Below are 144,179 nucleotides of genomic sequence, written 5' to 3'. Positions count from 1 at the left end.
CTGAAGCTCAAAGCCACCAGTGGATTTTTATAATTTGTTTTTAGTAGTTTATAGGAGTACCCTCACAAAAATTCCAGTTCATTTGAGCCCCTTTGCCTTCAGTGTCCTATCTCAAAGACGTTATTGGCTTTATGGACCTGTGGGGCCCAAGCCCGACCAGTAATAAATGTGCTGAGGCTGAGGGCCTGGAGAAGCCGGCCTTGCACCACAGACGCTGCAAGCTGCGGTGTTCATTCATGCAGCCCAGAGAATGACCAAGGATGCGGGCCCTGGAGGGGCATTACAACATGGTGATCATTATGAATGCACATCAAAGGCCGTGTGTGTGCACCTGCAGTAGTTTCTACAGCATTGTTTCCAGTAATGACCTCCTTTGTGGCCCTTTCTATTCTCTTGCAGGTGAAGGTCTGGCTATCCCCTGCGAGGTCACAATACGCAAGCTTCAACGCATTTAGAGCCCAATGGTGATGATTAACAAGCATTGCTCATAAGATCTAAACGGCTGTAAAATGGGATCTGGGTTATTGCTCGGCCCTCCGTTCTGACCGTTCATTGTTTTGTTTTTTTTGTCCCCCGCCGCAAATGGTAAGGAAGCGGGGGACACCCCTGCACCTCCGAACCCCCCAAATACTAAACATGGCAAACCCCCGCAGCCCCCGCTCCTCGTGTTCGGTATTTTTCTATTCGAACAAAACGGTAACACCCAATTCGATCAAAACGGCCACACGGTCAGTTTTTTTCGATCAGATTGGGTGTTACCCAAAAAGGGTGTGAGCACATGGAAGATGATGCTGGTGCCTGACAAAGGCCTGTCTAGCACCTGTACGCAAGCAAAACTATTGCCTTTGCCATTTCATGTTTTTTAACAGGACTTCAGTGCGAGGAACAGACATGAGGACACACATATGGCTTATAAATGAAGTAGCTGAATGCACAGTTTTAAATACCTTTCTATTACACAAGGAGCTAATTTACAGCCACTATTAAGCAATTACTTCTCAGCAGACTGCTTAGAAATAACATTGCCAGGCTCCGTGCAGAACAAACATTGATATTACTGCCAGGCCAGAACGAGCCCAAAGAGATCTGTGGAGAGTGTGTTTTGGGCAGGGAGGGACAAGTAGCGGGTGTGAATGGCGGTCTGGATTAGCATGGCCATGGGTGGTAAATGGGGGGGTAAATAGCTAAATAACACCCACAGGCTGTATGTCTAACCTCTCATTGCCCCCCGCCCCCATTTAGTCCCATGCAATCATTGCCGTTCATACTTGGCCCGTTAATAGCGGAAACTACACATTCTTAACATAACCAGTGTCAAATTGGCTTTAATAATGGGCCCAGGATAATGTTTAGTTAATATTAAAGGATTCAATACAGCACCGCACGTATTTTATTTTACATAGCCTTAATAAACAGATGAAGTGACCCATAAAATATTCTTTAAAACGCCTTTTAAAACAAAAGAAAATATCATTTTTCAAGGATTATTAAAGGTGTATCTACAGTGAATGGAATACTTAGTCGAACCAAAAACATACATTCTTTAATATCAATGGAACAAGTCCTGTAAAATGGTACAGTATTTTTACATTTCTGACAATCATTGTTAGCTGCCAACAGACCGGTGTAGGTATGGCCTCATTACGAGGTCGGCGGTAACCCGCTGGTGCTACCGGCGGGTTGCTGCCGACCTTGTAGCACCGTTTCCGCCATCTGATATCCCAGTGCCAACGGGATATTACAAGCCCTGGCGGCCCGGGATATCAGGTGACGGGAACTGTAAGTCCCCATTTCGGTGGAGTCGGGAATGGGGACTCGGAAGCACCGGCACTGTTTCAGTGCTTCTGTGAAAACCATACCTGCAGGGGCTGGTGCTCCCGGTAGGTCAGACCTGCTGGGAGCACCGGCTGACCCTGTAGGCATTCTTGTAGTCTGGCAGTCTGGAAAGGGTGCCAGTACGTTGCTACCGGCACCCTCATTTCTGGACCTCCAGACTTGCTATGAGGCCCATTGTTTTGGTGTTCCATCCTATGTCCAGATCCTTACATGGTATGCTGACTACTCTCTCTACATACCAGGTTCTCCCACCACATGCCTGGCATTACCAACCCAAGATATTTCACGTGTGTCCTTTCACTTGTGCCTGTGACATAATATTATAGCCCACATTCCTCATAGTGCAGCCACATCCAACACTGTTCCAGTAGAATCCAATGTTTTGGGGTTCTGCAGTCTCCTGTTATGTTACCTCTACTCTTTTTGTTTTTTCCCTCTTTATTTTTTTGGAGTTTAATTTACTTTGGTTGTCAGAGGGACTTCTGCTAAAGTACCCCTGCCACTATATTCTTTTTTTCCATACTTAAGGTATATGGTATGGGGTCACCCATAAGGTGCCCAGTACAAGGGTTGCCTCACAAGCACCCCATTTCTGCCCTAGGGTGATTTTATTACCATACATTGGTTTTACGGGGTAGGCGTATTATATTTAGTTTTGGCTTCACCAGGGGTGCAAGTCGAATTACTTCATTAGTAGCCCAATGTGCCTTTATGGCAGTCATTGGGGTAGTAATGGGTCTTTTTAAGTCCTACTCTCAGCCATTTTGTTTAGAGGACTTCCTTTGTTCAGGAAAACCACGAGGCAGGCCTTAAAATGGTTGTTTGACACAGAGGCTCTTTGTGAGCCCGAGATAGCAGCCTCCAGGGTGGTTTCGACTGCTTTAGATCAGCTCATGGCCTTGGGCAGGCCATTACACTTCCTGTGAATATGCACCTGAGTGTTTGGCGGTTTTTTAGGCCCACCTAATTGGTTGGCCACCAATACTTTTGTTTTAAATCCCCTAATGGGATTGGTGGGCTGGCAGAAGGAATGTATAGGTGAAACTCTGTTCCTGAACTCAGAGCTGCTGGATATTTGGAGGGTAAGCAGATCTGCTTACATGCTTGTGGATTTTCAGCTGTTTCCCACCATTGCTGCATTTGTAGGCCCTCTTCTGGGCATACTGGCTCCATGTAGTGGCCTGGGAAGCTCCTATTTGGATTCTTCGCAGCTGGGTGCCCTTCCCGAGAATTCGCCATCCTGCACTTGGTCATGCCCATCTGCTGGGGCCAGGCCCCCCATCCCAGTGCTGTTTTCTGTGGCGTTTTACCTCATTTTCGCGCTGTTCCACCGCATTTTACAGACGTTTCCCACCTTCATTTTGGAAGCTGCTGCCACCTGGAAAGGTTTTGGCACTCCCCAAATCCACTAAATCTGCTGCCTGGGTCGCCTCTTGTCGCCACCACTGTTGTCTTGCTGCAGGGGCCATTCCGTGTGTGTGCTGGCCACGTCTGCCTGCTGAGCCGCTGGGATCTGCCGTGTGCAGGTTCTTCTGTCCTCCTGGACCCATCTCTGTGGTGGATTCCACTTCTGGATGGTGGGTCCCCCTTCACTGAAGGACAACTGCTCTTTTTTAGGATTTTGGGGGTCATCATTTGCGCACAGTGCCAATCCCTGGGTGACCAGAACCTTTATTTCGACCTTCAGAAGAAGGTGCTACTTACCACGTCGTTCTGGGAACCTAGTTTCTGGAGGTAACCACTGTAGGTACTTACCTATGTGCACTGGGTTTGTGGGATATTCCAGATACTCCCTCTCAGGGGTCCCTGTGGTCATTGGGTTCTGCAGGTCCCCTGCTACTGCATTTCCCCATTGGATAACATTGGGGCCTGAATCCTGCTTTGCTTCTTTTGCTCCTGAGGCTGCTGGGTCTTGAACCCTCCACTGTATCTCTTCTTCTGGGTCTCCACTGGTGTCCGCCTTGGGTCCATTGCTGTCTTCTTGGTACCTGTGGAAAGAAACAGACTTGCCTGACTTTTCCCTATTGTTTCCTATGGGCCACGCTCCTCAACACTGGAACTAAAAGTGACACTTCAAGGTACTCGCCTGTACTGTGACATTTTCCAAGGGTCCTCCTAAGGTCCATGGAGTTCCCCACCAAGCCCTGGATGTCTAGCGACTTCCCCTGATGTACCAGGGACTTTTAAGTACCTTTAATCCCTGACTGCGCCGCGTGCTGGTCACCTGGCGACCCTCTGAACTCGGGGTCAGGCTCCTGCATGACCAGTTGCCCTTGCACTGCCTCCAGGCTCCCTCTGCCCTTAAAGGTCTGTACCTTCAATCCTACAGTCTCTTTTCACTGCACTTATGAGCCACCCGCTGGCTGCACTTATTGAGTTACCTGCACTTCTCCCCTCCCCTACCCCTTGGCACTTCTACCCTCCACCACCCCCTGGCACCTCTCCCCTCCCTCTTCTCTGCACTTGCACAGTCTGAATGACACAAGGCCTAGTAAGATCGTTGTTTTTGTCCTCCCTTTGTTTCCCCCCATTGTCTTTCAGCGCCTAGAAACACTTGTGTACAGGCGCATTATAAATGTCATATCATATCATACATTACACTCATTCATAGGTCATACATTGCATCCTTGTTTGTTGATACAGTTTCCCTCCTTGATGTGTAATCTGTCCTTCTTGACCTAGGGACTGTCTATCTAAAAGATATCCTGGACTTTGTTAGCCCTCCTGCATGTTGGATGGGCATTGTGTTCCCTTGCGTTCAACCTCTAAGTGCGCTGCTGTGTAACATGCATATGTGTTAAGTATAATACTCCGTGCAGAAGGTAATAGGAAACCCGCACTAAGTTCTGTTTGGTATCTTTGGATTCTGAACCGGATCATCATTACTGTATGTAATATTGTTTAGGGGTCTTTCTCTTAACTTACATCTGAAAGCGTTTATGCATGGGGCCCGCCGCCAGGTATGGGGCCTACGTTTTAGTTTAAGGATTGAGTTAAAAATTGGTTAATAATGCCACCAAAAGGGCTCGTTTTACCAATCGAGATCTCCTTTTAACACCCAGAACCGACACTAATGAATCCAATGAGGAAAGACTTGCATGTGTGATTTTGATTCGAAAGTATTGGCCTATTGTAAAACTACAGCTTGTGGACGAACCCATTCCTCGGTTCGCCTTCAAAAGAGCGAGGAATATTAGGGAACACCTTGTTCACTCTTCATTTACACGAATACCACCACGTACAGGTCTTTGGAACCTGCGCAAAGTTACCGGCCACTACCCCTGCGGGGGCTGCTCGATATGCAAGTTTACCAAGAAAATCCAAACGTTTAGGATTGGTGACAGACAATGGGTTTTGAACAATCAATCCAATTGCAAAAGCAGCCAAGCTGTATATTGCATTGAATGCCCATGTGGTCTGCGCTATGTCGGCCAAACCATGCGGAATGTTGGCACCCGAATATCAGAACATCGTTCTAGAATCCGGTGCAAGAACACCACTTCCCCCTTGGTTACACAGTATTTATCCCATCAACATACCCCTGATGACCTCTTTTGGTGGGTTCTTGATAGGATACAAACAGGTCCCAATATTTACAACAGACTTTTGGAACTAGAGAAGCGATGGATCTACAGATTGAATTTGTTGGATAATGGCCTCAACGAGCAATCTCCATTTTAACCAGGGATTGTGGGCCTTTTGACTTACCCATGACTACACACTAGTGGTCTCGGCTCCTTCCCCTTTCATCGTGGGCCCGCGTGCCCCCCCGTCCCCCTTCTTCTCTTTCATTTTTTCATTTGAGACACCCCCGGGGGTTTTTTACTTCGATAGTGGATGGGATGATGTCCGCTTTTCACACACGCGGTCTACACTCTCCTCCCGTGATGTCAGTTACTTTTTACATCCAATTAGGGGTACCCGTTACACATGGGCCCCCTCTTCTTTTCTCCCCCTTCCCACACTCTCATCATGTGCGGGACGCGCCCCCGACGTACGAGTATAGGAACACTGTCTGATGTAGAGGGCGACAGTATTTCTCATAGGCACTTTCACGTGTATATAGGTTTGTGCTCATAGAATACACACTTCCATTTTAGATTTTGCGATGTGGTACTCACGAAGAACCGAGCCGTTTGTTTCCTGGTTCATCCCGGCTTCATGTCTCCTCATGTTCCTTTTATAGGGCACCACTGAAGCCTTACTTCCGGCATTTGGACGTGCCGCACTTTGACTGGCTATCCACAACACACCCCCGGACCTGGCAACCCCATAGGGCCCTTGGATTGGATACCTTCCCAACCAACCAATACGGGCCCTGGTTTGCGAGCCCTCACGAACGTGACGTCGCTGCCATAGCAACGGACGCCGTCAGCTCGCATATTTTCAGTGCAATCTGAAGCTGCATTTTCACGAACGTAGCACACGGGACACAACGGCATTCACAGCCGCTCCAGTTCCCTCGAGATGACTCGGAGCTACTTTCTAACCCGTTCCCAGGTATTTCACCCTCTCTCACACATATATATATATTTTTCACTGCAGGTCCTCCACGGGCCTTGACGGCGACGTACTCAGTTTACAGCCGATGTGTTTATTCACTGCCTCATAGAGTCTCCCTTTTTCTTTCTCCACACTTCAGAGCCAGCACATCTGAACGTGCTCTTACATGATTTGAGACCCAGCTTCCGTGTGATGAAAGACACAGACCTCTCTGCTCCCTCTTCGCTGAGCGTGCTCCTGCACTAACACTTTCTGCAGAGGATCCATTTCTGGATCATAATTAAGGTAACCTCAATTTTTTGCGCATCGGGGTACCTCTTATGCATTTCCTGCCCCTCTGGCACAGGAGTGTTTACCTTTCACGATATAATAACAATTTTTTGTCGGTTTCTTAAGGTCCAGTCCCTCATGTTTTCCCGCAATCAGGGCTTGCTCTCTCTAAACGGCTATCTTTAGCTCGTTAGCTGGTTTCTACTTACATCCCATTTTCTCAACTGAGTACATGAGGACCGACTTATCTACAGCGGGTTCTCCTGGTACCACTCTAGGTAAGCTACACCCCTTTTATTTGATCCCCACATGATTGGATATTCCCCTTCTCCCGCCTGCCTCCGTGCCCTCGTACCATGGGGCTGATCTGGGGATGCATGTGGTGGGCCGGGGCTCTGGGTGGTTTAGGATCCCCTGGGAGGGACCAAGGGCCATCATTCATATTTTACCTGACAGGGATTCATCTGCATTTTGTCAGAGTACCCCCTGTATTAGAGGCTCAGCCTCACATGGCCCTTAACAGTTTAGTGCATACAGGACCATGGTCTTATACTTGCACACATACATTTGCGTATTTTCCCTACACTTGAAACTCAAGTTTGTATATGTTTGTTTCATAACCTCTTTACATTGTATTTCTATTGACAGCAATTCGTTTTTTTTTCTTCTATACCCTCATGCACTTGCTTTCTATTTTTTTCCTTCATCTCACTATGACAGGGTCTTGCTACTCATTGCCCTGACGAAGGCGGAACAGTCTTTCAACTGTGAAGATTCTACTTTCTCCGCACAGTTACCACCGCCGAAACGCACTTTCTTGATCAGAGGATATTGGAGGCTCTTCACTAACACGCCTCACGCACTTTGGGTTTCGAACCCTGCCCCTTGTGCTTTATTTGCTAAGGACACGCAGTAGTGGCATTTATTACTTTGGGTTCTTAAAACTCCCCTCTGATGCGTTGGCAGACCCAATCCCAGCTTTCTAATATTTTCAACCTGGGATTTCATTTTCAAAGGAATATGTATTCTAGAAAAACTGAATGCTCATATATGAGTAGGAACTCTTATTTTTGTTAAGTAATATTGTAAGCCTAAAAACAATTTAAGAACTCCTGCTTATGTCCGGCTTTGGTCCGGCCTTTTCCTTTTTCTTTTTGCTTTGTTTTTTTGCTCTTTGGCCTTGTTTGGTTAAACGTGTTGATTTGACAGTTAATATATGGTTTCAATGATTTCACCTATTGTTATATATGCGTTGCCCAGGATCACACACATTGGTTAAGTGGTGCAGACATAATATAATAATTTGTTTTACAGAGCAGACTCGCCAAGAATACCTTGCATGATATAAACCACCCTGACAAAATATATATTTAAAATGTAAGACTGCAATACAAATTGACATGAGCCTACTAAATAACCTGTAGGATTTACTACATTATTTTAAAGATGCACACACACACAATACAAAATAAACCGTTTGAAAAGGGCACCAGTTTATGCGCATGTCAATTGTTTTTGATGATTTAATGTAATTATCATTTGTATAGTACCTTTCACCATTGGTATGGCCCCAACACACTGTATGTTGAATGCCCTCGGTGGAGCGGAGTCCAGGTATGGAAACATTCATCAAAAGAGTTTAGAATGCGTGGCCGCATTTTAGCCAAAGCGAAGTTGAGTAGGTGTGGCCAGGTTACGACTAGCTACCTATGTCGGGGAGGCACGTGGATGGGTGCATTGAAAATGATGAGAGCGTGCGAGAGAAGTAGATCATCGTTATGTGTCCAGCTAGATCACATTATTTGTCGCGAGGAATAGCTGCATTCTAACGGCAGAGGTGTTGTGCAATATGTCATTGGGAAGGTGAAATGTGCAGATGAGTGTGGCTGAGTGACATGGACTTTGGCCAACTTCCATAGGTGTGGAATGCGATATGTTCCCGTCTGATGTTGCTGGATTTTCACCTACGATGTGGGTTTCCTCCTGTGTGCTGCTGGATGTTATTAATTAGGTTAGTAACTGCTGAACCCATATGCATGCATTAGTATTGGCCGAACCCCAAACCCTCTCCTGTAATGATAGGCTCACAACTTGTGTCAAGTGTTGGCAATAAAAGGCCGTAGGATTTTATTGTACAGATATGGGTTATGGCAATAACAATATCACATATCATGATGGTATCATACTTTTGGGCACCGGGTCCTGAGGTTACCCCCTCTGATCTGTGCCGCCACACACGGGCAGGTTGCCAGCTGACCGTGTTCCCCCAAGAGTATGCCCTAGAGACAGCCCCTGTGAGCAAGTGTTGCATTGATTTCCCGAAAGAAATGCTCCACGCCCTGGTTAGACCAATGGGTGCCGTTGTGGAGAAAGAGGTCTGGGTTGCCTAGTGTAATGGCTGGGTGTTTTATGAAACCCAGTCCTCTTGTCATGCAGAATCTCGCTATCGTCCTGTTCAGTTTTCTTCTGGATAGGTCTATAGATTTGTAGCAGTTGGTCCCTAGCCATTTCTTTCTTGGTAAGATGGCTGAGAAGTATATTTCAGTACCCCCCCAGTTGTGCGAAATGCCTGCTAGGGAGGAGCAGATTTCTTCGCATAGGATGCGTCTAGCCGTGTTCACTAGGTTGTTGCCCCCTAGATGAATGATCAGGAATTCTGGGGGGTCCCTGCATGCCACCAATTCTGCTAGTGTTTTGTGGACGTCGGCCCAACGTAGGCTTCTGTATCCCCCCCATGAAGTAATGGTGTTTCTGAAAGGTGGCCCTTCTTTAGTCTCTTCTGCCCATTTGCCTGTCCTGAAAACGAATGAGTGGCCAACTATCCATGCTGATCAGAGTATGGTCCTCGATTCGCCTGTTGTTTCTGTGGTGGTGGGAGGGAGGGAAAAGAAAGAAAATTTTAGGGAGGATGGCTATATCAGTTGTGGTCTGATATATCTTTTATAACAGTCTGACTTCCATCCCCCTATGTTTTTTAGTTGTTGCGGTGCTAAGCCTCCCTGCCATGCTGCAGTGGCGGCACCTATCCTGAAGGAACGAGTGCCGAACTGTTCGTGATCCCACCCTGCTTTGCTGATTGCTTTTATCAGCACTCCTTTAAATTGGTAGTGGTTTAGGGCCGATGCATCCTTGTGGATTAAAAAACTCCCCCCCCACTTTGGGTCGTTGTCCGTAATAGAGGTTGGTGATGCAAACCGGATAGTTTGTTGCTTCATCAATGCAACAAATGTTGATGGTTCTTTTTGCACCCTTTTTCGACTGTTGCATTTCTATGTTAACACTCTCCTGTCTCACCCTGATTTCCATGACACCCAGGCCATTTGTGGCCTTGGTGCTGGAAGCGATGAGTTCTCCTACCCGGAAATCCCCAAAGTAGGCTAGGAAAAAGGCTATTTTAAATAACATCATCTCGTATGGGTGTCAACATCTGGCTTCCAACTGGCTTGCTATCTGCACCAGTTTGCTGAAATGAAGGGGTAGGCGGGTGTCCACTTGGGCACCCTCTATTCTGGCCCATCCCTTCATTGCATAAGAGATGAGGGCATTCTGGGTGGGGTCTGAATCGCCCCGTATTCTTATAAAATATGAAATTGCCACCAGGTGTCTTTTAGCCCAATCCCTTTTGAAACCTTGTTTCCGAGCCCATTTTAAAAATACTTCTATATCTTTAATCGTTATTAATTCTACGTGGTTTACACATGTGGCCTTAAATACTGTTTGCAAACACTTACTGTACTGCGTTGCAGTGGTGCTTGCCACCGTCCTCTCTGCCATCTCTGTTAGGAAGCCTGTGAGGTTGTTGGCACCCGTTGTTGTGCCTGATTCTTGTTGGGCATCCCGGCCTGCACTCTCTGGTGCTGGCGTTGATGCCAATGTGTTGTTGTCACCCGTTTTAGAGGTGCCTGGTTTTCGTTGGGCATCCCGGCCTGTGCTCTCTGGTGTTGGCGTTCATGCCGTTATTCTTGCCTTCCCATTATTGCCCAGCATTCTGCTGGTATTGGCGTCATCTGTTCTTGGGCGTGCGGCGCTAGCTCTCAGAATCTTGTCCACTGGAAGCGAGATAAGGCATCAGCAATGTTATTATCTGCCCCTGAAATGTGCTTCGCTTTGAGTACAACGTTTACTTGTAGTGTGACGGTTGTAATGGCTCGTAATACTTTCAGTACTAAAGGGCATTTCGTAGATCTTCTGTTTATGGAGCCCAGATGGGAGATATTTCTAGTAGGGTGATGTTTCTTGTCCACCCTGCTGCTTGCCATGAATTGGGCCAGTGTCCTGCCACCCATTCGGAGTCTAGTATGGCTCCAAACCCCTTGCTCCCAGCTGCGTCGGTGTATAGGACCCTGTTTGACAGGGTCTTTAAAGGCGTTCGCCAAAGTAAAGACCCGTAAAAATCTCTGAGGAATTTTCCCCACGTTTCCAGGTCTTGTTTCACCTCTCTGCCTAGCCGGATATGCAAGTGTGGTTTGGTGAGTGATTTGATTTTGAACCTAGGCTTCTGGAAAATATCCTCCCTTGAGGTATTATTCTGGATGCGAAATTGAGGCTGCCTGCTAAGTATTGTATTTCCTTTACTGTCCCCTTTTCTTTCGTTGTCAGGTTTTGTATTTTAGACAGGAGTTCTGATATTTTTGTTTTGGGGATTCTGCAGAGCCCCTTTGCTGTGTCTATTTCGATGCCCAGAAAGATTGTTTGTGTCTGGTTTGGTGGTTTTTTCCCCCGCTGGGGAATTCCCCATTGAGCGGCCATGTGCTCCAGTTTGGTTATAGCCCGGCCGCATTCCTCGGAGTTTGGTGGCCCTATGACCATGAAATCGTCTAGGTAATGCACTATTTTTATCCCTGGTCTCTGCGTTAGGAAAGCCCATTGGAAAAAGGAACTGAATTGCTCAAATAGTGCACAGGATACTGCACACCCCATGGGCAGGCATCTATCTACATAGAATTTGTTGTTAAAAGTGAAACCTAGCCACTGCTGTGACTCTGGGTGGACTGGCAAAAGTCTGAAAGCAGATTCGATGTCCAGCTTGGCCATCAAGGCGTTTCTGCCGCACTCTTGTATGAGCCTTACCGCCTCTTGGAAATGCGTGTAAGATACTGCGGATTCTGTGTGGGGGATGCCGTCGTTTAAAGACTGGCCTTTAGGGTAGGAGAGGTGATGGATTAGCCTCATTTTCCCGGGTTCTTTTTTGGGGACCAGGCCTAGTGGAGATATTAAATAGTTCTTTAAAGGCATGCCGTCCCAGGGACCTGCTACCCTACCTAGTTGCAGTTCTTTCTTGATTTTGGTTTCTACTATCTGGGGGTTGTCCCTGGCTGACTTTAGGTTCATCGGGATGGTATGTGACCCAGTGCCCTTAAATGGGATGGAAAAACCTTTGGTGAAACCCTGCCATAGTATCCTGCTGGTTTCCTTGTCTGGATAGCTGTTTAGGGCGCCCGGGTTGATAAGTGTTCGCCCTGGTTCTAAAATTGGGATATCATTCTTTCTTAGCTGGTAGTCTGGTGCAGTTGCTTGCTGCATGGTCGCTGTTGCAGTTTGTGCAGGCGTGTTTGTACCAGCATTCTTTGCCCCATGTACACTGGTTTTTCCCAGAATTTCTGCATGGGATGTTGGATTTGACAGCCTGCTGTTTGTTCTGTCTGTGGGCATTATTTTTAGCCACCCAAGGCTGGTTCCTCCGAAAGGGCTGCTCCCCTTTTTTGGATTCATCATTGTCATGGGATTTGCTTCCTTGCAAATTTTTGCTATTTTTGGAAGAAGAATGCATGGTATCTTCTTCCTGGGGAGGTTCGGCGTTGAGGGTGTATAAATCGTTCTGGACTTCATCCCACTCAATGGCCGGCCTTTCTGACATGCTCCTCCTAAATCTGATGTCGTATGCTAGCCATGTCTTCCCCCTCTGTGTTACTTTTACTTCCCTTATTTTATCAACGTATGCCGAGATCTTCCTACCATCCATGGGGAATTTTACTTCATATGGCAAGGCGCCCCGAACCTGGGTGCAGCCTGAGGGCTACAGGCCACCTGGGGGCCCGTCCGGGCAGCCTGGAGGAGAAAGAAGTCCCAGGTAGAGTGGTGGCCTGGGTGAAAATCATGGCCATGAGGGCTAAGCCCACCCGCCCTGTAACCAGGCAATGCGGGCGGTGAAGATGAGGTAAGCCCTGACCGCACCGGCTGGGAGAAAGCGAGACCGCCAAATCGCCAGGGAGGCCTGGTCAGTATATGCTTTCCCTGGGGCCAGACTGGGAGAGCAGTGTGAACAGGAACTTACCTGGGACCCCTGCCATGATGTCCTATGCAGCCGGAGCTCAGCCCAATGTATGTTGGCTGGATGCTGGTTCCTCGGGCGGACAGAGTCCAACAAAGATTTTCCTCAGTGGAGGAGCCTAATTTCCCAGGCGGGGAAAGCAAAATGATGGGCTCTTAAAGCCCTGGAGTCATTATGACCACCACATGGAAAGTAGAGCTTTAGCAGTGAAGCAGCCCTATGTGGACACAGGGGCTCTCTGGGCCCTACCCAAGACCAAAGGCTGCCAATGCCTGGAAAGCCAGAGCCAATATACCCGTGGCAGCCACCCACGGGAGAGCGGCACTGACATAAAATTACTGACAGGATCAAGGACTGACCTGATGACAGAGGACACGCAGGTACTGTGTTTTGAGTGACATTTTATGGGACCATAGTGACTAAGAAGGGGAGAGGTTTCAGTTTACAGCAGACTGCAGCTGCTAGGGGGTTAAGTTGGTACCAAGCAGGCAATGGGTTGTTGTGGAGTGGGAGGTTGGTGATGAAAGGATGGTGCTCACAGAAGGTGTGCGTGTAGGAACCTACGCAAAGTTCATTTAATGATGGGTTTGCGCAAAGGGTAGCTATTACTCTGATGAATGTACGGTCAAACAATGAAAGGAGAAACTGAATTGGGGCATGGGGTTGATATGAAGAAAAGGGATGTATTTGCCTGTCTATTAAGTTGAGTCAATTCTATATACAATCCTGCGAGGGCACCGAAACTCCCCTCCAGTGTACAGTGCCTTTTTTAGATCATTGTAGCCTATCTCCGGTATTAACATCATATTTATTTGCAGGTTGCTCAGCGCCTCACCAGAGCAGCTGGTCTGGGATGGTGGGGTGGTGCCAGTGTGATCTGGTTCTGGCCCGCCGTATTTGTATTACTGTGCTCACTGAGGCCAAACAAAAGAAAACCAGGGACTGCCAGAGTTGGTTGACCGTCATCGAGCGGTCATCGCCAGTGAGGGGATGCGAGGTTGGGATGGGGTGCGGAGACAGACTTGTGTATTTTTGAAAATGATTTGTGTGTTGTCTGCGTAGTTGTAGCAGGTGAGGTCGTGTGAACAGGTGAGTGTGGGGAGAGGGTTCATGTAGATATTTTGTAGAGAAGAGGGGTAGACAGGCACCTTGAGGGACTCTGTTATTGATGGGGAGGGCGGTCAAGGTGAAAGGAGGGAGGATGGTGATTTGGCGTCTGTTGGCGAGGAATGATTAGATCCACCTCAGTGCTGTGTCTCTGATGCCAACGGAGTGCAGTCTGTCAGTGGGCATGTTGTGGCTGATGGTGTCGAAGGCCGTTGAGAGTTCAAGGAGCATGAGTGCGGCACCGCCCTCTGTGTCTTCAGTGTTTTTGAGGTCATCCCATATGGAGACCAGGGAGGATACAGTTCCATAAAGGGTCTGAAGCCGGACTGGTTGGGGTCAAGCCGGTGATTGGCTTCCCTGAAGGTGCAGAGTGGGAGTAGGCCATACAGTCAGTGAGTTTGGCTAAGAAGCGGATGTTAGAGATTGGTCTGTAATTGGCTGGCAGGAGGGGGTCGAGTGAGGGCTTTTTCAGGCGGGGTTTGACATGAGATGTGAAGACTGCCGGGAAGGTGCCTGAGGTGAGGGAAGAGTTAAGGATGGATCTTGCAATGCTGCCTGCACAGGTTGAGGTGAAGATTTCTTTGAGGTGGGTGGTGGGGCATAGCTCGCTTAGGGATCTGAATTCCCGCCTCCGCTACACTGTGATTGGACAAGTATCAGCCTATCTGCTGCCAGTAGGGCCTGGATGCATGGGCACGACTCTCTATTCCCTGCTCCCTCGCTGCCACACTCCGCGCCCGAAAAACCCTACCATGTGGTGGCCCATCCGTGGTCTCTGACAAAGGTAAGTCCCATGCTCTTTCATACAAGCCTCTGTCTGTCAACTGCATCTCAGCTTTTCCCCCTGCATCCAGGCTCCTTGTTTCACCCCTAACCTGCCCCCTCTGCCACTCACAATGTGTCTGCAACTACTACCCACTATCCTAACCCTCTCTCTCAGCTGCACACACTGCATCAATCAGTCCCGTCCATTGACCAACCTGCCCTAACAGCGTTGCACTCTTCAGCATCACATACACATCAGGTCACCACCCTGGCCCGGCAAACACAATCTTGCTCAGAAGCACCCTTTTCTACCCATACCCACATATGCCCTGCCCCTAGTGCCTGCATTCCTTCACCCTGGCACCTCCCACCCCTTCACCCCCAAATCATCAACAGCTGATCACGCAATTAAACCATCTATAAATGCCTTCAACCCTTGTATATCGGTTGGCGCTCCAAATGCACATGATGCTGCCTCTATTTTGTTACATGACTCGCTTGATGTTACTGCTTCACACTCCTCAGTCACTCCAATGTTAGCTCGTTACATGCTCCACTTCACTACAAAGTGAGGTGTGCCTCGCTAGATACCACTGCCATGCGTGCCTCACCTCTCAACACTGCCATGGGTGCCGCCCCATATGTTTGCCTGAAATATGCCCAACCTGTCTACAAAGTATTATGTGTTTTGCATGATGGCACTACCTTGTATGCCCCTTCTGATTACAATGTTCTGTGTGCCTCAACCCAAGTTTATGCTATGGGGGTTTCACCCAATAAAAATATGCACCCCAGCAACCTGTTAGCCTCTACTTATGGCTCACCCGCTTTGCTCATCTCCTCTGGGAACTCTATCTGTGTACCCCCTACAGCCCTGAACACCTTTACTGGTGTAGGAGATATGCCCACAGACCCACATATCAGTCCCACTTCCTTCCTGCCCCCTGCTAAACCCTTCATTCAGTCTAACATCCTGCACTTCCTTCCCCACTCGCACCACCCAAGCTACGTCCTTTCAAAGCTTGCAAGCAACCCAAGCCTGCTAAGCTGCACTGGCGCCCTGTCACCTACCTGCCCTAAGCACATGAGGGCCCTGCCTCCTGCGCTGCTCAAGCCCATGAGTGCCCTGCCTCCTTCGCTGCTCAAGCCCATGATTGCCCTGCCATCCAACCACCAAATGCACAATTTTAGGTGACTTCAATCTAGGTTTCATTGATCGCACTGATCACAAAGCTACCACTGTGGGCCAAGCACTCCACAACATGAACTTGTCTCTGCCCCTACCCACATGAAAGGGCGCCCCCTCGACTGGATACCTACAACTAATTTGACCATCGACATATCTCTCATCAGGCCAGTCCCATTGTCTGATCACCATCTGATTGAATTTAAACTACATCACTCGAACGCCCCGAACACCAACACCCGACCACCACCCATCCAAATCCTAGCGAGAAGTACTCGGAAGTTCACTCATGAAACTCTCAAACCCACCCTGGTTACTTTCATTGAAGCACGGCCTACCAACGGCAAGAGCCACATGGCCCTTGCCAACCGCTACCACGACAGCCTCCTAGTCATGCTAGATCAACATGGTCCCTTCAAAAACAAATCTCTGACACCTTTCAAACCCACTAACATGTGGGTCACAGATGAACAAGTCCTTCTCTGCAGACAGAAAAGAGCCATTGAGCATCTACACAAGAAACACCGCACCCCCGAGAATGCCTCCCTACTCGCCACCACTTCCAAGACCTACAAGGCCACTATTTTTGTGACTAAAGCTGCCTCCTATGACAACAGAATTAGCATGGCAAGCTCCAACACTAAGGAACTCTTCACAATCTTGTGCAAATTCGAAAACCCTTGTGCACAAACCTCCTTAGTACAGCCTGACAAAGAGTGGTGCACCACTATTCAAACTGCTCCAACTACAAATATCAATGTATTCTGTAAGAAAACAAAGACTGAGAAAGCCCTACACACTGCCAAACCTATGCACCGGTCTATCATAATACCACCCAAGCCTAGACCCCCACCTCCCCTCCAAAGCCAGTCCCTAGCTTTTCCTTTCAACCGTATCCGAAGTAGCTGTTCTGAATACCATCCAGGTCCTCAAACCCTCCAATTGCAAAGGAGATGCCTGCCAACCTCATAAAGCTCTGCACCCCCAGCCGTAGCCCCATCATTACAGAATTTGTTAACGCCGCATTCAATTCATGTGAAATACCCACTACTATTAAAGCAGCCTGGGCCACCCCCCTACTAAATAAAACCTCCTTGGAACCAACAGTACCTACCAACTACAGGCCCATTACCACAGTACCCCTCCTGCTCAGAATTCTAGACCACATCACTTACTTACAATGCCAGCAATTCCTAGAACAACACTCTTGCCTTGGTGTCAGACATTTTGGTTTCCGACCGAAACACAGCACTCAAACAGCCCTTATCGATCTAAAAAAGCAACTTGACAGCATTACAGATGCTGGCAATGCTGCCATCCTATTCTTCGTAGACCTCTCCACTGCATTTGATCTCATGGACCACGACCTACTCTGCCAAAACTTTCCGGGATCTTCCACTTCTCACCCGAGGACGTCCGTTGGATCAAATCTTTCCTAAGTGAACGTACCTTCAGAGTATTCATTGATACATCTCAGCCGACCCTATCCCTGTCCCTCCTGGTGTCCCAAAAGGCTCTTGCCCTTCCCCGACCCTCTACAACACCTACACTAAACCCCTCTTTGACACACCAGACGCCCTAGGCATCACCTACACCAACTTTGCAGACAACATGCACATTCTCATCCCACTTTCCAGCACCTACACTAATTACTCTAACACCATTAACTAAGTCTTCTGCATCATTCAGTCTTGGATGGCTACCCATGACCTTTGCCTCAATGATGAGAATACAGAGTTACTCATTGTAGGCTCTCCAGCTCGCCTCAGAGCCATCAACCTCTCCTACACCTCCTTCACCATTGACAGCTCTACCATCCGTCCTCAAACATGCCAAAACCCTGGGAGTTTACCTCAATGCAGAATTTACATTGACAAGGTATGTCAACCTCCCACACCACCAAACTTATCTCATCAAGCAGACAATTCCTGAGCCCCAACAACTGCCTCACGTTCTACAGAGCCATTATCCTGAGCAAACTAGACTATTGTAATGCCTTATTCAAAGGCACATCCGCGTCCACTCTAACTAAGCTAGAGCTGCTTCAAAACAAAGACCTCTGGGCAGCTGCAAATCAGACCACATTGCTGCAACTCGACGAGAAGTCCATTGACTACCAATAAAAGCACAGCTTGACTTCAGAACCTTGATTCTATAGCACACTGATGCATCTACAATGAAGCCCCCATGTAGTTGAACCATTGCATCACAGAGAAACAGCACTGTCGCTCACTCTGCTCGTCTTCTGACCACTTCACCCTAGTTGTTCCACGTTTTAAGATAGCCAGAGCAGGAGGGGTTAGTTTCAGCACCACAGCCCCCGCCCTCTAGAACTCCTTACCCCACCTTTCAGAAATTAGCCCTCCTACCCAGCATTCAAGCGAATGTTAAAAACTTGGCTATCCAATAAATTTGACTAACACTCGAAACATGAACTGTCTCCTTCTTTCCCCATACTACTTCCTACTAATGCAATGATCTGTAAAGTCTTTACTCTGTTATTACTCTGTGTCTGGGCGTTTCACAAATGTTAAAACAAATAAGTAAATGGACGGTTTTCGGACAATAGCTTTAGGAATTCTGGTCTGGAGATGGGAGCAAAAGAGAAGAAGATAGGGTGAGGGGCTGGCTGGTTGGTGGGTTCATGTGGGGGAGCAGTTAGAGGGTGGGAGTGCTGCTAGTTTTGTGCCAATGGTGCAGGGCCTTCTAGTGCCGTGTTATGGAAGTGGTCCGAGAGGGTGTCACAAAGCATTTAGGAGATGTGCGATGAGGGTGAGGTGCAGGGAATGCCATGAATTCTGTAATATTCTTGTGGAGTTCTATTATTATGGGCGTTAGAGGTTCTGTTTCCGTACAAGGTTTTTTGGCCTTACGGATTTCGACTTTGTAGATATGGTACTGATGGACGTATGCTGTTTTGTTTTGGGGAGATGAGTCGGCCCGCCATCGACGATCCAGGGAGTGGTTGCATGTTTTGAGGGATTTAAGGAGAGGGGAGAACCATCTGGGCAAGGGACCTTGTCTGGAAGGGGTAGATCCTGAGGGGGAAAGGTGTAGCAGAGCGTTGGGGAGCCATGAGTCAAAGTGGCGTATGGAGGGGATTCCTCCTACTAGTGGTAGGTTGGGGAGGGTGGAGAGCAGGGAGTTGGCCAGGTCTGGGGTTGCTATGACCTTGTTCCATAGCAGGACACGGGTTGATGGTCTGGTGTTATCCATTTGCGGGGGATTGGCTGATGACAAGAGTCAGAAAAGGATGGTTGCATAGTCTGTCTATATGAGTGGTCATGGGGGGTGTGGAGATGAGGTTGGTGGAGCTGCTGTGGGTGGCACCTGTTACCATCATGTTGAGGACTTCCAGGTTGTCTAAGAATGGTTGTGTCATGGGGTTATATGAGGCATCGGGCCACATGTTGAGGTCTCCTAGTAGGGCGAGAGAGGGGTGGGAGACCAGGATGGCCACCAACGAGTCACTTAGGGCATTGGCGAATATCTGTTGTAGCCGGGGTCTGTAGATGAGCAGGAAGCTGTGGGTGAGCGAGGTGTTGATGAGGAATTTCACGAAGAGCGATTCACAGACTGTGTGGCATGTTTGTGCCCCTGAATGTTGCGATAGATAAGTGAGGTTTATAGAGAATGGCAATGCGTTCTGCTCTACTAACTCTGTTCTGAGTGACGAGGTTGTATTCGGGTGGGAAGGCCTCATGTGCAGTGGGATGGAAATCGTCAGAGAACCAGGTTTCTGTGATGAACAGGATGTCTGGGCTTTTGGAGGAGATGAAGTCGAATATGTTCTATTTGTTTTTAACGACTGATCTCGAGATGATGAGAATGCATGAAAGGGGGACGGAAGGTTTACAGGGATGCCAGACCACACCCACTGGGTTCTGGCTCTAAGGCAGTTGACAGTCACCCACCAATATCCACGGCCACTATATAAAGAGGTACTATGGGCACATGAACAGGATCAAAAGAAAGTTACACATGTCTGCACAAGGGATAAGACAAACACTGTTCTCCTACTAGTATCTCAGGAATGTTCACACCAAACAGCTTCCCTAGCATGCCAAAGATTTGTCTGAATTTTGATTCATACTTTGGGAATACAGAGGACCTGGTTTAAGGCATGCAATGCCAGCAGGATTCCAAAGGGGAGGTGCTGTAAGGATGGTCCTGGAGACATACGGTATGTTGATCTACGTTCCTTTATTCATGTTACATAAGGTAGGTGGCTCAGGAACAGGGCGGAGCCCTGAAGGGGACCCACTGGCACCCATCACAAAGGCTCATCTCAAGCCACTCATTCAATCCAGCACTACTTTTAAATGGACAGAACAGTTTCCTAACACGTAACTAGTGCCTAAAAGTCCATGCTGTGGAAATGATCTGGATATTCACCCTGATATAATTCAGCTTGTTCTACAGATAGCTCTGTACAGGTAGCATCGCAAAATAACATTCATATTATTCAAATGTACATTGAATCTAATTTCATGTGGCCAGCATCACTGGCCCGCTGGCTCCCTCGGATAACGGCAGCCCAGCCTGCCGCCCAGCAGGGAAACAAATGAAACCCTCTCTGCATCGTGGCACGATGAAAACTATACTGGACCTTTGTGGATGTTGCAGGATACTTCCACCACACAAATTGTTTGTCCTTAACTCACACAGTGCGTCTTCTCTACAGTGCATGAAGATACTTGCTTCCCATTCCGCGTTAACACAGATGTTTGTCCTCTCGGGTACAGTTCCTTTACCCTGCATTGTCACGTAGGGAAAACGTTGAAAGGTTCTTTACTCCAATACTTTCACTGCTACAGTGCTCCAGCAAAGATCCAAGTCATCATGTCACTGGGCAGGACATTGCGTGTCTGGATGTTATATCCATATCACGTAACGTGATGACGTGAGGCGCAATAAAGGGCCCACCCACCGGAAGCCAGCAGAGCGGAGCACAACCAACACGCAACATGACATGCTTTCTTGAGCACCTGATCTGCGCGTGTGCTGGCACTATGGCATGGCGCGTCAGCATTCTATCCCCCGCTGGCACCACCAGTGTGGAGACATAACACTGGCAACGAGGAGTCAGTACCGCTCTTGCAACAAAGCTGTAAACGCGGCGGATCGGGCCACATCGATCCCGCTGGAAACCTTTGGAATCGCTGAGGAGGCTCACTCCTTGACACAAGCATCCTGAAAAAAAAAATCATGTGTTCACACAGAAGACCGAACAACACGTGCAATGTTCTATCTTCCTTCTCCAGAACATTACAGAAAATATAAAGAAAACGTTTACCCAGCAAGGGTGCAGCAATACACTGGACACACACCACAGGTGAGGAGGAAGGCAGGCCTGGCCCCCCTACTTAATGTTGAAGTAAACACCCCCATGCGCAGCAACATGGCTACAAGGACACCCAGAAGAGGAAAAAAAAAATGCCTTGTAAACATAGAGGCACACGAAACGTTGATGACCATCGACACATGGGCATCGGTGAATGTCATGCCGACAAGCATGTCCGGGAAACAGTGCCCGCAGCCCATACACACTCAAGCACAGGGATACCTAACTGTCTGCCTATGGCAGCAAGAAACCGCTCCCAGTGGTGGGGCGATTCCGAACCACATTGAGTAGAGGTGACAAAACCATCAACTCCAAAATATACGGGGTCAACGCCAGCATTGAGTGTGTGCTCAGTTGGGAGGCTGCGGAAAACCTTGAACTCATCCAAATCCTTTGTGACGTAACCGATTCTACTGAGATCACCAGCCTACTAGCCAAACACCTGAGCATTCTACAGGGCATTGGATGCCACATAGGCAAACTGATCAAGCATCACATTGACCAAACAGTGCAGCCACAAAAGAACCCCTTTTCACATGAGATGCATTGTAGCTAAAGAGCTGCATGAACTTGAAAAGGCTGGCATCATTGAGCTAGTGACCGGCCCAACTCCCTGGGTTTCCCCGATGGTTGTTACGAAAAAGCCCAAGCAACCAGGGAAGGTACAGATATGGATAGATATGCGCCTACCCAATGCCGCCATAAAGAGGCAGAGATACATTACCCCGACATTGGATGAGATCATCACGGACCTCACAAGTTCGAAGATTTTCTCCAAAATAGACTTCAACACCGGCTATCACCAGCTCAAGATTCGAGGTACATCACAACTTGCTCGACCCACCTGGGCCTGCGGTGCTATAAGAGACTAGGTTTTGGGATATCATTGGTGGTGGAAGTATTACAACAGGCCATCAAGGAAGTAATCCAGGGCACCCCCGGTGTACTTAACGTCAGTGACGATATTCTCATCCATGCTGAGACCAGGGTAGAACACCTGCGTTGCCTAGAGTCAGTCCTAGACAGGTTCGAGAAAGCAGGGCTCACAATCCACAGGGACAGATTCGAGGAGATCACTTTTTTCAGCTATGTCTTCCATAAAGAAGGGGTATCAGTTGACCCCCAGAAGGTAGCAGACATAAAAGAAGCCTCCCCCCAACCAGACCCTTTGGATGTGTGAAGCTTTCTGGGCATGGCTTGCTATACGCTCTTCCCATAAAAGAAACCTGCCCACTCAAACAACGAGGAGGCCCCCACAGGGGGAATACCAACTGCATGCAGCCACTTGAAATACCTAGCGATCAACATCACGAAGAAGACGGAAGATCTATACGAGGCAAATCTCCCACCACTCCTGTTAGAAATATCAAAGGACTTGGACAGATGAAGTAGACTCACTGTATCATGGCTGGGTCACCTGAATGCCATAAAAATAGTGGTGCTGCCAAATATTATAGTACTACCAGATGCTCCCAATTGCCATCCCTCAAAATCACTCCGCGGAGATAAAAACCAGACTCATAAGATTTTTATGGCAGGGGAAAATACAGCGCATTGCCTACAGCACCATAATCCAGCCAAGGGAGGGAGGAGGAACAGGACTCACGGACGCATATACATACTATCGAGCTGCCCAACTTCGCGCCTTGGTCCCGCACTTGAGGAGAGATGCGCAGAAGCAATGGGTGTCTATTGAAAACCATTTAATGCGTCCCGTGACACTTGGATAATGGCTATGGGCCCCCGGAAAAAACATTCCCCCCAAGTGTAATCAATCACTTGGCAATGGGTCCGCTCCTGAAAATATGGTGGAGTAAAGGAGAAATGAAAGGGCTTACGACATGGCCCTCTCCCATTAGCTGCCTTTGGGCCCCCCAGTCCGCCACCAGGAACAAGATCCAAGAGCAGGTCGTATATCAATTCAGGACTTGGAATCCGGTCTTCAAATAGGCCCTCTGTGAGTAGTCATGTTTTTGCAGCTAAAAGTAGTGCTTCAAACATCAAAATTGAAAAAGAAGATCCAACTGGAGTTTACCCACTCAACCAAGGGGCTCATCTCGCAAATATGCAGATCCCTGATAGGTGAAGTAGAGAACAGAATCGAAGACCTGTCAAAGATGTCGGAGAAGGACCTAGGCCCCCTGATGACGGATCAATTGTTGACCCAAATGTGCAAATCAGCACAAAAAAACCTCAATTTCGACTCAATACAAGCTCCTCGGAATAAAATTACTACACAGATGGCAATACGACCCCAAGAGTCTATCCAAAATGTTTGAGCAATCTAGCCCCCAATGCTCGAGGGGATGTGGCTCCCAAGAAGACTATTGGCATATGGGGTGGTCGTGCCCCAAAACACAGGCATATTGGAAAGAAGTCCTGACATGGATTAGAAAACTTGAAGGAATTGCCAGAGACAACAACCCTAGACTGGTGCTATTTGGACTTGAAGAACAAGAGGGTCTCTGGATGCGAGTTCTCCACAAGACTCACTTTCTCCTTCTTGTAGCCAGGGTCTGCATCACCATAAGATGGAACTCTAGCGAGCTCCCAACCTGGGCCCGTAAAGCCAGAGATCTCTACGAGATGGAGAACATCACAGACCCCAGCCATGACATCTCGCCAAGCAAAGAAATGGTATGGGCTCCATTCCTCGAAGCCTATAAATAACTTCAAACAAACTCTGTGACGCTATCCCCGATGCTAACGTGAAGGAACAGTAAGTAGACTTAAAGGGATGGTCTAGTAAAAAATTTTATTTAAAAAATAGATAGGCCACATAAAAAAAAAAATACTAGCATCCTCCGTTTTAAAACTTCCTATGTAAAATTTTGAGCTATTCAAGCTCAAAATTCGAAAAAGCAAGCACAGGGGCACAGCCATTTTGTGAAATGGAGGCCCTCCTGTGCTGGCTTTTGCTTTTGCGGCACTAATGAAGGAAAAGCCAGCCAGCTGTAGTAAACAAAGTCTACCGCTGGGTGGCTTTCCCTTCATTAGTGCCGGGACTCGGAGGACGCGGACCGGAGACCAGAGCAGGAAAGCTGCAGCTGAATCTCGGTAAGTGCTATTTATTTTTTTTACAAAAAATAAGCACTAGCTGCGGTTTTTTTCTAAGTTTTCCGGGCTGGAGGAGCCCGGAAAACCTAGAAATAAAACCGCAGCTTTAAAAACGTATTTATGTTTGCGGTCGCTTTTGAAGCGACCGCAAACATAAATACAACGTTATTGTGTTGGAAAACGCTGCGGTTTTAAAACCTCAGCGTTTTCCAACTCAGCCGCATGTGTTTCAGCCTGCTGTCGCTATCACTTTGGGTCTCCGGTGCTCCCAGGGGAGCACCGGAGACCCAAAGTGATAGCCACAGCAGGCAGAAACACACACGGTTATGTTTACATGCCGCGTAGTGTTTCTACCTGCAGCTGATTTCCCTGATTTCGGGAGCCCGAGAGCCCCAAATGGTAAAGCAGATTCAGGCAGACACAACGCGGTTGTGTTGGAAAACGCTGCGGTTTTAAAACCGCAGCGTTTTCCAACACAATAACGTTGTATTTATGTTTGCGGTCGCTTCAAAAGCGACCGCAAACATAAATACGTTTTTAAAGCTGCGGTTTTATTTCTAAGTTTTCCGGGCTCCTCCAGCCCGGAAAACTTAGAAAAAAAACCGCAGCTAGTGCTTATTTTTTGTAAAAAAAATAAATAGCACTTACCGAGATTCAGCTGCAGCTTTCCTGCTCTGGTCTCCGGTCCGCGTCCTCCGAGTCCCGGCACTAATGAAGGGAAAGCCACCCAGCGGTAGACTTTGTTTACTACAGCTGGCTGGCTTTTCCTTCATTAGTGCCGCAAAAGCAAAAGCCAGCACAGGAGGGCCTCCATTTCACAAAATGGCTGCGCCCCTGTGCTTGCTTTTTCGAATTTTGAGCTTGAATAGCTCAAAATTTTACATAGGAAGTTTTAAAACGGAGGATGCTAGTATTTTTTTTTTTATGTGGTCTATCTATTTTTTAAATAAAAATTTTTACTAGACCATCCCTTTAATTCTGATGTCTGTTTCGTCTCCGAGGGGGGTGAGGTGGGTGGGGGGAGGGATGGAGTTTGGGACAGGGGAGGGTGGGGAGAGTTGAAAGTTATGTGGGAATGTTTAAATCAGTCATGCCGCATTGTGCACCAAAGCTGTCATAATGTCGAAGCTTGAAAATGCATGTCTTTGAAATGCTTAATAAAAACATTTGGAGAAAAGAAAAACGCCAAAACCAAATAAGAATCCATTATATGCTGGAAGCAAGCACCTGGTAGTTGCAGGGCCCCTATGGCAGTGGGGCCCTGGTCAGCCGCACAGACTGCCCATGCCTCGGGCCGGCCCTGGTTGAGAACCACAGAATGACACGTTGTTGCAATAATGCAATGCTCTTAGCTCTGCGCGTGCCTAGACCGGGCAAGCAGTAAGCACATGGTAGAGGATACGCCAACTGCACAGCAAATAAACGTTGCTCTGTGAGAAGGTGAGGGTGTCGATGTCTTTTGCATACACGTAGACAGACCAGATGTAAGCAAGCCTGGGTGCAGCTATCCGAGCCCAAAAGCGTTTTCAAAAGTGATCTGTAGAAGGAAGAAAGCCTGGTGTGATGAAGTGGTCTAGAGCGAAATGCACGGTGTGGCAGCAATGTGGGGGGGGGTGCGCCCTCCTGTGCTATGCCGTATGATTTGCCCAGCTGCCAAAAAAAGTAGACTGTGAAAATCTCCCTTACGAAGTGGTAGCTGAAGGCTTCAAAATGGAGCTTTGGAATTGGGAAGGGACTTGGGTGGCGGCATGGGTCGGGAAACAGCAAGTATTATTATTATTATTTATTATTTCTCTGCATTTTAATTCTCTTCAGGTTGCCAGGATGCAACGGTTTGTGTGTTTCTGTTGAGTAAATCCAAAGGCAGTGTCGGGGCAATGTGCTAAAAAAGCTGCCATTATAGTCACCATAATCCTTTCCCAGCTTTTTAGCCAACTGTAGGTTGCATGCTCGGATTCGTGGGTTATTGCTCTGAATTCAAGAGATGGAACTACAACTCCCAGCATTCAAACTGCCTTTAACTAGAAATTCAGGGCTCGAGCGAGGAAGGGGCCCCTCCTGATGACCTGGAGCCATTTGGCAGTGGAGGTGTATTACATGGCGTTATTAACCTGTTCTATACCAGGGGCACCGGGACGTTACCCATGGTATAGCCCGTGGAACGGGTTAATAACGCCGTTAGCACCCTGGGTAACCAAAGCAGTAACCTGGGGTGTTAAAAAAAAAAGTAATTTAATTCTAAGAATGGGCGACGTCCATTCACTGAATGAGAATACTGTGCTAAAATGGCCGCCATGGTTGAGGAAGGTGGTGGCTCCGTACGGAGCATCTATTCCCTTTCCATGGCGGACATCGATAACATCCACTGGGAAACTGGTGCCAAATGACTGGATGCCGCTGTGTCACACACCAAAACACTACACATATAAAAATATAATCTAGTAGGTGCATTCACACTTCTACTTCAGATTCTGAAAACAGCTGGTGATGCGTTTCTCACCATTCCCAGCCCTTGCTGCAGATTCTGCCTGCAGTTTGCACTGGGCCCCTCCACTGCAGCACAGCACCTCACCCATTTGGGGGTAACACAGCAACCTTTATTATATGTTGCACGGAACAAAGCTTCCCCTGGTTTACCCTTGCCCTGAGCCTGGCATGTTCTGTGAGTGGTCAAGATACACAAGGAATGCATGGCCTCGGTGCCCTAGTTAGCTTGTGCTGACGAGATAGCTCAGAGGGTCCAGGTGCCTGCTATGGAGAGCCGCAGCAGGAAATCTGTTTTACAGTTAAAGAATAATTCGCCGGATTGTTGCAGAGTTAAACGGCGTATCTGGGAATCCGAGGTGGCAACTTTAACCCCGAGCAAGCATTTCAGGGAGGATGCAATCCCCTTTATTCTTGAATTGCATCCAAGGGGGTTTCCTAGAAGTTGGCAACACCGAAATGAAGGTTTAAGGGGGCAAATCAAGTTTCCTCAGGGTGCAGACTGACTGCAAAAGCCCCATGATGTTAACTTGAAGTGCAGTATTTCCGGTTACTTTAAATAGGTCTACAGGATAGCTCAGCTTGTTACGTGCTCGCTTCAGAGACATCCGTGTGCCTTTTCCAGTCATAGATTTGTATCGGATTAATGTGACGAATCCAAGGAGATCGTCACCTCTCTCCAAGAGGGAGCCACCACCTTTGGGACTAGGCAGGTGAGACCGTAAGCTTGACACACCGTAGGGGACAGGGTAAACGGGATTCCTCCAGAGGTCCCTCTTAGGAGTCTGGGAAACCCCAGAGTGGGGTATAAATCACTATCCCTCCACAGACATGAACACCTTTATAGGGGTATGTAGACACTAGGGTGCATGAGACTGCTATGAACTCAGTAATATTGCCTGACTGGAATTAAGATCCATGCGATGTCACATATCCATGGAGGACAGCAGCGACGTGAGAAAGCCACCTCCCCTACAGAAGCGTCACTGAAGGAACCAATCAGGAGAGGGCTTCCAGGATGCCCGCTGAGTCTAACTATGCCGACACAGCCACAGGAGTTAAAGCCAGTCACGGTGTCCCGGCCCACGGTGCGTACTAGGGCAGTACAGCCAGACACAGCGGGTGAGTAGCCGGAAGCCCCCCTACCTGCACGTTGAACGGGAACAAAGAACCTTCGAGAACCGAGGAAAAGCCCTGACAAGTGGCCACCTGCCTAGGCCCGACCGAGTGAGTGGATGAGAGCAGAGGCGTTGCTAGGGGGTGGCTTAGGGGCTATAGCCCCGGGTCTTTTGGTTGTAGCCCCGGATAGAATCTCAGGAGCTACAACCAAAAGGCTAGCTAGCCCCCAGTCCCAACAGTCCCGACATCAGCCTAGCCCCGGATCTTTTGCAGACCTAGCAACACCCCTGGATGAGAGGAACTGCTGCTGGTTGGCAGGAAGTCCAGTTGACGAGTCGCGTAAGCTGCTCCGCAGTGAGAGGAAGTCCGAGCAGACTTCAGATCCCTCTGGAGGAGCACCGCTCAATCCAGTGGCTCCAGAGCATTGGGATGTTGAAAGTAAAGCAAGAAAGGGAGAAACAAGCCCCAGAGTGGGGAACCAAGGAAGAAACACCAGAGCGGGGAGCAAGAAGGAAACAAGCCACGAGTGGGGGTTGAGCAAAGAAGCACAGAGTTTGGAGAGCGGACAGAGTCAAACCCTGCAGTGGGGTGAGAGAAAGAGACCCATCCTGAAGCGGGGAGGGAATGGAGGAGCCCTGGAAGGGGAAGAGAGAAGGAGACAGCCCCAGAGTGGAGAGAGAAAAAAAGACAAAACCCCAAGGGGGGAGAGAACAGAGAAGCCCCAGAGTGGAGAGAGAGAAAGAGACAAACCCCGGAGTGGGGGAGAGGGTGGAATGACCCCAGAGTGGGACGTGAGAAAGAGGGGAAAACCAGAGGGGGGGGGGGGGAATGAAGAGGAGTAACATCGCAGAGTGGGAAAGGTTGGCGGGAACCCCAGAGTCGTGGAGTAAGAAGCAGTGGAGCCCCAGAGTGGGGAAGAGACTGCGAGAACGAATCCCAGAATGGGGAGTAAGGGGAGACCCAGAGTGGGGATGAGATGGAGAACAGGAAAGACACAAGTCGCCACAAAGGGGAAAGACAGAGGGGGGAAAAAAAAGATTCGGAAGCAAAGAGACTTGGCTGGAGTCCCGGAACAGCACTCCAGCATGACATGAACTGTTTGCCTAGAACTGTACATACATGTGAGGGCCTACGATAAAGAGACATAGGGCCAAATTACAAGTCTGGTGGCAGAGGCACGGAACTCCAGGCAAATCTGACCTGCCAGGTTTCCTGGCCCATACTGGCATGGATGTCACTGAAGCACTGGCACACCCTTAGCAACGATGCCGGTGCTTCAGTGTCCCAATTCCCGTGGACAGGAATGGGGACTTACCCTTTCCGACGCCTGACATCCTGTTCCCGGTTGCACCGGGATATCAGGAGGCGGGAACAGAGTTATGGGGTCGCTGGCAACCCAGCGGTGGTACCGGCCGGTTACCGCCAGCCTCGTAATGAGGCCATAGAGTTGGAGCTCTGACGCCATAGTCCACCTTTTCCATAGTTCTCAAAACCCTGTCTTTGTTGTGGTGTTTCCTTTTTAGAGATGGATGAAGAGACTAGGCTAGAACAGGATCTCGGAGCGTGGACATTACTTATGTTTAGACTTTGCGGTAAATGAGAATTAGGAGATGCGGAGAACGTGGCATTGTGTTCAGACCTTAGGTTCCTTTTCTCTGCCAAAACAAGAACTATGCTATCCTTACATCTGGGGTTCGGGACCCTAGTTCACAACAAAAAGTCGTACACCTGTGCTCATCAGGATGTCTTCTAGAGCACAACAGAAACAGTGCCCTGTCCAAAAGCCTACACTTGCCTAAACTCTACCACTATAAAGTAACCAGAATAAACTTAGGAACAATATATTTTCAGCCTTGGCCCTCTTAACTGTATGGTGGTTGGCTTCTGATGCCCCTTCTTTGGTGAGGCATGTTTGCCAGGGCCTCTGCCCTGCTGCACAGTTTATGCTCGCATTCTCAATGTCTCTTAGACCATAAAGTTTGTTCCTGTCTATTCAGTGCCTCTTACTTGTGGAGCTCTGGCCCGGGTCTCCGGCTCCACCCTACCTCAGTTTTAGTATTGCTTTGTCTGGCTTGGATTTGGTGGTCGTTCGACTCCTATTGTGGCTCTTATGTTTTAGTTAGATTTCTCTTGGGGCTCCAGTTTCTCACCTTGACCTGGGATTCAATTTTTCTCAGTCCGGCTCGGTCCTCTGTGCTTTTTACCCCACCCAGGGGTTCGATTACTCCCAGCCTGCATTGGGCTCGGTTTCTCTTAGCCCGCTGTTGGTGTTTTTACCCCACTCTGAGGTTCGACTGTGCTCATCTCGCCGTGGGATTTCAGGTGCTCTACTCCACCTCGTGCTTCAGTCTCTCTTAGCCTGCATTGGGCTGTTGGCGTTCCCGCTCCCCACCTCCTGGAACCACAGAATATCTTTTTCATATAAGTGATGCTCCTTGGTCGGCTCTGGGAACGTGTCACTGCCAATTTTCCTCCTTCAATTCCCTTCTGGTGTTGTGGCTCGGGTGGAACTTGCCCTCTTTGTCAGGCTCTCATCAGGGCCGAGATGCCGGTGTCTGGGTGTGCCTGTGTTCTGTCTTTCTGGAGACGACTGCTCTGCGATGTTTGATGGGAGCAACCGTTTTCCAATCCAGGTCCGGGAGGACATGGAGCTCTCTACGGGCTATGCCATGGATCATGCCAGCCAGCTTGATGCATGCTCACGCGTTTCTTGCCACACCTTCCAGGAGGAGGTCCTTCCACGCTCTGGCTCTGCGGGCAGCTCTCCCCTCCCTCCAAGTGTGATTGGTCCTTTATCCCTCTCTCTGAATGGGGGGGCTCTCTGCTGTTTCGGTCCAAGCGAATGCAGCGCATGTCGAGGGTCAGAAGCCACATCAACCATCCTCACAGGAAGCTCTATGTTATCACACAAAGCAAGTCTCATATAATCTACAACATTATTGGGATCCTGGAAATAGGGAGTGTTGCCGATACCCTTCTAGGGGATTTCCTGTCCTCAAAGGGGGGGGGCGCATCCCCAGTGTGATCCAGCTTTCCCTGTACCCTGGGGGGGTGTTAAGCTTAACAGGGTCACCTCCCCAGTTCCAAAGGCGGTGGATCCTCCTTGGGTAGAGGGAATGAATTCCCTGGATTTTCTACAACACCCTGACATCTCAACAAGCACAGACCTTCTTTTGTACAGTAGGGCTGGAGCTTATAGATAAAGGAAAGAATAATCCCTTTTGGTTCTGAAATAAACAAACGTTAAAAAAAGTACCTTTGTGTCTGAGTCCTGCTTTTTAAAAATGTCTTTATTGGTTTTTACAATAAAAAAAATATACAACTACGTAACTAAGTACACGAGTCAGCTAAAACAACAATACGCAACAATGGGTAGAGGCGGGGGCGTAAATCAATCATATAATTTATCATAAGCACTCCAAATGTCCTCATACCTACCCAGCGACTGCTTTATACAGAAAGACACTGGGCCTCATTCAGGGGTGGACTGGGAACTAAAAGAGGCCCTGGAAAGTTCACCGGCACCCTTGTTTCCGGACTGGCAAACTACATGTTTGCCTGCTGTGGCCGCTGAGCGTGACAGGTGTGATGGTGCCGGGCGCATTGGCCACGGTAGGCAGACCCTTCATGGAAGCGATGGCATCATTAACGGTGACGGCGCAGGCGAGTCCCCACTCCCATAGAGTCATATCAGACTCTATGGGAATGGGGACTTACATTTTATCGGGTCCTGACTTCCTGGGCCACAGACTTAAAATCTCCCAGCGGCACTGGGAAGTCAGGCGCCGGTAAAATTTGACGAGTCCGGCGGCAACCCGCCAGTAGTACCTGCAGGGTTACTGTCGTACTCGTAATGAGGCCCACTCTCTCCCTACTTGAAAGGATGACAGACTATGCAGCCATTCATCAACACTCGGTCAGACATCACTCTTCCAAAATCTGAACATATGTTTCTTTGCCATTAAAAGGGCTCTGTACACCCACAAAAGCTCACCAGTGGTCAGAGCTATATTGGCAGGGAACAGACCCAATGCACAGACCAGTGACGTATGAGGGAGGGAAAGTCTCAAGACAAGAGCTATACGCTGCAAGACCTCATCCCAGAATAGGGGAACCATCGGCCATAACCAGAACATGTGCAACATGGTACCCACATCACTCTTACAGTTCCAACAGAGATTATCGGGGCGCCATTTGCAGGACCACATTTTCATCGGGGACCAATGTATGTAGTGAATCGTCCTCTGTGGTGAGTACCTCCGGTCTGAGTCAATTGTAGATCGACTCGGACCTGCGCATATGCGATTCCACCCAATATCAGATATCACATAGCCTAAGCCGGAATCCCACCGTGTTCGGATGCCAGGTTAAATCTAGAAGGTGTTTGGGGGTTTATATAGCAGAGAGGCGGAAAGTGGCATACATTCAGACAGACGCAGGACTACAGGTGGGCCATGCCCACAAGCATTCAGGGGCGAAAATAACACCTCCGAAGGATTTCTCAAAGCTTCGTAAACGACAATGCTCGGGGCTTCAACTTATTCTTGAAACACACACCTCAAAATGAAACACACATTGACCCTCATGGACTTGGGGTCAACCCCCAAATGCCAGCCCTTTGCCAAGTACACCAGGAAAGAGTGCAATTATCAATCTGCACAGCTGGATTTTTCCACAGGCCTCAGTCTACACCGAGGAAGTACTTCTCTCCCTGAACCCCTTTGCTTTTTTCCATGCCTTTATAACATGTTTAACAGGTGGAGTCGAACGAACTGGAAGCCGTTTGTCCATAAAAAACAAATAATCCACCAGAGTCGGAGCGACTGAACCTCTCTCAAGAAGGACCCAGTTTGGACAACCCACATGATGCAATTTGAGCCAATGATGTAGTGTACGCAGCGTAAAACAAGTATGTTTTGTTGTAATATTAGGGTAACCAAAGCATCCCAGGTGCACTGGCCTCAAACGAACATCCATCAGAATGTATGGTCTGACACCTTCCCCCTCCCAAAAACCTGTTGGACAAATTATTCCCAGAACTAGTTTACTTGACAGCTTCTGACCTTGTCGCATTAGCCTTACTCCAAAATCTATATATTAAATGTTGTTAAATGGTTAATAATGGCACTTATTGTTTGTGCTTAAAACTGGAAACTCCAGTGCCAACTTCAAGCACTGTAAAAAGATGAAATTATTATTTTCTTTAAGAAGCAGAGCATATAAGGCGTATGGTTGCTTATTAAGTCAATTCCCAGTGTTTAGCACACAGGGCATCTCTCGAGCTTTCAAGGCAGGCACGGCTGAGGGAATAGCTGGGGTTACCACGGGCTACCACTACCTTAGAAGAAAGGCGATGTGAAAAGAGTTTGTCTATGGTGTGTTTTCACTGAGATATCAGAACTCAAACCTTTCCAAGGGGCGCCTGCTACCTTTTTTGTATTTTTTGCAAGGAACCTGGGGTTGGTCACCCTATGTTACCTGGGGCAACCCAGACGTGGGCCCCTTGCTCACTGTGCTCAGAGAGGCACAGCTCCACCTCACTGATGAGACCCAACAAGGCTGAAACACGTGTCAGGGGTTGCTGTTGGTACTCTTGTTCAAAGGAGGTTTGCCTGGCATTTCGGTGCTGGACTGCCCTTGTGGGCGGGACAAAGTCTGATATGCAAATGGGTATTCCTCCTTTGTGAAACGTGCAGTGAGCAAAAAGCGATGGCTGCGGACTCTCAAAGTGGGTAAAAACCACAGAACAGGTTATCATGCCATGTATGAAAGGGGTGGACTTGGAACCAAAAGAGGTCCTGGAAATGTTTGGCAAAGTGCGCCAATATTACATCGTGCAAGTGATCGGTGACTGGGAGGTAGGGTAAGAGGAGCAGGACACCAGGGTAACCACACAAAAGTGGCCCATGGGGTAGAGGCCAACCGGAAAATCTCTCGACTTCCCTGTAGGCCAGTCCACCACTGAATGCTTGCCTTTTTTGTGAAAAGACAGATCTTTCCCTCTCTCTTGAGACCACTAGCACTTGACACCTGATGTCTGCACTTACCCTTGCACTTGCCACCAGCTGGCTGCTCTTTTATTTATTGTCCTTATTTTTTTTTTGTTATCCTATGTACTGCACTGCCTCCTCCCCTTTCCACCCCACACTTTTCCCCTTCACACCTCCCCTGCACTTGCGCGATCTCAATTTCAGCTGGCCTAGTAGGATCGTTGTCTCTGTCTTCCCTCTGTTTCCCCTCTCTTCGCTCGTCGCGCCTTGAAACACCGGTGTATAGGCGCGTAATAAATGCCATATCATATCATATGCATGATAGCAAAGCCCGTGCTGGAGACTAGATTGTGCTGTCCAGCAACAGGCCAGAATTGCCTGTACCTATAGGCCATCTGCATTTGAGCATATCCATCAGCTGCACGCGGAGAAGTGAATCCAACCTCTCCTATGCACTTCCAGGCGCGACTGGAGTTTGCTACTCTTGATCAAGGTGTTCCAGAGTTGTGGTCCTTGCACTGGCAATGCCCATCCTCTTTTGAGATGCATGTAGGAGCGCCGCTTATGTGCGTGATCTAGTACCTTCATAGAAGTAGTGTCTTGTTTTTCTTGTTCTGAATTTAACTCATTATTTGGGACCAGAAGAGATCAGAAACATGTTTCGAAATTTCAAAGAGGAAGTGATCTTTTCTGGACCTTTTGTGACCCTGCCAATATTTTGCTGTTTTGCATCATTTTTCATTTTCGAAATTGTTCTACAAGGAACTCATACTTGTTTATTGGTGTAATCACGGTGTATACACTAACATACATACATAACGGGGGTTGCGTGTGGTCTCGTGCAGAAGAGTTGTGACGTAGCAGTTTGGGCTGGACCGAGCCTCGTTTGCACATGTTTCCTCCCCTTCTGGCATGGCATTACCGTCTGAAGAAAGGTGGTCTGGAAGGCCGCTCAGAGCAATGCCAGTGGTGGCGATTAATTCAATGAACCTCCCAGCCATCACACTACTGTTTTGTGTACATTAAAACACAACATACCTCTCTCCCCGTGCATTGACAAAAGCTTTCCAGCGGCACTCAATGCATTCTGAACAAAAATGCACCCATTTGTTGTTCTATCAATGAACCTTAAATGTGTTTATTTTTGCAGCCAAAAGAATCAGATTATAGAGACAACTTGTATACAGGACTCGAGCCACAGACCCAGTTACTGAGACAACTTGAAATAAAAAATACATATATTTAATAAATGTTGATGACAAATTCACTAAAATGTGTGTTACTGCTCTCCAGACATTTTCTGTCTATAGTCAGGTGGGATGAAATGTGAATAAAAAGATCACAGGTAAATGCCATAGAAAGACTTCATTCATACATTTCACTTTCCTTGTTGAGCATCTCAAAGCACACATCTGCTTCTTGGAAAGTCTTATGATGTCTTCTGTTCAGAATTTGGCTCAAGCGTAGACTTACATACACGGTTCACGTGAAATGAACTTTAGTTCAAACTGGTTCCAGTAACTCCCAGTCCCATTAATAACCCTCTTAACTGTGCTGTTAGGGGCCAACAGCAAACTGAGCACAGGTGATCTGCTTACATCCCACCTTCCACGGTGGGGTTGAGGTGCCGTGCGAGGCAGCATGAGGTGACCCTTTTGCAGCGGTGGAGAGGTTCAGCAACTAAAGCCCTATTATTGGCCCTGTCAACCAGCAATGAGCCAATAACACCTCTGTCACTCCTCCACCTTAATGTCATTTGCTACCCAGGGCACCAATACATTATCTTCCTCACACCAGGTGAGATCATTACAGCAGAGAGAGGCCAGGTCCCTCTTTTGTGGTCTCCAAGTGGCCTGAAACAAGCATGCTCTTTTCAGGAAGCAAGTTCTAAGTGCAGCAACCTTGCATGACAGGCTCACGTTGGGCTGCAGTACGTAATTTGCTGCAGTTGGCCACACCGCTTCCGGAGCACCATGGCAGCGGCAGCCCCTTCAGGAGTCTCCAAGCCATGAATGGTCACGTCCTTTATGCGATGATGGTACTGGTGGGCCACGTGGCACAACACCGCGGATAGGCTGGATCCCGAAGCAATGTCCAATGAAGTGAGTGGGATGTCTGGTTGGAGGACCCCCAGCATGAGGCCACCGTCCATGTCTGCAGAGAAGTGGAGACTAACTTCTAACTTTGGCAACTGCTCCTTGAGCTTCTTCCAGACCTGGTTGGACATGATCCCAGAGGTTGACCCATCATAATGAAGCTCAAGAAGCTGAAGAGGAGCCCTAATCCTTTGCAGGAAGGACAGCGCAACGTCCTCTGCCAGGGCGGAGTTCCACACTGCAAGGTGGGACAGCCTCCTGCAAGAACGCAGGATGGTGAGAAGGGAGCTGGGCTGGAGCCTAATGGCCGGCTGCCTGTTCGCGATGAGCAGTCTCTCCAAGCTGGGATTGCTTATTGCCAAAGAAATTAAAGTGGCGTCTTCCAGCTGTCCCGAGAGATGGGTGAAGTCCACCACCCTAAACCCGCTTGTGTTGCCGGGACTGACATCGAACAAGATTCCCAGACTCTCCTGAAGCGAGTTGAAGTTGGAACCAAAGTCTTCTCCGCTAATCAAAGTCAGGCTCTGAAGCTTGGACCGTCTTAAGTGAACCAGGTGCTCAACGATGGCTGACGCCTGCGTCCCGTTGTCGTCGTTCCACAGGATTCTGACAGACTCCATCAGGTGGCCATACTGCAACAGCATTAAGATCCAGGGATGGGCGGATCCACTTTCAACCCTATTAAAAAAAGAAACACATTGTAAACAGTACATCATCTACATATCATTATTTGAATATTCAGGAGGTAGGTGTGCTTTTATTCTTTTAGTAGATAAGTAAACTAGAAGTAAGATGTATTCACCCCCTTATCAAGCAGATGTGACACTACCTGTGTAACACATGGGATTGGCCATGACTCTTGGCCACGGGAGGGACTTTGCGTGTCTTTTTCTCCTGCCCTTCTCCAACCTGCTTGATATACATGTTATATATGATGCAGAGTTACTCCATCCTAGGAAGAGCAAGAAACCTTTTAAGGCATCGTGTGTGTGTGTGCGTGTGCGTGTGCATGTGCGCGCGCGCGTGTGTGTGTGTGTTTGTGTGTGTGTGGTATCGTCAAGGAGGTTATGAGAAATTGTGGAGGGACTTACAAAAATGTACTTCTCTTTAAGAGCTCTTGAACCCTTCCATGAAAAAAAGTCTGTTAAGCATTGCACAGGCCTCCAATCCTGCATGACACCTTTCTGAATTTGTCACGGATGGCTTCATATTTGAGAAAGATTTTGTTTTGATCTCATTTTGAACAGTTTTAACATGGGGTTCTCGCGTAGTAAAAACAGAATATTTGGTTCTGACCAAATATGTAAACGTTTACAGATTCGAGGTTCAAGATTTTTGGCATTCACCGAGATATTACAATGAATTGGGACACTGACACTTTTTTTTCAAAATCAAGTTGGCCAATTCTGAGATATTCATGTTTTAAGCTTTAGCTATAAATGAATCATTCACAGGAATGAATGTGCATGTTTTATAGGAGCAGAAAATTAGCATGTAGAAGATGTAACATTCATACATTTTCATATATATATATATATATATATATTGCAGGGCGGCGATTAGGTTAGGAAAGTCGGAGTTCCATAGGAAATCCCCCAAAAGAATTGCTAATTACTTTTGACCCGTGTGACGGATTTGGCTGAAAGTGTGCATGCAATTTTGTATGCCGGATTGGAAAGTTTGGGAAAGATCTGTTAAAGAACTCTAAAAGTTATTTTAAAAAAGCACTTTCGTCCTACTACCCATTAATTTTCCCATAGACGAATCAAGGTAAATCTATGCTCGGCTGCATAGCCAAAACTGCTGGACAGATTTGAACCAGGTTTGAAACAAATTGGGCACGAAGCGTTGACTTGCAATTCTTTTGTGGCTTGGTGTTATTTTGTCCAGTTCTTGAAAAATATTTGATGGAGAATTGGGTGGCCCCTCTCCAAAATAAACAGCTATATCTGCAGGGATACATTGAGTATCCGGGTGTTTAGTGTGTTTATAAATAACAACCGCCATCTTTTTTTTTCTCAATGCGAGAGACAGCCACGGTTATACCACAGGTTATTTCCCGAAGTACATGGGAAAAATAAAACACATAAAAAAGCCATTTGCTGGTCATAAAACATACAAATGACATCAGGCTGCAAGTGGGGGAGGAGGCAAGAGGACACCAGGTGAAATTTGAGAATTGGAGGGGGGCTAGGGATCAGGTTTGCAACACAAGGCCGAAATATGATTCCCATACCGTCGGGTATTACCTGGGTCATAACCACGGCTACCCAAACAGTTCAACTGAAACCGCGTCACAGAAACAACATGTATTGTGGAGGGGAGAGGGCAGGGGAGGTAAGGAGGTCATTAGAGGTGTAGGGGGAGCAGGCACACACGAGGGGAGCACTTGGTTAGGGCAGGGAAGCATTTGTGCTTTTTAACAGTTTTTCCCGATAACTGTGGATATAAAACTACAATATACGTGGGTAGATGTAGTCAGTACTACAAATGCACATTGGTATAACCTGGGGTATACCTGCGGCTATGGAAAAGAAGTTGTCATTGGGGCATAGACAGTGAGGTCGGGGTGAAAAATCACAGGCCATGGCATTTCTCTGTAGTGTTTTAAAGTAAAGAGTGGGCACAGACGAGTGGGCGTAATATACAGTGGGTACGGCTGAAGGCCTGGCCAAAGGCGATCACTGAAGGGCATGGTCAGTGGGCTGCAAATTTTTTTTGTGTGTACGGCCGAAGTCTGTGCCCACTGGCCATCGGGCGGCGGAGACAGTAAGACAGTTGTGCTGGTATGCCGCTGGTTATTCTGTCAGGATACAGGCAAAACTGCCTTACCGTCTCCGCTACCAGATATCCCAGTATTACCAGGATATTATGGGCAGCAGAGACACCAGTAAGTTCCTATTCCATGGGGTGGGAATGCTGGAATCACCAGCTCCAGTAGTACCAGTGCCAACGATTCCGACAATGTATTGCCAGTAGGGGCCTCAACTCCCGGCAGGTCAGGCCTGCCAGTAGTTTACTGCCCCTACCGGCAAACTTGTGTTTCCCCGGTCCAGAAATTATTATGGTGCCATAATTTCCAGAATATTTTCCGGACTGGGGAAGTTATAATGACCCCCATTGATTATGTGGAAATTACTGAAACTGCTAACCTCCTGAATATCGATAATACACGGCTATACTTCAAATGTGGTGCCGTTCATTTCCCCACAATCACCTTCTTTTTTGAAGATGGGGGTTTGATCTAACTCCAGACCCCCATGTGATTACAATACGTACAGAGCACGACCATGAATTTAGGGCAACGTGTACCAAAGAGGGCAGGCAATCCAAGATACAAAGCACTACGTTGAGACATAATGTGCGATCGATTACAGACCGGGCCTGGATACCGGCCATACTCTCAAAGAAGGCAAACACTGCCTGGCACTGAGAGAAAACATCGACAGATCGCGACATGGAATATGAGAAACTTTAACCATCTGACTCCTTCTTTAACCTCTCCCCCCTTTTCTCTGATGCAGATATCTTTCTCTCACAGGAAACTTGGTTAAGAACGTCCTTTAACTTAGATGGGTTTAGCTCGATTCTAAATGGGGCCACAAGGGGCTCCAGAGGGTGACCGTAGGGTGGCTGAATAATAGGTAAAAAAAATACCCTGAGCTTTACCAAAATTCAAAGTAGTACCGGTAATCCCTTTGTCGCAGCAGCCCTTATTTATGTTGAAAGAGGGAAATATATGTTGGTCATTAATGTCTATAGTACTCCTAGTGGTACTCCGCTGCAGCCATATTAGTAATCAATATTGAAATTATGGCTGTATATAATCATAGTGCCACAAATTTGATAACTGTAATAGGTGGTGACTTCAACTCTCACTGCGGCCCCCCCTTATGACAATGAGTATTACAAAGATTGGGTGTCAGCCATCCCTGAAGTTCGCTTACATGTAACTAAGGGCGACAGCATAGGTACCATGCTACTGAACTTCACGGTTGGCCATGGAATGGTCATTGAAAATGGCCAGGCTTGTGGAGGGACAGTGCAGTACATGGGATAATAGAATAAATAAAACAATAAATAGAAAATACGGCCAGCTGGTGGCAAGGGTAAGTGCAGACCTCAGGTGTCAGCTGCTGGTAGGTGGTTGGGGGCTGTAGGGATACAGAAAACAGTTCCTAAGTAGCGGGGGTTGCCAGGGAGGCAGTGCACGTGTGCAACTGGCAGGGGAGGGCACCTGGGCCCGAGATCAGAGGGTGGCCCGGTGACCAGTGCAGTTTCAGTGTCAGCCAGGAATTCAGCAGGGGAGAGGAGGAGAGAACGCAGAAGCAAAGAGGAAGGTGTTGAAGTGCTTCCGGAACCGGAGATGGTTCTCTTCAAGTTTCAGGGAGGCAGGGAGGGAGGCTGTTCCAGAGGGAGGCCCACGCAGAAGAAAGAGATCTACCACCAACTCGCTGCTTGGAGAAGCGACGGACCCTGAGGGAGTTGGAGGCGGATGAGCGAAGAGCTCGAGAAGGAAGATATTTAGGAAGAGAGAGTTGAAGGTATTGAGGCCCCAGACCCCAGAAAGCCTTGTGGACAATGCAGAGGGTTTTGAACTTAATCCTCATAGCCACTGGGAGCCAGTGCAGAGATTTCAGACCTGGAGAGATAAGAATCCTGGAGAGGCCAAGGACAAGTCTTGCAGTCCTGTTCTGGATGAGTTGCAAAGGGTGGAGAGGAGAAGCAGGCAGATTTATAAAGAGGCTGTTGTAGTTGTCCAGCTTAGAGACAGTGAGCTTCTGGGGGAAGGAGAGGAAAGGAATAATGCCTCTGAGGAGGTGCAGCTGGTAGAGAGACTTCTTAGAGACATCAGAGATGTGAGGAGAAAAGGAGAGTGTGGAGTCGACGATGAGCCCAAGGTTTTCAGCCTTGCAGGTGGGAGCAGGAAGAGGGCCACGAGAGGCCGGCCAGAGAGTGACAGGAAAGGAGGGAGCGGGTATGCCGATGAGGAGAATCTCAGTCTTACTGGCATTAAGATAGTGTTACAGGCAGGGCCCTGTCTTTTTTATGCCACCAGGGTGCCAAACGTTAACAGCCATGAAAACACCAGAATTACCCTTGCACTGTGAGGGTGACTGAGCTGATGTTGTTGCAGTCCTGTTTTGTGTGGGCACGGCACCACAACTTGCTGGCTACACAGTGCATGGTGTTTAAAGACATTTAAAGGGGCCAAGACAGGTGCACTATGGCAAGCTCCTGCCATATAACTGAGACATGGTCAGGGGATCCACCCTGCACCGCCTCCAAGTCCAGTATCCTTTAACGGCCAGTGTCCTACTGCCAACATGGCTGCCCCACCCCTTGCACATAGATCCAGATAGGGGACCTCCTCACATATTCCAGCACGACGCCTTCCTCCTTCCCTTTCCAGCAGCAGAAGTGCCAGCAAAGAGTGACGCCATCAATTTTCTTACTTTTTCCCCCATGGCTTGCTCTGCACAAGGGCACCCTGACCACACATCAGACCTCGCCTACGCCCCACCCCTTCTTTAGATTTGCAATCCATCACTAAGGTAAATGTAATTATTCATGCTTACATTTCAAAATGGAATCCTGTTTTGTCTCTAGTCTTAAACTGGCAGATTTACTCCTGCCGCTGACTCCACATCCACCGACATTCTTACCTAATTGTCACCTTCCGCCACAGAGCAGGAGAGCGGAAAGCCAACGACCACTCCTTGCAGCTCAGGGACATGGAGAACCTCTCCGGGAGAGGGAGCAGCGAGTAGATGTTGACCAGCACCTGCTCTGGCAAGCTCGTCCAATCCACCTGTGAAAAGATTAGAGAAGAGGAGTCTTATACCCGGTGCAGCGAGAATTGCCCCAACCAGAGATACATGTCTAGAATCCAAATGTATGCACGGCATTGCGAGATGTTCCCATAGCCACTATTGTTATTCTCAGAAAGATTAGGTACATATAATTTGCAATTCTCAGTTTCAATGGCTGCTGTCTTCCTCCACTTGAGACCAGAGAGTTTTGACTCCACCAAAGAGTCTGGGTGTGATTGTGTTGGCCTCATGGTATGAGAGGCTATTCCTGATGGAAGAGATTCTAATGGAGTTTTGCCAAATATCTCTTGGGTCAAGCTGCCTCCAGTATCTCGGGAGGATAGCTCAGGGGCAACGTGCTGGCCTTGGAAGTAAGACGACCCGGAGCACAACAGGTTCGATCCCTGGGTCCGCGCATAGAAACCTCTGGGTATTAAGCGCGTTATAAATAACCTATCATATCATATCATAGCTTCTGATCTTCTGACAGAAGGAGCTGCTGGAACTTGCATAGCTGCAAAAAGACCCTCCGGTAGATCTATCAAACCCTCATCTGCTCCTTCAGACCCCAACATACCCCCACAGCTCACTACAGCTGCAGGCAAATGTTCTGCCATGCTTAAGGCATGCCGTTTAAGAGGCTGTGGTTAAGCCCTTAGTTCCCCTCCACGCAACACATTGGAGTTGTGGGCATCGCAATGCATCTTCCTGTGGAATCTTATCTTTGCATTCTCAATCCTTTAATGTTAAGATGATTTGTTGTAAATAAATGCATTCCATGAACCTTATTTGTCATCCCAATTAGTGGGTTGTGTTTTTTTTTCTTTACCAAAAAGTTCTGCAGTCCTGGAATTTATCCGGAGACATTTGGGCTGCAAATATCTTGCTCGCCCACTGAGAGCTCGTCAAGGGGTGAGCCTGAACTAGTCTCCAGCAGTAGATGAGGCCCACACATTTGAAATAAATGAAGCCTCTGTTTTCAAAAAAGAAAGTTCATGCATTAGGTTTTGGGGTGCATTATGTAAATTAACTCCCAGCAGGCGCGCTCCTACTGGTCTGTTTTGTACTCTGATCTTTCTAAATTTTTACGATCTTAAAAAAATTATCAATTGTGCATATGGTTAAATAGCAATGCCATATAACGGGGATATTTTAAAAAAAAAGTATCGCACGACGGATATAAAGATGATGGAAGGCAGATGAAATAGTTTCCTGCTGCGATTCCAACACACTACTAGCTAAAGCAATGGCAATAGCAAACAAATTCGCAAAAAGTCAAGGTGGGCCTCCCTGTTCAAATTGCTGTGGTCATCCCGGTGCCTTCTGGTAGATATAAATCTGATTCTAATTTACAATATAGAAGTATGAAAATAAAAGTTGTATGCTTTAAACCTTTATGTTTTCGATCTTGGTTTGAAAATTCTGCGTATGATTTGAAAAAACACGAAACAACATCAGTAGTGAGAGAACACAAGAGGGGATGATTACACAGGTGAGTGGGGAGAGATTATGGGAGAAACCCCCGTCGTTTAAAAAAGAAACAAACCAAAATAAAATAAACAATAAAATAAAAAGGCACAGGAGTAAGGCATAAATAAAACAAGCAAAAGGGAAGAAGGCTTCCTGCGTAAGGCGGGAGAAGGTTTGGGGGTGGGAAGGTGGGGGGGGGGTGCAAAAACGCGAATTTGTTGAGGCTGCAATTAGCTAGAAATGCAAAAACAAGAAATTCAAAGACTGTGGAGGTAGCTTTCGAACTTGCAGGGAATCCTTGTTCACTATAATTGTCACGGGGGTTGCAGAGGTATCCACCGGCAACTAACAAAAAGGCTTTCCATTTTTTTTAAAAAAGGACCCCGCGGCGGCACCAGTTCCCATACACGTAAGTGAAGGGAGCCAATGCCGCAGAGGAATGGAGGAGTCGGCAGCGCACATGGAAGTGTGCCGCCAAAAGGTAAGTAGGCGGTTTGGGGGTTGCGGGGGTTGCCAGAAATGTTTTTTTCATTTAAATGACTCGTTTTTTTCTCCCTCAGACATTTCTGATTCGAACACATCATGGACCATCTGCAGTAACAGTACCACAATGTATTTCAAAGCTGCAATTTCCAATTCCAAATTTTGACCTTCAATTTCAAACATGTATGAAGGGACCAGTGATAGACATAGTTGAGCGAGATGAGGAGAGAGGCAGCGGGGTGGGTGATAGAGGCTTTTTTGGGGTCAAACAGTGCATCGCATAAAGGCTGGGATTCCTCGCGAGTTATCCACGCACACCGCAGTCGAGAAGGAGGCATGCGATAGTCCCTCGATTTGTCAAAGGAACTGTACATGGCTTCTACTTAAAGGAAATAAGAGGCCCCAGCTGGCATGCACACCATGGGCTTCTCACTAAATCGGTCAAGGCCGTTGAACCTGGATTGGCACTGTAGGGTGCAGTCTACCGTCCTTCATTAGCCCTGGCAAAAGGCAGCTGGTGGTGTTCTTCATGCCCCGCAGTCATGGCAGCAGGTGGGATTGTGGCATTGAATAGGCCAATGCCAAATTAAAGACTGGTGGGCTCGTGGTGATGCCCGTGTGGAACCTAATTGACTGGCGGAGACCGGTCTCAGTCAGTAAGTCACGACCCGTGTGATGCCAGTGAATTTTCTGTACCATCTCCACCGCCCCCAGTCGCCCAGTGAAAAATATGCACATGCATCTCTGCCCGCACTGATTTTAATGCAGGTGTGGCGGCTGCAATAGGCATACAATTCGATTCCACCTGATTTTTGCACTTCTAAATAAACCAGGCGGAATCCACTATGCTCCGACTGCCATGAACCGGCATGTCAGGCGTCAATTACGATCGTTTTTGTAAATGAGTGTACTTTAAACGTCAACCAGGGACCGTCTGGATTTCCATGCCTAAAATTCACGCATTCAAAAAAACAATCGAAATCGCATGGCGGGACTCCGTATACACAAGCGTAAGCATAAGGCGCACTTGCCGTGCAATTGATGATTTTACAAAAGGACCCCCAGAAGGACAGAGATTGAGGGGAGCATATTCCTGCCACAACCTGAACCACCACCTGCAGCCACAGACTGTGTCCCATCTACCAAGAGCCCCACATTCTCACAATCTTAGTCTAGCTTTATCCTACACTAATGTCGCATACTAGTGGCACCTCTTTCTTGTACATACTCCCTTTTAGCTCAATTTCAATTTTGTCAAGCTTCCGTACTGTGCTTCGGATTCAGAACCACCGCCTGTGCACCCATGACCGTGAAGATTGCTTGCTAATGGGTAAGGCTAGGAATGACATGTGAGGTTCTCTAGGCCATCTTCATCAAATCAGGACTTTAAGAGGAGTTTCAATTAACCACTGAGATGATAACAAATGAGAACAACAAGGCCAACCACGGTGACTCAAATGCGTAATGACCATACCGCTCCGTCCTTCCTGTGTGCACAGGCTCTGGCATTGGTGGGCCGCGTGTGGACTTGTCCTGGCCGCAGGTTGGCCAGCAGTAGCAGAGTGGTGCCAAATAGTGGAAACGAGCTGGCGATGTCTGAAAGGAGAACATATAGATATATGTGATGAGAACACATGGGACCTAACCACAGTTGCACATTGTGAGCATTGTGACTGACCAGGGCTTTCACCATCTCGCCTCCTGTGGGCTCTCCCTTCACACATTTCATGCAGCACATAGGTTCTCTTTGTATATGTCCTTATTGACAAAGACTCTTTAGCTCTGATCTCTTGTTGGAAAAACAGAGATAACCTACGTTTGATTTGGAAGGTGAGCTTTGGGCCTTCGAGTAAAATTGGCTCAGGTTCAGTGTCTCTGTTATGCAGATTTATGCCGTGCACCACTACCATTTGCATGGTCCCCAGATGCTGACGTGGCTCTGTAAGAAAGAGGGCGGGGTGGTTTAGTGAGTGAAGAGGGATAGGATAGAGGTTGTGCTCTCCTGTTGGTGATTGCAGAACCAGGAGGAACTGGCGTCTGTGCGCGTCGGCTTTCTGAGTGTGCCTGTTTTGTCCGGAGGGGTAAAACTCGGTGTCTGGGTTGTTTGCGGATGTTTGTTGTGGCGGATGAGTGGTTTGTGCGTTTTTTGTGTGTAGTGTGGCTGGCCCTTTTGGGCATGTGTGGTACTTGGGAGGTATGCGGGAGAGGAGCAGGGGTGGTTAGTACAGTGTCAAACTTCATCAAGCTTTCAACACAGTGGTAGGATTCAAAGGGCAGCAGTATCCTATTCAATCTGGTGGCTATACTCAGAAATGCAGCTGGATTAAAACACAATGGCTATGTTAATAAGTGTACCTGAATTAAATGCAGTGGATATGCTCAAAATTCATCAAAATTCAATACACTGCCTATGCTAAAAAATGCACCTGCATTCAATAAAGTGGCTATGCTCAAAGATGCGCCAACATTCAATACAATGGCTATGCTCAAAAAGGCACCTAAATTCAATATAGTGGCTATGCTCAAAAAGGCACCTAAATTCAATACAGTGGCTATGCTCAAAGATTTGCCAACATTCAATACAGTGTCTATGCTCAAAAAGGCACCTAAATTCAATACAGTGGCTATGCTAAAAAATACATCTAAGTTCAATACTGTGGCTGTGCTCGAAATGTAGCTAAAATCTTTTTAGTTTTAGATGGACGGTGGTATAAGTGCTTTTTAAAGCCCCACATTCAATTCTGTCTTTAAAGTTTGTTAACAAGTTTATTGGCCATTTCTGCTGAAATCATGTGTTGTTTCAATTTTTTTTATTTGATTAGTTTTAAGGCAGTAATGCAGAGTATTTAATCAAAGAATGGATAGGAATCGAAGGGGGGGTGGTAGTCTGACTCTGCAGGACTTTGTAAACAGCGTGGTCAGGAAATGAAGAGTCATTAAAATTGTTTATAGCTAACCTCTAAATATTACTGTAGACAGTGAAATTACAATGCTTAATGAATATTAAAGGACAGCTAGCAGGATCATACATTTACTAGGATCGGTAAATTAAACTATGGTAAAATGAAACCGGTCAAAAAATGTGGTAAGAGTGATGCCATTGGCAATAATGGATATCCTCAGGGCACCCGTTTGACGGCTTTGTTTTATTTGCTAATCATTGGTACCCCACTACATGCAAATAATTAGTCCCTTCAGAACTTTACACCGTCTTTACACTGTGTGTAAAGAAAGTGTCAGGCAGGAACAATGCTAATGCTAACCTAATGATGGGCTGCTATGAGAAACAACATGCCAATATGTGGCCTGGTCAGATATGTGGAAAGGATTTATTGATGATCTATTAGTTGCCTGAAAGATGATCAGAATAACCTCCTTGGATTTGATAGCCCTTTGTATAATAATGTAAATAGCATTACATGGACTACAGACTTCAGCAAAGAAGAAAGGTATTGGGTCTTACACTGAGCATGGATAATAATTGTCCAGTGGCACAGAAAAGGGACTTCTAGAAATTCATTTTTACATGCCAACACCTGTCACCTGAGACTTTTAAAGACCAGTGATGAATTTCCTAAATTCTTATGATTGATAAGAAATAATTGCACTGTAAACAGGTTCAGTATTGAGAGCAAACGTTAAACAGGATTTGTAGCTCAATACAACACAAATACACAAGGATGGTTTTCATAAAGCAGGGGTTGAACCCAACAACTAGAAATTATCTAGTGCTATCCTTCAAGAAATTAACACATTTAGAAGCTTGTCTATGTAAAAGAAATTATTAAGAGACAAAACTGGACATTCCGTTTTTGCTGCTTCCAAGAGGATTTGATTCATACAACCAAAGGTAGAAGAAAAAGCCTAAATACATTTACTAATAATAGGTAACTAAACATTTTTTTATTTTATTTGTGACATGGCAAAAAAGAAACCTTCCACAATATTCAAACCCATTTCCATTTGGTTACACCCCATCTAAAAGGTACTACTAAAAATAGGTTCATCATACATAAAAGGACATTAAGATTCAAACATCATTTCACATTTAATAAGTACGTCTTATAAAGAATGAATCAAATAAAAAGTCATAACACATCAATGGACAATATTTCTAAAATACTAATCTCAAAAGTATCCTAAAACAACATACCTATAAAATCTAATTTCAAGAAATGTATCAATTTAAAATAGTTTATAAACCTCAATGCCACAATTATTATGGAGATTGTTGAGCCCAAGAAAATCTTTTGCCAGAATAAATCATCATACAATCTAAAATCACTCAACATTTTCTCAAAAAACATTTGCTGATTCCCAATCAACTCTGAACATTGACAAAAAATATGTTTTAAAGTTCCGACAAACCTACACCATGAGCCAGAGGGTTAACTTTTATTTCTAATATCTAAAATGTCTCATGTCAAAGCCAGATATCATCTTCGGCGTAGGGATTGCTATCTCCAATGCATATTGGAATTCTTTTAGGGTAAAAAGTGAGACCCCCCACTTTTTCTACTGTAATAATACATCTTGATGCAACCTATATTTGCCTAATGCCTCTCTATTAGTAATCCAATCAGACTCCCAAAGATTTATTTTGACTAAATTTGGGGTCTGAATCAGAGATTCTTGAATACATTCTAAACGTTTTAAAGTCTCATCGCAACGACTACGCCAATTATGAAAATATTCATTACTTTTACTCAAATATAGGGCCAACAACCCAACAAACAATGAACCTTTCAGGGGAGATAGTATCTTCTTAAAAAGTAATAGTGCATTTAGTTAATCTGGATATAAAACCTAGCTCATACCTTATAAACGCTGTCGGCAAACAATTGGGCAGGTGCAATACACTCCACCATAACCGGGTCTCGACTGCCTCCACCTCAGTCCAGTCTATCAAAGCCGTAACTGATCTTTGTGATTGTCTGAGCGTTATAATATTTTATGACTGGCTCCAGTGAAAATGGTCCATATCAAGCTAAAGCTTTCTGAATCTTTGGTCTTTTCATCTCTGCTTTTGCACAAAGGTAGACTGTTATGGCTGTTTTGTTTGGCTGACAAAAAATCGGTGTTCCCAAATACATAAAATGGTCAGTGACTTTCAGAGGTATCTTGTTGAGGCTCCATTGAAATTTAATTGATTTTACTCTCTGCAATAATCTCAATATCTTTGTTTTATCTTTATTAATCATTAAATCATTTATTACTGCATAAACATTTTATGAGGTTTTTGAATAGTGTGACGTAGTCCCCTGCCAAAATTTGTGGACCGTCTTGCGAGTGGCTTTGGGGTCTGGGTGCAGGCCCGAGCCAGTGGATCATGGGATTGAAGGCTGGAATGGTGAGTATCCCATAAGGTGCCCCAGGTATTAACACCATTATGCAGTGTTTGCCATCTTATGGCCAGCCACTGCCATAATGGCGCTGTTAGAAAAGCACAGGTCAAATTCCCTGCAACAGCGACCGACTCATTTATAGGGAGGCGATATAACAGTCCCAATGATACCCTGGAGAGCCTGCTTCCATATCTTGAAAACATTAGTGCCATGAGCACACTGCATAGTGATAGGTCCAGTGGGCGGAGCCTTCACTGATTCCTTATAGGAATTCAGGACGAACATACACACTCTTAACAGATAAGGGCCTGCCATTGCGAAATGCTGAAAATAGAAAAAAGCAATTCTACTCTTGTTTGAGGGATAGAAATGCTAGTGGGACAGAAGCGGTTCATACGGCTGCTCTACCACTTAAGATACATTCATCAAAGGGCCAGGAATTAGCCCGCCGTGCACTACGCATTTCCTTGCACATGTTCCATACAGGCACAGAGGAATGTGTTTGTTTATTGTGCATTTTAAATCTCATTCCAGTTGTAAAGCCAGGATGTGTTTTAAAGTGTGCAGAAACACCCCCTGATTTGCGATTTTATATAAGGGCGGTAACAATGGGTATCTAAATGCATGCCTCTATGATGTGCACATGCAGATGCCCTTCGCAGACCCCATCACTTGCACCACATTTTCCTTTGAGAATTAGAAATAAACCCAACCCGATGGTGCCTCCAATTAGCACCATTGTTTGCAATTAGCTGTTGTTTGTCATCCTCCCTCCCCCACCAACCTTCACCCCCTGCCCTCCAGCTTTCTTGTTACAGCACTTGCATGATCCAAATGTCTCCAGACCTAGTAGGAAAATGTTTTTGTTTTTTTCTCTCCCCTCTAACGCCCCCTCCGTTGTCGTGATGCGCCTTGAAACACCATTTGGCTGTATAGGCGTATTATAAATACCCAATTAATAAAAAATAAAATAAATAGCTAATAGACAAATGACTGGTCAGAAATTGTTTAGAGAATAATTTCGGTCTATTTACTGATTATATCCAATGTAGTGTTGGGAGAAAAAACGAAAGATGGTGGCAGTGACAAAGATGGCATTTTAAATTTGCATAGATCAATTAAAGAACAGTTGTGTTTCCTATGACTTACATGTATGGCATTAGCCCAGAGTAAAGCACACACGTACACAACAAATGGTTGGATATTTGATAGTATGAGCCAATAAAATGATCAGGGTGAGTATATTATAGACAGCTTGGTCAATAGGACTGCACAATGCAATCGCTCTCCTTATTGATAATATATCGTATCATTATTTGATTTACAAGTTGATTGACAGTTCCCTTCCTGAACGCAACCCAGAGGATTCAATGGTAGTTGTAATTTTACCACTGAATCGTATGTAAAGGAGGTTATCCACACTGTGGATGTAAAAAGTGTGGAGGGTAACATTAGGCATCGATATATCGGTGTCTGAGAATTAAGTCCATGTTGTGACGAACTGGATTCCACTTTGCACGAGTACAGGGATGAGTTGGAGTAAAAATAGCCCACTCAGCCCTCGCACTTCTACAAACCAAAGCACAACGCAATCATAAAGGTAAAACAGGGACACTCAAGAGATATATCTCCTTCGCCTTTTGAGGTAACACGGGCGAAGGAAGGCTATACTCTTAATAGGGGCGTGAAGGTGAACCAGTAGTGATAATGCCCCATCAAGGTTCTATCAAATAGAAACACTTTAATTTAACACCCCATCTGCATGTAGAATGAAAAGCAATTACTATACAAACCCCCTCCCCCCTCCCTAAAAGGAAAGAACAGAGAAGATGCAGTAGCCTGGAGAAAGTGGCACTCTGAGTGTAGTTCCAGGGGCGGTAGATAAGGTACTACCATAAAAAGGATGTTGGGTTCAAAACAGGAGCCATCATGACCTAACCAGTCTCTAGGGTCCCAGTGGACAGCGGGGGAAGTTCAGTGCCACAGTCCCTGGATTCAGTTGTTGGTGGGCTGACACATCAGACCCGTTGTCGAACGATGGTGCAAGTTGATCAGGCTCAATACGGGCACGTAGGATCATGGAGGCCCTGGCAGCAAGCGGGCGTTGAGTAATGTTGATTTCGGGTGCTCTGGGCAGTTGAACAGCAGTTGTTCAATGATGCAGGTTGGGACGGCCCCAAGAAAGCTTCACAGTTGCCCAGGCCGAGTTGGGCTTTGGCCACTGGGAGGGATCAGCGAGTGATGCTCCAGCTGTTTGAGACGGTGGACAGCAATCATTGAAGGGGTGATTGAGGCAACGTCAATGTGCGATCAATGGGGCAGCGGTTCTCAGGCTAGATGGGCCGAGCCGTGGTTGTAACTCCCAGTTATAGTCGATGACTGACACTCCAGTGATTTGGTTCGGGTTCCGGCGTTGGGCTGTCACCTCGGGCCTAGCAGGTGATGTACTTCGCTAGCACACAGTGCAGTGTTGAGCCGGTTAGATGCAGTGCAATAGTTCGGCTAGTTGGAGGAACGCAGGCACCAGCACCTTCCCCATTGTTTAGGATGCTGGAAACGACCAGTTTGGTGCAATAGAACAGGGAGCTTCGGCTGGTCTGGCCCTTCGGTTGCTGTGAGGCCTTCGTAAAGGACTCTAGGACAGGAATCGTCCTTTCAGGGTCCGCTTCGCTAGCTTTAGGAGATCTGTTGCAGAATGGTTGGTTCTGGTCCACAGCACTAGTCACTCCTGATGTGGCCTGGGAGTGGTTAGGGGACACATCTTCCTTCTGTCTCGACGGCTCCTTCTTCAACTCAGGCTGAGGGCTTTGGACCGAACAACTGTCCCAAAAGAAGTCCAATGAGAATATCAGAACGACTCCTCTTCCTTAAAGGATCCTGAGGGAATTCTGCTGAAAGGGTGTGAGACCCCTTCTTTTAAAAGCACAAGTCCTCAAGTGATTAGCGAAAGCTGGCCTGCTTTAGGGGACCAATCCCGGCTCCTGGCTGGAGTGGACCTTGCCCTGTTGATCACACACCCAAAGTGCTTTGCTCCAGAGGAAGTGGGGTAGACCGGAAAAGGAAAGAGAAATAGCTAGAAGAAGATGTTGGAAGGCTTCGTCCAGGGTTCAGAGCACTCCTGCCTATCCTACTCCCTCCCCATTCCTTCTTACTAACACCAAAGACCTTTGGCTACGTGGCACCCTGGTGTGAGGCTACTCCACCTGAATGGGTGTGCTCCTTTGATACCTGGGCCTGAGGGAGTGATCAGCGATTGGCGGGATGCTCTATGAAGAGTATGGTCTTCCGGTCAACCCTGCCTCTTCCCCTGCAGAGACCTTACCAGCCTCTGAACCAGCTTGACTGCCTTTTTATAGTCTGTAGCTTCCCCAGATAAAGTAAAATGTGCCACCTGAACCAGGTATCCCACAAATGCTTTCAGAGTCTCAGGTGCTGTGAGCATTGCAACAGATTTTAGAGTTGCTTCCGGCATTGAAGCTGGAATTTCTCAGGAATCCAGTGATATTACAGAATAGGTGATAACAAAAAAAATGTTGAATGAATCATTATTACCGAACAAATACAGGATTTTAATTAAATGTATGTAAGGGGGTGTATAAGGGGTTAAAACAGGTGGGGTTGGGGTTGGGTTATAAACAAAGGGAAACAGGAGGGATCGGGGGACCCCCCCAAATAAAAAATAATAATACTAATCAGTATTTCTTCGGTAAATATGTTTCGGTAAAAATGTTTTCGTTATTTTTTTAATTTGTTAAAATCACATGGAACCATTTCTCATGCCTCAATGCTAAGGACAACACAGTATGGAATTGGCTGACTCCACGCTGGCCCCGCTAAATATGTGTGGCCCCTGAAATGGCAGCAACCAAAAGCTGCCCTAGTCCAAACCTCCCAATAGAGATGCACAATTTATGAAACACGGGCTAGTCCATAAGTCTTGAGTGTGCTGGAATGGCGGACAGCAGTAGGTAGTCCATGACCTTGCAGGATGAATATTCAACCAGTCTCTCACTAAGAAGTGATCAGACGCTAATTCCCTAATGGAATAAACTATACATTGATCACAATCCCCATTAGGGACACTCACCTGACGCTACTACACCTTAGTTTCAGTTCTAGGCTTCTATCAGGATTATTCAAACACCATAAGAGCCATTGGTGCCTCCACGGATGTTAGACTCAATCGAACAGAGGGCCGGTTACGATTGCAATGCACCTCCGACCGGCCACACCGCCGGGCCCATGAAAATTGACAGGATATTGAAGAGTGATGTGTGGTGGTGTGGCGTCCATGTTTTCCTTAAGATAAGTATAAGGAATTGAAGTGAGCGAGTCGGTCAATATAGGTCAACGTAGCGCCTTTTACAGGAGAAATTGGATAAAATTCCACTAAACGTACAAACAGTTATTTAGGGGATAATATTGCGGGCCTCATTAGAGGTTGGGTGGATTTTTTCACAGAAATACCTCCAGCTGCGAATAACACCGCCATCAGTGGTTTTTCCTGCAAATCCGCCCAACCCAATTCAGAGTTTACCATTGGAGAAGGTGGTAATTCTGGAATATGCACAGTGGTAGTTGAGCAGTACCACCTCCACCCTTTATAACCTTGAAAGGTATATTTTTGCATTTATTTTTACCTATTCCAAAATGTATACCAGTAGTTCATCCCACTACTGTACACTTTTTTAATGCCCACCTTTGAGGTAGCAGTGAAACTAGGCAGACTTTAGCAGTGGTCGAAGTGTACAAAAAGAAGTAGTGGAACTATGTTCCCTATTGGCCTGCCTCCGCTCCCAACAAACCCCATCGCTCACACACAAACACTTGCACCTGCTGTTTTAGGGAATGCTCAGTGCAGTGCACTGACAGTCCAAGTTTCAACTTCTTCCTGCACTTTTATTTTGAAACAAAACCCTTCCGGAACGGTTTCTTTTTAAAATAAAAGTATAGGAACCGAAAAACTTCATTAAAAAAAGTAGAGGAGCAGCGCTCCCAACAGCCGCCACCCACTTCGACCACTGGACTTTAGCTAAAATCTGTTGGAGGACTTTACATCCGGTTGTATGCCATTGAAATACAGCCTGAGGTAACACCGCCATTCCCGGAATCTTGTGGGTGGTAATTCTTGCTGTAGTTTGCAAATGCCGCTGGGATTTGCGCTACCACCGAAATCATACGCATTCCCTTAATAGTCCAATGCTTCAGATGACGGCTTATCGTACATATTTCTACCACACCATCACCGAAGCAGCAGCTGGCACTGCCAAACTGAGGAAAATGCCAACTGTTACATTTTATGCCAATAATTTGATATCTATATAGCACTTTTATCCAAAGCATTTTACATAGTACATATTAACAAACATTATTATTACCCATTCGAAATACTTTATCGACCTCGGAAGGATGAAAGGCTGAATCGACCTTGCCGGGATTCGAACTTGAGGCCTGCAGATCAAGCAACTGGAACCCCTTGAGCCAGTTTACCAGCGATAGTAACAAAAGCAGTTTAAAACACCAAAGTGGCTGTAAGACCTGCATCTCAAGCTGCAGCATTCATTAAATTCGCTGACCTAAGCTCAAAATGTCATTTTTTTCCTGCAAGGGTGACTGCCATCTATTGGAAGCCCAGCTACTGGACCGGAACTTTGAGGTAGATTCCGGAAGGAACGCGAGCTGGAACCTTAACTGTAATTGTACATTTCATCCATGTTTTAGATATTAAACAGGTTTCAGCATATCACAGACACCAGTGATATTAAACAGGGCATTTATGTGTATCTTGTGGAGCACAGAATTGTATTCTTTTTTTATAAATGGCGCCAAAGTCCTTTGTGGTGGCTACAGTACAAATACAATTAAGAGTTTGATGAAAAGGAAGCAGCTGTTTAACGGGAAGGTAACTATTTATTTAGACGAGTTTGTTTGTCGTTTGCCAGTGCGTTGTCACCTTGCTTTGCATTACCCATTCTTTTACGCTGTTGTGCTTTTAGTCCAGTGGGGGCTGTGGACCCCGGACTTTCTGCAGAAGATCCGCGACTGCTGGTAGCGTCTTTCTTCCATGTCTATGAAACTGAAGGCTCTGCAGCCCAGGAGCCATCGCTTTGATGTTCTCTGTCAGAGGACTTCCCTCCCCAGTGATACATAATGGTTTCGTCGACCACACTTTGTGAGTGTACATTAATCTGTACATGTTTAGGAAGGTTGACCCAAAATGATATGGATGTACATATGGGGAGGTAATTGGTCGGGAAGGGTGTAAGGGAAGGAGACATTGAATCCCCTCCATCAAAGAAATGGAAAAATGGGTCTAACTAGAAAATGGAAAACAGGTCGAACTAAATGTCCAATCACAAACTGTGGTCAACGAAAACCCCAGAACCTTGTGCAATAGGCGCTGCGTGCTGTGGGCCTGAATGAACGGTGTGGGAGGGGGGCTGAGGAGGCAACCCTGGTTTAGCCAGAGAATCACAGGAGGCTTGAAACCCATAGCTCTCAACCTTTTTCGATACAAAGGCGGGTGAAATCACCCGATTTTGTGTTTGGCGGGTGAAAGGCCCATTGAAATGAATGGGCGTGCACGAGGCTTGGCGGGTGACTCACCTGTTTACAAGGCGGGTGACACCCGCCAAAAGCGGGTGAGTTGAGAGCTATGGAAACCGCTTTACTAAAAAAGTTACCATTTCAACCCTTTATATATATTTAATAATATCACACATTCTACTACCTCATGGGTACATTTGTCAAATTAAGGCCAAATGAGAATTCCATTCATGTTTCTACACTGGAAATGTTTTTTGCATGAATTATGCTAACTGCACTGGGTCTAGGTCCTGAGTCATGAATTAGGCATGAGGCAAGTGTATCTGTCTTTTTGTTAGCAGTCCTCACACGCTGACACCAGTTATTTTGATATTTCTATGTCCACTGCATTGTGTGCAGCGGAGTGCGTTTTGCAACTTTGAACTTTAAATCTCTGACTGCTCCACCACTAAACCCTGAAACGAGATTATGAATACCACCAAAGTCAATGTTTAACCGTTCAAAAGCGTGGCACCCAATTCAGACCAAGCCTTGGACTAAACTCACTGACTTACGCCTTCTTAAACTCTGGGTTTTGTTGTCTACAGCTTTTCCGACACGTCCAACGGTGTGAACAGTCTCCGCTTAGACTAGACAGAGTGGCCTCTATACATCATCTCTCTATTCTCTCTATCTTAGCTCATGCGGTCTTCTAACCTAACTAAAGGTTATTTATTTATTTATTGTTATAGTTGTTTTCAGTTCCTAGAAACTTTCACAACTGTTGCATTTGTTTTTACATAAAAATCATATCAAAATCGTATCAAAATTCAATCATTCAATTTATCCACATTCATATTTTAAAAAGATACATCGCAATGAGCTTACATACATAAGAGCTCCGCAAAGTTCTGATTTACACTTCCTGATATGTACAACGTCAAATCAAAGTTGCAGGTCAGCATTTGAGGACTGAAAATACTTGCCATGTATATTCACATGCTAAAAATTGCTTTTCTGCGTCAAAATCTCATGTTCAATCATGCTATTTACTCCTTTTTCATTTTAGTTCATCAAAGGCAATCCAAGCTTCAGGCCAAACACTATCATTACGACCCTGGCGCTAACGGGTTAACGGCGCCGTAAAAGGCTGCGGCGCCGTTAACCCATTAGCGCCTGATTACGAGGTCCCTTTGCGGGACCCGACCTTAACTTCTGGTCTACACCAGCCGTTAAAGTAGGGACCCGCAAAGGGACCTTGGCCCTCATTACGACCCTGGCGGTAAGGGGTTTGCGCCAGCGTTAGCTGCGCCGACCCCTTACCGCCAACTACGAGTTCCCATAGCGCCATGGTCATTTTTCCGCCCGCTTTTTGCGGGCGTAAAAATCCATGGCGCTATGGGACCTTGGTGTTAATTACGCCACCGTAATTTACGGTGGCGTAATTAACTCCTTCCCCACTCCCATTATACCCTATGGGGCCGAAATGGGAATGGGGAAGGGTAAATGGGTCAATGGGGACTTACCGCCCCGCCGACCTCGGAATGGGGCGGTAAGTCCACCATCCGCCATGGCGTAAACGGACTTTACGCCATGGCCGGAAAGTCCGTCGATGGCGGAAAAAATCCGCCAGGGTCGTAATGAGGGCCCTTGTAGCTAAGTACGGTACCGCAATTTGCGATACCGTACTTAGCGCCTTCCCCATTCCCATTGAGCCCGATGGGGCAAAAATGGGAATGGGGAAGGGCCATGGAGGAAGGGGGAATTACCGCCCGCCAACCTTGTAATGGGGTGGTAATTCCCCCTTTCTCCATGGCGGAGTCGGTAAGTTACCGGCATGGACCATGGTGCTATTAGCGCCATGGTTTTCCGCCTGGGTCGTAATGAGGCCCTATGAAGCGCAATGTGCATGGATTCGGTGTTCGTGTTTAGACAATAGTGGCAAAAGTGTTCAGCTTTAATTGTGTCATACTGATATACATACCGCCCATGCATGGACATGTATAAAGATGCAAAGACAGGGCACCCAGTAGGAACATGTCTTGCTGTCTCTAAAGGTTGTGCGCATGGGCATCCAGTCATTCCATCGAAAAGGTTTCCAACAAAACCTTTTCCAACGAAACGTATCCATCGAAAAGATATGCCTCGAATGCATACATGGGTGGGGTTCCTTGGGGTGGGTTTTTGAGGGTAAAGAACAGGGGGGCGGGGGGACCACCCAAGGGACCCCCCAAAAAATACAAAAAAAAATGAATTTGATGCAAAAATGTTCGATTGATAATTATTGATGCAAAAACCTTCGTTGGAAAGTGTTTGTTGGAAAGACCATAAACCGTGCGCATGCTACCAGTGGCCTACAATCTGTGCTTGGCAAACCTACTTTAGATGTACTTTCCGAGCCACTCGCACTCAGAGGTGCTCTTAACAGGACTCTTGGACTGCCAGAAAACAACAGGGCACTCACCATTTCTGACCAATGGCTAGTGCAGATTGTGAGGCCTGCAATAAACTCTTTTGGCAGACATATGCAATGTGGCTTGCCCTTTACGTCGCTGCCTCGGAAAACTTGGAGGGCTGGTGAAGAAGTAGCTCTGTTGGGTCAATTCCTCCTGAGCCGTACCAGATTTTCCGAGGCCTTGGCCTATAGGGGGAAGCGCATAGTTCCTTACAGAGTAGGTCACAATGCAAATGGAACGGATCCCTCCCACAACGGATGATGGGAACCTCCTTACCCAGGAACATCATTTTAGCTTCGGTGGCAGAACGCCTCTTTTGTAGGAGCTCGTCCAAGTAAAACAGAACCTTCTTCATCCAATAGTCTTCATCGTAGGCCGGCCACATGTCTGCGGGGATAGAGGCCTTCAGTTCGCACCTGTGGATGGAAAACAGAGTGGAGATGATGTTTGGGCTGCAACAAAGGTATGCAGTCAATTTGATGCTGAGACACACAATAAATGTAGGCTCTGAAGCCATGTTAGATTGCCTTGTGATGAGCCTCACTGCGTCATAATGAGAGAGGAAGAGTAGTGAGAGAGGGCCGGAGTTGAAGAAGAGCAATGAGCAGTGTCCGGAAGAGGAGCCGTACCAAGTGGACCACGGTGGCACAGTACTGACCAAGCAAAGGGGGAAGAAAATGAGGTGTTTGTAGCAGGGTGAGAGGAAAGGTTAATGGGTAGAGCCAGTGGGACATGAGTTGGGAATTATTCTGATGTAGCACAGTGATGAACGCATGAATGGACATAAGAGGGAATCTGGGCCGGTGCAAGGACTTAGGCTTTGAACTTGCAAGTGGGACAGATTTTGGGGTTTTGGACAGACATGGCCTGCTCTTTGCTGTTCTGATTTTTATTTTTTTGTTGTTGATTTTTTAAATTTATAACATGGACATGACAGAGTTAACCGTATAGAGGCGCAGATGTAGTAATCATTAGTAGGAAATCTAGACTAGCTCTAAAAAAGTAAAACAGCTTAGAATGAAACAACAGCAGCCTATCTAAATAAAAAGGTCTTTAATACCTTCTGAAATTGAGGCAGTGATTTGATGGTCCTCAGTTCTAAGGGAAGAGAATTCCATAACTTCGGACCAAAAACAGCAAATCTCCTGTCTCCCCATGAGATGTACACAGAACGGGGGACAACCTGGAGATGCTGATCACTAGATCGTAAGCATCTTGAGGACTGATATGGTTGAATCAGATCTTTCAAGTATGCTGGGGCAATGCTATTGATGCATTTACAAATAAGACAGGCCACCTGTTGTCACCCTAGGCTGCTGGCTAGATTTGTCTGGTTGTAGCACTAACCCTGACGTGCTTCGGTTTGCCTGTACTGTGTGATGCAGAACTACAGGCGTCCCTCCATGCCAAAATGTTTACCAATAAAGCCTGTCCCAGGCTGTCTGAGATAGGATAATTGTGCCGAAAAAATCTCAGATGCAGAGAAGCCAGAAATAAAGTAGGTAAAGGAGAGCAGAGATAATCCTGCATAGGGCAAGTCTTCAGAGCGGCCACAGCAGAAATGGCTAATTAACTGCCTTTGTAAATGTGTGAGGTGGAATGTATGTGCCACGTCTGGCCCAGGGTCTGCATATGACCCCTGCCCACCAGACATCTATAAATCAATCCTTACACAAGGCACACTATTGGAATGCTACCTAAACCTCTTCAATCTATCACTCTCAATGGGGAGAGTACTGTGGGTTTTCAAATCTGCCTACATCAAAACACCCCTCAAGGATGCTGCGAGCGATGTGGAAGACCTCTAAAACTATAGACCAATATCAAACATTCCCTGTCCGGTAAAACCTCTAGTCCTATGTCTATGAACAAACACTGGAACACGTAGGCAATGACCAACTATTGGACCAGGCACAAGTCGGCTTCAGACCTATGAGAGGTACAGAGATGGCACTTCTCTCTATTTGAGATGACCTAAAGACCAACGCAGATTCCAAGACAAACTTGGAACTGATACTACACGACCTCTCCGCAGCGTTCGACACAGTCAGCCACAACATCCTCATCAAGACACTGGAGGAAATAGGGATCATCGGCACATCGCTGCTCTGGATTAAAAGAACAGAAACAGTATGGCTACAACCATTCAAATCCACGTGGCGGGACACCACCTGGGGAGTACCACAAGGATCGTCCCTATCACCACTCCTCTTCAACATCTACATGAATCCACTAATCAACTTCATCAAAAGACACAGCTTCACCTGCTACCCTACACAGATGACACCCAAATCATCTACAAAATTGAAGATGTACAAGAGCAGAACACAACGCTAATAGACTGTCTCAAAGAACTCTACCAATGGATGTACATTAACGACCTCAAAATCAAGCTGGGCAAGACGGAAATCGTGATTTAGTCCAACAACCAAGGAAGCAACCAGTACATCCCATGGCCCACAGAACTGGGAACACCACCCACACCATCCATAGTCATCAATAATGAACAAGGAGTTAACCCTAGAACTGCAAGTAAACGCAATAATTAAGAAATGCTTCTTCCATCTACACACAATCAAAAAGATTCTACCATTCCTCTCCCTCATCATGTCTTGGATAGACTACGCCAACAGCGTATAACTCAGAATGCCAGACTACTTACTGAGGAAACTACAATGAATACAGAGTGCAGCCGGCAGACTTCTACTCAAACTTTCACAAAGTGACCACATCACACCAGCGCTAAGGATGCTAGATTAGCTCCCAGTCCAATAGCGTATCACTTTCAAAACAATGTGCATCACACACAGAGCAATATACGGTCTAGGAACAGAATTCATACAAAAGAAAACGGCGATCTACTGCCCGACTAGAACACACAGATCCAATGACGATATCCGCTTAGAACTTAAACCATATACAAGGCAAAAACATGGTGGTTCGCCATTCGCTTGCTTAGCTGTAAAACATTGGAACTCCCTCCCCAGAGAAATGCGAACTATGAAGGACCATCTAAAATGCAGAAAACTTCTAAAAACCTGGCTCTTCAGCTCCAAATGGGATCTAAACGATTAAGCAACAAGCATGCACCATGAAGTGAACACATAACTGAGAAGTGGGGAGTAGGCCGAACAGGAGTGGAGGGCAGGGGAGAAGAGAAGCATCTGAATGGGAGGGGTGGTTTTGAGACCTACGGTGTGCCCATCCCGATAGAGGGCCAAGGGAAAACAGGGGAGGGAGATGGGTCCGGCCACAATTGGATAACTGATAGAGGGCCAATAATGGAAACCAGGGAGAGAGAGGTGTCCCGCTTTCGCACGGGCGGATCACAGAGCATAGGGAACACTTTACTTCCTGGAGGAACCCGTGGGGGCAGTAATTGATGCACACCAAAATGTATTAAAGGGGAAGGGATATGGGCAGCACTTAATCAGAACAGCAGGGATAGAAAAGGTACTGCCACTAACTAACCCTACTAAAAATCTCGCCCTTTTGCATACACCCCTCAAACTTCGAACCAAATGCAACCATACCTTTACAGCACAACAAACCACCCGCAGTTCACAACACCTCAACAACAACGACACAAACCATAGTCTCGCCCAACACCACATGGCGGCTATCAATCGAAAAACACACCTACGCTTAGTGAACCGAGTCACCTGAACTGAAGCTGCCAACAACACATTACAGCTCCATTGCTCTTTTTGTCCCAGTGCACATATTTTAGACACTGCGCTCCCTGTGTGTAGGAGTTGACCTGACTCCACTGTTCTACTCGAGGGTGGGTATACGCTGACCTGACACCTGTGTCTCAGTGCCGGTGTCATAGAGCTGATCTGACACAGCTATCCCAGTATTCCTGAGTCCCAGTGTTGGTGAGGGAAGGTGGACCAGGGCTGGTGTGTAAGAGTTGACAAGGCTCCACTGGTCTACCGTCGGAGGGAAAGCATTCATCTAATACTGCTGTGCTACTGACTGAGGGATTACCTCCGCTCTGCTGTCCTAGTGTTATTGTTGGATACGTAGGACTGAGCTCCCTGTTCTAGTGTCTGCCTGTGTCTGGTAACTGATCTCTTGACCACACCATACAAGGGTCTGTGGCTAAGAGCTCTCATTTTACTTGAGTCACTGTGACTGAGGGCTAATTCCCCTGCCCTAATGTCACTCTGATTTCCTGACATTGCTGTATCTGTGATTGAGTGCTTACCCACTCTGCCCTAGTACCACTGGCTGTTATAGAGTCCTGACTCTGTGTCTCGTGTCACTGTCCCCGATTGAGGGGTAACCCACCTGTCCTAGTGTCACTGGCTGTGATTGAGGTTTGGCCCTCTGTGATAGTGTCACTGCCTGTGATTGAGTGTTGACAACCTGTACTAGTGTCACTGGCTGTGATTGAGGTTTGGGCCTCTGTACAAGTTGCACTGGCAGCGATTGCGGTTTGGCCCTCTGTGCTGGTGTCACTGGCTGTGATTGAGGTTTGGCCCTCTGTGCCAGTGTCACTGGCTGTGATTGAGGTTTGGCCCTCTGTGCTACAGTCACTGCCTGTGATTGAGAGTTGATAACTTGTACTAGTGTCACTGGCTGTGATTGAGGTTTGGGCCTATGTACTAGTGTGACTGGTTGTCATTGAGGTGTGGGCCTCTGTACTAGTGTCACTGGCTGTGATTGAGTGTTGAAATCCTGTACTAGTGACACCGGCTGTGATTGAGTGTTGACATCCTGTACTAGTGCCACTGCCTGTGATAGAGTGCTGACACTGTGTCTTGTGTCACTGTCCCTGATTGAGGGGTAACCACCTGTCCTAGTGTCACTGGCTGTGATTGAGGTTTGTCCCTCTGAACTAATGTCACTGGCTGTGATTGAGGTTTGTCCCTCTGTACTAGTGTCACTGGCTGTGATTGAGTGTTGACATCCTGCACTAGTGTCACTGGCTGTGATTGAGTGTTGACATCTTGTACTAGAGTCACTGGCTGTGATTGGGGGTTGGCCCTCTGTACTAGTGCCACTGGCTGTGATTGAGTGTTGACATCCTGTACTAGTGTCACTGGCTGCGATTGAGTGTTGACATCTTGTACTAGTGTCAAGGGCTGTGATTGGGGGTTGGCCCTCTGTACTAGTGCCACTGGCTGTGATTAAGGTTCGTCCCTCTGTACTAGTGTCACTTCTTGTGATTGAGTATTGACATCCTGTACTAGTGTCACTGGCTGTGATTGAGTGTTGACAACTTGTATTAGTTTCACTGCCTGTAATTGAGGTTTGGGCCTATGTACTAGTGTGACTGGTTGTGATTGAGGTGTGGGCCTCTGTACTAGTGACACTGGCTGTGATTGAGTGTTGACATTCTGCACTAGTATCACTGGCTGTGATTGAGTTTTGACATCCTGTACTAATCTCACTGGCTGTGATTGAGGTGTGGCCCTCTGTACTAGTGTCAATGGCTGCGATTGAGGTTTGGACCTCTGTACGAGTGCCTTTGGCTGTGATTAAGTGTTGACATCCTGATCTAGTGTCACTGGCTGTGATTCCAGTGCTGACATCCTGTACTAGTATCACTGGCTCTAATTGTGGGCTGATCACTTGTCCTAGTATCACTGGCTGTGATTGAGTGCTGACATTCTGTCCTAGTGTCACTACCTCTGATTGGGGACTGTGCCTGTCCTAGTGCCACTGGCACTGATGTGAAGGCTGACCACCCGTCCCAGTGTCAGTGGCTGTAAATGAGGACTGCCCCGCTGCCCGCGTGCCTCTGCTATTACTGAGTGCTTACCACGAGTCTAGCTAACCCGCTGTGCCAGCTGCCCCTCCTGGCTTAGTGCTGCCTGCTATGAGTGAGACTGGATTTGATGCGCTGCGGCATTCTCACACCAGTCTAGCTTCACACTCTACCTGTTCGGAGGAAAGCAGGCTCCAGTTGCTCGGTGCTTCAGGGCTGCCAGTCTGGATGCCCGCTCTGCTTGGGAGATAGGCTCGTGTTCTCTGCGCATCAGCAGCTGCCCAGTCTCGTAAAGCCGCAGCACCTAGAGGAGGGAATATCCGGAGAAGGACGTGAACTCACTGCCATCATTGCCAGGTTTGTATCACAAGACTCGCGTGTGGCCACAAAATGGTGCTGAGGCCCATGAGAGCAGGTCACCTGTAGCTTTCAGTGCAACCAAGCCTTCTTAGTTTTGGCTGAAAGGCAGTCAAATGTATTACTGTGTTACTTCATTAGTTTGGGCTATTAGTGGTGCGCCACCTATATAAGCGAAAACTATTTCATTAGAGTGCAGAACGGGAGAAATGGCGTATGAGGAGGGACATACAACTTGTGGATGTTTGTGGCTATTTGCTCACCCATTGACTGCCCGTGGCCATGCTAATCCCCATGGCCATTCCCACCCAGTTCCTGCCCCTCCCCCCAAAAACATCTCCCCATGGAAACTATTTGAGCTCTCTTTAATTAAGCTTTACCACTAAACTTTGTAATCGAAGTGCCAGCCACTTTTTTTTAAAGCAGTCTTCTGAGAGCTAATGTTTTAATTGGAGCTGCAAATGTATTACTGGTGTAATACAAATGTCTTAACCAGGTCTGCCTTCAGCTGCTTGATTTATAAGCACTATGCCTGTCCTTCACTAATATCCTGTTAAAAATCAAGCATTGGCAAAGCCAACAGTTTTGACTTGTGTATAACTGTTAGGCATTTGCCAGGCATTTGCTATTGGATGCCCAATGACTCACACCATTTTGCACATACCACCATCAATGGCCAGTTAATACCACTACGGCAGTGCCTGGCAAGTGCTTTTTCCACACTTAGGCTTTCTTTTTTCCTCCTGGTGAACACTTATCAAATAAGGTGTTGCCTTACATGGAAGAATTATGTACACCCTGGGTGGATGAATACACATCATAACAAACAAATAATCCAATCAGATTTCACCTGACCCTGACATGGCAGCTTCAATAAACATTCTGATTGGATGAATACTTGTGCCACAGCCTTGCTGCCGCCATGTCTGGTACCTCTTCCCCAACCGATGCCTGATGAATTCCAGTTTCATGGCAACTAATTGTTTAATCGATGTTGAGCATACAGAACCTGTCTGAGCAGTTTGTGTCATATGGTGTGAGTACTTGGGCATTGGATGGTAACATGACACTTACCTGGACACAATGGCAATACCTGGCAATGCTCTAAGTACCTGGGATTTTCATTACAATACCTTGGAATGGTGGGAGTGGCAGGGGAATTAGTATTACCTGATATATGACAGCAATACTTGGCACACGCGGTGAATACCAGAGCACATCATGCTAATAGCTGAATGTATAATGGCAATAAGTAGTTAATAGTGTGAGTACCTGGCGATATGAAGGCACTTATACAGAAGGCTTATCCAGCAGCCAAAACTACTGACTTTGACAATGGGCCTCATTACAAGCATGGTGGTCTGGGAACTACGGTACCGGTAAGCAGGCCAGTATTGTATACAATGAGCTGTGCTTGCGGGCGCCTGTCAGGCAGGCAGAGCGGCACCCGCGATCACAGCACGTCGGATGCACCGGCACCACTCTGAATGGTGCCGATGCATCCGACGTCCCATTCCCATTCAGCCCTATGGGGCCGAAGTGGGATGGGGAGTCCCTCATTACCGGGACCCACACATGGGCAATTACCGGGTCCGCCAAACTTGGCATGACCCGGTAATTGCCCATTCGCGGGTGCCGGGAGAAAATGGATACCGGTGGCAGCCGTGCCTGTAATACAGGCACAGATACTGCAAGCCTCGTAATGGGGTCCAATATCTTTTTTTATGTAACAGGCAGTGCCCATTGCAATATCATGCCAAGACGTCAATGCAACACAAGAAACCATGGTAGCAAGAAGGAAACACAATGAGAAAACAAGAAACCTGGCCCCTCATGCTTCACTGCTAAGCTTTGGTGCAGCCCACCTAAGGCACACTAGTGTGACCCCTTAGCTCATGCGCACCAGCTACGCCCTGAAGATTCTGCTGTCTAAAGAAGACCTCATGCGGGTCGGATAACACAGCGAGCAGAGCGCTCTCCCCTGACATCACATTGGAGCTGGACTTCCAATTCAGGGGCCTATTGGTGAGGCAGGATCATATTCCTCCCCACATTGTTTGGGATATTAAGCAGGTAGAAGGTCTTTAGCTTATCATCGAAATCACAGCACTGTGCTCCAGCCACTTGGTCTGCTCCAGCTACAGCCCCAGCCTCGTCCTAACCTCCTCAAAGGGTAGTGGGGATGCCTCCTGAAACAGAGGAGCTGCTTGCCGCTGCACTGGTTCATTCTAGACTTGACTTCTGCAATAGCCTTCTGGCAGGTACCTCACATCGCAATATTCGCGCGTTGCAGGTTGCACAGAATAATGCAATGTGGGCCATTCATAGCCTGCCGCCTGCCCGAATGTGTGCGTGTTTCCAATGCTAGGAGGGCACTTCACTGGCTACCTATCGAGCATAGGATCACCCACAAGATTCTGACGCTGTCATTTAAATGTTGCTCGAATGCATGCCCAACATATCTCATTGATCGACTAAAGATCCAAGTAGGAGGAAGGCAGATGCGTTCTTCTGCTTATCCTACATTTATCCAGCCCAGATACAAGCTGGCACGCTTCGGAGGGACCCCCTTCGATATTCAGGCGCCCCTACAATGGAATTCACTTCCCGGGCACATACGCCTGACTGATAACCTGTCGCTCCTTAAGAAGGAGATAAAAACCTACAAGTTCAACTTTTTCCCGGAATTAATTTTGTTACTTCTCTCCCTCCAGCTGCCTGCCCTGATTCTTGGTTGTCATTGTCCATTTTGTGTACGCTCTGAGGGCTATGGGCGTGTGGGCACTTTATAGAAATTAAAATAAATCAATCCATTATGCGCACTTGGTGCCAGAGTTCACACCGCTTCCATCTCTTTATGCCCTTCGGGCTTGTCATAAGCAATGCCATGCCTTAGGGTTGTGCCGGGCTGGCACCGAATTGTGTTCTACCCCTACCTTCCTCAGTACTTGCACTCCGCTTTGCAGCAACGCTCCCACAATGGGGTGCCGCACAATATGTTTCGGGAGGTGAGACAGCAGAAGGGCCACGGCCATCAGGAGCAGTGGGTGGCATAAGGAGCGCCTGCTCCATTCTATACAAGCTGGTGGCTTTGGTTGGACCCAGCCATCGTTTGACCCAACATGCCTGTGTCGCAAGGAAGTAGGACTGCCACGATGGGAGATGGGAGGGCCAGCCCTCCATCTCGTTTGGCAGCATATAGCCACTCCGTTCGCAACCTGGCCCTCTTATGATGCCACAAGAACTTCCCTATGTGTCTGTCAAGATCCCGTCTCATGCTTGTAGGCATGGGGAAGGGCATAGTGTGGGCCAAACAGACCAACATAGGAAGGGTGTTCAACTTAATCACATTGGCCCTGCCCTGTAATGACAGAGGCAAAACATTCAACCTACCCAGGTAGGCCTGACTTTTTGCAATCAACCCAGGGTAGTTGTCCCGAACCAGTGTTCCCACTGCGGCCCTCGCATACATCCCCAAGTATTTGATAGCGGTCAGCTGCAACCTTCATGGTGCCATCCCCCTTGATCCCACGGGATATCCTGCTGCAGTGGTAATATTTCTGATTTATCATAGTTTACTTTATAGCCAGCAACTTGGTCAAAAGCATTCAAAATGGCCTGGATGCAGGGTAGATTAGCTCACCATTCTGCCACATATAGCAGAACATCATCCGTGTACAGGGATATGGGTGTTCGATCCCTGCTCTGATGCCCTTCAGTAGAGTGACCGGCCAGATCCTGGCTGCCAGAGGTTCTATGGCCAAGGTGTAGAGGAGCGGTGACCGGGACAGCTCTGCCTAATACCCATGTACAATCAAAAGGGGGCCAAGGTGAATCCATTAGTGACAATGGACGCCTCTGGGCGACAATAAAAGAGCCCCACCATGTCAAAGAAACATCCCTCGATGCCGAACGTCTGCAAGACTGTGAACATATAGTTCCATTTGACCTTGTCCAAGGCCTTTTCGGTATTGAGGGATAGTACGATATCCTCCTGGCCCGCCTCTACCACCCCCACATTCAACAGGCGTCTTATATTATCGCATGAGTGACAGCCGCACATAAAGCCGGTCTGGTCTGAATGGACCAGCTTTGGGAGAACACGTTCCAGGCAGCGTGCTAAACATTTGCCCAACATTTTTGCGTCCATTTTAATAAGGGATATTGGCCGGTCGGAACTACACTCAGTCAGATCCTTACCCGTCTTAGGGAAGACAATGATATTGGCCCCTAACAGCGAATCCGGGATGGATCCCGCAGTCCTAACTTCATTGAATACTGTGGTCAGATTGGGGGCCAGCTTATCTACCAGGGATTTACACATGATTGGGAGTCCATCCGGGCCAGTAGCCTTTGCACCCGCCAGACCTGCTACTGCAGCAGCTCCTCTCCTTCCTCAATAGGGGCATTCAGCAACTCTAAGTCCTCCCTAGATAAAACCGGAAGTCCAAGGTTCTCAGGAAAGGGCAGATCTGCACCAAGTTTCATCAGCCTCGGCTCTGCATACAGCTCTTGATAGAACTCCACAAAGCGCTGATTAATCGCTTTAGTGTTGGTAAGGAGCAAACCAGACTTGGATTCAATCGTGTCAATGAGTTGTGCTCTCTGGCGACCCTTCGAAAGGACTGCCATAGGTCATAGGGGGCAATTGTTATTTTCGAAGAAGGACTGGGCAAATTTAGCAAAGTACTTCTGAGCGCACCACGTAATGCAGTCCATGAGTTACCTCCTGCAGGCCCTGGTTTTGCTTTGCAGAGAGCGATCCCATGTGGCCTTGTGAGCTCGCGCCAATTGTTGAAGATAATTCTGGAGCTGTTTCTCACGCTGTTTCCATCCTTTCAATTTAGAGGCCCACTTGGCAATGCGTTGCCCCCAAAGAGGCCTTAAAGGTGTCCCAGCATCGGACTGCTGTGAAGCCCTCTATCAAACAATCTATGTACTGTTCTAAATGGGCAACAAAATTTGGACACTGCAGGGTTGCAAGGTTCAACCTCCAAGGTGGAGATTGGAGGCGCCCCACCGGGAACGCAATTTGGAGCACCACTGGCCCATGGTATGATATAGTGATGAGCTGGATTTTGCATTGATCTGCCATGGACAGCATGTGGGAGGCAAGGAGTCAATAATCAAGGCAGGCATATATTCCATGGTAATTTGAATAGAAAGAATAAAGAATGTTCCTGCCATTGTTGATGTAGCTCCCTCCATACGTCCTGCAAACTGAGCTCTTCCATCAGGCTCAGAAGGGTCTTAAGCTTTCTGTGGGGCCTCACGTGGGGAGAGTGCAGCGTCTGTCTGTCAACATCTGGAGCCAAGGCTACATTTAAGTCTCCCCACCACAAATGTCAGTGGACCCATGTTGGGGGCAGTTTGTGTGACCACATGCGTGAAAAAGCCAGCGTTATTGTCTGTTGGGCCATAAATATTTAGGAGTTCGACACATTGCTGAAAGAGCAGCCCCCTCACCAACACATAGTGTCCCCATCCGGGTCAGACAGTGTTGTTATTGGGTTAAAGGGCAGCCGCTTATGGATGAGAATAGATAACCCTCATTTGTGTAAAAAAGGAGCATGAAATGCCTGACCCAAACACCACCTCACCAGCTTCTCCCACTCAATTATATCGAGGTGGTTTCCTATGGGAAGGCTATATCTCCCCCATCCGAAACAGATTTAGCATTCTCTGATGCTTAATCAGGTCTCCCAGGCCCTGAATGTTCAGGGATGTAAACTGAACCTTACACATGTCAGAGACCAGGACCCCCTAAGGCACCCCAAGTTCCCTACCCCATCTGGGATGGTGTAGACCCTTTTAACAGATTTTGAAGAGGTCCCCTTCCCCCTTGAGGGTACCTGCCTCATCAGTGTCTCCCCATACATGCGCAGCATACTTTGGGGATTTGGGGGAAGTGAGAGAGAGAGAGAGAAGGCACAGAGAGGGACGAGAACCATGGTACTGAAGGAGTGTTACAATGTATTACCAGAGACACAGATTATGGTGTTCCAGGGAGCTGTGCCCAAGGAGGAGAGGGTGCTCAATGTATCCAACAGACTCCTTATGGTGACAGAACAACACTGGGGAAGTGGTCATGCCACTAGCATTATTGAAGACGGCATTAGCACAATTGCACTATCCAATAAACACAGGGAAGGAGGTCATTGCTACACGCATTGAAGAAATGTGGTTCTGCCCCAATTTAAATGTGGCCGCCCTTGTGAGTAACTGCTTAACATGCCAACAGTTTACAGCAGGGTATGCTCTGAAAGTTGTGAGAGGAGCCATACCAAAAACAGTAGGCCCATTTCTGCATTTACATGTAGATTGTGTGGATATGATCCAAGTCTGTCAAGGGTACCGCTACATGATAGTGGTTGTCTACCCATTCTCTAGGTGGATCGAGGCAGGGCCCGGTTCACATGCTGATGCCCTTAGAGTGGCCAGGTTCTTGGTTAGGGAATTTTTCCCGAGATGGGGCGTGTGTGGGGTCCTGCGGTCTGACAAAGGCTCTTACTTTGCCAATGAAATGTTTCCGCACATCACAACCCTGCTAGGCATTCAGCATAAATCCGCCTGTGTGTACCATCCGCAAGCAAATGGAATGTGTGAATCCCTGAATGGACTGCTAAAGGAGTGCATTGCCAAGACACAGCAAAGCACCAAGATAAATTGGTTGCACTGTTTGCCCCTTGCACTGTTTGCATTAAGCAATAAGCCAGGGTCCATCCACCATTTAATGCCCCATGCGGTGGTAACGGGACGACACATGCATCTTCCCCTGGCTCCTCCCACAAGGGCACTGAAAGACTGTGAGAATAGTGCAGATGTGTTAGGACAGGAAATGTATGAGGACATTACTTCTCTGGTGGCTAGCACTTCTTTTATCTCTCGCCCGATACCGCAAATCCAGGGGGGCCCAGAAGACAACAAAGAGGTCCACTGCGACGACGCACCACAAGACTGTTGATCAAAACACCCTGTGAAAGTGGGTTACATTGTCCTCTTAAGGAATTTCATATGGCACTGGAACGCACCCAGATTTACCAGACCTCATGTGGTCAAGCAGGTGGCCGACCGTGCCGTCAAGTTAGTCGTTAAAGCGGTCTGGAACCACCTGCAGGACATCAAGCCCTACAAAGCAGTGGCCTCACCTGGCAAGAAAGTCTCCATGGTCGACAGGGCCAAAGTTCAGCACCTAGATGAGCTGCCAGTACGTTCTGAACTTACACGACTAGGGAGACACGGACACCTCTCACACAATCCCAAGCAGAAGAAGCAGCGACTGGAACTGTTGTAGAAATCGACTAAAGATATACTTTCTGTTTGTTATTTTCCTTTTCCACACATGCAGAGCCTACAGGGACGTCGTGGGGAGTGCACTGTTTGTCTTCACCCAGGTTACCTTCCACCCGTCACCCAGACACTGTCTGTAACGAGTTTGTCCATGCTGTAGGGAGGCCCAACCGATTCAGAGCATGATCCCCTGGAGTATATTATCCTGTCTTTGTAGAGTACTTGGCCAAAACCTACCCACAACTTGAGCAAGGCAAACCCCCAGTGCTGGCCACATTAAGAAACCCATTAGTAAGAAAGGTTTGGGAGGAGGTGTTTACCTTCTCCATCAGTGATTATTTGGTCTGCAGGGCTTAAGGGCACTCACAATACTAACAGAGTAACGCATTTCTTTGCGCATTCCAGGCAGGCAACTGTATTACCGAGCTACAAGGATCAAGCAGCATAAGAGGAAATAAAGGGAACAATAAAGAACATTATTTTGATGTCATGTCTATTAATTCCCAGTGGGTTGATGGGATTCATATTCTGGCATTTATATGTTGTTGTTACTACTACAGCTGTATCCCCTACTAATATTCCCCCAACGCAAGCAGGTGGGACGGCCATGTCAGGTGGACAAAAAAACACTTCTGGTAAGGTAAGGAGAGGTAAGCACAGTGTTGACACAGACATGAAGGGAACAGACATGTATCTCACCGACACTGCTTGAGTGTCTAACAACATGTGGTACAATTACATGACATAAGTAGGTAAAGAAAACACCAGGGAGAGATGTTATGTCTGCTCTTTAATCCCCTACACAATGAGTGCCTTTAGAACATTCATAGCAACTGAAATACCATCGGCAAGAGCACAGCATAATGCCTGATGGATCTTGCAATGGTGCAAACACGAGGAAGATTTCAAGGGAAGTCAGCAACTTTGAGATGGATGGTCAAAGCAACATTCCCATACGAAGATAGTTACATAAAGACATTCGACCGACATGATGAACAACTATTATCAGCTAGAAGAAGCTATACAGTATATAACTGGCAGACCGGAGGAGGGAGAAACAAAGGCTATCACATTGAAGGAACTGCCATGTCCCTGGACAAGAGTGAAGGAGATAGGAGGAGAACCTGGCTGCTGGGAAAGGCCAGAGATACTAGTGTATGGACAGGTGTACACAAACGAGGGCTGGCAAGCTGGAGTGGTGTGAAGCAAAGCACTGACATTAGCACACTCATCACTGAACAAGGCGCAGGAAGAAAATAACAAGGGCCTGAAGGAATGAGATGCGAGAGCAAAATTACTGACGTGGGTGGAAAATGAAGCTGGACCGATGCCGATAATCTCTGAAGACATCAGCCCTGTGGTATCAGAATAATGGTGAGGTTGAAATGGGTGAGAACGTTGAGTACAAAACAACTGAACTACTCGCAGCTATGAAGGCCGGAACAGCAGTACTGATGGATCACTATAGGTCTTGTGGATCGAAAGAATACAAGAATTTGCTACCTGATTGGGGAGGAGTTTCCTCAATGGTACACATCAATATGCCTTCATTGGTCGTGCCCAGGAAGGATGTAAAGCTCAATGAATTCCCGAAAATGAAAAATGAGAGAAGGAAGAGATCGGTGAAGGTGGCACCAGCGGCCAAGGCAGAGTAGGTGGAGAAATGGGAGGAGTTGAGCAGAGTGAAGAGAGGAGGGAATTACTTCTCAGAAGCAACAGAGACAGCACTCAATGAGATCCCAGCAGAGCACAGGCTGTTCAGCAGGATGCAAAGATCCTTTGCATCAATAATACCATCCATACAGACATACATGAACGCCAAGTGATTAAAGATCACTCGCTGGGAGCCGATGGTAACGATTAACTCTACTGTGAATGGGTTCAATACAATAAAGGCAGAGCTCAGAGCAAAACGGTTGGTGGCACTCACTCCAGAATAGATTGGTTCTGGATCTCCTCACTGCTATGGAAGGAGGAGTTTGTGCAAAGATAGGGAGTTTTTGTTGCACATTCATACCTGCCAAAGATGAAGATAACAGAACTCTATTGGATGCACTGGCAACTGGCACAGATGCATGCCAAAATGTAAGACGAGGCATGAAGAACTGGGAAGGACAAGAGCTGGCTAGAGTACATATGGTCATGGATGCCATCATGGCTGTCAGATGGGCTGAAGCTGATAGCAGGAGCTCTCGTTTTGGGCGCACATCTATGGGCGGGATCAAAATCTGCATGGCAAGATGCAAGAAAACAGCATAAGAAACTATCAGAATGCAAATCCTGATAGATGTAAACATAGGAGCAACAAAAGATAAGATTGCTGGGGAACAGGACAAGCTCATATCAAAAATTGCACAGTGTCAACTATTTCCACCCGAATCCATGAAGCTGGACAATCCACACGTTGCAAATTACTATGAAGGGAAGTGGGTTTGGTGCAACCCCAAATGAGTGTGCTGCTACATGCACTGATCAATTGAAGACCAAACAAATTACTACGGACACCTCGGAGGAGTAACACAGATATGGCAGCCCAGGGCCAAAGGACTGTCATATAAGGATGTGGTCAGCAGGTCGACCAGAGGAGGGGCTGAAGAGGGATGGGGAACACTGCTTCCCCCTCCCCTCCCACAAAATTCATGACACCGAAGAAGGCCAGGAAACACTGCAATCACCCATTCTATTTTGGATGAATTCCCAACAGAGCAATGGTTGACAAGTATGTCGAGAGATACCCCTCAGCCAGCCATTTGCTCTCAACCAGCCCTACAGACCAGATGCGGTACCAATTATGACCAAAGACACCTCCATTGTCAGTCTCGATGAAGCACACTGAAAAGCCTTGATTGCTGATGGAAGGACACATGCCATCCGCACCCCGGGATATAACCACGCACTCGAATACATGAAGAACATAAGCGTACAGTTCTATAGTTAGAGGACAGGCATATACACATAATGTCATTGCTTTTATTATTTTTGTCATTAGCTAAATGCAGCAGCGCTGAAACTGCAAGAAGCAAGAGATCCTGAGCACAGCTTGCATATGCTTACATGCAAATAACCCTATGGAACTTCAGGAGCACCTAAGGGACCTGACAGAACCAAGTGTGATTAACCTATGGAGAATGTAGTATAGCATGAACACTGTTGAAAACACATTACAATGGTTTAGGAAAAGTACAGCAGGCCGCAGGCCTCTTAGCAAGAGCCGAGCTGAGCTGAATTCAGGCTGGTCAGAGAGCCAGATGTGTGAGACGGGACCCGCAGCCAATGCCACAAAATATGGGTGACATTCCATTCACTAGACAACAAAGGCACCAGCTGCAGTAAACATGAATACTTCCTCACAATTCAGAGCTGCACAGCTCAAATTCGTGGTCTCTGAACATGTGACCCAGCCAAAGCAGACAATGGACAGTGACCAGTGCTGGGAACGAGAGCCGATCTCACGCTACCAGACAAAGGACTGCACCAACTATGCTACAATATGAGACAAGTGTTGCACCAAATAAAAAAGAGCACTCTCATAGACTAAGGTGGTACACACAAGTTATAATGCAGACACATAGTCCTTCTTATTGCACCGAGAGCTCAGCATTTTTGCAGATCCCTGGCCTGTGGACGTCAGCTCTAACCAACCACAGTTCAGTATCCTAGGGGTGGAGAGCAACGGGCAAGAACCAATGGTAAGACCTCCTCACTGCAACATTGTTATAATGACTTGGGGATGGACCGGCCATCCACCCGATATTCGAGGGCTAGTAGAATGACATCTATAGTGCCCACTTTAAGTGGTAAAAGGCTCAGCATCCAGTTAGGAGAGCCAATAGGTTTCCTTGAAAAGGGCCCAGGTTGTGACATCGTTCTGACGCAATTGTAGTGGAAAACTGGCCTGAGAGCTGAGGATGAACGAGACGTGCATGGATTTCTCCTGTTCCTGTGCTTATCCCTGTTGGTTTTGTCTGTAATAAACCCCAGTTTGAACTTGCCGTTGACTGAGTCCTCTGTTTGTCCTGAGGAAGGTGTTGTCCTTCCGAGAGTCTGCAACCTCCTAGTGGCTCTCTGGCATACCTGGGAGCTTGTCCCAACACAGCCTTATTAGCAGTACTGGAGTGTTCCCATAGAGGATGAATACCAGCCTTGTTAGCGGTACTGGAGTGCTCCCATAGATGACAAATACCAGCCTTATTAGCAGTACTGGTGTGCTCCCATCGATTAAGACTGCCAGCCTCATTGGCAGTACTGGACGGTTCCCACAGAGGAAGAATACCAGCCTTATTGGCAGTACTTGAACGCTCCCATGGACGAAGAATACGAGCCCTATGGGCCGTACAAGAGTGCTCCCATAGATGATAAATACCAGCCTTATTGGCAGTACAGGAGTGCTCCATGGATGAAGTATACCAGTCTCATTAGCAGTAATGGAGTGTTCCCATAGATGAAGTATACCAGCCTCATTAGCAGTACTGGAGTGTTCCCACAGATGAAGAATACCAGCCCTATTGGCAGCGCCAGAGTGCTCCTACAGATGAAGAATACCAGCCGTATTAGCAGTACTGGAGTGTTCCCATAGATGAAGAATACCAGCCTTATGAGCAGTACTGGGGTGCTCCCATAGATGAAGAATACCAGCCTTATTGGCAGTACTGGGGTCCTCCCATAGATGAAGAATACCCGCCTTATTGGCAGTACTGGAGTGTTCCCATAGATGAAGAATACCAGCCTTATTGGCAGTACTGGGGTGCTCCCATAGATGAAGAATTCCAGCCTTATTGGCAGTACTGGAGTGTTCCCATAGATGAAGAATACAAGCCTTATTGGCAGTACTGGAGAACTACCATGGATGAAGTATACCAGCCTCATTAGCAGTACTGGAGTGTTCCCGTAGATGAAGAATACCAGCCTTATTGGCAGTACTGGAGTGTTCCCGTAGATGAAGAATACCAGCCTTATGAGCAGCACTTGAGTGTTCCCATAGATGAAGAATACCAGCCTTATTGGCAGTACTGGAGTGTTCCCATTGATGAAGAATACAAGCCGTATTGGCAGTACTGGAGTGCTACCATGGATGAAGTATACCAGCCTCATTAGCAGTACTGGAGTGTTCCCACAGATGAAGAATACCAGCCATATTAGCAGTACTGGAGTGTTCCCGTAGATGAAGAATACCAGCCTTATGAGCAGCACTGGAGTGTTCCCATAGATGAAGAATACCAGCCTTATTGGCAGTACTGGGGTGCTCCTATAGATGAAGAATACCAGCCTTATTGGCAGTACTGGGGTACTCCCATAGATGAAGAATACCAGACCTATTGGCAGTACTGGAGTGTTCCCGTAGATGAAGAATACCAGCCTTATTGGCAGTATTGGGGTGCTCTCATAGATGAAGCATACGAGCCTTATTGGCAGTACTGGAGTGCTCCCATATATGAAGAATATCAGCCTTATTGGCAGTACTGGGGTTCTTCTATAGCTGAATAATACTAGAGTTATTGGAAAGTACTGGATGTGTGTTCTCTTGAGCGTAGATTACCAGACCTATTGGCAGTAGTGGGCTGTCCCCATAGTTGAGGAATACCAGCCTTATTGGCAGTGCTGGGGTGGCCTCAAAGGTGGACAATACCAGCCGTATTGTCAGTACTGGGCTGTTCCCATAGAATACCACTATAATTGGCAGTACTGGGGTGTTTCTAGAGTTGAAGAACACTAGAGTTATTGGAAAGTACTGGGTGTGTGTTCTCTTGAGCGAAGAATACCAGCCTTATTGGCAGTACTGGGGTGGCCTCAAAGGTGGACAATACCAGCCTTACTGTCAGTACTGGGGTGTTCGCAAAGGGGGAGAAAACCAGCCTTATTGGCAGTACTGGCCTGTACCTAAAGGTGGAGAATACCAGCATTATTGGCAATACTGGGGTGTACCTTAAGGTGGACAATACCAGCCTTATTGGCAGTACTGGGGTGCCCCCATAGGTGGCAAATGCCAGCATTATTGGCAGTACTGCAGTGTCCACATAGGTGGTTAATACCAGCCCTATTGGCAATACACGGGTGTTCCCATAGATGAAGAATACCAGCCTTATGGCAGTGCTGGAGTGTTCCCATAGATGAAGAATACCAGCCTTATTGGCAGTACTGGGTTGCTCCCATGGATGACGTATACCAGCCTCATTAGCAGTACTGGAGTATTCCCACAGATGAAGAATACCAGAATAACAGCCCTATTGGCAGTACCTCAGTGTTCCTACAGCTGAAGAATACCAGCCATATTAGCAGTACTGGAGTGTTCCTATAGATGAAGAATACCAGCCTTATTGGCAGTACTGGGGTGCTCCCATAGATGAAGAATACCAGTCTTATTGGCAGTACTGGGGTACTCTCATAGATGAAGAATACCAGCCTTATTGGCAGTACTGGGGTGCTCCCATAGATGAAGAATACCAGCCTTATTGGCAGTACTGGGGTGCTCCCATAGATGAAGAATACCAGCCTTATTGGCAGTACTGGGATACTCTCATAGATGAAGAATACCAGCCATATTAGCAGTACTGGAGTGTTCCCATAGATGAAGAATACCAGCCTTATTGGCAGTACTGGGGTGCTCCCATAGATGAAGAATACCAGCCTTATTGGCAGTACTGGGGTACTCTCATAGATGAAGGATACCAGCCGTATTAGCAGTACTGGGGTGTTCCCATAGATGAAGAATACCAGCCTTATTGGCAGTACTGGGGTGTTCCCATAGACGAAGAATACCAGCCTTATGAGCAGCACTGGAGTGTTCCCATAGATGAAGAATACCAGCCTTATTGGCAGTACTGGGGTGCTCCCATAGATGAAGAATACCAGCTGTATTAGCAGTACTGGAGTGTTCCCATAGATGAAGAATACCAGCCTTATTGGCAGTACTGTAGTATTCCGGTAGATGAAGAATACCAGCCTTATGAGCAGCACTGGAGTGTTCCCATAGATGAAGAATACCAGCCTTATTGGCAAGACTGGGGTGCTCCCATAGATGAAGAATACCAGCCTTATTGGCAGTACTGGGGTACTCTCATAGATGAAGAATACCAGCCTTATTGGCAGTACTGTAGTGTTCCCATAGATGAAGAATACCAACCTTATTGGCAGTACTGGGGTGCTCCCATAGATGAAGAATACCAGCCTTATTGGCAGTACTGGGGTACTCCCATAGATGAAGAATACCAGCCTTATTGGCAGTACTGGGGTGCTCCCATAGATGAAGAATACCAGGCTTATTGGCAGTACTGGAGTGTTCCCATAGATGAAGAATACCAGCCTTATTGGCAGTACTGGAGTGTTCCCATAGATGAAGAATACCAGCCTTATTGGCAGTACTGGAGTGTTCCCATGGATGAAGAATGCCAGCCTTATTGGCAGTACTGGAGGGTTCCCATAAATTAAGAAGGCCAGTAGTATTGGCAGTTCTGGAGTTTTCCCATAGATGAAGAATACCAGCTCTATTTGCAGTACTGGAGTGCTCTCATAGATGAAGAATATCAGCCTTATTGGCAGTACTGGGGTTCTTCTATAGTTGAAGAATACTAGAGTTACTGGAAAGTACTGGATGGGTGTTCTCTTGAGCGTAGATTTCCAGACTTATTTGCAGTAGTGGGCTGTCCCCATAGTTGACGAATACCAGCCTTATTGGCAGTGCTGGGGTGGCTTCAAAGGTGGACAATACCAGCCTTATTGTCAGTACTGGGCTGTTCCCATAGAATACCACTATAATTGCCAGTACTGGGGTGTTTATATAGTTGAAGAAGACTAGAGTTATTTGAAAGTACTGGGTGTGTGTTCTCTTGAGCGAATAGTACCAGCCTTACTGTCAGTACTGGGGTGTTCCCAAAGGTGGAGAAAACCAGCCTTATTGACAGTACTGGCTTGTACCTAAAGGTGGAGAATACCAGCATTATTGGCAATAGTGGGGTATACTTTAAGGTGGACAATACCAGCATTATTGGCAATACTGGGGTGTACCTTAAGGTGGACAATACCAGCCTTATTGGCAGTACTGGGTTGCCCCCATAGGTGGCAAATGCCAGCATTATTGGTAGTACTGCAGTGTCCACATAGGTGATTAATACAGCCCTATTGGCAATACACGGGTGTTCCTATAGGTGAGAATACCAGCCGTATTGGCAGTACTGCCTTATTGGCCGTACTGGGGTATTCCTATAGGCGACGATTAAAGCCTTATTGGAAATACAGGGAGGATCCCAAATGTGGAGAATACCAGCCGTATTGTCAGTACTAGGCTGTACCCAAAGGTGGAGAATACTAGCCGTATTGGCAGTACTGGGGTGTACCCAAAGGTTGAGAATACTAGTCTTATTGGCAGTACTGGTGTGCTCCCATAGGTGAAGTATACCGGCCTTATTTTTTTTATATTCTTTTTTGTTATTGTAAATTGGTTTATTACAAACCTTATACAGCTTTCCCATATAAAATCCACCATACATACTACCTTAAACAGTTTGATGATTATGTAGTCCTAAAATCCCTACTTACACAAAAAATAAATAATTACGATCTTAAACAATTTAATCCAAGACAAAATAAAATGTATACAGTTCATAGAACGAAAACATTTCCTACGAAGTTATACATTGTTAAAATCATTCCTTACAATTCACTAAGCAAAAACACTTTGCTTGCTACTAATAGATCAACATAATCTGTAAACAATGTTAACATTCTGTTTCCTTCGTTCTCTCTCGCTCTCTTATACTAGTTTCCCTACTTTCTTTCACTCAGGAGATCTTAATAATTTTCAATGAATGTACTACCGCAATCACCAAGGAGGCAATAGAGCCTTGGGTAATGTATCTCCAGGGGTTTTCTGTATTCAGCGACTCTATAGAGTGGACATATTGGCCCTCATTCCGAGTTTGGAGGTAGCCATGGCACTATTAGCACCATGGCTGCCTCCAAAATCGGTCCGACTTCGGTCTGGTGAAGGGAGTAATTACCGGTCCAGTCTGAGGTCGGCGGTACCGCACACAGTAATTCTTCTCTTAGCTTCTGGAGAGGCCCACACTCGACCATAAAATGTTTGAGGGATTCTACAATTGTTCCACAAAAGCGACACTGCGCTGATTCCTGGATGACTCGTACCAATGTAATCTCTCCAGTTAAGAACAAGTTGAATCGGAATCTTAAGAAAATGTCCCTATAGCGACTGTCAGGGGACTGCATGAGATATCTCTTAAGCGTTCCCTTCTTTTTGCATTTGGTATTTATTTCCCTCCTTAGACTATACTGCGTCGTTTTATCACTAGTCACAATCTAGTCTACTTCCATGATTTTACGCTTTACTTGCCCTGGTTTTACTCACAGTAATTCTAGAGGCAACTCATATTGTTCCATTATGAATTCACGTTTTCGCTTAGTCTATACGGAAGCCTCCCTCACCCCCAATTGCCATTTGGCTCGCCAGTAGACTATAGTTAGACTTCTTCACACCAACTAGTGACTTGTAAAATAGCAAGATGGTCCTTACTTGTACAATGGATGTGAGAGAGCTCAACCCCAGCTCAAAGTGGACTAGAGCTATGGGGACACAATTTGGCAACCTTAACAATTTTCTCCATATTATACCCTCGAATTTATCTAATTCCAGTCTCTCAGTCCTAAAGAATATGTCTAGGCTATAAATTGAAATCGCAATGACCTTAGATCTATAATACGGTATGCGTGGCATGATCGAAAAACCACAGTACCTTTTCCCTTTGCAGGACATTTGCGCTGCTAATTGACGTCCCTTAGACCACAGAATCTTCTCCTTGTATATTTTGGTTTCCATCGGTCTCACTAGCAGAAACATTAGATATTTAGTATTGCTCACTGCTGGGATGTGTTGGCCATCCAGTGACCTACAAAATGTATTTGATTTGTTTCTACTGCCTTTAAAACCCATTAGACTTCTTTGGATTAATTGTTAATCCATTTAATTTTGCATATTCTTTGGATCGCGAGAGCAAACTCTGTAGACCTACCCGAGTTCTACCTAATAGCGTCAGCGTAGGTAATACAGAAGCAACTCTCTGTCTTTAATTTGGGTGAAATGAAAGCCACTCTCCGTAAATAGTCCCACAAATCGGCCATATACCAGCCTTATTTACAGTATTAAGGTGTACCCAAAGGTGGAAAATACAAGGCTTATTGGCAATTTAGGGTTGTTCCCATAGGTGAATAAAATTAGCTTTATTGGCAGTGCTGGGGTGTTCCTATAGGTGACGAATACCAGCCTTATTGACGGTACTGGAGTGTACCAAAAGGTGGAGAATACCAGCCTTATTGGCAGTACTGGGGTGTACCCAAAGGTGGAGAATACAAGACTTATTGGCAGTTCTGGGGTGCTCCCATAGATGAAGAATACCAGCCCTATTGGCGGCAGTACTGGAGTGTTCCCATAGATCTAGAATACAAGCCTTATTGGCAGTACGGGGTGCTCCCATAGATGAAGAATACCAGCCTTATTGACGGTACTGGGGTGTACCCAAAGGTGGAGGATACCAGCATTATTGGCAGTACTGAGGTGCACCCAAAGGTGGAGAATACAAGACCTAATGGCAATTCTAGGGTGCTCCCATAGATGAAGAATACCAGCCTTATTGGCAGCACTGGGGTGATCCCATAGATGAAGAATACCAGCCTTATTGATAGTATTGGGATGTCCCCATATTAGAAGTTAAACTGGGGTGCTGCTGTGAGCTGCAGTCAGATATGGTGGCAGGTTCTGTGATGTGCTCAAGGTGAATCTTGTCTTCTGGCTGTTTTAGGCCATTGCTAATCCCTATCAGGCCCATGAATAGAGATGTGAAGGTTGACAGCCTGATTCATGGAATTATTTGCGCGTAAAACACACATTTACACGCCTTTCTGCCCGAAAATCCCTGTTTGAGTTATATGGGGCTTTTCGGGAAGAATGGCGCACAAATGTGTGTTTTACGCGCAAATAATTCCATGAATCAGGGTGTGATTGTGTTGCCTCCTTCCATCCAAGTGTGGGCACGAGCCGCTCATGGTGGCTCCAAGGATGAGAGGGTCGCATGAGGGAAGACCCCCCAGCAGCCTGGCTCTTCCGTGCACCACTCTAGCCCGGGGAGGTTCCCCGCACCCGTGCATGCGGCGAGCCCGTGCATACCTGGTGATACTGCATGTCGATCGAGAGCTTGTGGTCCAGCACCAGCTTCTCTGTCCAGCTGATCCGGTAAAACCACAACTCTTGGGATGCCCGCTCCCGGCTCTGGAGGTCCTGAAGAAGGTCCATGATGTAAAGAGAGGACCTCAGCGGCCCTTGAAGTTTCTCTACATGAGAAAGGAGAGAGGTATGGAAATTAAGAACGCTTTAGCCGTTTCCTTTTTTAAAAGAAAGGTGGTTCTCCTACCATAGTTCAAAAAGCACAAAAACCCCCAACTCTAGACTAAGTGGTCATTTCAGCATCACCGGGATATGAGAAGAGTACTCATTGTCGATGAATCGCAGGAGTTTAGGGCTTTCTGTCTTTCCCAAGTCAGTGGTGTTCAAAGTCCAATGTTCTCCATCAAGGTGCATCATCTCTGGGGCAATCTTAGTCCAAGGCCCTATATCCTCTGAAAGTTACTCAGTGATTGAATGTATCTGGAAAGCCTCAGCAGGAGCCTGTTACATGGGTATTACCCACATTGACCTTTTACAATTGACCTTTTGTCCTAATTGACCTAATAATAGTGGTCCTAATTGACCTTCTGCACAATTCATCTTTACCTTTATTTTACTATATATATATTTATATATATATGTGTGGGGTGGGTTTGGGGTAATAAATAATATAATGGGATTGGGTAGGGGATTGCGGGGGGTTTTGGATTCAGTGCAGGGTTTTGGGGGGTTTCCCCCACATATATCTCCTAATTTAATTGACCTTCATTTCACGATCAATTGTGCAGAAGGTCAATTCTCCTGCGATCAATTGTGAACAGGTCAATTAGTATACATGTATATGCATGGCAAAGGCTGCAGGCGAGCGGGCTGACATGACATCAGAAAAAGGGCAAGGAAGTGTACTTTCAAACTGGAGGGGCTCCGTTTTCAACCAGAAAGGGTATTGCTGCTTTAACGAATAGGCCAAAAATAAGTGCATGTTGGGGTTTGATTTAATCTGCAGACGGACGTCAGAGTATACACTCCCACTATGAATGATATGATATGATATGATATGGTATTTGTAACGCGCCTATACACAAGTGTTTCAAGGCGCGACGAGGCAGGAGGGGAGGGAAAACAAGGGGAAGACGGACAAACGATCCTACTAGGCCAGGTGTCATTCAGATCGCGCAAGTGCAGAGGTAAGGGGAAAAGGAGAAAGTGCAGGGGGAGGAGGTGGGGGGAAAAGTGCAGAACAAGGTAAGTGGCGTAAAAAAAAAAAATAATAAGTGATAAATAATAAATAAAAAGGGCCAGATGGTGGCAAGTGCGAGGTAAGTGCAGAGCAAGTGCTGGGTAGGGGGCTGTAGGGATACAGTGACAGTCCCAAAGTGCAGGGGGAGCCAGGGGGGCAGTGCACGTGGAGAGTGGCTGGGCCCTGGACCGAGGTCGCTGAGAGTGGCCCAGATGCAGGTGAGTGCAGAATTCAGTGGGGAGTTAAGCAGGTCTAGCAGGGGAGAGGGAGAGAGAAAGCAGAAGCGAAGAGGAAGGTTTTGAGGTGCTTCCGGAACCGGAGATGGTTCTCCTCAAGTTTCAGGGAGGCAGGCAGGCTGTTCCAGAGGGAGGCCCCTGCTGCGGAGAGAGATCTACCCCCAGCACGTTGCTTCGAGAAGCGGCTGACCATGAGGGAGTTAGAGATGGATGAGCGAAGGGCTCGTGAAGGAAGATATTTAGGAAGAGAGAGTTGAAGGTATTTAGGCCCCAGGCCCCAGAAGGCGTTGTGGACAATGCAGAGGGTTTTGAACTTAATCCTCGCAGCCACTGGGAGCCAGTGAAGAGATTTCAGTCCTGGAGAGATGCGGTCCCTGGGCTTGAGGCCAAGGACAAGTCTCGCAGTTCTGTTCTGGATAAGTTGCAGAGGGCGGAGAGTGGAGGCAGGGAGATTAAGATAGAGGCTGTTACAGTAGTCCAGCCTTGAGAGAACCAGGGCTCGGGAGACAGTGAGCTTCATCTGGAAAGTGGCGATTATAATTATAATTGGTTATTTATAACGCGCTTAATAACCAGAGGTTTCTGAGCGCGGACCCAGGGATCGAACCTGTGTTGCTCTGCGTCGTCTCGCTTCCAAGGCGGAGCTACCCACTCAAGACAACGCAATAATGTAGGGGTCTGAAACCTTTGGCTCCTCTGATGTTTTGGACTGCAACTCCCATCATCCCTAACCAGCACAGTCAATAGCCAGATATCGTGGGAATTATAGTCCAAAACATCAGGCGAGCACAAGATTGCAGATCCATGCAATAATGCAAGGAGGAGGTTGTCTTGTGTAGCATTAATTATCGTGGGCAAGGTCATTTGATCCATGAGAGTGGAATTTTGAGTAGTGTCCACTAATTACTTCTGCTACATCCCACCCGCGTTGCATCTATGCTCAGCTGACAACACCTTTATGTTAATTTATAAAATAGTGTAAAATGATAAGGGTACTAATAATTAGGTGGTGCTACTGACCGAGGATTGAGGAGCGTGGTATAAAAGCACAGCGTTTTGTACATAGCATCCCCACTGGAAGGCTTGAAATGGAAGTCGAGGTAGGGTAGCATGAGCATTGAGCGAGCATGTGTGCCACCAACCTGCAGATTCCCCCCACGTGATGCCATATTCCTCCACATGCTCCTTCACGGTCACCCCCAGCCTCTCGCACAGCCTTTGGGTGACATCGCCGACGGTCTGAAGAGGGGAAAAAGGAGCAATGGGTAAGTGCCGCTTTACGTTCATTCATCATTCATTCATTCATTCTTGGGAACTGTTAAATCTAGTGCGGGCACATTTATAAAGCAGGGCATGCACTGTAATAAAGACGCGGAGCTGGTGCATAGCGTGTCTACACCTTTAATCTTAAACAGCAACTGCTGAAACATTACGATAGACATTGATGATGGCTTTGGAGGAATGGAAGAAGGCCAAAAGAACCTCCCATTGGGTGCCACCATTAATAGGAGAGGAGGAGAAAGGAGAGAGAACAGGGACCATATGAGTGGTCCATAGGGCTGGAGAGGGAACAACAAGGAGGGTGTCTGTGAGAGTCTGTCTTGATGAAGCTCGGATGTAAGTATCGGCGATAGGAAGGCCTGGGTTGGAGACCAGGATATCCCTCTTGAACTTTTTCCTTCCAGACTTAGTGAGAGAGATAGGATAGGAGATAGAGTAGCAGTTGGAGTAGATGGGAGAAACTGAGAGCACCATAGTGTGCAGGGGGTATGTTGGAGGACGTGAAAGCAAGAAGAGAGAAGGAGAGGAACACAGGCCAGCGCTGCACAGCGCATATGTTATTCTCGCAGCTGGTCATTTCTTTCCCCTTTTTCGTGCTGCTTAAATGCGGTTAGTTGGGGTCTTGTGATGTATCACACCAGTCACCAAGAGGCCAGCCATAAAACAAGGGGCTTGTAACACACATCTTAACCAAAGTGTGTGATCCATGGCAAATGTAATATCACTGCTCATTGCCTAAAATCATTGTGAGTTCACAAAGCCTGCAATCATTTATACATAACAATACCGGTATCAGGTAATATTATCCCCATAAATAATGTCACCATACATACAGTCGCCGGGAAATGGTCTTGGGAGGATAGCTCAGCGGCAACGTGCTCGCCTTGGAAGCCAGACGACACAGAGCAACACAGTTCAATACCCGGGTCTGCGCTTAGAAACCTCTAGGTATTAAGCGCGTTATAAATAGCCTATCATATCATATCATAGCATATCATAGCCGGTCAAGTGGCACAGCGAGTAGAGCGCCCGCTTTGACACCCGTGCAGAGCCTGTTAACGCAGGTTCGAATCCCGGCGGGGCCAAACTCAGCCTTTCATCCTTCCGAGGTCGATAAATGAGCACCACACACCGTGGGTAATAATAAGCAGCGCTCAGATACCTGAGGGTTTGTAGCGTTATATAAAAGCCTAATTATTATTATTATTATTATTATTATTATTATTATTATATCATATGTGACATTATTTGTGGGGATAATTTATGATGTAAATGGGAGCGGGGATTGCGGGGGTGTCCCCCGTTCCATTTAAAAAAAATGTGGGGGTGTCCTCCGCAGGTTCCATGTGCTAATATCGCTGCAAAAAAAGCACTATTCTTGTATGGCAAACTTTTTGGGGGGATATTATCACATCGAACTATAATACCACTGTCAAAACAGGTCAAAATCTTTTTGTGGTTGATGAACGTCTTTGAGCGATGGGTTGCAAGGGTTTTAAAATATAAAGTGGCCATGCCCAGCGGCCATGGCCAAAGGCCATTGCTAGTGGTCTGGTAGTTTTATAAAAATCTATGGAATAACAAAACCCTTGAAATTCAAGGAAAAATCTTTAGTTGCAGAGACGTGAAGGGGAGAACTTAATGCAACAAAAGCCCTTTCAGCTAAATTCAGCTAATGCCACTAGGACTTCACACCCCCGCTTGCGCAGCCTATGGCCAAAACAATGACACCACTGATGACATCACTAATGACACCATCTATGACATCACTGATTGCATCACTAATAGCACCATAAATGTCATCAATGATTATTTAGCTAATGGCATCGGACATAAGATCACTCTACGTATTTGCCCATATTTAGGCCACGCTTACGTGTCTACAAATGCGATGCTAGCATTTTACAATATTTCAAAACGATGAGTACATTGTTTAAAATAGTAAACAGCTGCACATGTTTCATATCACTACTTGTGAAGCTTTGCTTTGGAATACATTGGTAAAAATTGATATCTGGGTTATAAATAGTTCACTGTTTAGAATGTTCCTGTTTGTGCAAAATAGATCTGAGACATGTTCACTATAATATAATCTGTATATACATTTACAAAAGAACAGGTAGAAATAAATAGAAAGTGAGACATGTTGAACCCTAATTATTTACGACTTTTTAAAATAAGCATATGTAAATACTTTATTGTAAGAATTTTCTAAATGACATGAGAAGTGCTTTAAAACAGAGAGCAAATATTAGTATATATTTTAAGAATTTTCCTACATAAGTATTGAAAAAAGGGCTTATTTTTCTAAATGAATATATGTCTAGAAAAGAGATAAAGTTTTAAAATGCAACATTTGCTTGAAAACATGTACATAGATGTATATTTCTGCGTGTCTTTTGTAAGTCATTAACATTTTAGAATTGAAATAAAAAACATACTGTACACAGTAAAAGTAATCTTTAAATAGCATCCATTTTTTAATACATTGACATGTGTTTATGTCATAGATGATGTAATTAGGGATGTCACCAGTGATGTCATCATTGTGGTGATAGTTAAGGTGGCTTTAGCTGATTTTTAGGGGCTTTGTTGCCTTAAGTTCTCACCTTAATGTCCCTGCAACTGAATCTTTTCCTTGAATATATTTATGTATGCACCTTTTCCCCACCCCTTGGACCTCTTCTAAAACCCAACCCCAGACACGCTCTGCTGTCCCTGGGCTGCATTCCTCTCGGGTCCTCTGTGTCGGATGGTGAGATTCCCATGCACTTCTCCGCACTTTGTGATGTGGTTTTGAGTTGATTGTGGAGAAATGAATGGACGGTGGTGATGGGCAGCCCTCTACACGGTACCAGAGAGATCAATATATATAAATATATATCATGTACCGAGTTGCCTAATTCCTTTGACATTTTAAGTGTGGAATTTGACTTGTTTTGAATCATTTATAATGCCATTAACTAAGTAATAGGATGTCACACTTACCGTCCCCATGTGGACTTTCACCGACTGCCTCTGGGCTCCAGGTAGATTCACAAAGATCCACCTCAGACCTTTCCCCACCTATAGGAAATAGGGAAAGATTGACAGAAGAAGATTCATCTGAATGCTGGGGTCCACACCCCCTTTCGGCAGCATGAGGAAATGCAACTGTCACTCACATTGCAAGGCTGATGGTTGTGTTGGCCCAATCAGCCTCTGTGTATATACTGTGCCTACGTATGGCAATTAGTCCGTTGAGCCATTGGATATATATTGGACTATGTCGATTAATTGGTCTAACTTTCAGAATTCTCAATAACGCGAGGTCCCTCCGCCAGCCATATCGCCCAATCAGTCCAGTGGGATTTTAGCAAGTGGTGCAGCTGTCAAAAGCACCATGTCAGTGACACTGAGCTGAGCACAACTACACTGCCGCTCTGTCACGCGTTGCTCTAGTGTACGGAACTGCAGAACATCTCCGTAGGATGCAGCCGGCATCTTACCAGTAACGCTTTGATCTCCATGGGAGAGGGATAGTAGACGCGTCCTCCAATGCTGGTGCTCCTCTGTAGCTGCTGGAAGCAGGCCCTCGCTACCACTATAGCACCAAGAGGAAATATAGCAAAGCACAGTGTTACTGACGGCAAGCAGCGCGCGGGATAAACTAAAGCAGCACTCAGACAACATGGAGATGAGGACACGGAGGTCTAAGAGGGCCAAGAACAGCATAGGTTGCTACCAGGCAGACCTACAACCAATCCCACCCATGTACCCATCTCAATGACTTCCCAGAAACAGTTCAACTTTAGTTCTGCACAGGATGCAAGCAGGATTTCTTCTCAAATTCACTCTAAACTTGTGCGTGCAACTTATTGTCAGCTTCGACAGTCAATGGGGTTCATTCCGAGATTGGAGGTAGTCATGGCGCTATTTGCGGCATGACTGCCTCCAATAACGGGACCGAGTCCAAATTCAGTCACGTATTGTCCTCTATTTTTGATATTGGAATTGCTGGGTCATGGGTTAAATCCCTCCTACAAAGTTCTGTGCCCCTCATGTCTGTTTTCGTCCCGTGGGGAGGAGGGATTTAACCCATGACGCAACAATTCCAATATCAAGAATAGAGGACAATACGTGACTGAATTTGGATTTGCCCTGATTTGACAAAGGCAGAGTTTATGCCGAAACACGTGTTATCATAGAGGGCCAACTGAATCACGTGATTACCACTCAATAATAAAATTTGAGCTGGTTTCAACCACATTTCGGCATCAAATAGCTTTTTTTGTGGCGCATGTACACGTGTGAAGGAATGCTATACTAAATTGTGTAATACGGAGTAGAGGAACTCACGTCACCGTTTATGTCTTCACACACATGCAACATTTTCAGGAGATTTCCAGAATACATAGGGCGCAGAGACCAAGAAGTTGATATCCCCAAAAAAGTTCCTCATACTGTCCCAAATATTAAAGAAGAGCAGTGACACTAGAGAGCCCTGTGACTGCCAACAAGGCAGGGCAACTCCCTTTCATTCAAAGGATCAGGCAGGAAGGGTTTGCTCTATGGATGACCGAGGAAGCTTCAGTTGCCCTGCTGGGCCAAAAGCTGGCTTGGTGGTGATGAAACAGCTATTATGTTGAATAAATGGTTAAATTAGAGCGATATCTGCTCATTAGAGAAATGTGCCTGGGTAAGGGAGCGGAGAGGTGGCACAGAATTAGCTGGACCTCTTGGCTCCAGAGATGGCTTTTATAATTAAGGGCAGGACTACTGCATGTTCGAGCGAGGTTGGCGCACATCCTATGTGCAGTGAAGCGGGTGGAGGGCACTTGTTGAAAGCAGCGACTGTACCTTTGAATGGAAGTGCATCATTTTGGAGGTGGAAGTCAAACACAGCTAACTGAACAAGATTTAACTTAATAGGATAGGCCTTGCCCAAAAAAGGCAGAGTGCCCCACCCAGTACAACAGTTTGGTCAGATCACTGCTATTTCCTGTATTTTCCGGTTGGAATGCAACTTTCTACCACGTTTTCTTTTTATGTAAGGAGCTGTTCCCCTTGATGTGGTGTCCAGTCTAAGGATACTTTGTGTAACTAAATAAAACCATTTTGTCACTCTCAACAGCGATACACAAAACACACCACTCCTCCTTTCACACTTTGCATCTGGCAACCCCTGTTAGCTCCCCGCTCACCTTTAAAGCAGTGTGACAGCAAGTGCTACTCAGGGCCACTTTGTGACCGAACTGGGCAGCCATTTTAGAAATGTCCACCATTTTACAGTATCACTCAACTCAAACACAACCTGTAATTCTCCTCTATAAGGGGGAGATTGGCAAGTCTGTTCCCTCCCACCAGCATCCTTCTTCCATCCGTGACAATCCTTACCGACTAAGCTTTTGCTGCCACATCTGGACACGGTTTTCAGGTACTGCTGGACAGTGCCCAGAAGAGGTTCACAGCAAGGGAAATAGGCTGTCATGATGTACAGGATCTGGTAGCACCGGAAGCAGCTGTCCCTGCAAGAGATGGGCGAAGAAAGAGGAAGGAGAGTGGATGATGCATTCACTCAGGGGTCCAGAATTAAATTTACTCTCGGGGTACCCCTAGTCTCAAGTCCCCCCACGTGACCATGCTCATAGCTCCTTCTAAGGTCACATGACTAGTGAGCAACAGGGGTCTCACTGCAATTGCACAGCATGGCAACTTCTTCAAATATGTGTGGCACTTCCTGGAGACTGGTGGTGCTGAAGCCTAAATGGAAATGCTGCCCTGTGGGGAAGAGATATCAAGAAATAAAGTACCCAACTGCGAGGGGGGCTGGTGGTGGGAGTCAACCAAACTCCACGGTGGTTGATCACAGGGCTCTGTGATGTTGCATTGGCACGAAGAAGGCAGGCACAACCGCGTCCAGGGGTCTGCAACCTTTGGCTCTCCAGACGTCTTGGACTACAACTCTACCAGCCCCAACACGAATAGTCAATGCTGAAGGATCATGGGAGTCGTAGTCCACAACACCTGCAGAGCCACAGGTTGCAGACCCCTGCTGGTCCAACTTATTCTAATAGAGTGCCGTTTGTAAGGTTTGGGTCTATTAAACCTAATCACATTTGGTTGAAGTTATTTGACCTTTTGTTTGGTCTACAACGCAGGGGGAGACCCTCCACACTTCCCCTCAACCTAATCTATAGCCCTACCCACCCCCATATATATATTTAATTAAATTTGACAAAACAAAAGGTCAAAATGTTTTGAACAAATGTTTTAGGTCAAATGTTTTTACGTCAGTTATGCTAATACCATTTGTAAGGAACGAGAGAATGTGTGATTAAATAGTAATCATAGAGAATCTAAGACTGGATGGAGAGTCTGGAACGTTGTGGAATTACTTGGCTGGGAGGGGATGCATTTCCCCTCTTTCTTCCTCGTTTCCACCATTCACTCCCCCCCCCCTAGACATTTGCATCCTGGCCCCTACTGCCCTCCCCATGGCAGATGGCGACCATGTTCTGTATATCATGGGCGTGGCGCTAGAAAACAAGGGCAGCCGTTCTGCCACTGATCCTTATTTAGCCCCACTGGTCTCTGGCATGTAGGGGGATTGCCGTAGAGTAGCGAAGACAACTAGTGCAGGGGGAGAAGTAGTTCCCCATCAATAAGCTGCATTGAGTGGCCTGTCGTGAGAGTAACCAACCGAAGTGACATGTTATACTATTAAGAGGCAGGAACTCCCTTCGGGTTCTGAATGAAGAGGAGAGATATCTCCCTGCCAAGATGGAGTCCCCTTCTCGCCCCCTATACTTTGCAAAGGCACCCTGAAACCTCAGCTGCACCAGAGCACGCCCATCAGATAGACACCGGCATCCTAATTCATTTTAGAGCATGTTCTCGTCTCGTTAAGCAATCAGAAAGACTGGAATTCAGGCTCTACCAATAAAAGCCTGCATTTGCAAGCTCTGCATGAAGGCTTATGCAGAAAAGCACCTCAGCTCCCAGGAGTGCTAAGGGTGCAGGAGGTGGGTGGGGATGACGCAGAAAACCACCTCATCTCCCATGACACTCTGGATCAAAGATTCGACCTCTGATGGACTCTAAATAACTTCCATAAGCTGCCGCTGGCCTTCTGGGTGAGAATTCTGGTGTCTCGGGCAAAGTGTTGAAACCCCAGGATTCCAGAAGCGTGACCGTGTTTTGCAAGGGTTTCTTGTGATGGCGGGAGCTGCTTAGAAGAAACAGCCCTTTGTCTCCCTGATGGCTTATTAGTGTTTCGGGGGCATGTAATGATTTATAGTTGCACGTTTTATTTAAGTGAATGTTTGATTTGTGCTTCGAGCCAAGGTGCTCTTCACGATGTCGCTTTCATTGGGCCTCATTACGACCCTGGCGGAGTGGGTTTACGCCAGCGTTATTCGCGGCGGACCCGTCCGCCCTACTACGAGTTCCCGTAGCGCCATGGAGCGTTTTCCGCCTGGTTTTTCCGGGCGGAGAAATCCATGGCGCTACGGGACCTTGTTGTTAATTACGCCACCGTATTTAACGGTGGCGTAATTAACGCCTTCCCCACTCCCATTATACCCTATGGGGCAAAAATGGGAATGGGGAAGGGTAAAATGGGGAATGGGGATTTACCGCCCCGCCAAGGTCGGAATGGGGCGGTAAATCCGCCAACCCCCATGGCGCTATCGGCAGCTTTCCGCCGTGCTCCATGGTGCATTTGGCGCCACGATTTCCGCCAGGGTCGTAATGAGGCCCATTGTCTATGATTCTGCAAATCAGTCACTGCGGATTATTGATCATTCAGCAGAGTCATGTAACTATGAAAAAATCCTTTTGTTTAAAGAATTTTTTGCTGTATAACCGATTATGGAAAACCCATTAGCACATGTTTCCTATAACAGTAAGTCGCCAATTATGAAGAAAACACAATGACAAACTTAAGAAAGGAGAAACATTCATTTTTAAGACACACAATAAGACTAACATATTAATAACAATATGGTTTATTAGTAGTAATTAATGAAGTGTTATGACACACCCTTTTTCAAGACCAACACATTCTGAATACATTTTATTGAATTGTAACCTTTTTTTTTTTACTGTTGCTTATTTGGAAATTTCATCCAAATTACCTTTTCATAAAGATTAATTACTATGCTTTATTGTGACTATTTTGCCATCATCGTTTAATGATGCACCTAATTGGTGATATGCATTTTGATGTTGTTTTGATTGTTTTTTGGCTAAGCTCACCAACATCTAAAGAAAAGCAAAGGCTTTTCTATCTGCAGTCTGCCACAGTTTCTTTTCGCGCCCGTCCTTTCCCAGTACCTTGCCAAGCTTTTGTTATAAGTCATTTGCTTCAAAACCTGGCAGTAAACTTCCTGCTGCAGTTCAGGAGCCTTCCGGCTTTCTCGACAAATCTGTAATGAAAATATCAACAATTTATGTAAACAATCTCCACTCTCCTTCATTGTCATATTCTCATTGACGGCGATTACATTTCATTGTTTTTTCCTAAATTCTTTTTATCCAAAGCCCTGTAATTAACTGTCGTGACAGTGCACATTTGTGATGAGATAAAGGGCCTCATTACACGGAAGGCGGTAAGGGTTAACGGTCACCGGTAAGGGTACCGGTGACCGTTAACCCTTACCGCCTCACTACGAGGTCCCTTTGTGGGACCCGACCTTAACGGCTGGTGTAGACCAGCCGTTAAAGTTGGGACCCGCAAAGGGACCTTGGTGCTAATTACGGTACGGCAATTTGCAGTACCGTAATTAGCTCCTTCCCCATTATGCCCTATGGCAAAAATGGGAATAGGAATGGGGAAGGGCCATAGAGAAAGGGGGAATTACCGCCCCGCCAACCTTGCAATGGGGTGGTAATTCCCCTTTCCTCCATGGTGGTACCGGTATGATACCGGTGGCAACCATGGTGCTAATAGCACCATGGTTTACCGCCTACCGTGTAATGAGGCCCAAAATCAATTATTATAGCCTGCATAGACTGAGGGAGGGCTCATTATCGTGGGATATTGACCTGCCACAATAAGTTGGGAAAGGGAAATTATTCCAAGCGAGAGTGACCCCTCCTGGGTTCTATAAGGCTATTAGCAGATGGTGGTTGTAGGAATGCATGTCTTGGAGTTTTGGTGGTGAAGTAAAAAATGTTACTTTAAGAGTGAGAAAAGTAAATAGACAACTGAGTTTGTAAATTAAATGTGGTTTTATGTTGTAGTATTTAAGTAAAATGGAGGTCTTAATACATTAAGCATTTCAAGTGAAACTTGGTTAAAATGGCACAGGTGAGTCATGTAAAAGTATACAGGTTCTCCATGAGAAAGTGAACGCATTTTCCAATGTTTTAACTTTTTCTTTCGCCTGTTAAATGGCATGTTCCAGCAAAAAAAGGTCCTCTCAAAGAGGAAGTGTCTTGTTGAAAAAAATCATGTATGGCAATTCAATTGTTATTTCCCTGTCTGCTCCTGAAGACAGGCTGTTCAGAATGCAGTCAATAACAGTAATTATTGACTGCACTGTACACATTCGGATTGGCTTAGACGAGGTCAATAACGAATGTGTCAGACTAGCAAGCAGACCTTTACACGTTGGTAGCCTAATTGAAAAGAGGCATTCCTTGAGTCATTTCTTAGACACGTATAAAGAGTTTTTAAATGGGGCGTTAATCCTCTAGAAATGCCTTTGTACCTAAACAGTCTGTGGCTCTCTCCAGGGTTTTGTTGATACTTCTTTCATCTGCTGGTAATAGGGCAAAAAAATGGGCAGTCCCTGGTTCATATGCCTTATTCCTAGCCTGACCAGATACAAAGCTTAGGGCCAGCTCCAGGAGCAGGTAAGAGAGAATGTCTGTGGAATTCTGGGTGCATGTTTATCCAGGCGTTAGATGGAAAAACATAGTTCAAAATTAGAGGTCTGAGTTAGGTTATGTGTGCACTAGAAAAGCAGTTTTCATAAAGCTGTTTGAGAGGTAAGCTTGCAGAGGTGGTGTGGGGCTGTGTGATTGGTTTGCGATGAGCTGAAGCAGACTCGCCTAGTGGATTGTAGTGGATCCCCGTCTTTCGGGTTTCCTGTACTGAACCTCAACACACCCTGGGATAATAAATTCAGAGAACTGCCTGGCCTGGATTTGAAGAGTCACAGAGTCATGGCTAGATGGTGTGAAAGGAGACTTTGGAGCAAGGCACAGGGAAGGCTTGAGGTATGATTCTGTACGCTTGTGTGCTACACTGAAAAGATGAAATGGGGATTTGTATTCTTTTTTTCACACAACAATTCTTTATTCACTTAGCTGTTGCATCTTAAAAGCCGCCATTGCTGGCTAACTAATTTGTTGGACATACATATTACAAAATAGCAAATGCAAACAATGTCATCATTTAGATTACATCACAATGTCGCGCTCTGACGTGCACAGTAGGCTACTCCTCGGCCCATCTCCCTGGGTCTCATCTTGCCGGGCTGCAGGCCTCTGCCACAAATAGGAACCAACACCCACTCACAGTCGAATGACTGAATTCTGCTTCCAAAACATCCACACCTCCACCCTTGCCATCTGCTTCGCAGCTCCCTTTGAGGTTAGGATTGAGTAGATACAAATAAAATGACTTTGCAAAAGGCATGGTCATTTCTGGAGTCCCCCATTGAGGCAGCCTCATCATGGTGGGGGACATTTTAGTTAAACTGGTAATTGAATGCAGGGGATCATGATGACATATTTGCTGTTTGCTCCCCTGAATGCAATTTTCCACTTTCAATTTTGTTTGTGAAATTACACTTCACAATAGATTCCGTAGAAATCCATTCGTTTTACGACTACATAAAAATCTCCTGCTGGCGTTCTACTGGCGACATAGACGGCAGAGGAGGAATGCTAAGGCCCTCCTTACTCCCGCCTCAAATGCATTGAAAATACTCTAGAGCGTAACGGTAAGGTGTAAAGACCTTACTCACTGCTTTTACGTCTTACATTTGCACACTACGCCATGTAAAATGACCCCCTGTGCGGTTAAGATCCCAAAGGTCTTGGGAGGATAGCTCAGGGGCAACATGCTTGCCTTGGAAGCAAGACCACACGGAGCGACATAGGTTCGATCCCTGGGTTCCCGCTTAGAAACCTCAGGTTATTAAGCGCGTTATAAATAACCAATCATATCAAACCACAAATAGGGCTGGAAACTAGACGATCAGAATCCAAGGGGGCTCGGGAACCAAGACAACATGACCTAGCTTCGGATATACTCAGAATGGAGAACTGCAAATTCTCCCGTCAAACGCGGCACCACATATCCAAACAAGTCTAAAATGCTGCAAACGGGGGGCGGCCCAAGAAGCGATCAAACTACCACAGCCAAAACCCAAAGCCCCGCACAAATATGCATAGAAACTATGTACATAGCAGGAACGACTCTGCCTTTGCAAAATGGTTTTTAAAAGAGTGGAGACAATACAAGCAATGAAAAGTGGATAGTTGCTATTTAACAAGGCGTTGACAACATAAGGCCAAAGACAATCACTGTTTAGGAAAAGTAGAAAGCATAAGTAGGGTGACGCGCAAGGATACTTATAGGAGGATCTTCGAACAACAGATACAACAAAAGTAATGTCTCTAATCAGGTCATTATGCAATAGGTAAATGATTGATTGGCTATATGTTAAAATGATCACTTTTGATCTGCTGAGGTGAGCCATGCCAAAGGTGTGGTGCTAATATAGGCACTGAGGGCCGCCTAAGCGCTCTTTACCTCCAGCACTCTCTCTGCACTCTCTCGCATTCCTAGAGCGATCACTTTGCAAGACACTTTGTAATTAAAAGCTGAAATAGAGTGATCTAGAAGAGAGCACTATTGCAGATTAGTCCAGATGCATTACTCTCCAACCAACCCAGTTGGGCTAATGAGCTATCTGACAATCAACTTTTTCACCAATGTCAATCATCCTTTCAACTGGAAATGGACTCCCTGGCTTTCTTTCTGCCTCTTCCAAAAAAGCGTCTAATCATTGATATAGCCCTGAGCTAAAAACTCTCAAACGATACTATATCAGGAAAGGAAAACTGTGGAGGAAAACAGGACACAAGTGGGCCTCATTCCGGGTTTGGAGTTAACCATGGAGTAATTAGCTCCATGGTTGCCTCCGAAACTGTTCCAAATCCGGCATGGTGAATGGAGTAATTACCGGTCCATTCCAGGGTTGGAGGGACCGGTAATTCCCCATTCACCTTTTGCCCTTCCCCATTCCCATTTCTGCCCCACAGGGCTCAATGGGAATGGGGAAGGAGGTAATTACGGCACCGTAAATTACGGTACCGTAATTACCTCCGAAGTACCTTTGCGGGTCCCGTACTTAACTCCTGCTAAAAGCAGGAGGTAAGGAAGGACCCGCAAAGGGAGCTCGGAATACGGAGGTAAGGGATTACCGGCATCGGCACCCTTACCAGTGCCGGTAATCCCTTACCTCCAACCTCGGAATGACCCCCACTTCCTTCTTTCCTACAGAAAGTACAAGAAGCCCTCACAGATTACAAAAAAAAAGCCATCTTCAAGGCTGAATCAGCCTTTCCATAAGACCAAACGAACTCGGCTATCAATAAGGCTGCCAAGCTATTTTCGATTATTAATAGTTTGACTAATCCTCTCTGCCTCCTGCAAGCATTGGAACCCTCAGTGGATTTGGCAAACCAATTTCACACTTTCTTTACTGAAAGGATCCAGAAGACCTCTTCAAGTCTTCCACCCACCAAAACTACATCTGCCTCTTCAGAACCTCAGTTTCTATCTGCGCCTGAAAGTGAATTTATTTTTACAGAGGTTTTTTCCATGAATTAGTTTCCACCTTATTGAGGAACAACCTGCTCTGTTAATTATGTGTGACCAGCGTATGGCTCCCTAGTCCATTTGGTGGCTCTGATCCGACATATCACTCACTTGGTTAACCTATCGCTTGCTGAAGTGGTCGATCCCCTGGGACTAAGGTCCACAAGTATTACGCCCTTGATTAAGAAACATTCTGTTGATCCTTTGGAACTTTGAAACTATTGACTCATAGCCGGCCTTCCCTAGGATGGCCAAGTTCCTCGAAAAAGCAGTGCTATTGCCACTGATGGAGTTTGTGGGGCGTAATTCTATTTTTGATCAGGTTCAGCCTGACCTTTGATGTAAACATGAGATGGAAACTGATGCGATTTCCGGCTGGGATCACCTTCTTTTTCAGTCCAACTGGGGTCATTTGTCTCCGTTGGTCATGCTGGATCTGTTTGCCGCAGTTGATACGGTGGACCATCCTATTCTTCTGTCACTACGCGCAGACATAGGTGGAGTCTCCAGCTCAGCCCTGAATGGTTTCAGAGTTTCTTTTCTGAAAGAACTCAAATGGTGAAGATCCGCCATTTTACCTAAACCTCTTCTCTGATTGGTTGCGTGTGGCATCCCACAGGGATCCCTTTTTGTCACCTCTTCTCTTTAATATTTATATTTTGCCTCTGAACCAAACTTTAATATTCATTTTCATTCCTACGCCGATGATACCCAACTGTATTTTAAGGTAACCGGCCCGAAGGAGAGTTATATCAGCTTCAGCTTTGTTTGGTGGAGGTCACATTATGGATAACCAATAACAATCTTCAAATAAATCCTACAACGCCCGGGATCATGATCCTGGGTCCCAAAAACCTATTAAACGATTCCTTATGCCACCCTTCATCTGGATCCATGTGATCACTGCGCCGCCCATAACTGCGACGGCCGAAATGCCGACGCCAGTTATGGCGCGGCGCAGTGATCATATAGATCACTGTGCCCGCTCCCCGGCCTGATTTTTCCCTTCCTACCCCCCACCCCCACTCCCGCAACTTACCATTCAAGGCGGCACACACAGCACACTTCTGTGTGTGCTGCCTGCACCCTGCTATCCCTGCGGCGTCAGCTCCTCCCATTAACGTGGGTTAGAGCTGACGCCGCTGGGTGCTTTTCTTTTTTTTTTTTTAGTGTCCCCCGCTTACCAAAATGGTAAGCGGGGGACACCCCGCAACCCCGACCCTCGTTACGGTGCCCAAGCAGAGCGGGGGACACCCCCGCAACCCCCGCACTGCTTGGGCGCAGTAAATGTCGCCCTCATTTTGTGCGCCCCCAAAGTCGCAGTAACTGTGGGGGCGCACAAATGAGGGCGACATTTTTGTACGATTCCCTTCATCTCCATCACTGTTTGGTCTACCGACCACCTTTGCTAACACGATTAAAACTCTTGTAACCATATGGGAGCCTGACATGAGGTTGACCATACAAATGAATAAGGTTGTCAAGTCAATCTTTGTCAATCTTCGATTACTGCGACGTACCCTTCACTACCTTCACCATTCACATCATGCCAAAGTGGTTGGTGCATTGGTTAATATGTGCTAAATAATGCAAATGCATTATATTCATGTCTTCATAACCACTTTTTGCATCAACTTCCATCTTCCTAAGTTCTCCCTAACCTGGGACCTCAGAGACTCTCTGCCCTGGTTACCTGCCGGTCATCATATCACCTTCGAGATACTGTCTTTAGTATTCAGGTGCAGCCCTGGGTAGGCAGAAAGTCCAGTTTTATGAACCCTTGCGACGCCTTAGACCAGCACAGCTTCACCTTTCCACCATTCCTCCTCCTCGTTGCTACTAGAGGAGATCAGTGATTTTCAGTGCTAGGACCCCTCCTCTGGAATAATCTCCCGACTCACCTCCACATTCTGACTCCGCTGTTAGTTTTTCTGAGACATCTGAACATTTTCCCTTTGTCCTAATCCTGCGCTGTCTATTCAATTCCCTATCCCAATCCTCTGGTTAATTACCAAGTATACAAGTCATCTGAAACCATATGCAGTGAGCGCTGCTCCGTACTCAGTCGCGTTCTGCGCCATACACCTGAATAAACCAAATCAAATAAATCAAGCACTTACCTTTACGTCATTTCTGCACTTTAACGACAAACTCATAGTTTGATGGTGCGGTAAAAATGGCAGTAATTACTGGACTTCCAAAAAAGTGGCAGTATCGGAATTACCTCTAGATTTTTCATTAGACCGACAAACTCAGAATGAGCCCCATTACATGTTATTTCATTGAGTAACGAGGGCAGTCGTTAACGAAATAGCATTAAGGACCGGGCCACTGCTTGAGGTAGTGAATGTAATCTCAACGCTACAAAACACACTGGTCCAATGTTCACTTTCCCCTTACAGGGGGTCTACAATATGCAGCTCTCCAGATGGTTTGAACTACTTCTCCTGTGATCCCTCACCATTGACTGTGAGGGCAAGGGCTCATGGGAGTTGTAGTCCAAACCATCTGGAGATACAAAGGTTGCCACGTAACCTCTACGCGTACAGGGTCTTAGCTGGAGTTCTCAATCCCCTATTTATGAGGACCAAGTAAAGAGACGGAAGACGTTGGGCTCATCGCTACAACTGTGGTGCCTTGACCCGGGCATACTTATGCTTCTCTCTCATGCCACCTGCTCCTGGTTCCGGGCAGCACCCTCAAGTGGCCTGTGTGCAGCGTAAGAAATTAAAAGACGCCAAAAGCCACAAAACGAAAAAAGACTTTTACACAAAGTTATGAGGCACTGTACTCGTTGTACTTTTCTCTGCATACTAGTTTCCTGCTTTAGACATGGACCACCTTGCTGTCCCATCATGCAATAGCCATTTAACACACAGAAAAAGCCAATTGGGAGGATAGCTGAGGTGCAACACGCTTGCCTTGGGAGCAACGTAGAGCAACACTGGTTCGATCCCCGGCCCCGCACTTAGAAACCTCTGGGTATTATGCAAGTTCTAGATAGTCTTTTATAAAAGCGTAAAACAGGCCCCTGTACAGCATTCCTTGCTCCTCAATTCCGCTCTCTATGGCAAAAAACGCATCAATTTGGGCGCGTTCTGCCATGCGCATGCGCGTGCCGCTAAAGAAAGAGGCAGCCTGTGCACGAGTCATTTCTGGGCAATTATGGTTCATAAAATCTTATCTGACTGAATTTCATGATCCTGCAGCACCTGGCACTGGAGACAGTGCGGCAAATATTCTTTTTGGCAAAAACATTCAAGCATGGTTCTTGGGAAATCGATGATGTCAGACTGGCATAAAAGGCTGGCATGCTGATACTTTTATGAGCAGGTTGGCTCACGCCTCCCAAGGATTAGTTGTCTAGAAAGTTTATGTACGAATATTTGCACAAAGGGGAATCCCCGATGGATCCACCTGTGTTGGTACACAATCCATACACCAGGATTCTGGTCAAACTACAGTTTGCCATCTGCCCCCCACCAGTAGCAAAAATCCTCGTGCCCTCCTGATCCCTGACAGCCCAGAGAGGAATGTGATACCATTTCATTTCAGAACGCTTTATTTCGACAGAAAATGTCCCAACAGCAACATCCAACATCACAATTCATTAAAATGATGCATACAAAGAAGAGTAATGGCGCCACACACTAGATACAACAATTGAATAAAACACAATATCATCAACATGTGGGAATCTCCTGCAGTAGCCCACCACAAGGAGTGGGGCCCTGCACCCCAAAACCCTTCAACAACCATCCTAAAGCTAACAGAACAGACCCCCCCACTACAAGAGATGTCAAGGTCCTTAAAAGGATTCCTTTTTTTAAAATATATTTTTCCTCTGCGTATAATGAGATACACAATAAATTACATATAATTCATCAGGACTGTTATCTCATAAACATAATGAAACAGTGAGTAGAAATCATATGGTTCATTACTAAAATTCTAAAAACCCTTACAAAAAGGTGAGCTCTTGTCCTAGAGCCCCCTCTCCAATCCACCAAACTGCTTAGACCCTCCCCCCCCTCTACCCCTCCCCCACTCAGTTGAACCCATGGCATTTCTCGGGATCGCCCAGACTTCTCTCTGATGAACAACGATTGCTTGAATGCGCTTGGTAGGTCCTCCCCCTCGGGTCCCATATAGATCAGGAGGACACCCCACCCCATTCCCCGGATTTCAGCACAAGTCCAAATCAGTTTGAGGGTTTGTGGCTTGGCGAAGCGTTGTTCCTTATCCAATTCCACACTGTTTCACCAATCAGCACCACATGTTGCATAGTTACCTGTTAGGACCCTCCAGGCATTACTAGCTACACGGCATTAGGACACCCCGCCCCGTTCCCCGGATTCCAGCACTTTCACAGGTGAGGCGGTTGCCTTAAATTGGCGAAACGTCAATGTGGCGGTAGAACGAGCCGTCCCGACACTAGGAACAAAACTCCAGGTCCAGGCCCTAGGATACACAGTTTGCAAGATATTTGCATTGCAATGCTCTGCAATGAACTGCACCACACCAGGGTGGTGCGGCAGGTGGGGAGAGAGCACAGAAGGTCCCAGTATGCAGCAGCTCACCAGCTCTCGCCTCCCCCCCAACGTCTGCTCCGGGACATGTCAGCCAGTCACACGCGCCCATTCTCAGTGCTGTTTACTTCAGGGTGCAAAGTACATCAAGTGATAAGCGAATCGGAACAGCGACCTACGGGATCAGTGTTATCATGTCTGTCTACAGAACCCGTTCGGAGAACGGGTACTACTGCTAGTAAATGATCAAATAGAGTGTGTACGTTCATGGGAGATAATGTGCGATTAGACTCCATCCTGAAAATGGGGAGCCTGAGAATAATCTCACTCTTGAGTCGGCCCCCAAAATCCTGTCTCTTTAGCATAGGGCCCACAAAGCCGGCCAAGGAAATAAAAGACCCTTAATCACGAAGAGAGGGGTGCTAAGAGCAGGAATGTAGGGTGGCTAAAACACAGCTAATGGGTAGGATAGAGGCCCAAGGGCTGGGAGAGAGAGGAAATGGGGGGCGGGGAACCTTGTTGGAAACCACGTAGGTAGGAAGTAAGCCTATTTCCTCTTGGTTCCACTTATTGTCTGGGAGTTAAAAAAAAACACAGGGCGGTCCGGATGAAGAATCCTCGGTATGCAGTGATGAAATTGTGGCAAAAATGTCACCTGTACAAAAAATCGTGGCAAAAATGCCGTGGTTTGACCCGTTAAAGGTGTCCCCCTTTGCGGGGGTGTCCCCAGCTCCCCTTAAATGGTATAATGGGTCTGGAGCTTGCGGGGGCGTCCACCGCAACCTTTACATGGATTGCGGCGACAAAACCACAGTCTTTTTGCCACAATATTTTGTGTCCACTGCCATTTGTGCCGTGATTTTAACCCATGAAACCGAATCCTCAGGATCCAGGACCAGGTCGTGCCAGTGGTGCCGTTGCTTCACCTGTCCTTGGGTCTTATGGAGGCTGGTGGCATGTGTTTATTTCTATTTGCACCGGGATGTGCTTTTAAATAAATTTCCTTTCAGCAGCAGGCAGACGCTGATAAAGCGACCCCCCCCCCACCTCCTTTTAGGGTAACCATGGCTCATAAGGACCCTTACTCATCACTGTGGATGACAACCGCAGGGGGATAAAATGATGAGTCGAAAAGAATGTTCAGTTGAAATATATGTGCAAGTGAATTCTGGTGAAAAGAAGCACAGTTTGGACTGACTGCAGAAGGCGTGGTTTTATAATCCGTGCACTAAACTACATTTTAAAATATCCATACGCTCGCTGGCAAGATGGGGTTCCGCGTTAGCACGCAAAGTTTAGTCACATGCTTGCCAACGGCAGCACAAGCCTCTGATTATGTAAGGCTGTGCACGCAGCTAACTTCTAGAGCGAGCAGACCTAGCTTCAAGAAAAATTCTGATAAGAGGTGGTAAGGGTAATCAGGATGCCGGCACACACCTGGGCTGATATCTTTCAGGAGGTGTAAGGACTGCTCCAGGAGAGTCCAGAGTGTGGCTGCTTTCCCATAAGGGCAGTATTGCACTATTTGGAAGGAGTGAAAAACCTCCTAAAGTCAAGAATTCTTTTACCTTGCTCACTGGTTGCAATGTAAGATGATTTCAAGGGGGTGGGGGGTGGCGGCGGAGGTTGGCGCGCGCGGTCGGGATTGTCTGAAGTGTCTTGTTGGTGTACGTTTCCTGTGTTCACCTCGCAGCTGGTGCTATTGATTATCTAGTGAGTTTGATGTCTTTGCGTCTCCTGGCTACTAGTCAGGGGCACCAGGTGGAGGTCTGGATGCCAGGGAGCGGTGCACCCTCTTCACAAGAAACATCTTGGACACATGGGGGTCAGTTAGTACCTCCATAAGTGTTTTTTCAACAGATTGTTCCATATTTGTAATGGGAGTGGACTCCGGTATGCCAAGGATGCGCACGTTATTGCGCCGCAACCTTCCTGCTAGGTCATCATTTTTAGCAGTGATTTTCTTGACAGTTTGTTGTAGAAGGGAGACCTCCCTTGGTAAGCCCAAAACCTTGTCCTCCCATGCGCCCACATAATTTGTCTATTTGCACCGCAGATGTCTCTACCTTGGAGGTCAAGGCATCCATTTTTGTGCCAAGGAAGTCTGTGCTATTTTTCAGGGCCAGTAGAGTATGGTTAAGGGCTGTAACGTCCAGCTTGGAGGGGCCCGGAGCGGCCAGCTGAGGAGGCGGCGGTGCATCCATTTTGGTGTATTAGTCCAGCTTAGATTGTTTCTTGGGGTTCACCTTCACGCCCCACAATGGAAAATGTCAATAATCCCAAACGTTCGGCCAAAGCTTCTTCTTGTGTGTGCACGCGTACCTCGTGTTGCCAGCAAGCCAAGCAGCGTGTCGGTCATGCTGAGATCAACCAGCACAGCATGTTATCAAAACACTCCCCGCTCCAACTCTGCATGTATGCTCAACATGCGAGAATAGTTCTGCTGTGGCACTGTTGAAAAAATCTGCCCGTAATCAGGGGACCCGGCGGCGCTCTGGCGATTCCAGCACCCAGAGCAGCCGCGCTCCAGGTGAAGGATAATAGTTTGTTTCACTTGCGAGTCGCTGGGAAGCCTTCAGAGCTTGAAATATACCCTCATTCGCGAAGTCATAGCCCGCTGGCAGACCGCCAGGCTTAGTGGGATGCAGCAGGCGGCGGCGCAGGTACACAAGAGTGGTCGCGGTTCAGCACAGGCATCCACCAGTGTTGCTACAGGGGGAGAAGAGAGCTTGGCTGAACCTGTTGGACCCTCTCCGGGGGGCAAGGCCTCTGCACTCGCGGCTCACAGGACAGATCCGGGATGTGCCTCCACCCGGTCAGGTGAGCCTCGCACTGCTTCCCCAAGCACAACGATCACCTGCAGTGGTGGAGCGCGGGGCTGCAGGGGACACTAGAGGCCCACCTGAATGTTCGCTACGGCGGGGCCGGTGCAGTCGGCACAGGTACTGCCAAGCCGTCGGCTCCTCACATCCTCAGGCCACATGTATTTGCCACAGGTTCCGGTGATTAGGGAACTCTGCTACGCCTGCTGCCCCGTTCACACACAGGCCGCGCACGGAACCTCCGACCCCGCACAGCCGCAGTTTCCCTCGGCTCACGGGTGTTTCTTTTCTCCAGTACCACTACAGACCCCCCATAGAGACCTTGAATGGTTTTTCGGGTGCAGGAAGGCGAGGATATGCGGAAGGATAGTTGAGCCCCAACCAGAGCTCTTTCAGGCAGCGACCATCTTCAACATCGCACAACAGCACCCCCCTCATGTAGAATTAACTTTCTGGATCAGGTAAACAACCATTAGAGACATCTAGAAGACTTTTACTGTAAAAAGCTAAATTTGCGCCATGCTATGTCCCAGCTCCTGGTTCCCCAGTGGTAGCTGCTGCCTACTAGGTGATGCCCTAAAACCAGCAGCTTGTTTTAGCTCCTTCGCATGAAATTGTAATTTCGACCCCTGTATGCTCAGCAAATTCATATTATTTTACACAACCAAAATAAATATATGGGATTTCATTGAACTTTTAGCGCATTAAATACCTTAATTTGTTTCTTCATATGCTTTGGGGGTCAGAATGTTCAGGTGAAATCCCTACTGGGGGTCAATGTCAGCTGACACACGTGGTGAAGCACTGTATTCCTCTTGACACCTGCATTTTGATGCCATCTCTTGTGCAGTGTTCTATTTTTGGGGTTTGCACCAGGCTCCGCTGCCACTGTCATGGCCGTCTGGCGCTCTGGCGGATCTGAGAGAGGTGGGTGGGTGGGTGAGGTTAGTGGAGGGAGATGAGAAAGTGCAAGATAGCTTTGTGGCTGTGTTGATGCGTGCAGGCCGGAAGTACTCTGCGTTCTGTGTGAGGATCATTTTCTAGGCTTTCTGTGTCAAGAGCAGAGGAGCATTTGTGTCTGAAAGGGTTCCTCTTGTGCCCATGGTGATAGGAAGCATTGACCCTTGGTTGTAGAGGTGCTGTATTCTGATCTCTGATGTCTGCTGTGAGGGTTGTTCCGTTGTCATGTGGGGCAAATGGGAGCAGAGAGCAAGAAGCAGGAGTGGGGGTAGACAATGGCAGGATGAAGAATCTGAAGGCAAGGGGAGAAATAATTTTGGAGAGGGGGCAAATAGAGACACAGTAATGGGCTGATGAAGTGTGGTAATATGTCCCATCAGTGGGCGAGTGGGTGTGGTGATGTCCTTACTTCCCCTTGACCAGGGACAACTATCCATGTCTCTCTCTCCCTCTCTCTCTACCTCTCTCTATCTCTCGCTATTGCTCTGTCTATCTCTCTCTCTATATATATATATATATCTCTATCTACGTTTATATCTCTTTATCTGTCTATCTCTCTATTTCTCTATTTCTCTCGCTCTCTGTCTCTCTATCTATTTATCTATCTATACCTTCTCTCTATCTCTCCCTCTGTGCATCTCTCTCTCTCTCTCTCTCTCTCTCTCTCTATCTACCCCTATCTATGTATATCTCTCTATCTTTCTATCTCTCCGTCTGTCTATTTCTCTATGTCTATCCCATCATCTATCTCGTTATCTGTATATCTCTACATCTGTATATCTACCTATATCTATGTATCTCTCTATCTCTCGTTCTATCTGTCTCTCTCTCTCTCTCTCTCTATCTCTCGTTCTATCTCTCTCTCTCTCTCTCTCTCTCTCTATCTCCCTGTCTCCCTAGCTCTGTGTCAATCTCTCTCTCTCTATCTCTCCTCTGACTATCTCTCTCTCTCTCTCTCTCTCTCTCTCTCTCTCTCTATCTCTATCTACCGCTATCTATGTATCTCTCGCTCTATCTTTCTATCTTTCTATCTCTATCTGTCTCTTTCTCTCTGTCTATCTGGTCATCTATCTATCTGTTTATCTGTCTATATCTATGTATCTCTCTATCTCCCTCTCTATCTCTCTATCTCCCTCTCTATCTCTCTTTCTCTTTCTTTCTCTCTCTCTCTCCCTGTCTATGTCTCTCCCTGTCTCTCTATCACTCTGTCTATCTCTCCCTCTCCTCTGTCTCTCTCTCTCTTATCTCTCTCTATCTACCTCTATCTATGTCTCTCTCTCGATCTTTCTATCGCTCTCTCTATTTCTCTTTCTCTGTCTCTCTCTCTGTCTATCTAGTCATCTATCTCATTATCTGTCTATCTCTCTATCTCTATCTCTATATCTATCTATATCCATGTATCTCTCTATCTCCCTCTCTATCTCTCTGTCTCCCTATTTCTCACTCTCTCTCTCTCTTTCTCTCTCTCGCGCTCTCTCTCCCCATATCTCCCTTTCTGTTTATCTCTCTATCACCAATTCGAAAGTGCAAACAACCCATCAGGCATCTGGAATGATCATTGGGTATTTGTTCTGTGAGCAGGAGATTAGCATGAAATGTTGCTTTTTATATGATAGTGAGTAGGGCCATGAAGTTGGTTCTGAGATAAAACAAGTGCCTCGCGCCTCGTGCCTCGCTTATGGACATGAAGCCAATGCAGGGATGATGGGGTCATGCCTGGGAGCATGTGTGACTACTCGAAGACCGCTGACAGCCAATGGAGGCAGGCCAAGTGATAAAGCATTACAGTAGTCCATTCTTATGACAGCACCGGGCCGGAAATAGTCAGACAATTCTCCCTAGAAATGAATTTCCCAATTTGATGAAGAAACATCCAAAAGTAGTTGGAAGATGTTACTGCAGTCCAGACCTGTTGTTTCATAGACAGTGTGGAGTCAAAGGAGACTCCCATACCTTTAGCTTTGCAAGAGGTAGGAAAGGGTGCAGCTGAAATAGGAATTCCACTGTATAAGCATTTTGATCAAATTTGGTGGCCTTCTCTGTTTCAGATTTGTTGCAGCTCAGCCAAATATCTTGCGTCGAATCCCACAATTCTGTCAAAAAGATCTTTAGTTCGTATGGTTTCAAAAACCTGTATCTGGGAGGCAGAGAAGGGCTTTCCTTGTGGCAGGCAGTTTTATAAGATAAAATAGTCTTTTTATAATGCGCTTAAAACCCAGAGGTTTCTAAGCGCGGACCCGGGGATCGAACCTGTGTTGCTCCATGTCATCGTGCTTCCAAGGCGAGCACGTTGCCCCTGAGCTATCCTCCTGAGACATGACCTCTTATATCTATCAACAGTTTACAAATAAGATAGAGAAGTAACTCACCTGAAGGATCCTGTGGATAAGATGAACCTCCATGTTGGGAGGGCATGGCCCGTCCCCCGTAAAGGCCAGCAATGCTAAAAGGACAACACAAAGTTCACAGTTAGTTCCATGTTACTCAGGGAATCTGCTAGTGGCCTCATCGCAGCATATCCGCAGCAGGATATGGTCCTTCTAGCAAATATGAACCCCCCACAAAGCCGCTCTTCACCAAGTTCCCTCAAAATGCTGCTCTCTCATGAGGATCTCTTTATGCGCACTATACCTTCCTCACAAGGTAGTGTGGGTGGTGCACAGCTCTAGTCGGCTTCTACTATTTTGGTGCAAGACGCCAACTAACATATGCCGGGTGATGTTACGCCTTATTTACTGAACAGCAGCTCTTACAAAAATGCCTTATTGAGGTGAGGTACAAACAGCAGTGGTCAGGATCAGTTGTGCACAGTGACGCGTGCCATTTCAGAGCAATCTGTTTACTTTAATGTATAGCATCCCATCATCAACTTATTTTTTCAATTATTTTAGTCATTAAGGACTTTTAGCACATGGAAGTTATTCTTGGCTTCCTCTCAACCAATCAGAAGGTTCGGAGTGCAGCCACTTGCTGCAGATATTGGCTGCATGCTTAATATTTAACCCTGACGACCGGGGCCAGGTAATTCCGCTCAGGCTTTAACGTTAGCCCTGGGGATTACCTGCCCCAGTAAGGCCCCTGTCTGGAGGAGGCTATTGTTATTAGTATCCCGGGCACTTTGTACCAGGATACTAATCATTTTTTTTTGCAATTTCTTCACTTGAAAAGAACTACAGAAGAAAATGGCCACCATGGATCAGGGAGAAGGGAACTTCACATAGTCCCTTCTCCGTTTCCATTATGGACATTGCCACGGTGGAGCAGCGCCGGGAACAAAGTGTTCCCAGCACTGACAAGGGATGAAGGAGCGCAAGGTAAGTGAGGATGGGGGGGGGGCGAGTGGGGGATGTGGATATTGGGCTGGGAGGAAGAAGGGGAAGGGGGCGGGGTTCACACTTATCTCAGTATAGGCAGGGAAGATGGTGCTCTCCCGCTTCCAAGGAGGCTCGGAGCAGGGGTTTTCGTTGGGAGCCTCCACATTGACTGAGAGGCTGTCCCCCCCACAGCTGTGTACTAATGTGACTTCAAAGGCAGACAGAAAAACAACAAAAAGCAATTTTCAAGCAAGAATTCTTTTAACAACACATGGGCCTCATTACAAGTATGGAGGTAAGGCAAGAACAGCGCCAGTATCGTTACCGGCACCATTGCTACCGTACCGCCATGTTAGGAGATCTGCTCGCGGGTGCCCTTGCAGCCACGAGGTCTGACCTGGATGGTAGCACCGGTACCATTATTAACGGTACCGGTGCTACCACCCTCCCCATTCCCATTCAGCCCCATGGGGCCGAATGGGGATGGGGAGTTGCTTATTACCGGCACCCGCGAATGGACAATTACCGGGCCCGCCAAACTCGGCATGACCCGGTAATTGCCCATTTGCGGGTGCCGGAAAAAAATGGATACCGGCAGCAGCCATGCCTGTATTACCGCTAGCCTTGTAATGAGGCCCATTCTCTCTCTTTGAGGATTTATTTTCAATGCAACATCGGCATTAATACACCAAAGAGGAAGCTAAAACAGGTGAAAATGATTTCACTTTCTTATATAGACGGGTTTTACCAGGTGGTCGAAGTGGGCGGGAGCGGTTGGGAGCGGTGCTCCTCTATTTGTTTTATTACGCTTCACTGTTCCTATACTTTTATTTTAAAATGAAACCGTTCCGGAATGGTTTCATTTTAAAATAAAAGGGTAAGAGGAAGTTAAAACTTGCCCTTCAGTGCACTGCATCGGGGCAGCTGGGAGGGGTGGCTTTAATATTTATCATGCCCCTTACGAGGTGCGAATGGTGGGTGATTAGAAAGGGGAGGGCGTGTAAAGCTGTATGCTGTGGGGGACAACGAATAAAGTTAATGGGGTCATTTAAAATTAATTTTTCATTTTATTTTGCTTTGTTTCTTTCAGCCTTTACACAGTGGTAGGGGTAGAATTGAGGAAAGGTGGGACCCAGGTAGGGTTTGTATTGGGTGTGGGATGGGGTGATGGGATGGGGTTTATGGGGGGCAGGCCAGCAGGGAACATAGTTCCATTACCACTGTACTTTTGTACACCTCGATCACCGTTTTACCTTTAAATCACACCGAATGCATGTTTATATAAAAACCTTTCCGGTTGAAAACAGTTCGCAATAAAAAATATTTTAAATATTACAAACTAAAATCAAATGTTAATGACTAGCAGGGTTTGAGTATTTATTTTAGTCACTATTAAACATTTTCTACTTGACAACCACCACTTTAAAAACTATACTGCAATTACGAGTAAGTGCTAATAGCCTTATAGACATGGGGGGGGGGGGCAGGGGGAGTCATTATGGCTTGTGATAATGACACTTCCCCTACCTCTGACTCCATACTGTGTTGGGGGGGCATTATTGCACGATGATGACCCCTCCCCCTCGGTAAATAAGGCTACATTACAACATGCTTATAGCACTGGGAACTAGTTTCATGGTGCAGGGGTTGGCGGGGGAAAACTGACTGATGTATACAGAAGGGATGTAGGAGGAAGGGGGAGCTGGAAGGTGGAATATTTCATGGCAGAGATATGAAAAAATCAGAATGGGGTTCTATTCTAGGATAAAACTTAGGCGACCCTTTGGGGAGTGTGTCACCAAGTTCCAGCATTTTGGGGCAAATGCATTCCTAAATGGTATGGCCCACTGGAAAATGCAGACCATCTTTGTGTGAGTATTTTACCATGGAGCTGCGATAATGCTGTCAATGTTGATGTCGGAACGGCCAAAATGTCACAGTTCCGTACTTCTGTTTCTTGAGAAGCTTGAGGTGTCTGGATAAACATGAGCTTCAGCGCAGCACTATTTCAAAATGGAAAAGCATTCCTTTAAGTTATGGCACGGGCCTCATTACGAGTTTGGTGGTTTCTGGGTGGTAAATCTGCTCGAATACCACCCAACTGTATTACCGTTACCGCTACTTAGTCCGGCGGAATTGCCACTGGATTACAAGTGCTGGTGGTGGAGTGAACCCGCATTTTCTTGAGTCCATAGGTCTCAATAGGGCATTTTTCAGCGGAATTTTGCAGAAAGCTGGGGATTCTGCAGAAAGCTGGGGGATTTTGCAGAAAGCTGGGGATTTAGCAGAAAGCTGGGGATTTTGCAGAAAGCTGGGGGATTTTGCAGAAAGCTGGGGGATTCTGCAGAAAGCTGGAGGATTTTGCAGAAAGCCGGGGGATTCACATCAAGGTCATGGCTGGAGATTAATTCTCCAACTTTCCACAAATCCTTTAGTTGGGCGGTGAGGTAATGCGGCTGTATACGGTAATACCACCACATTTAACCTGCACCGCTCAGCTTGTAAGGAGGCCCCTATTTGGAGTGTGTGTGTTGGGAGGCGACTCTCATGGGTTGAATACATCTCACAGTTTAAGCACTCATTCTTGAATGACAGAGCCGCAACCATTATGACTTTAAAGGTAATTTTGTCACTAACTCAGAAGCAATGAATGAATACAAAATATAACCTCTTTGCTTCCCTTTTTTCAGATATCCCCTCCTCCCCCCTCACTTCTCTCTCTTTTCATGGAGTGAATGCTGTTTGATTGGATGTAGGCGTGTGCTATAAATTGTGTTAATGGCTATGAATACATTTTTGTGTAAATTTAAATTAGAGTATTAGTATGTAAAACACTTTGGGCCCAATTCATGGAATTTTTTGCACGGTTCAAAGTGACTTTGCACTGCTGAAAAGTGACTTTGCACTGCCGACACAAACCCTGATTCATGGAACTGTCCAAAGTGTATTATTGCAGTACAAAGTCAGTGAAAAGTTCATTTTGTACTGCAAAAATTACTTTGCAATGAGTTTGCAATGAGGTTCCATGAATCAGGGTTTGTGTCGGCAGTGCAAAGTCACTTTGAACCGTGCACAAATGTGCATGAATCAGGAACAACATATTTCAGTTAAATATCAGTGTCATATAGTCATGCATTTTTGGCGTATTTCTTGGGGTTTACACCTCTGAGCTCGCGTTAAAGTATTCCTAAGTAATGATACAGAATTCTACATTTTAACAACTGTTTAGCCCTTTGCACTTTTCTAATTACTCGGTCACATGTTGCAACATTGCATTCTTGTTACGCTTTTGATTGGTTGATTCTAATCTACCATTCTTTGCTGTGCTATCGCTAAAGCGAAAACAAAATCATACATTGGTTTCAGCCTATGCATTTGTTGTGTAACATAACTAACTGGAAGGCAATACAAGGTCATGCTTGTGTGTCAGTTTTATGATACTGCGTCCACTGTTTGGCTCTTTCGGTTTCATGGTTTATAGGAGCAGAAATGTACCAAGCAAAAAAAAAACACACCGCGTAGTATCAAGCAAACGATCGACCTAACCTCTGAGCCGAACATTGGAGAAGACACAGAGTTTGTTTCACTTCATTGTAATCCTACTCTCTATATCATTCTCGAAGGATGTCTGTGCACTGGGGATTAGGGTGCAGTGGTAGTGGAGGAGTTTGGATGGGTAGGGGGTGCAGGGGATGCGGGAACCACAGATGGTGAGAAATAGGGTTAATCAGAACGATCAGCGAATGGTGGGATGTCCTTTGAAGAGTAGGCTCTTAGGCTTCTTCCCGAAGTGTGGGATAGCGAAGGGGAGTCATATCTGCGTTGGTGAGCAGCAGGAGAAGGCGGATAGCTGGCCTAAGCTGCCATAGTGTCAGAATCCCTTTGCAACATTAGTGTGGCCCTTCCCTACTTCTACTCAGCATGTCATCATGTGCACAGCTGGAAACAGTATTCCCTGATCGCTTAATTATATTGGGATGGGTAGATTAATGCGCAGGAGAATTTGTCGAGATCAATTTCAACAAATTTCTTCAATCGAATTTCGTCACAAATGTATGCAGGGGGGGTGAGTAAGAGTAATAAATAAGTTGGGGATTAAAGGGGGGCTGTGGTGGGTCTCCCCTTGCATATATTTGCGGCAAAATGGTTAACATAAAAATTGTTGATATCGAATTCAACAAATTCTCCTCCATCAAATCACATAGAATCATTATTTTTGATGTGCCCTTGGCAATTTCCATTGGTAGTAATTTCAAAGCAATTTGTTGGACTACGAAGCAATTGATGAATGCTTCGTAGTCCAACTACGAAGCATTCATCTTATTTTCTGGCTCCGCATTTGCATTTCGCCAACAGACTCAGCCTGTTATTTCATGAACGCCTGTAGACCTTACAAACACGCTCATACCAATGAGCCTTTGCCTGTTCACATGTTCACCGACAGGTTCTCCAACAGTCAGATCCACTCTGCTCTATGAAGGATATGCTGATTTTAGTTGTCTGGAGTTATTATGCCTGCTCCACTCATCACATGTTGCATCCACAGGACACTTCTGGCAGTCATTCAGTTGCTCCAGCGCTGTGTGATTAAGGGGTCATCAGAGGTAGGAATTGCAAACTCTCTTTTTATACCAATGAGCCATGCCTTCTAGCACCCAAAGCTAAGGAGACACCGCATGTATGTGCATTAACCTCCTCCAACAGGAACCAACAATGAACTCATGGCCAGGGTTCAGTAGCCCAGTAAATGCTGTCAGGGGCATACATTAGGGGTCGCCAGGTGTTGCACATCTGACCCTATCACCCTGACTCTAGGACCTCTCTATATCTGCTTCTGTGGTATTTTGAATTGACTTTGTATGTATTGCCATTGTAAGATTACTCAACCACTCTCTTTAATTTCATTAGGGTCACTGGTTGTCGCCGGGTCACCTCCTGTGAGATGGGGGAAGATATTGCATGGGGGGGAAGATATTACAACTCTGAGTCCTATAATAAGGGGAAGGAAATGCCATATGGCTGTAAGTGTACTGGGTGTTTGTGTTTGCATTGACACTTGCATGGCTATGTGATGCAAGGGGACCCCCAATGAAATGAAATGTGGTCTTAGGGCTGGATTCATGTTAAGCCACTACATGTGAGTGTGAGGTGCCTCGGCTCTAGTGAGGCAGGACTGGTGCAAATGCACACTTATCTGTAGGGACACATGCAGAGAGAGTGTAAAACGCTCGACAGTGAATTGCACTGATTAGAAAAGTGAACCAGCCCCTAGGAATGCCTGCTTAATACGGTCCTATAGTGAACCAACCCCCAGGAATGCACGCTTGGTACAGTCCTATAGTGAACCAACCCCCAGGAATGTATGCTTGGTACAGTCCTATAGTGAACCAACCCCCAGGCCCATGCTTGGTACGGTCCTATAGTGACCCTATCCCCAGGAATGCATGCTTGGTACGGTCCTATAGTGAACCAACCCCCAGGAATGCATGCTTGGTACAGTCCTATAGTGAACCAACCCCCAGGAATGCAAGCTTGGTACGGTCCTATACGGAACTAACCCCCAGGAATGCATGCTTGGTACGATCCTATAGTGAACCAACCCCCAGGAATGCATGCTTAATACGGTCTCATAGTGAACCAAACCCCAGGAATGCATGCTTGGTACGGTCCTATAGTGAACCAACCCCCAGGAATGCATGCTTAATACGGTCTCATAGTGAACCAAACCCCAGGAATGCATGCTTGGTACGGTCCTATAGTGAACCAACCCCAGAAATGCATGCTTGGTACAGTCCTATAGTGAAACAACCCCCAGGAATGCATGCTTGGTACGGTCCCATAGTGAGCCAAGCCACGGAAATGCATGTTTTGTACAGTCCTATAGTGAACCAACCGCCCTGGAATGCATGCTTAGTACAGTCCTATAGTGAACCAACCGCAAGGAACGCATGCTCGGTATGGTCCCATAGTGAGCCAACCCATGGGAATGGATGTTTTGTACAGTCCTATAGTGAACCAACCCCCTGGAATGCATGCTTGGTACGGTCCTATACTGAACCAACCCCCAGGAATGCATGCTTGGTACGATCCTATAGTGAAACAACCCCCAGGAATGCATGCTTGGTACGGTCCCATAGTGAGCCAAGCCAAGGAAATGCATGTTTTGTACAGTCCTATAGTGAACCAACCGCCCTGGAATGCATGCTTAGTACAGTCCTATAGTGAACCAACCCCCTGGAATGCATGCTTGGTACGGTCCTATAGTGAACCAACCCCAGAAATGCATGCTTGGTACAGTCCTATAGTGAAACAACCCCCAGGAATGCATGCTTGGTACGGTCCCATAGTGAGCCAAGCCACGGAAATGCATGTTTTGTACAGTCCTATAGTGAACCAACCGCCCTGGAATGCATTCTTAGTACAGTCCTATAGTGAACCAACCGCCAGGAACGCATGCTCGGTATGGTCCCATAGTGAGCCAACCCATGGGAATGGATGTTTTGTACAGTCCTATAGTGAACCAACCCCCTGGAATGCATGCTTGGTACGGTCCTATACTGAACCAACCCGCAGGAATGCATGCATGCCACGGTCCCATAGTGAGCCAGCCCACATGAATGCATGCTTTGTACACTCTTATAGTGAACCAACCCCCAGGAATGCATGCTTGGTACGATCCTATAGTGTACCAACCCCCAGGAATGCATGCTTGGTACGTCCCAATGCTTATCCTGAAGAAGCACAGCAGAGAAAATAATGGCTTGCTCAGTGAAAGCACCCCACACCAAAGAACATGCTTACCTTGGAAGCATTCAAGAGCCATTTCGTTAACCTCTGGGTCCGAATGGGGAAGCAGAGGTTCCAAGAGGGTCTTCTGAGATAAAAAGAAAAGAAACAATGGAGAGACCATTACAAATGACGCCCCAAACCTACTTAATAGGAGACCTATCGGCAAGGCTGAGGATCAGTAAATACAAAAGCGGATGCAGTTCATAGCTCCACTTAATTAATACTATTCACTATTTGATTTGCACAACAGATGTTGCTAGCATCAAGTACACAGTTTTGGGCTATAAATAAAACAACTGTACGCAAAGTGCTGCTAGCCTACACCTGAGTCTCCACCAGGGTTGGCCTTGTATCCTGCTCAGGAAATGGACTGCAGAAACAATAGATGCCATCTGCCTGGAAAAACACCTCTTCTCCTCAAGAAAGAAAGCCGTGGCTAGATGGTTCACCCCCACCTTAAAGCAATGAAAAGAACGAACCGTAAACTTGGACACGATTGGAGGAAAAACTACGACCAGTGCAAAAGAATAAAATAAGGACTACAAATTCGATCATACAAAGGCGAAATTCTTGAAGCTAAAAACAAACACTACACTGAAGGAATCAGAAAAGCCACCAACACTCAAAGAGTTATTCAACATCGTAAATGAGAAGAGAAACCCACCCGGATGCAACAACTCACCAGTATACTCCCAACAACTATGCAGTGATATCGCAGATCACTTCAAGAACAAAATCACCAACATACAGCGAGTCATACAAAGCAGACCAATCGACCAATTTTACCAGGCGTCCGATCCGGGTCCCGCAAAGGAAAGCTTGTAATAGGCGCTCCCGTAATGAAGGGGGCCGGTCCCGTACCGGCCCCCTTCATTCCGGGAGCGCCAGGGTCGTAATGAGGCCCCATGTGTTTTAAAGTTCATACGAATTGTGAATTTGCAATGGGGATATTTGGCACCTTTTAACTCTACCCTTCCGTTGACTGGGTCTAGAGTCCCGGCCTGCAAAGGTAAGATGCCACAGATTTGACCTGGCTACCATTATAGTGATAGGTCACTGTTGCACCCTGTCCACCTCATTGCATCTCTCATACAAAGTTAATTATATCCCCATCCACAATACAAATATAACTCAGCCATGTCCCACAGTTCCACCTTGAGAAGCCTGCCAGCTTCAGGGAAAGACATTCTGCCAGGGACAGTCACGAGAGCTGCGGGGCGAATCGATGGAATCAGTAGAAAATGTCGAAATAAAAAAGAACGTATGCCATAATTGTTCAAATTTCAGCAGTGCGAAAATTACGTACGGCTGGAATAGCCGAACAATTATGCCATATGTTCACATTACAGTGATGAACAAGGGTAGCAAGGGTTGCAGGAGACAAATAAAGACATTGGAGAAAAAAAATGAAAAAAATGACCGCGTGGTGCAGGTTCACGTGCCGCCGTAAGAATCGGGGTGGTTTTCCCGAGGTAGAAATGTTCGAGGGAGAAATGACTGAAGATTATTTGTTCGAAATAATCTTCGGTCATTTCTCCCCTGATCATTTCAGATGATCCCAAACCCTCTCCCCACACCCCCACCTCAACCCCCTACACACCCCCACCCCCTTAAATACCTTTCCTTCTGTCTCATTTGTCCCTGCAACGCCAGTTCCCTTTTACTTCCGTGATCGGGAACCAGTGCTGCAGGGTCCTTTTCTTTTTTTATTTGTCGGGCAGCTGCGAGGATGTCCTCCACCACCACTGCTCACTATACTGTATAGTATTGTGAGCTGTAGCGAGGTGTTGCGGGGGACCGAGGGACTCCACTGCAGCCTTTTGTTTTTTTGGGTCAGCTGCGGGGGTTCCCTCTGCAACTCCCGCTCACCATACTGTATAGTATGGTGAGCCGGGTGTTTTGCAGCCTTTTTTTTTTTGGACTGCAGGACAGCTGCGGGGGACCCCCCTGCAACCTCTATTCACAGTATATATAGTAAGCAGGGGTTGGGGGGACACCCCCGCAGACCCCGCAGCCCTAAACCAAATCCAGATGACCTAACCAACCAAAAGTCTGAACGAAGGTCGAACATTTGGTGGTACATTCTTTCGAACTTTTAGTTGTTAGGTCATTTGGATAAAGTCATTTTGGCCGAAATCCCGCCGTAAGGTAACTAAGGGGAGTACGGAGGGGGTGATCACATTAGTGAGGGAGACGGGCCAAGGTGAAAATGGCGAAAGGGAAATGTGGGTAAATAAACTCTGGTTTTTCCTTCCGCTGACTTTTCCCTTTCGACATTTTCCCGTATATCCAAATCAATCTGTGCTGGAGTAATATAGACCTCAACCCCCATCAAGTGTGTGCGGAACATTCCAGAAATCTTCCAGAAGCTTTGGAGGACTTGTTCCAACAAGTCAAAAGAGATGTGCGATGCGACCACAGGGATCTACGAAAGGAAAAATTCAAGGGGTGACGAGCTGGTCACAGCAGGTGCACACACATTCTGTCCAAATGTGGTCACGTGTGGGCCTCCCATTGCTCATCATTGTGCTTTGGTCTTAGGGGAGTGCTCGGGCAGCAGAAGCGATTAGATATGAGAAGGCAGACTGCCGCACACTGGGTGAAGAGTTCTATAAAGAGTTGGTTCTACATGCATGATTTGTTGCTGAAATAAAGAGTCTGCAGGGAAGCACCTGGGCTTCGTAGGGGAAGACAGTAGGGAAAACGTGGATATCGCCTCTACGGAAGGGATCTGTCATACAGAATTTGTGGCCATTTGGATAAAGTCTAATTCTACCCAGACCTATTTGCTACCAATGGTGATATCCCTGATGTTGGATCAGCCTACACAGGTCCTTGTAAATGGCACTAGGGCACCATCTTCTGAAGACAGGTCACACGTCAGGCATACTGGAAACCCCTTGTTCTGAGGATTTGACGGGGTGCTCACATTCCAACTTTTTTATGCCTGCTGATAGAAATTCCTAATCCCGCTCCAACAACCTTCCACCAGCCCCAAGGGAAAAGCAGAATTCTGGATGAAAAAAGGGAGACGTTCACATCGCTCTTTGCCGTTTTATCTTTGTCCCTTTCGCTCATATTTTCTTTTCATCTCTTTTTCCCTTTATCCCGATCTTTCACTTCCTTGCAGTCTTTTTCACTCTCGTTTCCTCCCAGGCGTTTTTGTACCCCACCTCACTCACTTTTATTCATCTTTGATACTTTCACTCACTCACTCACTCACTCACTCACTCACTCACTCACTCACTCACTCACTCACTCACTCATTATAGGTATAGTACCTATGTCGCCCATATCTACCTAGCAAGCAATGAAACAATGTACAAAGAGTGCTCTACTCACTCTAATTCAACCATTCATGCACTCTCCCTCACTCCTTGAGTGACTAACAAACTCACTCATGTCCAGGCTTTTCCCAGAATGCCCGGCACTGTTATTGTATCTCATTATGCGTGCAGACGTCGGCAGAACTGTCCTACTATGTTTGTAAAAATCATCACTCGCCCTGACATTGGACAGCCCGGGCATGCGGCCTGGGTAATTTTCCCTTTCAACCCTGTTGTACTCCAACTAATCAAGTTCAAAGATTTGGGGATTTCCAGGTTTTCTGCATCGAGCATTACATGTGTGAATTCTTCCCTCCATAAAACCCATGGCTGATTGGCTAATTGGCTAATTGGATAATTAGACCCCATCCAGGAAGTGGCAACTAGACACTGCAAATGAACTAGCAGCCTCTAGTTGGTACTGGCGTTTCCACTTTACCTCTGAGTGTCAATGTTTTTACCAAACACCTGCAGTCATAATTTCAGTTGTATCCAATGTAATGTGGATGTGACAAAAGCTACAAAGGTATACGCCTTTGCCTGTGTTGTTGATTTTTCACTCATGATATTGTCTCTGTTCAAAAACTTAAAACATCAATAATGGTCCATTCTGAGAGCATTACTAGGTGGTAACGGCCCATGGCCCGTGTTAAAGGCCTGTAAGAAGCAAGGGCTTTTAATCAAGACCAAGGGACGTTACCACCTGGTAATGGCCCAAGCAGGGGGCAATATTGCTATGAGAACATTTCACCAATGAGGGCAAAATGTTCTGTTTAAACCTAGGAGAGACTAGGGGAAAACATCTAAATGTTGAAAAACAGGTCCTACAGCAGCCATTATTGCCTTCTGCCAGGGCGTCTTCTGCAATGGAACTGCCAACATTCCAATGCTCCAATTTGTCACAATTCTTTTAACACTAAGACTGTTGCAAAATGAAAGTCATGCTCTGCCCGTGTCCTGGAGTAACACATGTCATGGCCATGTGACGATCATTGGCCTCTGATTTAAGAGTGGAGTTCGTGTTACCTTTGTGTATTTGACTGATGCTCTGCACGCCTTCTCCGGGTCCCTGGAAAGAGAAGAAGAGTTAGTATTTGGGGGGTCAGAGGGGCGGGGGGATGGGGGGGTTGTCAGTTCCTCTACTCAGACCAAGTTTCAAATCTGTTCAGATTGTGGGTAGCAGATCACCGGTGAGTAGAAAAGTAATGTGATGACATGTAAATGACATACAATATAGAGACCCCATTCCTACAGCCCCATACATTGGCTCAATTAGCAACTAGTGTAGTGGGGGAAATACAAGTCTACACATCCAGCTAGACAAAGGTCACAGTGTAGAGAGGTGGACAATTCCTTACACATCTGCATCAGGAAAAAGGGAAAGTGATTTTAGACAATGCTAAGTGCACAAATCAGATCTGTGCAAAGACACTGTGCCAGTGGCACACTGAGACACAGCCGCTGTGCTGTGCATGTGCAAAGGAGACCACTACACGAAGACCCTCGGCCCAATTCACTTAGTGTTGTACTGGTGAAAATCAGGAGATATCCTGAGCATCTCAGATTTCCTCCTGCTGCCCCATACCGGATTCCCAAAGCCTAAACCAAGAGCCAATCAGGAGCTGGCTGGAGCATCTCTGCGATCCCCTTGACCAGATCCTTACATTGGCGCATCAGCATCTTAAGATCCTCGCGGACATTTCCCGATTTGCTCGAATGCGCCCTCTCTTCGTACAACAAGTAGCACGCCCAGCATCATTTCTGAGAAGACCCTGTGGGATCCGAATGCTATTGGCTGTTTAACAGCGTAACCATGGTGATTGGCATTGATGAATTATGCCATTGCGCAAATGATTTACTCCTCATTAGTGATTTCACAATGTAAACATGTGGGTCAAGTTTGCTCAATTGAAGTGATGCTCTGTACCTCTGGGGATGCATATGCTGGATGTACAGATGGGATTTACTTCCAGGAGATCTGCAGCTTTCTATATTGAAGTGATGCGTGATATTCCTAGCGATGCACCTGCTGGATGTACAGATGGGACCTTCTTCCAGGAGATCTGCAGCTTGCTATATTGAAGTGATGCGAGGTATCCCTAGGAATGCACCTGCTGGATGTACAGATGGGATTTACTTCCAGAATATCTGCAGCTTGCTATATTGAAGTGATGCGTGATATTCCTAGGGATGCACCTGCTGGATGTACAGATGGGACCTTCTTCCAGGAGATCTGCAGCTTGCTATATTGAAGTGATGCGAGGTATCCCTAGGGATGCACCTGCTGGATGTAAAGATGGGACTTAGTTCCAGGAGATGTTCAGCTTGCTATATTGAAGTGATGTGTGTTACCCCTAGGGATGCACCTGCTGGATGTACAGATGGGATTTACTTCCAGGACATCTGCATCTTGCTATATTGAAGTGATGTGTGTTACCCTTAGGGATGCACCTGCTGGATGTACAGATGGGACCTTCTTCCAGGAGATCTGCAGCTTGCTAAATTGAAGTGATGCGTGGTATCCCTAGGGATGCACATGCTGGATGTACAGATGGGACCTTCTTCTAGGAGATCTGCAGATTGCTATATTGAAGTGATGTGTTGTACCCCTAGGGATGCACCTGCTGGATATACAGATGGGACCTTCTTCCAGGAGATCTGCAGCTTGCTATATTGAAGTGATGTGTGGTACCCCTAGGGATGCACTTGCTGGATGTACAGATGGGACCTTCTTCCAGGAGATCTGCAGGTTGCTAAATTGAAGTGATGCGTGGTATCCCTAGGGATGCACATGCTGGATGTACAGATGGGACCTTCTTCTAGGAGATCTGCAGATTGCTATATTGAAGTGATGTGTGGTATCCCTAGGGATGCACCTGCTGGATGTACAGATGGGATTTACTTCCAGGCGATTTTCAGCTTGCTATATTGAAGTGATGTGTGGTACCCCTAGGGATGCACCTGCTGGATGTACAGATGGGATTTACTTCCAGGATATCTGCAGCTTGCTATATTGAAGTGATGTGTGGTATCCCTAGGGATGCACCTGCTGGATGTAAAGATGGGACCTTCTTCCAGGAGATCTGCAGCTTGCTAAATTGAAGTGATGTGTGGTATCCCTAGGGATGCACATACTGGATGTACAGATGGGACCTTCTTCTAGGAGATTTGCAGATTGCTATATTGAAGTGATGTGTGGTACCCCTAGGGATGCACCTGCTGGTTGTACAGATGGGACCTTCTTCCAGGAGATCTGCAGCTTGCTATATTGAAGTGATGTGTGGTATCCCTAGGGATGCACCTGCTGGATGTACAGATGGGATTTACTTCCAGGCGATTTGCAGCTTGCTATATTGAAGTGATGTGTGGTACCCCTAGGGATGCACCTGCTGGATGTACCGATAGGATTTACTTCCAGGATATCTGCAGCTTGCTATATTGAAGTGATGCGTGGTATCCCTAGGGATGCACCTGCTGGTTGTACAGATGGGACCTTCTTCCAGGAGATCTGCAACTTGCTATATTGAAGTGATGTGTGGTACCCCTAGGGATGCACCTGCTGGATGTAGAGATGGGAATTACTTCCATGATATCTGCAGCTTGCTAAATAGAAGTGATACCTGGTAACCCTAGGAATGCACCTGCTATATTGAAGTGGTATGTGGTGTATATGGGACCACCTCCCCACCCAAAAGGTGGTATGCAGCAGTCTTCCTTGGAGGACTTGATGTTCTGTGTGACTGGCGATTCACCTCCTGTGTGTATACGTCAGAATTCCTGAGGTAGAGATGTATACTGCTATAGTGCCATGGGATGTGGCGTGCCTAGGTATGCACCCACCTGGCACCGTGGAGGAGTGCTCCCTCTGACTTGCTCTATGGCAGGGATTTCGTAGGGGCCAATCCCGGGGACTAAATTAAGGATTGTACAAAGTGGATGCAGATGTTGATCTTTGCTGAGTTCTTAGAGGCGGGAAGAAGGTGGGTAGGAGGACTGGGTTGGATAAGTGAATATATTGAATTTTCTGGCATCATGTTGTCTTACTGACATATTTTGAACTTCAATGAAAAGGTTAAAGCAAGAAAACAAAAAGAAGAGCACTTGTTGCGGAATAAGTGCTGCTTCTTTTGATCTGTCGGAATGGACACAGTATATCACGCATGTGCATGATGATGGTGGTGTCATGTGGGCGGTGTGGCTTGGTGTTGGAATTTTGATTATTTGCCCATGCGCGACAGCCCACTCCAACGTTCTGCATTGATGCATACATTCATCTAATCTTAGCTTTACTTGCCACACTAAAGTGCTGGTCTAGTTATTCAGCCTCATCACGAGTTGGGTGGTATCCCGACTGCGATAGTACCCAACTGTATTTCCATTACCGCTCAACCCTCCGGCGGTATTACCGCCGGATCACGGGTTAGGCGGTAACTTTAATTCCCCATTCCCCATTGGATGTAACTTTACACTGGCACAGGATCCTGAATGGACACATCCTCTGTATAGAATGGTGAATATGGTCGCAAAAAGTAGAGGAATGGTAAACAGATACAAATAAAAGTAGTGGAACACCGCCCCCAACCGTACCCGCTCACTTCGATCACTGTGCATGCTACATTCTTACCTGAAGTGCTGCTTGGCGAATGCCAGTAGGATATCCACCAGCTTATCCTGGGGCTTTGTGCTCTGATTCTGAAAAAAAAGTACAATAGGAGTCTAGTTGAGAGCAACGGTAAACCCCCCAAAAAACGAATCGGAAAACTACAAAGCTGAAAAGATCGAGTTTTTTGGTTCGAACTTTGCCCAGATTTTTGTACCCTTTTTAATAAATAGATGGTGGGGGTTGGGTAAGGACATAAATAAAGGTAGGGGGAAGTGGGAGCGGTGGGGGAGGGGTCGCTTAGGGTCTGCCCCTGTATTATTAAAAAAAGAAATAGAAAAAAACATGATCTCTAGCATTATAAGCCTCCGTGCTCAGCGTGATTTCTAACATTATAAGCCTCCCGCTCAGCTTGATCTCTAGCATTATATGCCTCCCTGCTCAGCATGATCTCTAGCATTATATGCCTCCCTGCTCAGCTTGATCTCTAGCATTATAAGCCTCCCTGCTCAGCTTGATCTCTAGCATTATAAGCCTCCCTGCTGAGCTTGATCTCTAGCATTATAAGCCTCCCTGCTCAGCATGATCTCTAGCATTATATGCCTCCCTGCTCAGCTTGATCTCTAGCATTATAAGCCTCCCTGCTCAGCTTGATCTCTAGCATTATAAGCCTCCCTGCTGAGCTTGATCTTTAGCATTATAAGCCTCCCTGCTCAGCCTGATCTCTAGCATTATAAGGCTCCCTGCTCAGCTTGATCTCTAGCATTATAAGCCTCCCTGCTCAGCTTGATCTCTAGCATTATAAGCCTCCCTGCTGAGCTTGATCTCCAGCATTATAAGCCTCCCTGCTGAGCTTGATCTCTAGCATTATAAGCCTCCCTGCTGAGCTTGATCTCTAGCATTATAAGCCTCCCTGCTCAGCATGATCTCTAGCATTATATGCCTCCCTGCTCAGCTTGTTCGCTAGCATTATAAGCCTCCTGGATCAGATTGATCTCTAGCATTATAAGCCTCCCTGCTCAGCTTGATCTCTAGCATTATAAGCCTCCCTGCTCAGCCTGATCTCTAGCATTATAAGGCTCCCTGCTGAGGTTGATCTCTAGCATTATAAGCCTCCCTGCTCAGCTTGATCTCTAGCATTATAAGCCTCCCTGCTCAGCTTGATCTCTAGCATTATAAGCCTCCCTGCTGAGCTTGATCTCTAGCATTATAAGCCTCCCTGCTCAGCTTGATCTCTAGCATTATAAGCCTCCCTGCTCAGCATGATCTCTAGCATTATATGCCTCCCTGCTCAGCATGATCTCTAGCATTATATGCCTCCCGGCTCAGCTTGATCTCTAGCATTATAAGCCTCCCTGCTCAGCTTGATCTCTAGCATTATAAGCCTCTCTGCTCAGCTTGATCTCTAGCATTATAAGCCTCCCTGCTGAGCTTGATCTCTAGCATTATAAGCCTCCCTGCTCAGCATGATCTCTAGCATTATATGCCTCCCTGCTCAGCTTGATCTCTAGCATTATAAGCCTCCCTGCTCAGCTTGATCTCTAGCATTATAAGCCTCCCTGCTCAGCTTGATCTCTAGCATTATAAGCCTCCCTGCTCAGCTTGATCTCTAGCATTATAAGCCTCCCTGCTCAGCTTGATCTCTAGCATTATAAGCCTCCCTGCTCAGCATGATCTCTAGCATTATAAGCCTCCCTGCTCAGCGTGATTGCTAGCATTATAAGCCTCTCTGCTCAGCTTGTTCGCTAGCATTATAAGCCTCCTGGATCAGATTGATCTCTAGCCTTATAAGCCTCCCTTCTAAGCAATTCAAATCCCACCAAGAGGAGGGCGTACTGCACATTAGAAGCAAGGAAATGACACAACAACTGATAATTCAGGCTCTCACCCCATTGAAGCTCCATCACTAATACCGATGGAAGTACTCGCAATACTGAGGGAGTAATCCCAGTGCTAAACTCCATTTTGTTCTTCTGGCCCCCTCCGCAAGGATCTCCTTCAGGTTGTCCCAGTATCCATCTCTTCAGGCCAGGGGGCTTCAGTTCGTTTCCACTGGACTCAGACTTCCAGCAGGCACCTCCTAGCCCATAGACGGCAGCGTCTTTGCTTCACAGTGTGCACCAGCACTTCCACATTCTCCAAGGGGCAATCTTCCTGCTCTTTCTGGGGTGGAGTACCAGGATTTTCCTGGTAAGCAGTCCTCCAAGGCTGCCTTGTGTCAGGCAAGAGTCTCCCATTCAGGAAGGGAGCCGCGTTAAGTATGTCTAACTCCTCTGGGTCCAAGACAGCAAATGACTGTCTGCAGAGTCTTTCAGAATAATGCGGTTGCTGTCTTTCTTGTAAACTGACTTTTGATTAGCTCTTTCTCCAGACTCCTATGTTTCTCGGTTCTGATTGGTTAAATGGGTAAGGGTCGCTTGAGCCTGCAGGTGTTAACTTTTTGCCTCTGGGTGAGGCTTTAAAAAGGCGTGCGGCCTCTTTGTTTTATTTGGATGGTGTTCTGCAGTAGCATGACGCTCCGGGCTTGAGCGAAGAGCAATTGGGGGGCATACAGTGCTTATTCCGAAATTAAAATAACCAAATAAATAACGAAAACATATCGATTTGTTTGGTTATATGTATATATGCTATGTGGGGTAAAGGATAAATACTGGTGGGGGGGTTATCTCGGGGTAATAAAGCTAGGGAAATGGGGGCTTGGGGAGAACCCCCAAAATTTAAAAAGAGAAACAAATTCGATATTTTTTTGCTATTTAAAATTAGTTTAAAAAGATTTTGTTATTATTTCATTAGTTATTATCACATGAACCAATTGCGGATGTACTTATCTTTCAGACAAGCGAGCCGCCGACGCTTCTTCGCTTGATTCGTGTCTCTCGTCCAATTTCATGCTCCCATACCGGCTTGGTCAAGCAGCGCCACCTCCATGATCCTCAGTATTGGAGCTGGGACTTGTAGTTCCCCATTTAAAGGATGGCGAGTACCTCTGGCTCGCCACATAACCCTAGGGGCTCCCCTAGATTTCTCAAGGGGATATCGGCTCAGGAAATCGTCATTGTCATGTGCTTGGCCCTTTCGAAGAATCACCACAAACATATAGGGTTGCAAGGCAAGGAACCATTGTACGATGCCATTGTGATTATCTTTATTATTGGCCAAACAGTGCAGTGGAGCCTGGTAGGAACCAGTCGGAATCTTCACCCCGCCCAGTAATATTTTAATGACTCCACGGCCTGCTTGATAGCTAGGGCCTCAATCTAAATGGGGGAGCACCTCCTCTCCTGCTCAAACAGCATCTGTCTGGTGAACAGGAAAGGGGTTCCCATTGTAGATCGGGGATGACACCGCTCCTAGGCTAACCGGTGAGGTGTGTCTGTAAACTAAATGGCCAGGAGAAGTCTGGCACTCTCAGTTCTGGCGTATTTCAAACACACTCCCTTAGTCGCTATTGGTTTGGTCCCATACCAGTCGGTGTGGCTTGTAATTTTTCATGGTTTCGGAGAGTTGTACCACTATGGTTGAAAAAGCAAGGACACATCCCCAGAAACATCTGATTAGGCCTAAGAAGATTTCGGGTCGCGGCACATTCAAACTACTTTACTCTTCTTCTCCTGAGGTTGTATGAGACCATTCCCCTAAAAAAAGAGCCCAGGTACTTTACTGCATTGTGGGTAGAAGTCATGTGGACCTGCCAATAGTCCTTGGTCAGGTCTACGGTGGAGATGAAGTTAGCTACTGCCAGACACTCAATAAGCTTGTCAATATGAGGCATTGGAAAAAGATTGAATGCTGAGATGTTAACCTTTTGAACATCTGTACAACAGTGCCATGCGCCACCACGTTCTTTAGCAAAACAATAGACGACAACCATTGGCTTTTGGTTAGTTCAATAAACTTCAGGAAGAGCTTAATCTTGATCTGTTGCTTGACAATGTCTCTCTGTGCCTCTGGGATCTGATATGGTATCAGGCATACCAGCTGACCTCTTGGGGCCATGATCTTGGGTAAAAACCTCTCCTCTTCCTGGGTTCTCTGAGAACACATTGGGAAAGGTCCAAAGAATTGTGCCGGTTCTTCTGTGTAAGAATTGCCAGTTATAAGAGTGGTGGGGGGTATAGGAATAAGGAGGGTCACACTGGTTGTGACCAGGTTCTCTTCTCTTCATTCTGTAAGCATTGTGTGTGATAAATCTGATCCTTGTGCCTAATGTGTCCTTGTCTAATCTAATGGTTCAAGTCCCCAATGGCCTCAATTATTTCGCACAGGCCGCACTATTTGGTGATCAGTTTGTTAGCTGAAGTCGGAAACAGCATCATCACCTTATTGCCGCCATTAAAGTTGTATAGGTGTACGTGCTATGGCCAAATGGGTTCTTACTAGCTGCCTATTGAAGGTCCTGTGGGTTTTGGTATCCTGGGTAAACTGTGCACGTTTTACTCTGGTCACTTTGGGCCGTCCAGCTGTTTCCTAAAATATCAGACATGTATCAGGGTTCTTTCTTTCCCATATACCAGCTCGACGGATGAAAAGCTGATTGATGTTTGGGAAGTTTTCCAGGCTGCAAAGCGTATTCACGATAACAGATTTTCCAATTCCTCCCAATTGAGCTTCTCATTTCCATAGGAGGGCTTTTAGCAATTTATGAAACTGCTCCATCAGACCATTGGTCTGGGGATGGTACATAGAGATTCACTGCATTTTAAGGCGTTTTTCCCTATGTCATGAGTTTTGATATAAAGGTGGTTCCTTGGTCTGTCAAAATCTCTTCAGGGTAGATGACTTGGGGGGAAAAAGGTACACGGTGCTTCACAATCGTCTGTAAGATATTATTTTGCTTTAAGTATCATGTGGCATAGTCAAGTATTACCAGGATATATCGTTTGACCTGACTGGATGGTTCAAGGGCACAGACTACATCCAGGGCCACATGAAAATGGTACCTCTGCGGGAGTTGTGGAGGGGTTATCTGCGACAGGATCCCTGAAGGCCTTTTTTTGCAAACCGATCATGCAGTCATGCAGTTCCAGATATGGTTAAAAACGCTAGGCCAATAAAACCGGGATATTCCATGGTCCCTGATTACCAGCTGTAAGACCAGCTGTAAGACTAGAATGGGCCATCTATGGCACTTGTCTTTTCAGTGTGGGAACCGGGACATGATACAAGATTGATCTCATTGCCTTTGGTGCCAGTCTCTGGGGTCTGAGCAGGGCATCCATTTCCATCACCACATGGCAGAAGGGGCCACCCAACCGGGGGTTATCCAGTGAGCAAATGTGGATCTGGGAGATGAAGAACCGAAGACAAACTGCTTCAATACAATGCACATCCTCCTTTGCTCAACAAAAAGCGATGCCATGGAGAGTCTAGAAATCGGAAACGGATTTAAGGAGTGGCGAAATTGGTAAAAAGACCAAAGAACTGAAAGACGCTCGATGACGATACGCCATCTGGTAACCTCGGGTGTAACAGGCCTCTAACACTGTCCCAAATATAAAGACATACGTGCATGACATCTTTCTTGGACAACGGATTGGGTAAATCAGAACAGGTTTGACTTTTAGTTTTGGGGTACAACACACTGCTCCTCCCCATTGCTACATGCAGATTAGGCAAGAACTCAGGAGCTGGTCAGCAAGCGCACTGGGTCACCGCACCCAAGACTGAAACCTCTGGCCAGCCTGCATGGGTACCATGTAATAACGTCCCCGCAACAATGTCCCCCTGACAAAAAAGTCGCCGTTTTTTTGGCGGAGACATTATTACATTGAACATGCGGGGGACAGCCCTGCAACCCGGAATTTCTTTTTCACTTTTACAAGGGGAGCAGGAGACATCCCCGCAACCTGTCCCCATACATCATGTCACCATATATAATGTCACCAATGGTTTTTCCCAGCGACATTATGGATGGGGACATTATTACCTGATAACCCTGCGCTGCATGTACAGGGGGAATCCTGGGCCAACACACCCTTTCATCCTTTCATGAGCACCATTGAGGAGCATAATCACATCTGTTGCTGTATAGTTTCTTTGTCAACGTGTAAACAATATTGAATTACTTGTGGTTGCTCATCACAAGCAGACAGATGGCTACAAGCTATGTGACACCTGATTTGTGTGTGGGGAATTGTGGGGAGAAGAAAGTGTTTAGCCGCAAGACGAAAGCTCACAAGTGGGATTTGGGGATGAAAATACTCACCGGGACATTGTTCTGGATACCATTTTTCTTGCCACCCGGCCCAATTATCTTCATGCTGTTGATAAAACACACACATGTTAATCTTCATTTGAGGAATTCCTTTACAAAGGAAGAACTTTGGGGGAATGGCATTTGTGTTAAATGTAGAGGTAGATGTCAGCTTTTTGACTTCATCCAACAACTCACTTTGGAACCAACAGCGGCCTACAAGCAAAGGAAGATCAGTTGATGTGCCCAGGATCACGGAATTGGTTTATAGTGCGAGGCTAGGACTAGAAACCAGACTGTGTAATCCCTAATCTCTTGATCACTAGACCTCACTTCCTCCCAGCATGAAAGAGACATTTCGGCAAAGAGAAAGACAACCACAGGTCAGGTGGGATATTACCTGGAGAAAGAGACCACCAGGGCAGACTACGTTTTTTTAAGAGTACGTGGGCCCTTGCATGGTGCATGTGCAGTCCAAGTTAAAGTGAAATCCCAGGTCACAAAGGTAGAGGAGCATGTCATATGTCTTTATTTATTTTATTTTATAGTTTTATACAGTACGGAGCAGGTCCATGCGGGCATCAAAGCGCTGTACAGTGTAGAGAAACAGAAAAGGCACCGGTGGCACCAAGGTCATACTTAAACAATTGCCTGAGAGTTGGGGGGCATTACCGCCTGGTAATGGCCCGGTGTCCAAGTTACAGGTTGCATTAACAGGGCCCCCAGCACCATGAACACCAGTGAACGGTGAACCGAGGATAGCACAGGGACAACTCGCTGGTTTCAGAAGCAAAACCACGCAGAGTGCCAGAGGTTCAAATCCTCAATTCGCGCTTGGAAACCGAACTGTATGATGTTAGGCGCATTCTAAAAAAACAATTAAATAAATTACTAGGCAATAATGCTGTCCTCCAATGGTGTTATAGCTATCATCACCTTGCGGTGTCAATAGCTTTTTTTTTTTTGTATTATTGTGAAAGAGTACCATGGTCAGTTCACAAATTAAAACACAACTATCACAGGAAATGGCTGCCATAGAAAAGGGAAGATGGCACTTCTTCTAGTCCCTTCTCCCTTTCCATGGCGGTCAGTGAAGCATTCCAGAGGAATACCTGGAGCCTAACCAGGGACCCAAAAGCACGGCATGCAGTGTCAGGAGAGGCAGCGGGTAAGTGTGCTAGGGAGGTGTGGTTGGGGGAAGTGCGACAGGCGGGAGGCGACAGAGCCACCCGGGAGGAAAGATGGCGGTGTCCTGCTCATCAGGGAGCTCAGGGAGCGGACTAGTCTGTGACTAGATAAAGCTTGCCTTCCGAGCACGCACATTGACTGCCACACCTGCTACATGCACATATTCAGCAACATTCCGTCAGAACATATTTGCACGAACATGTTGTTATGACTAAATCAAACCTCTATAATGTTCGGTTTTACTAGACATCTTATACCAGGGGTCTGCCACCTTTGGCTCTTCAAATATTTAGAACTACGCCTCCCATGGTCCCTCACCAATGACTATGCTTGTTTGCGTCGATGGGAGTTTGTAGTGTGGTAACTACAGCGACACCTGTGCCACTTCACGTGTCTAACTGAGCCTGTGAGGCAGCTTGAGGTTCGAGCGCGAGGAGTGTGGGAAGCTGGAGCCGGGCGAGTGAAGGATGAGACCAGCCCAGCGGGGCTCCTTATACATATTGTTATTCTTAGTTCTGTTCATAAATAAATACTAGTTGTTTCCCACAACGCCGCCGCGCTTTCCTGAGAGCCTCAACCCTACAGAGCTGTAATTCAAAATATCTGGAGAGCCAAAGGTTGCAGACCTCTGTCTTATGTACTGAGCTCCAAAATTAGACAGGGACTCCAGAAAGAACTGGAACTAGAACAGAATATCCTTATTGCGCATGGGAATGTGAGCTGGGGGCAGCGCAGCGCTAGAGAGGGAGGAGCTCTGAGGGAGGCGGGAAAAGGTGGGCAGTACTCAGCCAGGTTAATTTAATGTGAGATCGGTTTCTATGCGTGGTTCCAGGATTGAAACCTCTCTTGCTCTGCGTGGTCTTGTTTCCAAGACCAGCACGTGCCCCTGTGCTATGCTCCGGTCACCTAGGGTCATTCAAAATGTGCGAGGGATACATAAGAAATGGTACCATGTCCAAGTCAATTGACAGAGAGGCCTATCCTGACACGTATTTATTTTTTATTTTTATTTATTGTATTGATTTAAGGTTTGGGTGTCATTTCGATCAGAAATGACGTACACAGGAAAGAGTTCAGGAGACAGAGACAGGCTCCAGTTGGGGTGCTTGTACAGTATATTAAAGGTTTCTGGGAATGAGTATCTAGTTGCTGGGGGAGGCAGGTAATGGATACCGAAACCTGGCACAAGGACAACATAGCAGACATTGGCAGTACACGTAATAAAGGCCTAGTGTCGCAATCCATCATCTAATCCGACAGTATAATAAAAGGCCAGATGTATGTTTGTCCCTGTATGTTGGCCCGGTGCAGTAGCTTCACTTGTTGTCACCACTAGAGGGAGCTGTTGCCTTGGGATATGTAGTGGTCCGACTGAGTGAATGAAATCCTGCACGTTGGCCTGTGTACGCCAGCTCTTACAGTAGTATCATACATAATGGCATATTTACAGCTGAACATAGGAATGGAGAATTGTGGACGGTGTGCCCTGGAGTCCGTGAGGGTTTGCGGGGATACCCCTTTGAAGGGCAGAACTTCAGTCTAATCTTGAAGCATTCAAGAGGTGGGACAGTTTTGATACTTAGGGAAATGCATTCCAGTTGAGCGGGGCAAGTAATGAAAAGGATAGACGTGGGAGGAAGTACAGGGAGGGGAAGGGTAGGGTTCACCAGGGAAAACAAAGGGAAGATGTCCACAAGGACCACGAGCTGAGGACAGAACAGAAGTCAGGAGAAACCCCAGAGATGATGTGGAAAGGAGCTGCGGGCTTGCGTAGGGACGCACGTAGCCCTGCATGAAAATTGGGAAGAGGCAGAGGGCGACCTACCCCTCTGTAAACCGACCGCCTTCAACAAAATGAGCGGGGAAGCCGCAGCTCAATTTATTGGAAAGGAGAGGGTTCTGGAGGTTGGTGGTAGAAATGCTCGAGGGTGGTGGTAGACGCACTCCCACACTTCTTCCAGTCATCTCTGATGTCAAAGGGATCCACCACACTCATTCTTGCATTTGCACCGAGCAGACACAATCCCTTGTGATGAGGGTTGTAGGGGGGCTATCCCTACTGTCCCGAGTAGCCGATCGCCGAAGGACCCTGGGCAGCCACCTGACGAAAGCACTGACTGATTGCAGCCCTGGGAAGCTTTTGGTAGCCCGGCATCCGGTGGGTATGCTTCGTATGCCACGCCTCTCAATCGCAGCCTGTGTTCTTGGCTGTTCTAAGCTTTTGATACAATCCTGATTCGTGGAATTTGTAGCGCAGTGCAAAGTCATTTTGCACTTTGTTGGCAGTGCAAAGTGACTTTGCACTGCGCTAAAAATTCCATGAATCAGTGCGAAACCAGTGCAAAGTCACTTTGCACTACAAAAATACACTTTGCACCACTCTGTGAATCAGGGTGTTTGTAGCCAAAAATAGAATATCAAAAAAGCCAGTATATTGCCAACACTCAATAGGTGGGCACTGCTCGGCACTAATCGCTGGAAAAGATCTCTCCAAGGCAGTGCGGTTCCAGAAAAATAAGAATCTATATTGCAATTTCAAAAAAGCAACTGACGTTTCACTGCTCTCCACAGCTTGGTCGTTCTATTGGCCAGCTAGACAGGAAACTGACATTTAAATCCCATACAACTCACATTATGCTTCCCAGGAACTATATCCGAAGATAGTGTCTATTCGCAAAGGACGAAGGGTCAATAGCACAATTTCAGCACAATTTGCAAGGACAAAAGGGTCCGTTTAAATTGGGCATGATGCATGCTATTCACACTTGGTCCTTGCGAATTGCATACATTCTGCACAATTCACGCGGACAAAGAGGGTACGCGTAAATTGTGCAGAACATATGTTTATTTCTCCAAGTCACATGATGAGAAGCAGGCAGAGCCAGTGACGTCTTTACGGGAGGGCAAAATGGGCACTTGCCCCGGGCCTCCACCTTGGAGGGGGGCCCCAAAATGCAGCTTGATTAAAAGAATTCAGCTCCCATTAGTCACCAAAATTAAATATCACATGTCAGGATTCTTTACGGCGTGCTGCTGAGGCTCTAAACATATTGCCTGCTGTTGTTGACATGCACATTCTGCTCTGACCTTTTCATCCTGTAATGCTTACTATGGTCACTGTTGTATACATAGTTTGTGCAGCCAACGCCTGTAGCATGCACACCTTTCTGTGGCGATTATGTTGATCATGTGCAATAGCCAAATTGAAATGGATATTGATGAATTTGAGTGTCGCGATGGTTCAGAGAATAGCTCAATGAGCTAAGCACTCATTGCAGAGATTGGCGTTCATATGCAAGATTACATTACCAAATTCCAGCAAGGCTGACTCAGCCTTTGCAATGTATGCAGTCGATAAGCCTGCGTGTATATGTACTTTGATTTTTAGCACACCAGGTGTTATCATCACCAATGTACCTGCACCAGATAGCGGTTACTGTAGAAAGTACCATAGCATCAGTATGGTGAAGGTCTAGAATTTGGTTTGTTCAGATGGGGAGTTGGAAAAGCTAGGCAGGCACCTCCAAAGACAAAGTGTTAGTCCACGGAGGTGATTATGTATCCAAATTCCAGACTGTGGAACCGAAACGTTCATGCTTGGATCCTGGCATTGCCATAAAATGATACAGTTATCCTGGACACATCTTTTATCAATGACAGTACTGTGCTGTCTTCTATGGAAAGGATTGTGTTTGGTCATGTGATTTGCATATTTTCCTTGTCAGTTCTGTAAAATTAGATTAGTCTAGTTCAGGCTAAGAAAACACAGTGGTAAAGTGCAGAGATTGCAAAGAGGTTTGCGAATCCCAGCTTCACGTTTTAACCAACATGTGATCCTGGGCATCTCATTTAATCTTGTATTGCATCACCTGTCAAAATTGCCAGTCCCTCAACCTTGAAAATAGTCAGCCCTTCAGAGTGATTTTGTTCTCAGGGCATGATCTTTAAAAAAGACTCAATCATGGTTTCACTGGCTATATGCAGTGTTGCTTACTCTATAATAATAGTGAGATTTGATATAATGCACACTATGGCCACTTTTTTATTTGCTCTCTAATCTCCGTTTGGATATGGACAACCTTCGGGTATCTTCAAAACGTCATCCACTCTTTATGCTATGGTATTTGGAGTTTTATCCTTGCTTCCCATTGGTCACCTGTATCCATGCTCGAGCACTTTTGCATCTGTGAGGCAGCGAATCTGTGTCGTTTGTCTATTCTGGTATAAGTGCAACTTTTTCCTACGAGCTGTGTCCTGCAGTTAAACTCTGCCCGATATACCTTCCTCGTGGCTGCCATTTAGTGAAATGTTTCCTGTACCTATGCTAGAGCACAATTACCCATGTCGTAGACTGCTAATGTTGTCCTTGGAATGCTACTTGTTTATCATTCTGACTTCAAGAATGAAGAGGTTAAGTAGACTGAAATGGTGTTTGTAATCCTTTGTTTGATCTCTGCAAACAACATATCAAGCTGTGGGTTATGATTGTGACGGGGCTGGGGGGCAGTGGTGCAACACGATATTCTATATCCCTTGATTCCTTTGGTAAGGCGGAGGGGGGCCCCAGAGGTGTCCATGCCCCAGTCCCCAAAAGTGCATAAAAATGGCCCTAAGCAGGGCTTCGCTTTAGGTTAATTGAACCGGAAGTAAACACGAATTCCCATCCAAGAACTGACTATAGCAATGCTCTCCACCTCTTGCTTGTCACATGACTTGTGAGCATATTATGTCCTAGGCCATCTCCTCATCTCGAGGGGAAGGTACAGGCAGGAGGGGAATCGTGCATTCTGAAAGCTGCTAATGTGAGGCCAGAGAGCAAGAAACAACAGTGGATGGGGCATATGGGCTAAACTAGATATTATGATTCATGAAGAGGCGGTTGAATGGTAATGTAACGAAGAAGGGGTCTGTGGGCTAACTGGTGTCTAGAATGGGGTCCCCAGAGTGGGTTGCTGGGGAACATCTGGGTATGGATCTGGAGGGAGGGATGAGCATCTGGGTGTGGATCTGGAGGGAGGGATGGGGCATCTGGATGTGGATCTGGAGGGAGGGATGGGGCATCTGGGTGTGGATCTGGAGGCAGGGATGGGGCTTCTGGGTGTCGATCTGGAGAAAGGGATGGGGGACCTAGGTGTGGATCTGGAGGGATGGATGGGGCACCTGGGTGTGGATCTGAAGGGTTGGATGGGGGCACCTGGGTGTGGATCTGGGGGGAGTGGTGGGGGACATCTCGGTGTGGATCTGAAATGAGGGAAGAAGGCACCTGGGTGTGGATCTGGAGCGAGGGTGCAGTGGGGGCACCTGTGTGTAGATCTGGAGCGAGGGTGCGGTGTGGAGCACCTGTTTGTAGATCTGGAGGGAGGGATGGGGCACCTGGTCGTGGATGTGGGGGGATGGACATGGGCATCTGGTTGTGGATCTGAATGGAGGGAAGAAGGCACATGGGTGTGGCTCTGGAGCGAGGGTGCAGTGGGGGCACCTGTGTGTAGATCTAGAGCGAGGGTGCGGTGTGGAGCACCTGTTTGTAGATCTGGAGGGAGGGATGGGGCACCTGGTCGTGGATGTGGGGGGATGGACATGGGCATCTGGTTTGAATGGAGGGAAGAAGGCACATAGTTTGGCTCTGGAGCGAGGGTGCAGTGGGGGCACCTGTGTGTAGATCTGGAGCGAGGGTGCGGTGTGGAGCACCTGTTTGTAGATCTGGAGGGAGGGATGGGGCACCTGGTCGTGGATGTGGGGGGATGGACATGGGCATCTGGTTGTGGATCTGAATGGAGGGAAGAAGGCACATGGGTGTGGCTCTGGAGCGAGGGTGCAGTGGGGGCACCTGTGTGTAAATCTGGAGCGAGGGTGCGGTGTGGAGCACCTGTTTGTAGATCTGGAGGGAGGGATGGGGCACCTGGTCGTGGATGTGGGGGGATGGACATGGGCATCTGGTTGTGGATCTGAAAGGAGGGAAGACGGCACCTGGATGTGGATCTGGAGCGAGGGTGCGGTGGGGCACCTATGTGTAGATCTGGAGGAATGGATGGGCATCTGGGTGTGGATCTGGAGAAAGGGATGGGGCACCTGGCTTTGGCTTTAGAGGGAGGCATACCACATCTGGGTGTGCATCTGGACGGAGGGATGGGGTGTCTGGGTGTGGATCTGGAGGGAATGATAGGGGCACCTGGGTGAGGATCTGCAGGAAGGGGGCATCTGAGTGTGGATCTAGAAGGAGGGATGAGGCATCTGAGTGTGGATCTGGAGAGAGGGGTCGGGTGGGGGCACCTGGGTGTAGATCTGGAGTGAGGGGTGGGGTGGGGGCATCTGGGTGTGGATCTGGAGAGAGGGATGGGGTGGCTGAGTGTGGATCTGGAGGAGGGATGGGGTACCTGGGTGTGGATTTGGAGGGAGGCATGAGCCACCTGGGTGTGCATCTGGAGGGATGGATGGGGACACCTGGGTGTGGATCTGCAGGGTGGGATGGAACATCTTGGTGTGGATCTAGAGCGAAGGGTGGGGTTCTGGGCGTGGATCTGGAAGGAGGGATGGGGCTCTGACTGTGGATCTTGAGGCAAGGATGGGGTTCTGGGTGGGGGTCTGGAGGGAGAGATGGGGCTCTGACTGTGGATCTGGAGGCAAGGATGGGGTTCTGGGTGGGGGTCTGGAGGGAGAGATGGGGCTCTGACTGTGGATCTGGAGGCAAGGATGGGGTTCTGGGTGGGGGTCTGGAGGGAGGGATGGAGCATCTGGGTGTGGATATGGAGGGAGTGATGGGGCATTTGGGTGTGTATCAGAAGAGAGGGATGGGCATCTGGGCGTGGATCTGGAGGGAAGGTTGGGGCTCTGGGTGTGGATCTGGAGGGAGGGATGGGGCAGTTGAGTGTGGATCTTGAGGGAGGGATGGGGCTGTGTGGGTAGAGTGAGGAATGGGGTATGTCGGTCTGGACGGAGGGATGGGGGCTTGTGGGTCTGGAGGGAATTAAGGGGCATGTGGATGTGGGTCTGGAGTGAGGAATGGAGGCATGCAGACCTTGGGGCATCTGCATGTGAATGGGGGACTGTGGCAGGTGGGTCTGGAGAGAAGACTGCAGCATGTGGGTCTGAAAGGAGGAATGGGGGCATGTGAGTCTGGAGGGAGGGTTGGAGCACCTGGATGTGGGGGGGGGTGAGGGATGGGGCATCTGGGTGTGAACAGAGAGAAGGAGCATGTTGGTCTGGAGGGAGGGATGGAGGCATCTGTCTGTGAATGGAGGCATGGGCGCATAGGGCGGGCTGGGGGCATCTGCTTGTTTATGGTGGCATGGTGAGCTGGGGCTCGTGGGTCTGGTATGGTATGCAAAATGTGCACTCATCCCTAGCTATTGCCTAGTGATTTTTCAATCCTGATGACTAAGAAATGATGTGCTGTGTGTATGCATAGAATTGAGGCAAGTGACTTATGTCTGGCTAGTAGCTTGCAAATTTAAATGTTGCCCCTGGATGGGTGCCTGTGGGTCTGTAGAGGAGGCATGGGGGAATGTGGGTCTGGAGTGAAGTGTGGTGGCATATGGGAATTGAGGGAAGGGTAGGGCATGCATGTCCGTGGAGGGATGGGGAATGTGGGTCTGGAGGAAGGGTTAGGAGCATGTGGGTCTACAGGAGGGTTGGGGCATGTGGGTCTACAGGAGAGGGGGCACATGGTTGCTGAGCGATGGGTGGGGGAATCAGGGTGTAGGTCTGGTGGGAGGGTCTGGGCATCTAGGTGTAGCTCTGGAGAGAGGGACGGGGCAGCCACCTGGGTGTGGGTCTGGTGGCAGGGCTGATGGGGACACTGCAGGACAGATGTCGCCATCTAGCTGTCAGTCTGGAGTGAGGGATGTACCATCCATGGTACCCCCAACGTTATGCAGTAGACCTGGAAAGGAGAGTACTTTTAATGCCTGTCTACACTTGCAACTTGGGAATGTGAACCCTTGTTATACGCTAATAATCGCAATTTACAAATCTCAGGCTATTTCTTACATCTTATCCATGTTACCCTGTGCTGTTGGTAGAGTGCTATCTTTCATTAGGTTAAACACCACCTAACCTGTTCTATGTTTTTCTATGACTGTTTACTTCTTTGACTATGTGGCAAGGAGAAGGCGCAAGCACACGAGGCCTGCATGCCTGTGGGTGCACCCGTTATAAGCTTCTGTTATTCTTTGTGCACAGATGAGTGTGTAGTGTGATAAGTCAGTATCGAGATCACAGACAAGGTGACATTTCGGGTAAAGTAGTTATTTATTTGAACACCAAACACCTAAGCTGTCCCTATGTTGCTCTGCCCTACTCTTTAAAAAAAGAGTCTGAAAGAGCGTTTGTCAGGATGCCTGCCAAATTAATCAAAGTGAGCCATGCCGAAACCTATTCTAGCCTGATTCCTGTTTCTACTACTGTAATCTCAAGGGAGTCAAACAAAAGATACGATAAGGGCCTTTGCCAAAACAAAAGAATGGTGGCCATCGTGATGTCTCCTTGCAAGAAATGGCTTCTTCAGACATGCCCTCTGGCACAGCAAACACCTCTTCTACAGCTCTCTCTCCTTTCATCACTGCACCCCATAGAATACAGTTGAGCCCCACAATACATTTGGTCCAGTTGTACACATAGCTCCTGCACCTTTTCCTTCCCAAGCCTTTCCGAGCATCTTATCTATCCCTCGCCCTCATCCCAACTACGTATCCAAAATCCCTCCTCCCTACCACTCCTGAATGTTATACCATACACCTCCCTTGCCTCTCTGACTGGCAAAAGCCCTTCATCCCATAAACTATGGCTGGGGGTGATATTCAGCATAACATATTACTGTTATGTAATGGTTTTGTATATCCACTAACGCAACAGGAAATCATACGTTCTTGTAGTTGGTTTGTGCAGAGTTTACATGTCGCAAGTCTAGAAAGGCAAACTGTAACCATAGGGTGATCATATCTGAGCGAAGAAGCAACCGGCGCAAAAGCCAAGTGAAAAGCATGCTGGGACGCTATAAAAAAAAGTGTGACTCTGAGTAAACTAAAGAAAGTAAGCCTAGTGCTGTAATCCTGCAAATACGTTCTGTAGATGCAAGAATTTGGACTTGGACATTAGGCCCTAACTTTGAGAATAGAGGGATTGGACATGGGCCTTTTGGAACTTGAACACAGACCCTAACTCCTTTTTTTAGAAGTGCCCCTTTTTCACATATTTCATTACTGCTGGCCCCTTTCAGGTTCAAGACCCTAGGTCAAATAGGAGTTATCACCCCACCCTACAGTGTCCAGGACTAACCATTGTGGAAATGGATGGGGTGAGGAGACCCAGAGCTCCATCCCTGTGAAGGTCTTGGAGCCAGTAAAGAACGAGTTGAGTCATTTCCCCACTAGTATTAAAAACAAATATTTATATTATTGTGATATTGGTTGCTTATACTCAACCTTACACAAAAATTAGAACGAAAGCAACAAAATAAATTACATCACATTGGTATCATACATAAGCAATAGACCAAAATGAAAAAGGAAAAAACTTTAAAATGGAATACAATTCAAATTAAATAAGAAAATACCTAAACAAGTTTGATTAAGCGCACCTAGGCAAAATTAAATTATAAAAAACATTAAATTCACAAACATACACCAGTTCATTCTCCACCTAATGCATACCAAACCTCCACGGTGAAGGATCTTTATAACGGAAATGGTCACAGCAGTTTCCTCACCTTGTGATATCTGAATAAAGAGGTCTCCTAAATCCAAGTAGGCAGGATTATGCACAAACTGTCCCAACAACAACAATCTTTGGTTTTGTAAGAAAGGGCAACCCAGCAGGATGTGCTCTCTGGTCTGTATCGCAGCCTTGTTCTCACATCCTTCTGGATATTCCTCAGATGGAGCTATAACAAGACACATGTCTCCAGTGTGAAGCAAATTTAGCCTGTATTTAAAAATATCAAATGGGACATTTTTTAAGGTATCTAGGAATTACCCTAAAAGGTTTATCATAAACTGACAGGCTTTTATACATCTTGAATGACCTCATCCTTGCAATGGTCGCCATCCAGTCTTGCCTAAGTAACATTTTCTTGACCCTGTTAGGATTACTAACGGATCTGGGCTGTTTGTTCGTGCAACATTTGTTTGCAGCCAAACTGCCCGCAGCCTAATTTCTCAGGCCCTGTTTTTTTCGTACATTTTTTATTTGTTTTCCCTGCCACCAATGCTATGGAAGCGGGGGACACCCCTGCAGCCCCTGCTCTTCATGTTCGGTTATTTTGGTCTTGATCAAATTGGTAACACCCAATTCGATCAAAACATCCATACGGACAGCTTTTTTCGATCAAATTGGGTGTTACCTAACTAACTATGTCACTAAGAGATAGTTACAATCTATCTAACACAACCTCTTCACTTTTTCTAAGGTTAGTCAAAGATCGTACCGTAGATCGTTTCATAGCATCTGCAAGATCCTCATACAGGGATCCTGAGGAAGGAACCAACAATTTCCTGTGCAAAGACAAAGGGCCTCATTCCGAGATTGGAGGTAGTCATGGCACTATTTGCGCCATGACTGCCTCCAATAACGGGACAGAGTCCGGTGTTGTTCAATGGGGACTTACCGGTGTAGTCCGACCCTGGCGGGACCGGTAAGTCCCCATTAAACAAACCATTCCCATTTGAGCCCCCATAGGGCTCAATGGGAATGGGGAAGGCACTATTTACGGGCCTGCTAATGGCAGGCCCGTAATTAGGGGCCTGGTCCCCTAACGGGACCTGTAAGGGACGTGTGGTCCGACCACACGTCCCTTGCGGTTTCCGTTAGGGGACCTCGGAATCGGGCGGTAGGGGATCACCGGCACCGGTCTCCTTACCGGTGCCCGGTATCCCCTACCGCCCGACTTGTAATGACCCCCAGGATCTGCCAATCCAGCTGACAACCCAACAATGTTAATCACAATTCAAATCTGAGTGCCGGGTTAGGCAAACAATCCGGTAAGCCTAAGGCTCGTTTCCACACCCTAGACTCAACCTTATACCCCACTAATATGGTCATCCCTTCCTTACCGTGAGTATGGTAAATTCCCCATGCCAATCTATGATGGTAGCGGGCTGCTAGTGACAGGGCTGGTCCAGCTGCTACATGATGTGCCTCCCTGAAAATAGACCAGGTGGATCCTGCAAGCGAGTTACTCCCACCAAGGCACGGTCTATCATCCCCAGTGTTGGGATTGACCCTTCAAAGTCTGTGGGGAATATGTGCTTGGGGGGGTCAGAGTGGAACTCCAGAACAGGAAACTGAGCCCTATGGGGCTAGGAAGTGGAACCCGAGCAATGCCCAGCGACATGGCACCAATGCGCAGCCAGACCGGCTCACAGTTTTCTCAGGCATGCAAACCCTTATCCCTGAAAGGCAGCCCCAGATAATAACCATGGGATTCCAACTGCCAGAAAGCACTACAAGCCAATGCCAGACTTGGGCCAATGGGAGAAGTTAAGGACTGACAAGGGAATAACCAATCTCGGAGAAGCATTCAAGGTCACACATACACATGTTAGAAACAGTAACAGACTCCATAGGTATAAAAGTGGCTTGGGAACTTCCGTCAGCGTCCTGGACCTGGAAGAGGCGGATGTATGTACGAAGTGTCCCTTGATACAAGTGGAAAATGCTGAGGAGAGTGACCCAGAGGAGCCTGCTAACTGCCAAAGAGGAGATTCCAGAAGCAAGCGTCCTGTAAGAAGGTAGCCCAAAGCTGCAGGGTTTGGAAGAAGAGGATCCAGGAGGAGGCCGACTGGTCTTCTCATTCTCCATTGATACAAGGGGGAAAGCCCTGGAACTACTATCCAGGAAAGCTGGCTAACTGGAAAATGGCAGTAGAAGCCTTGAGAGGCTGGAAAGGAGTATCTAATCCTTAGAAACCCTGGAAGAAAGGCTACCAGAAGGGTACTAAAGCACCTCTCAATTCCTTGGTGGCGACGAGCAGCCACAGCCTGAGGCTTTCCACCTATAGTGTAATGAGCAGAAACATGCAGAGGTGCATAAACCCACTGAGCTTACCATATCGCATAGTAGGCCTATAGCCTGCAAACTAGGACCGATAGCTTATTCGAAGAGTGTACTGTGAACATGAGCCATCATGAAGTTGCTTGCAGAGGGTTAATCGCAATACTTGTATACACACATTAATGGAGCAGGGACTCATCCGCAGGCTTCGCTGTTGTGCACGTGTGAAGCGTCCGGAACTAACAG

General features: G+C 46.9%; 1 protein-coding gene across 1 annotated transcript; it reads right to left on the bottom strand.

Moving 5' to 3' along the window:
• Positions 1-35,078: 35,078 nt before the first annotated feature.
• On the bottom strand, positions 35,079-130,823 carry LOC138498703 (uncharacterized). The gene is made up of 16 exons (XM_069622350.1): positions 130,773-130,823; positions 124,592-124,659; positions 120,994-121,036; positions 116,654-116,726; positions 108,908-108,981; positions 93,724-93,815; positions 90,784-90,914; positions 88,896-88,990; positions 88,396-88,473; positions 85,269-85,365; positions 82,654-82,817; positions 64,010-64,140; positions 58,397-58,536; positions 45,269-45,390; positions 41,695-41,840; positions 35,079-36,706 (listed from the first exon to the last, which is right to left on the bottom strand). The coding sequence occupies exons 4-16, from the start codon at positions 116,673-116,675 to the stop codon at positions 35,848-35,850; spliced, it is 2,151 nt and encodes a 716-aa protein (XP_069478451.1). The 5' UTR covers positions 116,676-116,726; positions 120,994-121,036; positions 124,592-124,659; positions 130,773-130,823; the 3' UTR covers positions 35,079-35,847.
• Between the last annotated feature and the right edge of the window lie 13,356 nt (positions 130,824-144,179).

This window comes from Ambystoma mexicanum, chromosome 5q (assembly GCF_040938575.1).
Source record: "Ambystoma mexicanum isolate Mex_15411 chromosome 5q, UKY_AmexF1_1, whole genome shotgun sequence".
NCBI classification, from domain to species: Eukaryota; Metazoa; Chordata; class Amphibia; order Caudata; family Ambystomatidae; genus Ambystoma; species Ambystoma mexicanum.
This window is presented reverse-complemented; position numbering and strand designations above follow the sequence as displayed.

What these genes read in the sequence shown, in the direction of transcription:
- LOC138498703 (XM_069622350.1), bottom strand. Translation starts at nt 116,675, where the DNA reads ATGGCTCTTGAATGCTTCCAAG. An exon ending in TTATCCACAGGATCCTTCAG is followed by an intron (nt 93,816 to 108,907) that starts GTGAGTTACTTC and finishes TTTTCATTACAG; the next exon opens with ATTTGTCGAGAAAGCCGGAA. An exon ending in TGGCGGAAGGTGACAATTAG is followed by an intron (nt 36,707 to 41,694) that starts GTAAGAATGTCG and finishes TTTTTTTAATAG; the next exon opens with GGTTGAAAGTGGATCCGCCC.